This window comes from Aplidium turbinatum, chromosome 17 (assembly GCF_918807975.1).
Source record: "Aplidium turbinatum chromosome 17, kaAplTurb1.1, whole genome shotgun sequence".
NCBI classification, from domain to species: Eukaryota; Metazoa; Chordata; class Ascidiacea; order Aplousobranchia; family Polyclinidae; genus Aplidium; species Aplidium turbinatum.
The window spans coordinates 9,851,005-9,994,595 of record NC_137488.1 but is presented as its reverse complement, the minus strand read 5'-3'; the positions used below and the strand labels follow the sequence as shown (position 1 = coordinate 9,994,595).

At 36.9% G+C, this 143,591-nt stretch overlaps 8 protein-coding genes across 11 annotated transcripts in view; 3 read left to right on the top strand and 5 right to left on the bottom strand.

The window, feature by feature from the left end:
- The window catches only part of LOC145786456 (uncharacterized), a 16,851-nt gene extending 3,513 nt beyond the window's left edge, over window positions 1-13,338 (top strand). The window contains exons 4-26 of one of the 2 annotated variants that reach the window (XM_082598113.1): window positions 13-92; window positions 173-303; window positions 587-654; window positions 992-2,572; window positions 3,022-3,108; window positions 3,216-3,264; window positions 3,331-3,404; window positions 3,656-3,761; window positions 4,083-4,238; window positions 4,618-6,262; window positions 7,237-7,332; window positions 7,833-7,910; window positions 8,035-8,127; window positions 8,371-8,487; window positions 8,848-8,973; window positions 9,360-9,485; window positions 9,878-10,000; window positions 10,115-10,240; window positions 11,227-11,349; window positions 11,455-11,580; window positions 11,898-12,020; window positions 12,133-12,258; window positions 12,637-13,338. In XM_082598113.1, the coding sequence (XP_082454239.1) occupies window positions 13-92; window positions 173-303; window positions 587-654; window positions 992-2,572; window positions 3,022-3,108; window positions 3,216-3,264; window positions 3,331-3,404; window positions 3,656-3,761; window positions 4,083-4,238; window positions 4,618-6,262; window positions 7,237-7,332; window positions 7,833-7,910; window positions 8,035-8,127; window positions 8,371-8,487; window positions 8,848-8,973; window positions 9,360-9,485; window positions 9,878-10,000; window positions 10,115-10,240; window positions 11,227-11,349; window positions 11,455-11,580; window positions 11,898-12,020; window positions 12,133-12,258; window positions 12,637-12,668 (5,392 nt within the window). In that variant the 3' untranslated portion in view covers window positions 12,669-13,338. Of the gene's footprint in view, window positions 1-12; window positions 93-172; window positions 304-586; window positions 655-991; window positions 2,573-3,021; window positions 3,109-3,215; window positions 3,265-3,330; window positions 3,405-3,655; window positions 3,762-4,082; window positions 4,239-4,617; window positions 6,263-7,236; window positions 7,333-7,832; window positions 7,911-8,034; window positions 8,128-8,370; window positions 8,488-8,847; window positions 8,974-9,359; window positions 9,486-9,877; window positions 10,001-10,114; window positions 10,268-11,226; window positions 11,350-11,454; window positions 11,581-11,897; window positions 12,021-12,132; window positions 12,259-12,636 lie in introns of both variants that reach the window. The other variant, XM_082598112.1, reaches the window with a different exon arrangement.
- Window positions 13,339-14,881: 1,543 nt separating this feature from the next.
- On the bottom strand, window positions 14,882-18,326 carry LOC145786408 (putative protein BRICK1-B). The gene has a single exon (XM_082598056.1). It carries the CDS (start codon window positions 18,322-18,324, stop codon window positions 18,097-18,099), a length of 228 nt encoding a protein of 75 aa, XP_082454182.1. The 5' UTR covers window positions 18,325-18,326; the 3' UTR covers window positions 14,882-18,096.
- Window positions 18,327-35,469: 17,143 nt separating this feature from the next.
- Window positions 35,470-41,716, top strand: LOC145786718 (uncharacterized). Its single transcript, XM_082598441.1, has 9 exons — window positions 35,470-35,809; window positions 36,919-37,068; window positions 37,460-37,549; window positions 38,003-38,101; window positions 38,269-38,355; window positions 38,519-38,787; window positions 39,048-39,164; window positions 39,482-39,641; window positions 40,376-41,716. The coding sequence occupies exons 1-9, from the start codon at window positions 35,524-35,526 to the stop codon at window positions 40,555-40,557; spliced, it is 1,440 nt and encodes a 479-aa protein (XP_082454567.1). The 5' UTR covers window positions 35,470-35,523; the 3' UTR covers window positions 40,558-41,716.
- Window positions 41,717-59,096: 17,380 nt separating this feature from the next.
- Window positions 59,097-66,444, bottom strand: LOC145786709 (cGMP-dependent protein kinase, isozyme 1-like). Of its 2 annotated transcripts, none has more exons than XM_082598430.1 (7): window positions 66,096-66,444; window positions 64,617-64,733; window positions 63,724-63,956; window positions 62,955-63,039; window positions 61,457-61,614; window positions 60,331-60,422; window positions 59,097-59,870 (listed from the first exon to the last, which is right to left on the bottom strand). In XM_082598430.1, exons 1-7 carry the CDS (start codon window positions 66,431-66,433, stop codon window positions 59,754-59,756), a joined length of 1,140 nt encoding a protein of 379 aa, XP_082454556.1. In that variant the 5' UTR covers window positions 66,434-66,444; the 3' UTR covers window positions 59,097-59,753. The 2 variants fall into 2 exon arrangements, with proteins under 2 accessions (XP_082454556.1, XP_082454557.1); XM_082598431.1 differs by having other exon boundaries at window positions 61,457-61,584.
- Window positions 66,445-94,376: 27,932 nt separating this feature from the next.
- Window positions 94,377-105,518, top strand: LOC145786753 (WASH complex subunit 3-like). Its single transcript, XM_082598485.1, has 6 exons — window positions 94,377-94,395; window positions 97,146-97,258; window positions 103,106-103,270; window positions 103,968-104,161; window positions 104,246-104,341; window positions 105,197-105,518. The coding sequence occupies exons 2-6, from the start codon at window positions 97,202-97,204 to the stop codon at window positions 105,300-105,302; spliced, it is 618 nt and encodes a 205-aa protein (XP_082454611.1). The 5' UTR covers window positions 94,377-94,395; window positions 97,146-97,201; the 3' UTR covers window positions 105,303-105,518.
- Window positions 105,519-106,176: 658 nt separating this feature from the next.
- On the bottom strand, window positions 106,177-121,863 carry LOC145786728 (uncharacterized). Of its 2 annotated transcripts, none has more exons than XM_082598452.1 (23): window positions 121,744-121,863; window positions 121,336-121,443; window positions 120,131-120,214; window positions 119,632-119,719; window positions 115,602-118,030; window positions 115,281-115,404; window positions 114,974-115,008; window positions 114,537-114,598; window positions 114,276-114,343; window positions 113,886-113,966; window positions 113,465-113,557; window positions 113,128-113,262; window positions 111,799-112,942; window positions 111,547-111,694; window positions 111,083-111,192; window positions 110,770-110,909; window positions 110,547-110,621; window positions 109,794-109,886; window positions 109,611-109,697; window positions 109,379-109,506; window positions 107,271-107,337; window positions 106,757-106,917; window positions 106,177-106,344 (listed from the first exon to the last, which is right to left on the bottom strand). In XM_082598452.1, exons 2-23 carry the CDS (start codon window positions 121,423-121,425, stop codon window positions 106,303-106,305), a joined length of 5,484 nt encoding a protein of 1,827 aa, XP_082454578.1. In that variant the 5' UTR covers window positions 121,426-121,443; window positions 121,744-121,863; the 3' UTR covers window positions 106,177-106,302. The 2 variants fall into 2 exon arrangements, with proteins under 2 accessions (XP_082454578.1, XP_082454580.1); XM_082598454.1 differs by having other exon boundaries at window positions 109,611-109,694.
- Window positions 121,864-126,395: 4,532 nt separating this feature from the next.
- LOC145786537 (ralA-binding protein 1-like) lies at window positions 126,396-134,229 on the bottom strand. Its single transcript, XM_082598207.1, has 13 exons — window positions 133,971-134,229; window positions 133,318-133,471; window positions 132,746-132,837; window positions 132,218-132,410; window positions 131,453-131,609; window positions 130,168-130,355; window positions 129,668-129,827; window positions 129,208-129,282; window positions 128,913-129,014; window positions 128,604-128,753; window positions 128,298-128,395; window positions 127,520-127,623; window positions 126,396-127,295 (listed from the first exon to the last, which is right to left on the bottom strand). The coding sequence occupies exons 1-13, from the start codon at window positions 134,164-134,166 to the stop codon at window positions 127,060-127,062; spliced, it is 1,905 nt and encodes a 634-aa protein (XP_082454333.1). The 5' UTR covers window positions 134,167-134,229; the 3' UTR covers window positions 126,396-127,059.
- A 5-nt stretch (window positions 134,230-134,234) lies between these two features.
- LOC145786536 (syndetin-like) lies at window positions 134,235-139,018 on the bottom strand. Its single transcript, XM_082598206.1, has one exon. It carries the CDS (start codon window positions 139,016-139,018, stop codon window positions 136,175-136,177), a length of 2,844 nt encoding a protein of 947 aa, XP_082454332.1. The 3' UTR covers window positions 134,235-136,174.
- Window positions 139,019-143,591: the final 4,573 nt, after the last annotated feature.

The following is a 143,591-nucleotide window of genomic DNA, read 5'->3' as shown; positions in this document are numbered from 1 at the left end:
ATGTATTTCAAGGTTTGAGTATCCAGAAAATTCTCCTTTTTTGAAAAATACGAAGATTTCAGAAACAGGCAGTGCTCAAACCACACCATTTCGTAAGTAGGCTTGCATAAGCATCTGTCTTTGTTTGTATTTACTTGAGAATTTGATCTACATACTGCCAACTTTTTTTTAGGTGAGATTCAAGTGTCAAAAAGTAAAAGTGAGCAGAATTCTCCATTTGGAATGTTGGTTAAAGACATGAAGAAAATTCTAAAAAATACTCCGAAAAAAGGACAGAAGCTCATAGCTGTTGACAAAGCAGAGGTATATACATTTTTTTTCTTTACTTTTGGTTTAAATGTTGTTTTTATAACATGTTTGTATTGCATCAATAAAGATTTAGGATTTTTTTATCATCCAAGATCAACAGTACTACAGTAGAAAGTATTTTTTTGCAACATACTTTTGAAAAATACTTTGAATAAAGTTTAGAAAAGCTTTTTATTTCATATAACTATGACGAATGAGCACTACACAACACATACCTCACACAGTATGTGCAACAGCTGTTTTTCTGAACTGTTCACATGAAGTTTCTGGCTTACAGGGTAAAGCAGAAGAGAAAAGAACCCTGAAGACAATGCCATTGCCAAAAGCTACACCTAAGACGGGCAGGTAACATAAGTCATTTTCACTCCTGTGCTGTATTTCTCAAATAAGTGTTTGAGATTGTAGACCAGGAGCTTGGAAGTTAGTATTTAAAAGGGCCATTTCTGTGAAACTGTGGGAATAAGTATTTTTTGGAAGGATTTTAAAACAATTATGAAAGCACTGCCACTCTTTTAGAAACTTAAGAACCTCTTCTGTAACACTTGTATAAAATATCTTTCGGAACTCATACATTAATGATTTTCTTACCTCCTTTTTTTCACTTCAAATATGTGCTGTTAATGGTTTCAGTTTGTCAAGAGTGTGTTGATATTATTTTTAAATATAAGTTTTGTATTTCTAGACGCTCAAAAAGTGTAACTCCTAAAAGAACACCGAGAGGCAGGAAATCCGTATCATCAATTCCAACTATGAATGACAACAATGCTTCAACCCTGGAACCAGTGTCGGATGCTGATTATTCTGTTAATAATGCTTTTGCAACTGGAGCTGATAAAAGTGATTGCGCTCAGAAGACAGTTGCTACTCTTAGCCAGCCAAGTGTTAATGACACAATTCGTGAAATATCACCTGATGTCACTTTGACCGAAAATAAAAAACAAGATAATGAACCATGTGAAATTGCAGAAGCTGAAGCCGATGGAAAGGATTTGCACCAAACTAAAAACGTATCAGATACATCAAAACAATCTGATGAGAGTGAAAAAGATTTTACCACATCTGCTGATAATCAAGATTTAATCAGTACTTCTACTGTCAATGAATCTAGCAACTTTTGTGACAACGATGATGGCCAGGCAAAATCGAAAGCCCAGCAAAAAGACAGCACTGAACCAGTCAAACGACGAAGGTCTTCTCGTCGTTCAAGTTTACTTAAGGAGCTACGTGACTCTGTTGGGCAACCAAATGTTGAAGAAACCAAAGCAAGTGAGAATCAAGTTAATTCTGAAGTTGAAGATACTATAAATATTTCTTTGGTTCTTGAAGGTTGCAATGATGAGTCTTTGAATGCAGATTCTGCAGTGAAAGCAAAATCTCTTCGTCGACGTTCAAGTTTGTCAAGAAATCTGTCAAAGAAAGATGGACACAATGATGCAGCTGATGTTTCTATGAAGTCAATTACACCAGAAAAAAGCTCTTTTGATGCCGTGTTGACGGATGTTCCAAAGATTTCGTTGACTCCATCTAAGGAAGCTGACGAAACAGCTTCACCTTCAAATGAAGATCCATACAGTTTTCCAGATACCACCCCCAGCGACAATGCAAACACCAAAAAGTGGAGACGAAGGTCTTCGGGGCCAAGCAGCATGAGCAAAAGGAAAGCACTGATGCTTTTTGGAAGTCCCAGGGTACAGAATGTTACCCCACTACGTAAAAATATGAGTAAGCTGAAAAGAAAATCAGAGCCTCTTATGGAAGACGATGAAGTTGTTTCAGCTTCACCAATGTGTCACAAAGATCAAGAAAACACACCTACTCCTGGTTTGGAAGTGATGGAGGTTGAAAATAATTCATCTCCTATTAAAAAACCTCGCAGGTCTATCGTTACCTCTACCGTGCAAGGTCCTGCTATCAGTGAAACTTCTCCAGCAATTTCAAAAATTTCAAGACGAGTTTCTTTTGGACCCGAGCTCAGTCCTGAACAATTTTTGAAAATGCTTCCGCCGAATACACCAGTTCGAAAAGGTGCAGCTCCAGGAGTAAATACAAGAAGTCGGAAATCTCTTGCCGCAGCTGGAACGACTAATCTACCAACATTAGCAGAACAAGAGCAACAATCAAAGTCGTCACCTGTTCGCACACCAAATACAAAAGGATATCAGAAGGTTAATCGTACACCTACTCCTTTCAAGCCTGATCCCAATAAAGCAAAATCAACATCACTTCTCCAACAAGTCCTCAACATAACGATGCACAAAAAGAGGTTCGGATTTTATTTGACCTATTGTGGTCACATTTTGCACGCATTTGTGTCATTCCAATCTGTCGTCAACTGGTCATGAAATCTTGTAATTTTAGTGATTTTAACTGAGACATTGCCATACAAAAGTTTTTCGAATTTTGAGAGCTTTCGTTTGAATGCAAATTCCTTTGTTGCATTCTCTCTTGAGATAAATTTTTTAGTGTACATTTCGTTTACTGCATTTCAACAATTAAGGCAATTTTGTGTATAAAACAAAACTAAACCGTTGAAGACGACAGTTTTTTTTTTTTTTTCTTGGTAAATATTCTATGTCTTGATTTCATCTTAAATTATAGTTTTTGGTGAAAAAATTTGCTGTCGACAGCTTTTCATTGAATGAAATATTCACGTATGGTTTTGAACAGACCTGATTTGAACACAGCATTTACATGATTTCACTTCTATTTCAGCCAAATTGACAATGATGGTTCTCCAACATTGCCTTTGGGAAAAAGATCGAGCAGCAAAGTTGCTACAAAGGAAAAAAACCAGCAAAGGTATAGTTTTACATTTAGTTACGACGAATAGACGAATATGAGGCAACTTTATGTATGGTTATCTCAGTGGTTCGCGGTAATATTTTGACTCAATTTACAATATACAGTTGCAGTGACGAAACAGAGTTAAAAGAGGAATCTCCACAAAGCAAGGAGGTAAATATAGAAATTATTTGACATTGAAGGTGCTTACTATTTTCACTTATAAAAATATCTTTTCAGCTTGTTGCCCGAAAAAGAAGATCAAGTAGCAATAATGTTCAATTGGTCAATGTACACAAGACAGCAGTGAATATGTAAGTATGAAATCGTTTTAATTTACAGATTACAGCGTAATATATGGATGACAACACATGCAAGGTTAACCAACATGAAAAAAAAGAGATTTCTTTTAGCTTGTCAATCAAGTAGAATCTTACACCTATTTTTTGATAAATCACATATTTAAGTAAAATTTGAATTTTTTATGATTGTAGTGCAAAGTGTTGATAGTTGTTATGGTGTGGTAAAGCCTCATCTTGTTGTGATTCGCCACTACCATTCACAGGTACCGCCGCCGTAGTTCCAGATGCCTGTCAAAGCCCTTGTGGTCGGATATTGTGAAAAAGCCTGCAGCAGCTACCAACAAAGCCACCAAGAAGACTATCTCTAATGTGCGTCACAACTCCATAATGCTATATATCACCAGCAACAAGTTTAAATTTGTGTGTCGCTTACATTTGTTTCGTAAACACAAGTCTCATAGCACATGGAATTTTTTTCTAAAATTTAATTTCAATTTAAGTTTTTGTTATTTGCTGTGATAAAAATATGGAACACATTTGTACAAGCGATTGTGATTGGTAGCTCATTTGTTTGGATGTATTGTATACCGGTACTGCAAATCCAAACCAACTTGTCCGAATTTTATCAGTTATGGAAACCTTAAGAATTTCATTACAGCACCACGCTGACATGTTAACTATGTTGTATAGAATGAAAAGAAGAAAAAGATAGCCAAGAATCAAGCACCAGACTTGGATGCAAACAGCCGCCATGTTGATTCTCCGGACACTATTTACATTGGAAGAACTCGAAGACGAATTGCAAACACCAGGACTCCAAGACCATCGAAATCTGCTGCCCCTGTTGTAAGAGCATAGCGACTTAAACACGTTATCATGGGTACCATTGAAAGGCTATATGGGGCGTGGTGCAAATCAGAGTTGGATCAATTACATTGCAATTACACCATCAAAATTTTTAATTACCTTACAATTATATTGTTTTCGAAATTACATTTGCACAATAACAAAAAGTCTCAATTATAATTACATGAAAATGTGCGATTAATATGAGACTGACTGAATTCAACATAACACATTTTGAATAAAAAGAACAGTATTGTGATTATGGATGGTGAGCATATGTGATAATATTTTGCTTACGTCAGCACTTTTCTTCTGCTGTCAATATACTAACAAACTTTGTTGAATTCGTGTGCTGAGTACAAGTGTTGTTGTATTTCAGAAGCTGGATATCCCAATGAACGAAAATTATACTGGCCTCCCTGAAATGTTCTCTACTCCTGGGCCGTCTACACTCTTTCAAGATGAAGATGATCTTTACGATGAGATTAAGACTCCAAAATCAGCTGGCGAAATGTTGGTTTCTCCTTTGTTGAATCCTGACACAAGTGTTGATGAAAGCGACGTATCAATGACAACTCCTGTAAAAAGTATCAATTTTGGATCCGAAAATGGTGCATCACCAGATTTCTGTGAAAGCACTGCATCTTCAGCAAAGCACTTGGAAATGAGCAATGAAGATGCTGAATCCATGTTGGTCGAAGTGAATTTTGGAGTTAAAGGGACACCAAAGGATAATAAGATGACAGCTGTACAGAATAGATTTGGTACCAAAAGGCTGATGAGGACACCTAGAGATCAAACAAAGTCCAAGTCAGTTAAAGAGCATTTTGGAACAAAGAGGATAATGAAGACACCAAGGGATCTCCGAAAGGGTAAATCTGTTGAAGAGAACCTTGGAACAAAAAGGTTGTTGAGGACACCAAGAGATTGCAAAAAGTCTGAACCCGTTGAAGAGAATTTTGGAACAAAAAGAATGATGAAGACACCAAGGGCTCTCAAGAAGTCCGATGCAGTTCAAGAGCACTTTGGCACAAAGAGGTTAATGAAGACACCAAGGGTTTCTAGGAAGTCCGAATCAGTGGAAGAGCATTTTGGCACGAAGAGGTTAATGAGGACACCAAGGGATTCTAAGAAGTCTGAATCAGTGGAAGAGCATTTTGGCACGAAGAGGTTAATGAGAACACCAAGAGATGCAAAAACAGATCAGGTGAAAGAGCATTTTGGTACCAAAAGGCTTCTGCAAACCAGACGGAGTAAGAACAAAGCCGAACCTGTTAAAGAAAAGTTTGGGTTGAAGCGTGTGTTTCACATTCCTAAAGAAAAAGCTGCCATTGAAAACAGTGATGATGACCTTCACTTGAGTAACATAATGGCTTCCCCTGTATCAGCAACCGCTGAACCTCCAACGAAAAGGCAAAAGATAGATGAAGTTGTGGCAGCCATTACTCAACCATCAGCCAACCGAGAAATAGGCGATAGTGACAAGCAAGAACGTGGCAGTGCGCAAAAAGTTGGCAAAACTCGTAAAAGAAAAACGTCTTCTGGGTCGACCAAACCTCCATCAGTGAGTGTTAAAGCAATTGATGAAGATGAGACACACACAAGAACTAGCGGTGATCAGTTTTCCGATAAAGTTTTTTCAGTTTCTGAAGAAAATCAGAAGGCCGTTGTCTCTTTAGGGGATGCATCTGTAGCAAAAGCTGCTGATCCTGTTGAAATAGTTGAGACGAAAGATCAAACCACACCTGTCAAGTATAGTAAAGCTACACGACGTAACCAAAAGGTCACGGATGAATCAGTGGTTGTCTTGGGAACTGCTACATCAGTGAATGACTCAATGAAATCAAAGAGTCAAAAGGAAGACACGCCTTTGGTCGTTGGAAGATCAACACGAGCTAGAAAAAATGTGACTTTCCATCCATCGGTGAAGCCAGGTTTTGACCAAGTTCGAGAAGTTAAACCAGTTCCTACTAAGCCTCAACAAAAGAAAGGCCGAAAAGCCAAGAAAGTTGAAGTTTCTGCGGGTAAAAGCATATTCTAATCTTTCATTTTTTGCTCTAATTCAGTTTGGTGTTCTTCAGAAATATATTTTTTTCTATTCAACGTAATCGTTGTATTTACGTCTTGCCAACATTGTGATTGGCCTGCTTAATTTAAAGAAGCACGCGACGCTTCTGGCACTGCAAGCAACATTTCCCTTCAACAACGGATTTTGGGAATGTTTTCAACTTTTCATACTATGGTTAATGGGTACCCAATTATTCTGAAAAGGAAAAGTTCTACCCGAAATTAGACCTTTAGTGCAAGTCAATCTATCTTTTTTTCCTTAACCTTCTTCTGACACTGTTTGTACCGTTTCAAACTTCACTCACACAACAAAATCTTACATCAGAACCTTCATGTTCACAACAAAATCCTACACCAGGAACCGCAGGTGCAAAGCAAAATCTTACACCGGACATTGATGCAGATGCTTATACTTCGTCTGAAACAAATCACGAAATAGCTGAATCTATCGTTTCCACACACCTGAGACGTTCTTCTAGAGTAACTAGACCACCTGAAAGATATTTTCACAATATATACGACGTTTGAGGTATCTGTTGGTAATATGCGTTGTTTATCATGTGTGAAATGTTTCGTTTCTCATTTTTGCTTATTCCGAAGATGAAGGAGGAAAGAATGTTGTATGTACGTCTTGCCAACATTGTGAATGGCCTGCTTAATTTAAAGAAGCCCGCGACGCCTCTGACACTGCAAGTAACCTTTCCCTTCAACTGCTTTGCCAGAGCGTCGCAGTCTTATGTGTGGAATTGTGTTAGAATTTTGTGTTGTAGGCCTACTTCATGTTACCTATTGCCATTAGTTCATCGTTACTACTAATTGGTTTGTGTTTTTATATTTCAATGAATAAAATCCAATTAGGCGTTTCAACGTTTATCACAGTAATATCTGTTGTTCAATGCTGGAAGTTGGTGATGATCTTTTGTGTTTTTAGTCACAGAAAAAGATGCAGCAGAAGAGACTAAATCCCCAGGTTCAGTCCCTCCAGTAACAAAGAGGGGAAGAGCGAAGAATGCACAGAAGCAAGACGGTATTGTTCTTCCTTCTAATCTTGTTTTTTTTTATCTAAATCTTCTGGTATTAAGTGACAAGTGACTACAAGCCTGTTTCTACCCATTTGTTGTATTGGCTGGTTGCCAATGAAATGAGTGAAATGAAATCTACGACAATATTACATATTAATTATTGACATATTACGACAATTTGCTTGGGCCGCAAGATTTTACCAAACTGAATTTTTTTTTAAATGGGTCGCCTTAAAAACGTGTTGGGAACCACTGATATAGATGTCTTATAATAATCATGTGTTGTTAAATAATGAGGTTTCGCCTTGTAAACGTGCCGAAAGGGATTCAAGAATTATCTGCAAACATAATATTTATTTGTAACATTTTTCAACGCACTGATATCCCATCCGAGCTAAAAGACTGGAATCTGAAAATGGAAACTTTCGCTAGCTTAGACAACGGTTATTTTATGGCAATTCCAAAGAAACAAACTCTTTCTCACTTACCTTTCAAAATGTCGAAGGTGAACCTAAGGATGTGAAATCAAAGCCTGCAGCAAAAGCAAGATCGGGAGGAACAAAAGCCAGTCAGCGAAAGGACGGTAGCTCATTTCAAATTTGTATTAGTTTGTTGTGAAATGTAATCACATTTCTCCAAGTTGATTTTTCTCTTTTTCCTACGTCAAAAACAAATCCATCATCGAAGAACAATGCAATTTCTTGCAGATACGCCAACGGAAGATATCACGAGTTCTTCCGACGGGAAAGTTGAGCAAGTGTCATCAAATGCAGTGACTAGAAGAGGGAGGCCGAGAGCAGGTCAGCAAATTATGATCATAGTTTGGTTGGTTTTTATTTTCTCTGGTATGGTTGGTCTAACCCTACCTCTTTAGCAAGTAGCTATTTCAATATGTTGGTAGGCATTTTCGTCTGATATTTTCATAGATACTGTTCTTGCAAAAATGACAACGGCAATCGTTTTGACGGCTAAACTAAACGCCAATGCAAAAATTACAAATGGAAAGGACACAGCTTCTCCCAGTCACGTGTTTATTATTCCAGCAAAAGCTACAGAAGAGCCTGTCGTAGTTGCCCCCACAGTTGCATCGAGTGAAGGACCGGTTAGACAAGTTGGAGGGAGAAGGCAGACCAAATTGAAAACAACACAGAAAAAAGAAGGTAATGTCTTTCTGGGTTTCATCGCATCTTGTGGATCAAGAGTATGTTTGTCGCATTGCACTGACTTAGTATGCCTGTTATTCTAACTTTGTTTGTTTCGTCTTTTTTTGTTCTCTCGTTTTTAATGCCTTTTTTACCGTTTCTTTTTGTTATTCGCTTGAGGGTGTTAGCAGACTTCATTATCCCTGTGGTCTTTCGCTGCTATGCTAGTTCTAGCACCATATTCAAAGTATTTATTTGCATACAGTATATGTGTAGCTTAACGGATACATACGTCACGTGCTGTATTACAAAAACAAATAAAAAAGAATTTGAATCTGTATGAGATTTGATTTAACTTTGTTTCTATTTTTCTTTTAGTTGACACTGCCGAGAAAGAAGATTCTAATGAGCCAGAAAAGCAAGAAAAAGTTTCTCCAGTGAAAGCAGTCGCAAGAAAAGGGAGATCTAGAAAAGTTCTACAAGAAAATGATCGAACTCCAACAGGTTTTCACTTAGCTTACATTTGGTACGGTTACGAGAACTGAAATCAAAATGTAACATTGCTTTTCATGAACAAAAAACGCACAAAAGCATAGCATTAGTGACGCAGATATACATTTGCTGTACTAAACAGTAAATACTATTTTACTACAAAAAGTGCTCAATGCCAAGCAAAAAGCCAAGCAGAGTTAATTACATCAAATTTTGTTACTATTCATTAAAATCCTTTTTTACATTAAATTACATTAGGCTGTAAAGGTTTATATAGTGAATAGTAACTATATTTGATGTATGCTGTACTAATATGCTACCGTATTTTTAATTTATTGAAAGGTAGTTTGGTTGATTTATTATTGATTACAAATGCATGAAGTTTTTCTTTTTTTCAGTTGACACTGCAAAGACAGAAGATTCTAATGAGCCAAAGAAGCTAGAAAAAGTTGCTCCAGTAAAAACAGTGACAAAAAAAGGAAGATCTAGAAAAGTTCAACAAGAAACTGATCAAGCACCAACAGGTATTCCTTTACTTTACACTCACTCTGGTGTGTTTCTGCGAGGTGCGAATCTAGATTTCAGTTTGTTATGAATAGGGAAACACTTAGAAATTTTAAAGTAAACTTTAATGGAGCGTTCAGTAATTAGTAAAATTAACCATCACTGTTAAAGATTTCAAGCTTTCGCATTGAAGTTATATGAAGTCCATTTATTGCATACTAATAGTATTTTTATACCACTGTCAATCTGTTAATGAGTAGTTTCGTTGAAAAATGATGTCAAAGGCGTCAAGCGTTGTATACAAGAATCAGATTCTGTACGTGTGTTTATCGGTATCAGAATAAAATTAGCACTTTTGTGGTTGCTGTTTTAACTGCGAAGACACTATTTCACCCCGTCACGTATTTTTCAGCGACATTGAAATCTACAGAAGAGTCTGTCGTTGTTGCTCCTACAGTTGCATCGAGTGAAGGACCGGTTAGACAAGTGAGAGGGAGAAGGCAGACCAAATTGAAAACAACACAGAAAAAAGAAGGTAATGTCTTTCTGGGTTCCATCGCATCTTGTGAATCAAGAATATTATGTTTGTCGCATTTCACTGACTTTTGCATGAGATTTGATTTGACTTGTTGATGTTTTCTTTTTTCAGTTGACACTGCAAAGAAAGGAGATGCTAATGGGCCAGAAAAGCATGAAAAAGTTGCTCCAGTGAAAGCAGTGACAAGAAAAGGGAGGTCCAAAAAAGTTCAACAAGAAAATGATCAAACGCCAACAGGTTTTCTCTCAGTTCAAATTTTTTCTGGTATGTTTCTGCGAAGTTCGAATCACACTCAACATGTAACATTGCTTTTCATGAACAAAGAAACCCACATGCATAGAAATCTTTCAGTAAACTACAGCAAATTTTTCTTTATTTAGTAAAAATTTGTCCATTTCTACAGAAGTTTTCAGGCTTTAGTATTTAAAGGGATAGTAAAGGAAAAACCTGACTTGGCGATTTTCCACGTTCTTTGTGTTTAACATGCTACCATAAAACGATTTTCAATAAAATTTTGCCCCATTGCGGTCTGACCACCATTGTGCGCGTGGTTTTGTCAGAGCTTTCAAGGCGAGATTGGGCCTGAGCAACGAAGCGTGCGACTGTACAGTCTACGTAACAAAAGACTAGCAATCAACCGATCACGCAATAATTGTTGCTGCGGGCGGTTTGACTGTAGGCTATGTATGTACAGTATGTACATCAAAACAGCACATTTCAACATCAAAACAGCAGACAGTTTGCTCAAAACATCAGATGTGGTAACGTGGCTTTTGTTATTGCTGTCTTTTATTACGTATTCTCGAGCAGTGTTTGCACGTTTTGGTCATTTTGAAAAAAATAAAAATAAATGAAACACTGGACTTTGGGCCTTGCCAGCGCCATTGAAAACATTTTTTTTTCGGTAATTGTTTTTGAAATGTATTCTTGAATGTTCAGTTTATTCATTTTAATGCTTAATTCCGGTTTGAAATTTTCATTTAGTATGCCTTTAAGTTATACCAAGTAAACTTGTCAAATGCAAGTGCTACTGGTGTACCACTTTTGATTTGGTATTGTGTACTTTTGTTAGAAAATTATTTTATATTTGTTAAGTATTGTATACAAGAATCGGGTTCTTCGCGTGTATATCAGCATAAGTTACTACAAATAAATCATGAACATTTCTGTGGTAGTTGACTGCTTGGACACAACTTCACCCTGCCACGTGTTTATTATTTCAGAGCCAGTGAAAGCTACAGAAGAGGCTGTCGTTGTTTCCCCCACAGTTGTATCGAGTGAAGGACCGGTTAGACAAGTTGGAGGGAGAAGACAGACCAAATCGAAAACAACACAGAAAAAAGAAGGTAATGTCTTTCTGGGTTCATCGCTACTAATAGTTCCAAGAATTTGTTTTCACATTTTGTTAACTTTGAAACATAATTTTACTTGACTTGTGTTTTCTTTTTCAGTTGAAACTGCAGAGAAAGAAGATTCTAATGAGCCAGAAAAGCAAGAAAAAGTTTCTCCAGCGAAAGCAGTGACAAGAAAAGGGAAATCTAGAAAAGTTCAACAAGAAAATGATCAAACGCCAACAGGTTTACCTTCAGTTTACATGTGCTTTAGCATGGTTATTAGAATTGCAATTAAAGAATTGAAAGTAAATCAGATATCACTAATATGCTACTTTTAATCTGTTGGGGGTTGTTAATGTTTAGTTTAAAAATAATTCTAGCGCGTCAGTTATTAGCAATCACCCGTTCTGCCTATCGTTATTTACAAGAGTCGCATTATGAACGTGTATGTCGATAACGCTAATCTTAAACAATTGCCACCGTTCAAAAAGCAACCCAATCGTTGTAATGATTTTGGCATGTAAGACACAACTTCATCCGGCACGTGGTTGTTATTTCAGAGCCAGTGAAGGTCACAAAAGAGTCTGCCGTTGTATCCCTTGCAGTTGCATCGAGTGAAGGACCGGTTAGACAAGTGAGAGGGAGAAGGCAGACCAAATCGAAAACAACACAGAAAAAAGAAGGTACTGTCTGCAAGAAGATAATGATCTTATGGTTCAAGATTTTATTTATCGCATATCACTAACTTTGCATGAGATTGAAATTTGATTATATCTTATTTTTGTCTTTTTTCAGTTGACACTGCAGAGAAAAAAGATCCTATTGTGCCAGAAAAGCAAGAAAAAGTTGCTCCAGTGAAAGCAGTGACCAGAAAAGGGAGATCGAAAAAAGTTCAACAAGAAAATGATAAAACTCCAACAGGTATTCCTTCAGTTTTAATTTTCTCTGGTTTGATGATTTACGATGGTTTTTGATGAGCAGAGAAATATAAACGTATAGAAATTCTTGACTAAATCACAGCAAAGTGTTCATAAATTTGTAAAAAAAAAATATTTATTGCGACTGAAGTTTTCCCGTGTTGGTATTTAATTTATACCAGTTACATTTATCAGACACAGTTAATACACTGTACCACTTCTAACGTGTTAACAATTATTTCAAAGTCGTCAAGCATTGTTGCTGTACAAAAATCGTATTCTAAATTCGTAGCACTTACTGACAAGTTTCTCAGTAGAAAAATACACTTGTTTATTTTTAATTCAAAATGCAGTATTCACATTGAAACCATGTTGCTTGTAGTTGTACGGAGAAGCTCGAGGAAATGCAACTAATGAACCAACCAAGCGGAGTATGACGTAATGCTCTATGACGCCATGGAAATGAACATACAGTATAACGTCACAGATTTTGTGCGTCTGAAAAAATTGACAACTTTGGAGTACTCAGAAAGAGCATTCCTTATTTTGTTCTCTTGAAAATACGTTAGTTGTGCACTGTAGTGCATAGCCATTGATATACTGCCCTGCTGTGTTTCACATGTACAAAAGTTCTTGTGTGCTTAATTGCTGTTAGTACAAGACTGCCTTTAAGATTAGCTACTACACACAGCCAAGCTTTTATCTCAACGTTCATTTCTTTTTATTCTGCTTTTACTTTTTAACAATTTTCCAGTGATAATCGGTGGCCGTTAGATCAATGTGAAAAAGGACTGGTTGTAATGGAAGCGCCAGATATTTGTAAATATTACTTCAAGAGGTGTCTTTTTTTTAAATAATTGAGAAAATCCTGTTCTAGCTGGACGGAACGAACCTCAATCGGAGGAGGGATTGTTTTAATTCTTAGTAACTAGGTTTATATTGTTGTACATTTGATAAAAAGGTATTGTTTTGTAATCTACGCTTTTAGATTTGTAGTACAGTATCACTGATTCGGAAGTTTCACTGCTGAATAACACAAGCGTACGATGCTTTCAATCAAATGTAAATAAAGTATTTTGTGTGATATCTGTGTAACTGGTCTAGAAAGGTGCAACGTGTGTTAGTACCGGTAACAAAACTTTTAGCTTATTGAAATAGCCGAACTTTGAAGTGAAATATTTTTTTATTTTTTCATTCACGAAGCTACGCTCCTCATTACTGCTTCCTTATGCAGGTTGGTTTAGGTGTGGATTTAGCACAGTGGTTCTCGACTTAAGCCCTTTTTCGCTGAAGTCCAAAATTATCTTTCTGCTGAAACCGCTTGTAATCTCGCTTCGCTTTTCGTACAACACGGTCATATACTGCAATGCAATGCAGATTTACAACAAAACACTCTTCGCAGCAACAACTGGTTGAATACTAGGTTTGTCTGCACTAATTTAGTTAACTTCGAGGCCTGAGTGAGCTTCACAACGCGTGGGTCATCAGCTAAATCGAGTGGATGCTGAGCATAGGGGCGATTTCTCATGGACGTTAACAGTGAGATGATGGAAACCGGTTTCACACATATTTTAAAGGGCGGGGAAACCCAAATTAACTTTGCGAGTTTTTTTGTTTCAGCGTGATGTCATTGTGTACAACATGCGTTTTAGCAATAAAAAATCCAAATTTTGTTGCCCTCGTCTCGCTAAGGCCGCTTTTGTTTGATACCCGTTTGCGAGGTCTCGTTGCGCATCATGCTGTTCGCTGTGACGTCACAAGGTACATATAGTTGTGGCCAAAAGTTTAAGACCAGACTTGATTTATGACGATTTTTGCATTACTTCAAAATACTGCATCAGATATAAGATGATGCAACTGAAACAATATATGATGCAGTATTTTGAAGTAATGCAAAAATGGTCATAAATCAAGTCTGGTCTTAAACTTTTGGCCACAACTATATGTACCTTGTGACGTCACAGCTTGATGCGCGCGAGACCTCGCAAACGGGTATCAAACAAAAGCGGCCTTGGCGAGACGAGGGCAACAAAATTTGGATTTTTTTTTGCTAAAACGCATGTTGTACACAATGACATCACGCTGAAACAAAAAAAACTCGCAAAGTTAATTTGGGTTTCCCCGCCCTTTAAGTTTTTAACGGGAAAGTACGTAGCCTACCGGGTGACAAAGTTGAAGCCAATGCATTGGCAAAAAAAATTCCGGCTACTGCAATTCTAAAACGTAGCGCCACTACAATGAATTTCGGGCTCCTCCGCATGTGCACAACTTCAACGTAAAACTGTGATCTTGATCCAACGGCAATGGTTACTTCTTGCTTGGTGTAGCGGGCTGCGTCTGTTTTGTGAGCACAAGGACACTTAAGCTATAATAGTCGTGCGCCAGTCACAGATAGCCTTGAATTTTGAGTGTCCGACCAGTGAAAGCACGACATGAAAATGGCGAAGAGCGATAGAAAAATCAAAGTTTTAAACGTTTTTCTCCTGCAATCAAGGCTTCACTGCCCAATGCCCATGGTTTGAAATGGATCTCATTGTCAGAAACGCTATATTGGAGTAGTGAGGAAAAGCAAGCAAATAGGGTCATGTGATACTTAAACAACCGCTGAACAAAAATACAACGTAAGAAACTTTGATCTGTTTTTTTTGTCGTTGACAATTTCAGGCAAATATGTCGATTGGTTTCAATAAAACCACCATGTATAAAAATGAACATACATATCGTACGAAATAGTTTGTCTCTTATTAAACATAATTTATACTACTAAGCTATACCACTACTGATGGCCCAATGAGTATTCAAAATATGTCTTGTTATGCAAAACAGCATTTTTTGTGTGTTGAGCCGTTACACCACATAGTAATGAAGGATACGATCACAAAGTGAAGTGAGAGAGCATCCAAAACAACAGCCGTTTCAGGAAACTACATAATGTACGAGTAAATACAACACATAACGCAACGATTAAAATTTCAACATTTATATTAATTTGCAAAACCAACAAATCAGCTGCAACTTACTTGTGAGAAATGCTTTCAAAAAATGCGACGACGACAGTCCAGCGAAGGAAAGGTGGAAACTATTTTAGTATTAGCAGAAATTTTACGATTTTAAAGGTGGTTCGAAATGAAACAAAATTTTCAAAGAAAAACGCTAACTCGAAATGATACTAATGCGAACAATGTTGTGTCGAAACGAAGTAAAATGTAACTAATAAAAACATTAAAACGCCGTTAAACAAGAAAGGTTTTAGAATGATTGATGGAAACCTTCTACAATTTATCTGACTCGAGTGACTGTCCATTCAACGAGATTACGCAAAGCATATTACTAAATACTAAATAAAACAAATTTTATGAAGTTCACACATAAATAATGGAGTATGATATAAAACTTAGTCATGACAGCAAGTGTTTAAGGTGGGCTTAGTGGTACCATAACGAATAAGTTCGACTACTCTATTATTGAGACATACCGTAATAAAAAAAATAACAATTACAGCCATGATAATAATTCGATAAACTGTCGAGTAAAGAAAAGATAGCCAAAAATCAGTTTGCTATAATATTATACAAAAAGTAGTACCATATTCATGTATTTATGTACTATTTGTTTGAGTCTAGATTTGGCAGTTGATGTTACGCGCAGATGGTGATTATATGTAATAAATTCATTGATTTTGACATTTGCAATTTTAACCAATTAATTCAAACTGTTTGTAGAAACAGATTTAAACTGATTGGCCATCAATGTACATAAATATATCCCAGTATTAAATTATTAGATACCCAACAAAGTAATATACTGTAATAAAGAAACACCACTAAACATAATCTAGAAAGACTCTGTGTTTGTGAGACAAGTCGCACTAGTCTCCAGCAGGCTATCTATAAAACCGTTATTTTGAAATGATTCAACATCTGCAGCAGGGTTAAGAAAAACCCGGGTTTTTTTGGGTTTTATTTAAAAAAGATGCAAAAAAGGTAGATTCGTGCTTATTTCACCTCAAATACTACTTTCTACCAATGAAGTGCCTCTCACTCACAGTACATGCTGGTATAACTCAATCAAATAATGCACTAGGGCTGTTTAACTATGAGGCCTTCTTGCATAAATGAGTTTTAGTGTAGTACAAAGTGGCATTACTTGATTTTTGTGTACAGAAATATCCACTGTGTTTTCACTTTATCGTTGGAACTTTCCTTCACAATCACATCCTTAAGTCCTAATTTGAAGTTTGTTTTAAGTACTTTGGTTCATTTTTTCAATTTTCTGATAAAAATTAGACAAATATGATGCTTTGGGTTTTTTATGGGTTTTTTAAGTGGGTTTTTTAAAAAAAAAACACCCGGTTTTTTTTGGGTTGGGTAAAATATCAACAACCCTGGTCTGCAGGTGGAATCAATGTAAAAAAACGACTGATTTGCTGTTTGAGGACATGACCTTGTTGCGATATGTATAAAACACTATACAAAAATTCCTTTTAATAAAAGATTCAAACTATTTTTTTTCTTTGTTGATGACTTAAGTTATCTGTAAATCCACAAAACTTTATTTTTTGGGCCATTGATTTGAATTGGCTTATATTTGAATACAAATTGCTACAAAGCTTAAAATATTAAAAAAATCCTTTTGTGCTAAAGCAAAATATATACAAATTAAAAATTCATTTAAATATTAAATGTGCATTGGAAAGCGGTTCTCAAATTTCAAACTTTCTTGGTGTAAAAATTCTCTAAACTTGTAACACAGTAATAACAAATGTGCTAAGTTACATATTGACAAGATTTAACTTGTTTTTGTTAATTTTTTGAAAAATTAACATACATGGTGGATAGAAAATCAAAAATAGATTTATCAAGAAAGTAAATGAAGTACCTTCTGACAGGTGGCAAACCAATAACAATGTTTGGTATATATAAATGACTCAATCATATGTCAATTGTAAAACAAACAAATTTATATTTACACCAGTCAGTTCAATCATAAACAGCTGAAAATTGATTTTGATCTGCTAGAAGCTGGGTCATCTTCAGTTATGCTTATTCAAAAAAATCAGGAATTGGTTAATAAAGGTATAGTAGTAATAAAGGTATGTCATTGATAAGAATCGATGACAATAAGCCTAACTGAAACTGATCAGGCTGCTAGCAGATCAAAATCGATTTTTTAGCTGTTTATGATTGAACTGACTGATGCGAAGGTAAATTTGTAGTATTAAACATAGATATAAACCAAAAATAGAGTGTTGTGTCATCAAAAGCTTTATGAGACACATCAGGGTATCTGATTTGAGAACCACTGACCTAGGACAAAACTGAAAACATATTTTCATACAATAATATAACATCTTTCAATATATACCATACTACAAATGTCAGAATAAATCAAGCAAACATTACATAATGTCAAACAAATTGTATCATCAAAGTAAACACAAAGGAAGCGCCAATTTTACTTAGGCATTAAGCACCGCAGTTAAACTGAAATTTCCTATCAAGCACTACCTTTACCGCATAAAAGTTATTGAAGCTGAAAACTCAACCACGCTTTACTTGTGCTTCTGTTCACAAACTATTTGCAAATTTAGATTGGGTTTAAAGTTTCCAATAATTTAAACATTGTATTCAACACAACGTGACAGTTTTTTTAAATCTTCTTGGAATTTCATGGTTCCTTTCTTGACAGGAATTTCTGTCTATTTCTTACTTTCATAATTACTGGTCAATATATCTAAAAAAATATTTCAAAAAATAACTAAATTTGAACTCAATGGATGCTGTTCAAGTTCAAAAATTATTTCTGAGTTTGTAGCCCTTTGAGTTACCAGTGCAAAATATGTTTAGCTGAGTGTCTCTCCCATCGTCACTCGTGCCTCGATGTATTCAATTCTTCTTTCAAGATTAGTAAGTTTTTCATTTAGAGTGGCAAGTCTTGAACGGCAAGAGAGATCAAATCCATTTAAGAAATCTGTAATTTTCTTTATGCTGCTTGTGATAACTTCAATGTACTCTCTATTTGCCCAGTCCCTCTGAATTTGTTTTTGAATGTCATCACCACGAGATGCCATTGTTTTCAATTAAGTAAACAGAAAATTTTTATTCTGAACACTGTGTCTACTGTTAACGTGCTTGTTTACCAATTTAAAGTAAAGCACTGCAAATACATGTATATATTTACAAAAAATAGGTTGATAAATGGAACATAGCATCAATGCTGCAGAAATAATTATGTAGCCTACATTTAAAAGAATTTAACAATAGTGACATTGCGCATTAAGTCACACCTGTCGTGAAGTATGTTGATAAGTTATCAAGTTACCCTATGTTTTACTATGAAATAACTTTTTAATAGCAGTGCTACAATGGTTGACAAACTGACAAAATCATCACTTCTTCGATAGGCTAGCTATTCAAGGCTCAGTGCATCTTCAACTACTATCCACAACATTACTGTTTGTAACTAATGTCACATGTCTATAACACCATGAACCACTCGTATTTAAAACATAAAATCTTTGTACTATTATTTTGAAAAGAGGCTAAAGTGACCAAATGAGATACCAGTACCCATAACCATGAGGCTATGGTTCTCTGACATCACTAAAGCATGATGTCACCACTCAAGCACATATTTTTGCAAAATCCAAGTTTACACGATACAAGTCCTGATGTTATGATCCCTACACAGCAAAACTCAAATGACATGAGACCTGAATGGCACAAGAAACTTGCCACAGCATGCCAAGAGTCCAGATAAGCGACAATATTCTGAGTCCTGACACTGACTAGGGAAATACTTTGAGTCTTTAGAAATTTAATTTAGCTGAGAGAAAGAAATAACTTTATTTGCTAATCAGATTCTATAACAGTACATTCTATAATAAGCTTACATCACAATAATTCAATAACATTCAATTCACAGAGAAATGCACAAGGTACGGTACGATCAGTATTGAACAATTTAATTAGCCAAGAGCAGCAAAAGACCATTTGGTCATCTGGTCACTGTACTAGCACTGCAAGCGATACCTCTGACTAGCGTAGCCTCAGTAACCAAGTTTCACGTCATTCTTGTCTAACCATATTGCTGAAAGAAATTGCACGCGAACTTTGTCATTCATGCGACATTTCGTGTTATGGTCAAGTCATGGATTTTTCTCTAACTTGGGAGAACAAAGTACAGAACTCGAGAATATTGCCGACTGGAAAACTGGATTGGATTTTTAGCGGAATCGGAGCTAGATTTTCCGCAACCTTTCTTCATAATAATAATAATAATCATGCTTTTATTTGCGCCCATTGCGATAACATACAGTACACTGCGATCACCAGGGACGTGCAGTCAGTGGAGGCAGGTGAGGCAGTGCCTCACCTGCCAACATCTGGCAAAGCAAAAGTTATATCAAAGAAATGGTTATCACAGAATAAATATTTTTTGTTAAAAAGTAGTAAATATTGCACGTTTTTAGGTGCTTTAGTTTGTGTGAATTGCTGTAGTCTACACCCAAACTGTGCTTTAATTTGTTTCTGTTTCTGTGGCGATATTCCTATCGAGCGTTCATGTGGTCAAAATCGTTGAAATACGCAAGGAGAGGCAACGCCAGCTTTGCCTCACTTCAGATCAGAAAACTTCCATACACTGCACTACAGTGATGGGCATTATCGGCGATAATTATCGGCGATAAATTTTTATCGCTTATCGTTATCCCTTAATTATTTTTTCAGTTATCGTTTATCGTTATCGCCAAAGGCAATATTTGATTAGCGCCGATAATTAATCGCCGATAAATTTTATTTCGGATCAACACACAAGTGGAAAGAACATGAAAAGTAATATTTTTACTAGCCACCTAGTTCATGAAACTAAAATTATAACTAGTTCTTCTTCAGTGCCTGAAGTGTGTGTGCACAGGTCGTTGTTATGGGAGGGGCACGCCCTCTGCAGCGACGGCCCTGACAACACAGTAATTTTTAGAGTTGCAAATTGCAATGCAATGAAATGCATGCAACAAGTCTCTTGTTGTTTTGCTGCAATCGGCAATCGCGAGTGAATTTTACAATTAAAATGTAAGCGCACAGGCGGTACAGATTCCTTTGAAGCGAAGCAAAAGAAATTGGCAAGTGGTTTATGAAAGTGCCGCAATACGAGGCCGCTTTTACATCGGAAACATTGTCTTTCGCGCCACTATCACTGAAACAAGTCATTGCAGAATATGATATTGCTTAAAGCATTTGACATGCAGACCGACATCACACTTTTTGGATCTTGTAGTAGTTTTTGCATGACAATAGGCGCATCTAGTTGCGTGGTAAAATTATGCTAAATACAGTATTTTTTATCATTTATCTATGCTGCATAGCCGAGTGGTGAGAGCGCTGGAACGGCAATCGAAAGGGCGCCGGTTCGACACCGCTCATGAGCATACAGTTGCGTATCGAGTTGCGTGGTATAATTATGCTAAATACAGTATAACCTTTCTCATTTACCTATGCTGCATAGCCGAGTGGTGAGAGCGCTGGAACGGCAATCGAAAGGGCAGGACACTTATTACCACCGGGCGTAAGCCTGGATACGACGACGATTTACCTATGCGACATAGCCAACGCTCAATCAAATATTTTTGTTCCCACTAATACAGTGCCTTATATTGTAATTTTTATCTCAACAACTCAGCTTTCTGCCATTGCTTTAATGATGGTGTTCACAAAGAAAACAGAAAAAATTATCTGAAATTATCAGTAAATTACGATAATTATGTTATTGTTCTTGAACAAACACGACTAATTTGACAAGCTTGATGGATTTCACAGTATGCACATTTTTACTACCAATAACGCTTAAGATTACTGATAAATTTTCAAGCATTTTGCGTTTTTTGGAATTTTTTCAATTATTGCTGACTTTGCTGTAAACAGCCCGTAGAAAGCAAAATACAAAGTTTGGAATTTTTTATAGTAGGCTATTTTCATTTGATTCAATTATTTTGCCTACTGCACGTCAGCGGCAGTGTAACTCAATTGATAAAAGCATCCAACTGGTATCTGAAGGTATAATTATAAGCACGGCGGTTACCTCAGTGGTTTGATTCTGGATCAAGAGGTTGAAGATTCGATACCTACTGCCGCTGTTGCGATTCTATTCATGCATAACTTACAAAGAGTTTTGTCCCTTTACAGTACATTATGTTCGATTTTTCGTCATGTTGATGAAAACAGTTCGTGCTGCATGGGATGGGGCAGCGCTAATCAAGAAAATTTTTTTTATCGTTATCGGACATTATCGGCGATAATTTATCGTTCCTCGTTATCGCTTAACTTTTTTTTGATTTATCGTTTATTGTTATCGCTTTAGGCATTTTTCGTTTATCGATTATCGTTATCGCTTAACTGAAAAATGAGTTATCGCGCCCAACACTATGCGTGCCTTTTTCTTTCGCAAAGTCGCCAGAAATCATCATGAACGATTTAGCTACGATTTGAGGCACGCCTCAAATGTGACGTCACAGCTATGAAACCTTTTTCGTCAAGCTGGAGTGCCCGCGAGCCTACGTGGTATGTGACTTCTTGCAGCGTAAAGGATTGTTTCTTATAAAATGTAAATAAAATGGAGGAAGATTTTAGTATCAAATCTGAGAGATTTTTAAAAACTAAACTTTCAATCCAAAGTTGAAATCATAAATAAAGGAAGACCTGTTCCAAATTTATAAGGTTTGCATCAGACGACTGAACAAAAAAAAAATAACTTGCAACTTTCAAAGAGATTGGTAGGCCTACTCAAAAAAGAAGTGGCTGTGTGGCTATGCTTTAAAAATTGCCTTTTCTGCTTTCCCATCTCTTATTTTCAATATCTAGTGATAATGTTTGGAGTAAAGAAGGGTCTCTACAACAAAGTCACAGATGTTTTAGTCCAAAAGGATAGGCGCATGGATTTTATTTTTAATAAATGTGAAAGCATGCTGCTAATTTTTTTGATTAGTAAGTTATGACACCGTTTTTGTTGTTAAAAAATTTTATTGTAAAAGTGACTTGAAAAAAGTAGTGCCTCACCATCTAGGAACCTCACCGCACGTCACTGGCGATCACAGATGCGATACAATAGACGACAGTAAGCAGCGAAGTGACATATAGTCTTCGAGTCAGCTGCTCCCCTTATTCAACAATGTTCTCCTGAGTTTTGTTTTCATGCAGGGATCCATGGCCAAGGCCAACGCCAACGGTAATTATCGATTCCTTATGCTGGTTGTTTTTGTTTGTGTTTTGGTGCTGGAAAACCCCGAGTTTTGCTTGACAAATGTAGCCTACCTTTTTTGGTGCGAATATTTCAGTCGGTGTAAGATTGAAATGAGGGACAATTGGCAAAGTTGCCGTTGTGGGAAGTGAAAACAATCTCGAGTTTCCCGTTTTTGACCTGAAAGCAGTTTTATTTTACGATGTTCAGTTGGCTCTTTTTGATAATTTAAAGTTTAGTCTTCGCAACTTTTTTATACTGTGCAACTTTTTTTAATAACAGCTACTGTAGGCCTACTTGTAAATATTTTCTTGAGAGAAAATTAGCAGTCGGCTAGCCTACTACTACTCTGAATTAACGTAGCCTTCCGTAGTGTAGCATACAAATTGCTAGGGAACAAATTGCGTAGCCTTCCTGCTTTAAATTGACATTGTATTAGTAGGAAAAATGCTGGCTATGCTTGTTTATCACAAATTACGTTTAAAAATGTATGTAGGCTATTTGTTTGTTGCAAAATAGCGGACACTATAGGTCTGGAAGTCTTGGATGATCAAACCAACGACTGGCTGCTCTCTAGCAACCTTCCAGTGTAGTTTGGCAACATCGTGAATCTTGGTTAGTAAAAGGATAGACACTCAGCCCCAGATGCTAATACGACGACGGAGAGCGGACGCTGGAAAGAGTAGCCTAGAAGGTCTACGTGTCTTGGATGATGAAACCAAAGACTGGCTGCTCCCCAGCAGCCTTCCAGTGTAGTCCAACAACATCGTGAATCTAGGGTGGTAAAAATAGACCCTTGGCCCCAGATGCTCATACGACGACGAGCGGACACTGAAAAAAAAACATTTTAAACCCCTTGTTGTCAAATAATAGGCTACACCAACTTTTTTGAATTTTATTTTTAAACAAATTGAAACCAAACCCACTCTCCCCAGTCCCTATACAAAGCATTGTCTGATTTTGCAGCAATTTTGTGATGGATTGTAGGCTAGTGTGTTTTTCCTGGAATTGCTTTCCATCAAGGATGTAGGCTAACACAACTGAATGAGAATTCCTATCTAAAACTGTTTTAAACAGACAGAACTGTCAGGCATCTTTTAAATTTTTTACTTTTAATTTCAAAACGAGAAACCTTGTTTGGTGAATCCTTTTCAATTTAATGTTTTATTTTCGGCTATCAAAGAGGAAAATAACGTCTCATTAACATGGGTCAGGAAAAAGATAAAGGTTACAGAATAAAAACGTTCCTGAACCTAAAGTGTGCTCGAGACTGAAAAAAATGTATAAACACTGTAAAAACAGAGTGAAACTGTTCACCAGGCATTTGATAATTAAAGTAACTTGCGTTCTTCTGGTGACTATAGGCTAGGTCTACTAGGTGTGCAATGTTAAAGATGATAAAGATGATAGGCCTACCTAGCTTTTATTTCCGACGTTTCGTCAGTCAGCACGACTGACTTTATCAAGTATTCCGCTGTTCTCAGGGTCAACTTTTTACACCCTGCCAGGCCCGTAGCCAGACCACAAAGCAAGGGGGGGGCCAACTTTTTTTAGGGGGGGCCGAAAAAATTGAAATGATTTTGGCATTTTAACCTCTCAAATATCGATATCCACAAAAATTGCAATATATCAGATTAGTGTTAAGGCCAACACTGGTCTCTTATTTTATTTGGTAGTTAAATCACGGCAACCATATTACAATGACCAACATAACACAGCAACCCAGCGGCGGGGGGTCTGGGGGGCCTCCCCCAGAAAATGTTGAAAAATTACTTTGAATTTGGTGCATTCTGAGAGCATTTTCAACAAAAAATTTGGGTATGAATATTCCTGTAAAATGGTGCTGTCCGGTAGCATAGCAAAAGGATAAGATCGTGTTTTCTTCGACATTTTTCGGAAATAAAGCTAAGTCTCTATGTTTTCTTGTTAACCCCCCCTTGGCTACGCCACTGCATGAGCTAATCTATTGCAATTGCAGTCGCGGATGTTTGGATGCAAACCGTCTCACAAACAAGTCTAAATCGATAGATTTCGATACAGAATGTTCAACGGCCATAAGCACCAAGTTTTCCTGTCTTGGTTGTAACATGCTCCGTCTAGTGCAGCGGTTCTCAACCAGTGGGCCATGGCTCACTGGTGGGCCATAGAAGCATTTTGATGTGGGCCACAGACATATTTTAAAAATTGAAAGATTTATTAAAACATTTTGTTTCATTTTGTCATTATAGTCAATTTTACACTTGTGTGTTTGTTTAGTTACAATGAATGATGCTGCTGTTTTTAGCTACAAAGTGGCAATCATCATTCTATCTAATTATTGCAACATACAGTACAGTTTTACATCAACTCAGTTTTTACAACATTTTATGATGTAATAGACTACTACTTTGTGGTTACAATTAAGCCATCTTTATAAGCGGTAGCCTTGTTGAACTTCTGCAGATCCGCGTTTTTAGTACGTGCAGCATTTTGTTTTGTGGATTATTTTGGGGAGAAATTGACAATACAGTATTTGAAGCTTTAAGTTTGATAAAAATTACATTCAGTATGCAGCCTACATCAATTTTTGATAACAGAGAAGAAAAAGGACAATGCGTATTATGTTGTAAGGTTCTTAGTCATCCAAATTACAAGGAGAAGGATGAAGATGTGAATTTTTTTTAATGAAAAGAAGATACTGTGAAGCGTCAGCGCCTGGATTCAACAAGGGGATTCCAGCAACATTCTAAAGGCAATGTTCTGCTGCTTTTGTTTATAAACCTGTTTTGTAATTTTTTTCTTACATAAAAACTGAATAGGCCACAGAACTTTTATGCAAACAAAAATGGGCCACGAAAGAAAAAAGGTTGAGAACCACTGGTCTAGTGGGAGCGTCAACCCTTGTTAACACTGAGAATCCACACTCACAAACGGCAGTGCTAGATCCAAATGTAGCAATATCTGCTAATCATTTTAATTTATAATAATCATTATAATGGTAGCTGTTGCTCGAGAATGTTGGGATTTTGCCAGGGGGGGGCGAAATTTTTTTCAGGGGGGGGCGAGGCCCCCCCTGGCCCCCGGCTGGCTACGGGCCTGCACCCTGCACAGGGATCCCGATCCTACCTCACGTCTCAAAGATGTTGAAGGTGGTAAACTTCATGAGCATTCTCTGGCTACACTGCTGTTAGGCCAAAAGTAACCGAATGTTGCATTCTCTGTCTATTGTGTTATATTTTGTAAAAGCCTTTATTATTGCTGTTTCAGTACCGGTATAAAATAATTATGCTTAGAATAATGTGCTACATGGACTATATTAGAGACATATATCTATAAAGCAGTGGTGTCGCTAATTACCCATTGGATGCTATAGACATATCCAATGGTACGTTTGTTATGACGAAAATTGAGGTTCATCATTTTTTTTGTTGTAGAAGTTCAAAAAATTAAAGCAGAAACCCGGGTGGTTTAACATTATCATATCGCCATATCGATAAATATTTTAGGTTTGACAATTTAGAAAGTATTTTTCTTTTCTTCTCAGTTTAGTTGAACGTCTGCTTTACTCTGTGACGTAACGTGACTTCAGCCAAGCCTGGTTGTGAGGTCCTCGCATGAAGTTATGAGCATGTAGATTCAGGCGTCTCTGAGTAGTTGGAAATGCAGATAAACTATTCTCCTTTCCATTGAACGCCATCGACTAAAGTTAACAACAACTTTGTTGTCTTGAGATGTGGTCGAGCAGTTAAATACGACCTACTGGACACCGTATAGTGCAATCTCGACGAAGGTTCAATTCCCAGTCAAGTCAAGGATTTCCACATTTTTGAAATCGGAAACGCAATTTTTGGATAAGACAACTTGATGATCCACTAATGACCCTTAACAAGGGTGAAATGACATATCCACCAATATCAGTGGCTTAGCCAAGGGGGGAGAGGGGTGGTTGGGGGTTTCAACCCCCCTTTGGCAGCGTGTGACGTCACGATATTGAGAATGATGCTTTCAGTCTCTTTCTGTTTCTAAAACAAAGTTTGCCTAATTTTAAACGAAACTGCATTAAAAGAGGGAGTTTTGCCAATACCAAACATTCAAATATCTCCATAGGAATTCAAATAGCCAGGAATTAGCAACAAGAAAACATAGAGACTTAGCTTTACTTCCGAAAAATTTCCGAAGAAAACAGGATTTTATACTTTTGCTATGCCACCGGACAGCACCTTTTTGCAGGAATATTCATACCCACTGTTCACGAAATTATGGCCAAGTTATCTGTCTCCGTATTGTGACATAGATTGTCGCGCAATCGTGACGTCATCATTGCGATGCACTGTCACGCTTGAGCGACAATCTCTCGTCATTCTTTCTCTATTTTTCTAACTTGTGTTTTCCAAACGTGCTTCGTCTTCCTTTTACGATGTGTGAATCTAACGGACGGACGTAATTAAGAGTGTGAAGTGACTATTCCACATCACAATCGAACCCGTCTCTTGTTAACAATATACCATCAACCTTCACTCAACACATGTGGAACTTGAGTCGAAAGTTAGGAAGAAGACAGGTTGGATAGCAGCTCATACATAGCGGCTATCAAAAAGAAAGAACACCCACATTTTTGTTGAAAATGCTCTCAGAATGCACCAAATTCAAAGTAATTTTTCAACATTTTCTGAGGGAGGCCCCAAGATCCTCCGCCGCTGGGTGTCGTCTAAGGTAAACACTCCCGCGGGTAGTCAAACCCCCCCCCCCCTTTCAAAATTTCTGGTTACGCCACTGACCAATATCAAAGGACGGCAGATGGCGCTGCTACGCCACTCCGTAACTTTCAGTAAGGTTAAGCTGCATGAACCATTTTAGCTGAAAAACAATGCATGAAAATATGGTAGAGTAAACTTCACTCACATTATGTTCTTTCGTTAAAAATTTGTAGGGTTAAATTTCTTTGTTAAGTGGGCAATGCAAAAAAAATTATAAATGCAATCTATTGTCTATTCTTATTGTAGGCTTGTCAGTATTCGGGCGGTCTTACCTGCACAGCATGAAAACGTTTATGACGTAAGTTACGTTAAGATTTCATCTCGTAGCGAAAGGGTGTCATTTCTTTATCTAACTACTGAGCGTGGTAGGGAAGAAATAAGATTTCTATGTGAGGTTGAAAAAGGGCAGTTTATTGGACCTAAAGAGAACTTACTCAAAAAACTCAAGCAAAGAAAGTGTAGCCTACTTAGCCAACTCTTTTAAATCTAGTTCCGTGTCTTGAATGGAAAGATACTATAGGCCTACTGCTGCTACTAGACGGAGAAAGCAATTAAACATCATGTCATAAAAATCAAAAAACAAACAAGCTCTTATGTAATCAATTTCTACATGCCAGAACACAAGGTAATATATTAGGCTAACAAGGTCAACAACCATAACACAAAAACCAAACAATTCTGCAGTGCGGTATTATAGAAAGCGTGGTAACTAGTCAATTAGTAGGCTACGGTAGGCTAGTCGTTGCGTTTCTTTTCTATACTAAATGTTGGCAAATTCAATAATAGGTTAAAATTGCAAATTGCTGCAAAAAGGATAATGATAAAAACATACAATAGTCTAGTAACTAGTTCCTTGAAATGTCATGATGTAACCCTTAAGCAAATTGTATTTCAATGATACGATTCACACATTTAATCTTATCAATACACTATATCAAAGAAAAGAGTTTGGCAGCTTTGGACTGAGTGGTTGTTGAAATCAGCTTCCTTCTTTCCCCTACTTCGTTCATCCAACATCCACGTATAGGATATGGGACCTCCTCGCACGGAAGTCGGACTTTTCAATCAACCACGCATGAGAATAGAAGTGGTAACTCTTTCTGCGAATCTCACGTCAGAAAACATATCGCAGACTAGTTGCGTGGAATACGGTACCGTACTTTAAAAAATTTTATGAGAAAAAAGTTTAAAAAAATTGCATGAAACTATGTTACACTTTGGCAACCTAGCCTACATTTACTTCACGGCAGAAACAAAAGTATACTTATGGTTATGGAAGGTCACAAAACGTATACCTGTAATTGTACTATTGAAGAGTATTAAGAGATGTTTGAGTAAACTTCACAACATCACGTTTCTTCGTTAAAAATTTGTAAGTTTGTTGATTGAGTGGCCAATGCAGTGAAAAGTATAGATGCAATTTATCTGTCCATAAATGTTGCACGCGATGTTTGTCCGGTTTCTCCTATGGAGCACGAAGGTGTTTTCCATGTAAGTTACGTTATGATTGCATGTAGCGACTAGCGAAGGATACTACTTCTTTATCTAACTGGCCCTGGGACTGAAAATGGTAGGATATGGCGTGGTAATGTGAGGTTGCAAAAGAGCAGTTCATTGGACCTAAAGTAGACTTGTACAAAAAACTCAGGCAAGAAAGCGTAATTATTAGTTTTAACCCTTTTGAATCTAGTTCTGTGCCTTGAGTGGAAAGATACAATTGCTGCTACTAAACGACAAAAGCAATTAAATATCATGTCATAAAAATCAAAAAACAAACATTCTTTTGTCATGTAATCAATATCTACATGCCAGAACACAAGGTAATATATTAGGCTAACAAGGTCAACAACCATAACACAAAATCCAAACAGTTTTGCAGTGCGGTATTATGGAAAGAATGGTGATTAGTACCGGTAGTGGTTGCGTTTCTTTTTTATACAAATGTTGACAGATTCAATAAATGTTTAAAATTACAAATACTAAACCTTTATCTGAAGCAAAAACGTTAGAATAAACATGAGCCTATAACGTTTTATCACCGATACCGTTCCAATCGCTTCTTTTATATGAGATCTTGTAATCGACCACGTTTTTATCAAATTAATAAATTGCTCCACTTGAACATTATTCGCTGTTAGCTAAATGAATAAATTTGTATCTTGCAAATGAAACTCTAAATTGTTCATTATTGTACTTAAAATTTTGTGTGCACAGTAGACTATCAATGAATAATCATCCTTCAAATAGAAAGTAATAAACTGACACATCTGTGAAATTCCGATAGCTCAGTGGAAGGAATCGGAACAAGGCAATTTGCAATAGCAAAACATGTTTATAAAAATCTACATTGATATGTAAACGTTTTCTCACAAATTTTAAGCTTATTGTTGTGAGTCGTAATACATCTAAACCTAAAGGCAACATATGGTGAATTTTCTTTTTTTTTTTCATCATTTTGTTTTATTGTTTTTACTGTATGATTGTGCAGTCATACCGGTATTGAATTTGGGTATGGGAATACTGTTGTCGCACGTTCACTAAATTTTTAGCACGTGATCATTTGCGTTATTTCCTAACTGATTATTATTTATCAAGGTTTTTAGGCTATGTGACAATATATATTGTAAAGTAAAAACTATCTGAAGTCAAAACAGTTTACAGTAGGCCTACTGGTATTCTGCCAGTCCGTAGCATGTACACTGTACCATACACTGTACAGTGTAGGCTACAGCAGTAGGCTACCGACACTTGTAGGCTATTCAAAAAGATTTTTCTGTAAGTTTCGTTTTAATATTTGTTTCTATAATAACTAAATGACTTCTTAAACGAAGACTCTAAGTCGCAATTATTTAATTGCCTAGGCCTGTAAACAAGGGTCATTGAGAGGATAATTTGGGACGGTACCAGTGAGACTTTGGGTCCTCAAATTCAGACTCTTCTAAGAACAACGTACCGCATCTAACGAATACTAGGTGGTTTCTTCAAGTTTCGAGCCCCTTGGAATTGTTACGGGCCAGTGAAATCATCTCGGGTCCGGTCTAAAAGTACTCTCTGGACCCCTCTGTCAGCGCTACTGCCTGTAAATGATCAGAGTGCTTTAACCATAATTTTGGCGAAACTCGAATAAAAAATACTAGAATAAAGTTGAAAGCCAACAACAAAATACAGACGACAATGAAGTCCCGAGCCACAAAATTAAGACACTTCTAAAAAACAAGACCTCTTTCAACGATAAATTTAAGGGGGAAGAAAATGCTTGTAAAGTTATAGTAACAAGAGGTGCCTACCACAAAAAAAGAGTTGTTTCCAAAATTGCATGCAAACACATTGTTTCCAAAAAAACTTTGAAGAAGTTTCAAGCTTTTAGACTTCAAATCCATTTCCGGCCGCTTTCAAAGCTAAACCTACCTCTTAGATTAGCTTGTGATACCGGTACCATGAGTGCAGGAAGAAATTAATAAGCACGGCTACAGGTCCTCAATCAGCAATTCTAATGCTTACAATAAAAATATGTAAAACCACCGGAATAAAGCTTAGAAAGTGTTTCCTCAGCTCATGTTCATATATTGATTGATTGAATCTTTATTTTCAGACTGGGAAAGCTTCTTGCAGAGCTTAATCCTGGCAGTTTTGCATACTTGTTGTAGAGGTTTTAAATCACTAACGCAGGCCCGATCACCGAGATTAACAGAGTGGCCGGGGAATTATTCCATTCATTAGATGCCGCTAAATGGAGAGCAGTCCGTGGTTTGCTCAAGTGCACACCCGAGAGTCGAAAGAGTGCCGCTTGATATTGAAGTTTCTTTGTTCCAGAAGTTACTCGCAAACCACTGAGCTATCGGGGCGAACAACGTTCAATATCATTCCGATGATTCAACTTTTTTAAGTTTAACAGAAGTGTTTAATACATTATCCATCTTGCAATGCAACCACATATTTTCATTTTGAATTAAAAAATCTCTTAAATGCTGGAGATATTATGATAGAACTCCAATAACAGTTATGCCACTTTACTAAACTGAAACCTAGAACTTTAACTCCGGATACTCAATCGGCTCTTCACTCTAACTCAAAAAATACAAATCGCAAAAAATAAATTTAAGTTTTAAAAATGGAGTTCTTATTGAATATCGCCTTTCAATATCTTTATAATTTTGGAACAGAAATAAAGATATTTTGAATCTACTGGCACAGAAATAACAGGTAGAGTCTAGCAATAATGATGAATGTCAGAGTTCAGGCGAAGATTTAGTTAAACATTGTTTGTGTTTTGAATAATCTAGTATGTAAAATTTATAAAAAATTAAAAATATATAACTCGAGCTTCATTGCAATCCGATCAAATTTGCATTCTTCATGCTTATCATGCTTAAGTTCGACTTTACACAATAAAATAAAGTCCAATTAAGGGGTCATTAGATTCTATCAATTATTCAATTGAAGCAGCAATTGCTTTCTACTTTACAATTAATGATTGGCACACCTGGCATTGATACGTCAAGATTGTGTCTCAAACTTACGCAACTTGGATTTTTATTATATGGAATTGAATTATCACAAAAGAAATGAAGGTATTTTCATTGAATGTCCTCCCTGATAGTTTGTTGGTTGCTGACTTTACAGACAACGAAACTGCAAAATCAAGCGGCGCTGGTTCGATTCTCGGGGTGTGTACTTAAGTATGCATTTCATGGACGCCTTTCCATTTAGAAACTACTAGTAGATGGAATAATTTACAAGCAACAGCCAGAATGTAGCTCTCGAAGAAGGTTTCTGTCCAAGGCTAAAGATTCAATCAATCACTCTTCACAAAGGATAGGGAAACCGTTGTTTTTAAAACACAGCAGCTCCACAGCCGGAAGGTACCTTAATTCGACCCACCATCAGCGGGTAAGACAGTGTCGGACTCAAGATCACGCGGCGCTGGTTCGGCTCTTGGGATGTGTGCTTGAGCAACGCATTTCAAGACTGCTCTCCATTCAGCAGCATCTAGTGGATGGAATAAATACCCGGCAACAACATTTCAACAATCGGAAACTTCACTCTGCCAAACTTCGTAACCATTAACCAGCTCTGCGTTAAAAGCCTCTACAAGTACGCAAAACTACCAGGAATAACCTATCAAGGCTTTGTCAGTCCTAGGATAAAGATTCAAAACTAAACCATCCTCCAGCAAAATGATTATTCAGTAAAATCAATGAAATTTTAAATTACGTGGACGAAAAGGAAATCTTGTGTCAACATTCAATCATGCCGATAAGTGTACTAATTAATACAAATAATATAATACAATAATACACAATAAAAACAACACAATAAATATAATAATAACAATAAAAAATATTAACAATATACAATGAATATAATATATTTTTTTGCATTTTCATCGCTTTGACAACCTTTTTGGTGAAATAATTATTGCATTTGAATTGCCAGAAATTTATTTCACTCAAATATATTCAACTTTTGTAAAACCTTTGTAAATTAAATCTGGAGACGATTGATCAAAGTTTATTTAAACAGAAGTAGTATGTCGATATTTTATCATATTTAATGATATCTCTATTTTTATTTACTTTTTTTTTCTGAATCGGCACGATCACACTGAGCAGAGGTGTATAGAAATCGGATGCGGACCGGATTCGGACCCGGATTTTACTGTTTTTCATCGGATCCGGATCGGATTTAAATCTTGCTTTTTTTAAAAGAAACAAGGTCGGGATCGGATCGGGATCCTAAATTTTCATAATTTTTTTCTTAAATTTTCTATCCAAAGATACAAAATCTTAATGAGCAACATTTCCAAACCCATAGAACGTTTTGAACCATTGCGTTTGTGGCAACACTAAAATTTTGTTCGTCAAAATAGATGTAAGCTAAGCTTACATTAATTATGCTTATGGTTATTTCAGTAACCATAGTGATTGTGCCATGTAACATCAGAATGAAATTGTGCATTTGAATGAAGTAGCAATACATGAAACTTACAGTTAGCTCAGTGGTTACGCGCTCGGGTCAAGGTCACGCGGCGCTGGTTCGACTCTCGGGGTGTGCGCTTGAGCAACGCATTTCAGGACTGCTCTCTATTCAGCGGCACCTCATCATCACCATCATCATCGGCCATGCCTGAATAAGGCGTCGGCTACCGTGAGTCTCCACAACGATAGTTCTAATTAGGTTTTTAAAATTTTGGTTTGTCCATGTTGAAAGATTTTTAAAGATTTCCAAACGTGGACGCCCCCGGTGCCTCTGACCAGGATATCGCCCCATCATTGCCGAGTGTTCAATTTCGCGTTTGCGGTAGACATGCCCGATAAATGTCATTTGCCTTTTTTTGATAGTTGTGATGAGGACGTCAGGGGTGCACTAGCGGCACCTAGTGAATGGAATAATTCGCCGGCAGCAACACTTAAACAATCGGAAAACTTCACTCTGCCAATCTCGGTAACCGGCCCTGAATCAAGAGTCTCTACAAGTATGCGAAACTACCAGGAATAACCTATCCAGGCTTTGTCAGTCCGAGAATAAAGATTCAAAAACCAAACCAACCAACCAAGTCAGGATGCTTGTTATGTAGGGACCAAATGTGCTATAAAAAGTAATCAGCTAATAATCCATTATGTCCGGTTGTAGGCTAAGCACCATACACCTACTAAATAGTAAGCTACTGAATTCATGAATCCATTTTGTGAACTACTTTTACAAATAGTGTGAATCTGTCGTGCGGTGAAATACTTTTATAATAATATTTTAAACATAAAATTACTTCGGATCTGTTTCGGATTCGGATCTGAGATATCTAGAAATTACCGGATCCGGATCTCAAAAAGCGAAAACAGGATCGGATCAGGATACCAAAAGTCTTGGATCCGTACACCACTGACACTGAGCTGGTTTCCTGCAATTTTTACCTTTCTGGGTCTTTTATGACATCACAATTAAGTTTGTGAATCCGAGACTCTCAAAGTAAAATCTTCGTGAAATTTGTCACTTTTTGATTTTTTTTTTGTGTTAAATCGCCCTTGTTGCACTTGCAAGTGTTGATTGTAGGCTTATTTTACAGCCGACGAAATAGCCTAAAAGTTTTTTTTCTCTTTTATTTTTTAGGTTTGGTTGCTGTGCATTTTTAAGGTAGTGTTTTCCAAACAATGTTTTACTGATGCATCTTTTTAACTTTTTGGTTTGGTCATCTTTCCCGTTTGTTGGTGTCAAATTCGCGTGTTTAGGCTACTTTATCGTTCTTTACATGTTTGCCCCAGCAATGAAAAATAAAATTGAATTGAAGCGTCATGCAAAAACATAACCACAAGGTCTTGAGCAGAGGTGGGCGGTAGCGCGCTAATGTTGTAGCTTTTTTGGTAGCAATAGCGGTGCCACATTTTTGTTAGAGTAGGGCTGCTGTAGCAATGCTACTTTTCTCCTAAGGTAGCAGAGAGGCTCTGCTCTTGAGCGGTGTCAAACCAGCAACCTTTCGGTGACCGTACCAAGGGTCGTACCTTTTGGCTATACAAACGACGGAAAAAGTTGTTGCAAATGACGACGGCAATATGTGTTTTTCGTCCCGGACTGGTTAATGTCAACAAATAAAATGAATGAAAGATCGGAGATAAAGCATTCTGCATGCATACGACCACTCAAATACAAAAATTAAAAAAACATAAACAAAGCCATTTTTGTATTAGTATGTTTTTTTTTCTCATTTTATAGCTAAAAAGCAGCACCTGTTCTATACAGATTGTGTGTTGTCATTGGCGTAATTGCTCAACAACAGTTTTTGTGTTCCACGATTTTCATGAACTACTCCTAGCCAGGTGAACGGCATTTCAAATGTTATTGAATTAATAATTGAATGGGGTCTGCACTAAGGATGTTCAAAACATTTTTTCTTTTTCTCTCTTTTGTCAGCGATGGTATTAGTTAAATCTTCTTGTAGAGTTTTATCCCACATCACTGGCTTACAGCTTTGGTCAGGTGTGAAACAAAAATAGCTAACGGTTTTTAAATGCAGGTAACTTACGAGTTTGAGTCCCTTCACAAAAGTTAATATTTTACGTTTTGTCTTCAACATTTTTAGAAAATAAGATTTTACATTTACAAAGAGTAAAATAATCTTAGTAGGCTACCGTAACTTAGTATACTTAAGACACGTGTGCAAAATGTTAAAAAGTAACATTTCTCAGGTAATTCAACCAGACGGACAAACCCAGCCATTGTGTCTGTCGACAAAATCAAGAAGTACAACAACTCAATCTCTGGAAGTGTGTTTGCAAAATGAGAAAAAAGATGATCGTTGTTCTCCTTTTATGAATCATTTAAAAGACAAATCACTTCAGAAGTCGCGCAATAATTCTGGGCAAGATTACCTTCACAGTAAACAGTTGGAATGCGAAGGTGAGTTTGTACGCAGAAAGCAAGAAAATAGATTGGATAGAAAATTTTCTAAAAAAGAACAAATGACATCTATCTTGGAGACCGGAAGTATGTTTACAGCATTGGCCGATGTGCAGCAAATCAACTCCCGCAGAAACTTTTCCCCGACCTCGATATCTTCTCATGGGCAAACCATATCAGACGAAGATAGTGGCACAGGTAGGCTACATTGGATGTTGTACAATATTTAAATTAAAAGTTGTTGTGGACTGCAACTTCGAGAGCAGAAATTTTACCATGTGTGAATATTTTTTAGGAGCATATAAAACAAAGAGAGTTTTAAACTTTAGTTGAAAACTTATATCATCGAAGCCGTATACGTGACCTTGTGTGATTCTAGAGTGCAAAAAAAATTATCATTTTCAATGTCACATTTTACATTGTTTCTTGCTTGTTAGCTGGTTGCCGAAATTGATGTGAAAGTTAAAATATATGTGAGTTTTTTCTGTACAGAAACTTTATACCAATATCAAACCTGAAGCATTTAACTCTAGAACGATTTGAACAAATTAGATTTCGAAAAAGGTGTAGCAAAAACATTATCGCCTATTAATTTCAGGCCTTAAACGCTTTAGTAGCGTATGGAACAATTTAAAATTCATCTCTAAAAAGTGCTGCCAATGATTAGGGTGCAATTGCCACGGAGTGAAGTTTATGCGATCGAATTACATTTGAAATGCATTAAAAATCACGACCAACAAAAATTCATTTGATTCATGTTGGTAACTATACGAACGTCGAAGAGAAAAATTTTGACATTAAACTTTTGAGTTATTGATAAATCAGGGAAAGTCAAAGTTACACTGCCCATGTAATCGATGTGGCTTCGTTTTAAGGTATTTAAGAGCAAATAGCCTTCAAAATATTTTAGATTGACAGAGTACAATTCGAAAGCGCTTCGTTCAATTTCTATTCATGGCACAAAATCATATTTTATCCGTCCCTTTCTCTTTAGTCTGGCACAAAATATCAGGACTATTATCAAACACAAATATTAATTTTTCTAAGGTTTTTTTGTATGCGTTGTCAAGTTGATGTGCTCTAATGACTGCTTTTTAAAAATTTTATTGTGAAAAACAAAAGGGCCTTTTGAAATAAATAGGCCTAAATGACGTATGAAAAATTACAAGAAAAAAGTAACTTGTGTTATTGCCTGTGTATCTGGTGGAGTGTCCGACAAATTAACCAGCTCGGTAGTAGGCCAATGTGTTCGCCATTTTGTAATTGTTGTGCATGTGTTTGATGTGTTATGACATTAACTCCATTAGAAAACGTGGAGGAGCCGATGAAGCTGACTAATGAAGAAAGCTTCAATTCCTTCGGCACATCTAGCGCTTCCACAAGTTCTTCAGAAGGGTACTCTTCCCCAAAAGCGCTATGGCGACCACCAGTGGATGCACTAAATTCGACTTGTGAAAGTAATAAAACTGTTCAATATTAGATTTTCATAGTAACGGTGCGCATTTGTAATAATTGCAATAATGTATGTAGGCTAATAGAAAACAGTGATTATCGCAGATAGGTCTTGCCTTAAAACCATTTTAAAGACGGACAGTTTATGCATTGCAGTTTTAAAGCACGCCAAGATGAAATCTAAGATGTTCTAAGAACAATATATTAGAGGGACTGTTGATAAAACTTTCTCAATGCAAACTGAGAAGTAAAGTTAATTTCAATTTTTTGGTATTGAACGCAACAAACATTTTTAGCCGTTATTACGCCAGTTTGTTTTTACCATCAATTAAAACTTTAGAAGTTAATCTTTTTCAACGCTCATTAGACATTGTATTAACCATTGAAATAAAACAGGCCCCGCATCTTCAACACACAAACAGCCAGATGGGCTGAAGCAACAAGCAACGTCGGAATGGAGTAATATTGCTTTTCAACATTTTCTAGGTAAGTTTAACGCCGTGTTATGCATGAATTTTATAGTTACCCCGCAATGTGTTTTTTTCCTTTTGTTTATTGCGTTTTTTTTTCAAACACATATTTTGAAATCTATCTTATCTTTTTTCATTTTTAAATTTGTTAAGGTGTTGCAACCGTACCAAATCTTTATATTTAGTAAAAGTGTATGAACCAATTCGGTCTCTACGACGCTTTAACGTTAACGTGTTGCGCCTTTTTTAGGCCCTTTGTACGTTATGGCAAGTGTTATTTTCAACTTTGATGAGCGGAAACAAAAAAAATGCAACTGCTACTATTTATTGTGGTAGTGTCAGTAAAATATCATTAGTGATTGTTCATTGTAAACTAGTGACTGTTAGGACAATTAAGCTTTTATGCAACAATTGATTATATTGAAATAAATCATGCTAAACTTTATCCATAAAATCTCTTCGATTTCAGCTAAATCCCAACTGCTTCGATTTCCTGCATTAGTCCAGGCTCGCCATCAAATGCAACAACGAATCATGATGCAAAGTGAAGAAAAACATTTGCAAAAAGGTTAGATTTGTTTAGGTTTTTTCATTTATCTGTTTGCAACAAGATAACTTTCCCTCTGCAAACTATAAGCCTACATGTTTAAACACTCTACTATTATTTCCTTTTGGTTTGAAAACACCCCTTGTCGGCGGCTTTGCATGTTTTGTGAACCAATTTTTTTTTTGCAGAAAACTTCAACAACCTTGCAACATTTCAATTGTTGAACCAAATGCAAAACATGTCTTCGTTCCTGCGATCTATGCCGCTTTATTCCAGTAAGTAATTTTATATGAATTCCACAGTTGCTTAATTCCTTTTATGTACAATTAGCCTAAGTAGCGTAATCCCAATTTTGCTAAAACCTTTATGTATTTAGTTTAGTTTGAAAAATAAGGTTTTAAAGTAATATTTAATATGAGCTGCAAAGTTTTTTCACAGATATGTTCTCTTTTCCAAAACAAAGTCAAGTTTTCTCGTTTCCAAACATGGGGTTTTCAGGACCAAAATATCCAGATAACAAAACAAAGGAATTCGACGCTTCACAGAGCAAACCGTCAATGAATAACCCTTGTCTTGCAAGTCCAAGATTAAACTTCAACTGTGGGATACCGTCCTATGCATCACTTTCTGGAGGTTGTGCTCCAACTGGTATCTCTTTTCCTTGCCTGCAATGCAAGAAAGAATTTAAGAACTTACAAGGCTTAATGGTAAGAAACGATCTACCGAAGTTACACTTAAATGAATTGCATACTTTAAAAAAAGTTGTTGTTGCTGACCGCTGCAAAAACTTGCGGCATTAGGTCTATCTACAAAATACTTTTCTAAAATGATAATGATATAATAATATTAATAATAATTAGTTATTCATCTAATAGCCTATCACTTATACAAATCTTGAAAATATTATTCTATTAATCTTGACTGTTGGGTGAATTGTTTTGATCTTCTAAATACATTTTCTTGCCAGGTTCACGGTCGGCGGGCACATTCGGATGAGCAAAACCATAGTTGCAACGTTTGCAGCAAAACCCTGAATCATCCGATGTCACTCGTGCATCACAAAGCAATGAGCGGAAAAGAAAAGGTAGATTAACACGGAAATCACTTTTTAATTGCAGCTTTAGCATCTCGTCATTTTCGGTCAGTCTTGTGTGATTTGATAAAATTATTTGGTCAAAACCAAACGATTTTTTAAATTTACTATTCATTTTAGAGTTAAATAACTTTTTGGCCAAGATCTAAGGTTTAATTTAACTATTTTTTTACTTGGTCGGAAAAACTTCTTGTTTCCCGCTCGTGGAGTTTTATTTTCTAACAACGGAAACTCAATGTGCATTGTAAAAAAAACGTCTCAATGTCTTATGTCCTTTTAAAGGGTTTCAAATCATGACTTTACTTCAGATTTTCGAATGTCACATTTGTCATAAGAGTTTCAAAAGATCCTCTACACTCTCAACTCACTTGCTGATACACAGTGATACTCGACCCTTTCCTTGTCCTTACTGCGGCAAAAGATTTCATCAAAAATCCGACATGAAAAAACACACGTTCATTCATACAGGTTTGTACAGCAGGCCTACATCAATGCGTAGGAACAGAGTTCAAGCAAAATAACAATTGTTAACGTAATGCAGTTGAAACTTACTTCACTGAAAGCTAGAAACAGGTAGTTTTTGATAAATCGAAACAAATATTTGGGAACCTAATAGTACAACGCCTTTTTTTCACTTTGTGGTGCCAGACCCAGCCTTTCATGCGCAGTTGTTTCGATTAATTGTTTCGAAAGTTTCTTTCGCTGTGAAGGTAGGTTTATAATTTTATAATGTTTTCCAAAGATTTCAATTATTGCCTTCTAAATGTTTTTTTTTTTTTTTTACTGTGGTGTAGAGTTTGTTCATATTTTTCTATTCTCAACATTCCAAAAAGCAGACAAAAAATTCGCTTAATTTTCATGATGTTTTTTAAACGATGTCTATTGTAATATAACTGTTTTTCTCTCAAAATTTTTTCATTGTTTTTTTTTCTGCTGGTAAGAGATCTCTAGCCTTCTATTGGACAAATCTTCTCTAAACTATTAAAAATACAAAAATTTGAATAGAAAAAAATGTATCGGCAATTAATGGCAAAACTCTTGGAAAAGCATTGCAGCAAATGAAGAAAAGGGATATGAGTGTTTTTTCTGGCTCTAAGTGTATTTTACACTTTTGCGTTTTCAATGGAAAATATACTCAGATGTTTTCTATGGCACCTGAAATCCTTAAATAAAAGTGATAGTATACCTTAACCTCTTTGCAGGAGAAAAGCCACACAAATGCCGGATCTGCGGGAAGGCCTTCAGTCAGAGTTCTAATCTCATAACCCATATGAGAAAACACACTGGTTACAAGCCATTTGCTTGTGACTGCTGCGACCGAGCATTTCAGCGAAAAGTAGATTTGAGACGCCACAAAGAATCACAGCACAACATCAAGCAATAAAATTTGTCTTTAGCTATTTTTGAAAGAAGTTCAAAACTTGTTATTGTTGCAGCCTATTTAGTTTGTTGGTCAACTAGCAGAAATCAACAAATAAAAATAGACAAAAAAACTAAAGAATTAGATAATATACTGTAGCCTATAGTTTTTTTCAATGTAGTCTACTCTTGTCAGCAAGTGAAGTTTTGTGCTGAAAATATTGCACTTGGCATACTTGCATTGCTCATTGTTATCTGATGTCATTTTTTGCTCACATTTCTTAGAAACTTTAGCCTATTTGTGTGATGGGCTTCATAAAAATGCTACAACGAAATGGTCATTACAAATTATATTGTTGAAATTTTTTTTTCTCCGCAATAACTGTCTTTGTGTTTTAGCTGAACGCACTTGTGCTGGAAAAAGTCAAGAAAATGGTCTTCATTCAGGCCTGTGACGACAAAATGCAATTGTACAGCAGATCACTGCTCTGTATAGCAAAGTAGAGCAATTTGGCCTGGTATTGTCGCTTACTCCTGCAAAAATACGAAAAAGGACCATGGCTAAGTGTTTGTACCTTAGTATTGCTTTGTTCATCACAAAACTCAATGCGTTTGCAGGAGCACTGTGATCTAGCTTACTTACTTGTTCTGCCTCAAAATGTTTGTTCGGAAAGATGTCTGACGAAATAAAATTCTATTTGCTTGTTATGAATTTGTTTGTAAATATTGTGCCAATATTTATTCCTGCGTATTGTGCATTTCTGTCTGGAAACGTTGCCGTTTACAATCGGTTGAACTTGCGCTAATTCCAGCAGTCAGCATGCGATCTTTATCAGAAGCCATGTATTCTTGAGCTGATTTATATGGTTGAAGTGGAGGTTATCTTTATTAAAAGTTCATTGCTGCATTTTGAAGATTTTTAAATAGAATATGTTGTGCTGTTATTTCCACAAAACTTTATGTACAGTAAAGATGTTGATGTGTGGTATATGGATGAAATAAAGAAGCTGTTCGACAGATTTTGCGTTTTGAAAGTGGATCCGATAAAGAAGAAATATAAAATTTGTATACCTTATGGTTTCAGCTTTTATTTTATTATTGAGCATTAGTTTTAGCTAATATTTTAAGTTCACTCTTTAAACTAAAGAGAATGTAAATTTCAAGGGTTGTTGGCTCTTTGCAGTAAGCTACAGTACATGATATTTACACAAAATTGAAACAAGAATGTTATTAGCCTAATAAAATGCTTGTTGCTGATTTGCATACTTTATTGTGTGTGCCTTACAGCCTGTTGAACAAGCCTGTTGTTGAGAATTTTCCATGAGGCAGAATGCAGACAACTTTAACTGAAATAAAAACAAGCAAGGTCAAACATCTCCGACGGCACGAAATCGGCCTAAAATGTCTCAAAAAGCAATCCAATAAAATTATTAAACAATAAGTACTATCAATTCTACAAAAAGTACTCAATGCTAAGTACGCAAAAGTACTCTTAACTAAAGAAAACAATAAAAATCTAAGCCGCTGTATAGGCTACGTAGAATACAATTTAAACCTTGCAACGTATTGACACTTTTTCATGTATGTTTTGGTAGGCCCAACGAGTACTGCAGCTGGCATGATAGCGTAGGCTATTTATTTTGTCCAGGACAATTAAATGAAGACTGATAAAATTGACTGAAATGGAAGTAAAAAGGTGAAGGAGTGAAAGGCTGCAGCTTTGTTAAACTCGAAATTAAACATTTTCATTAGTCTCCTTTGAAAACAAATTTATTTAAGTTATTGTTGAAGTGGCACGCTTTGTGTATTTGGCCTCGCTTGAGCTGTCGATAGGCTTTCTAGACAAAAACTAAGAGTCTTTAAATAACGCTGAACCAGCGTATACCATTTGCAATTGATCTGATAAAATTTCAATTCGAAGTAAATTTATTCTGTCAACTTATTAGTTTTACATTCATCCCATAAGGCACCGTCGTGTAATAATGCGTTTTCTATAACTATATATTACTTCGTTTGTCTTGGTGTGTTTTTATTAAAGCGAAAGTGCCTCTATACGATAAGGATTTAAATTAAAAAAAGTATAAAGCTGGTCCTTCTTAAAATTCATTAATGATTTAGGTGTTAAATTACATCTGATCTAAAAGCCTACGATTCGGAGACGAAACTTATAACTATAAATATTGCACTTGGCTTTCTTCTAGTATACATCCATTATTTAATTCTCTATTGGGTTCAGTCTTAGTGGTTCAAACTGAATCGAACAAAATTTTGCAAAAAAAAGTTTGATTAATTTTTTTCACCGTTCTATTGAGCAAAAAAGATTAAAGTAATTGCAATGTATCAACAGAATTACGATTTTCATCAAAAATTGATGAATAAATTATTTGTTGGCGCTCAACAGGTTTAAATATATATCGTCTATCTACTGCATATCAACTTTTTAATATCAACACCAAAATATTTTAGGTGCTGCCATATGTCCATTGCTGTTGTGACACAAACAATCTGTAATAAAGACAAAAGAACATGGTTATCTGTAATAGCGGCAAAACAGAAACGTTTATATCTAGATAAAAATGCATATATTTTTCAGTTTATTCAGAGGCTAGGCTGTACGAATAGCACAATGAATCCTTTTTTAAACAAAATATTTACAGAAAGGTCCATTCAAAAGTACCTTAAATCGAACTGGTTTTTGTTTTTATTAAAACCAAATCATTTTTAAAATGCTTCTTAAAAACTCATATTGCTGCCTTGACACGGGTATTATTTTAAAATTACAGGCTCTGAACTCTTAAAACCTTTGCTGTTGTAGAACAGTGATTTTACAAAAGATGAAATGTGTAATTCGATATTTTTGAATGCAGGTGTGCCCACATGTAAGTGCTTTTTATTACATGGGAAGTCAAATTAAAAAAATGTACAAATCCATGATAATTCAATAGACACAAGGTGTAAACAGTTTAATTCATAATTTAATGTTTGGGCACCGACACGTTTTACTGCATCAGAATTTTTATTAAGAAAAGTGTTATCCATATTTCCTCTGCTTTTATGCAAATGAGAATCTCTTTTCAAAATGTTATATAAAACAAATAGCCTACTAAATCAAATATTAAGCCAATAAAGGGAATACAACTTTTGTTGAGGTAAATTTAGTACTACTGACTTGACGTAGAGGACTGTTGTATCAAAGAAATAGCAAAGCATACTTTACAAAGGCTTTTCCGTAAACTCTTAACTTAGCCACAATCTGTTGTGAACTTATCAGCTTAAATATTCAGTTTTGAACTTTGTTCTAAATTCATGTAAACCAAATATATCTTACGCATTGCTATGACGTTACAATAAATAAATTTAACATCCATCCTAAAAGCGGAAATATTACCTTTAACAGTCATGATTTTAATAAATCTTACCCAATTTGATAATTGAATGTACAGAAAGGGTCTTTGCCAATCTGAGTGTTTTGATTAATGGCACAATAAGAACAAGCATTTTTTGAAACTCCGTAACTAAATGTTTAAATCACAATCTTTTCTGATAAACTTTGCACAAATTAAGCGTAGATAATGTAAAGACAAGCTTCAAGAGTTTTGATTTTAAAATATTCAAAATCGCGGCAGACCTTTGCTATCAACAACATCTATAGAAAACTTAGATGTCGTTAAATATATCAAGTTGCACACAATTTGTCCTCTTGAAAAGCTGTTTATAAGTGACATTTTTTTGAATCTTATGACAATTTAAAGATTTGAAAGGTTAAATCTATTCTCTCTGTCAGGTGTAAAAGATTACTTCACTTCGGAATGTAAAATTTGTAAATTATGCCTTTAAATGCACTGCAACGTAGCATTTCTGCAAAAAAATGTATAAGTTTGCAGATTTCCATCAGTGATATTTTAAAATTTGTCTGAAAATTGAATATCTGTGCGATTTGTTGCTAACACCCTGAAAACATGTCAATTTGTGTTTGAGGTTTGGTGATACTTTGGTATGATTACATTCTAAAGCTGCTCGTAATCATAACGACTGAGGGCTGCTTCACCTGCTTTTTAAATTTTGTTTTTCTGGACGATTCCATAAGTGAATGCGCGTTGCTTTTTGTACCGTCAAAATCTTTTAAAAATGTTTTACCCATTTGGCTAAACGATCGTGCGTCGTTATTGTAATCCTTTTGTGCCAAAAAGCCCAAGTTTGGCCTAAATGGAAGCCTATATGTTTTATTTTTACGCCAATTTTTTCTAAAACCACACAATAGAAAACATTTTTCTTTTCCATTTTTAAAAGTGATATCTTTGGCAAAATACTTTAATTTAACTTCGTTTCAGACACTTAAATAGTAAGTTATGCATTACACGATAATGCAACTTACGAGTATCGGACACAGAAAATACATTGAAAATAAGTATATTCCAAGCCATTTTCAAAATTAACCAGTTAAGATCAGATTGAACTACAAAATGGCCGTCAAGTGACCATTCCCAAACGTCTCCTGCAATTCATTCAATTCACTTTACCCTATTGCGACAAGCGAAATGTATTTGTCAAGCGTCTTATACATAGTCAACTGTGAATTCCATTGTTTGAGCAAAGAACACACGTAAGTCAAATGATGTTGACTATCAAACACCACTGAATCTGATGATTTGCTTACATGCGCAGTGATAAACTGCGCACAGGAGTTTTGAAATACTAAACAAGCAGTTTTGTGGCAAAAACTTTATCAATAAATTACACAAGCTACCGAATCAGGCTAGTTTTATTTTCTTTATACTGCACGTTCAATTGCTTATTTGCATTGCAGTTGATGAATTTATGTACAACTTTTGATTTTTTGTAGAAGAAGTAACCGGAACAGAAGTAGAGAAACATCAGTGTGTACTTAAATATTTATACTATGATTGTTGGTTGGTCTGTGAGACAGAATATGGAACAGCTTTGTTCTGGCACAGCGTCTCATTTTGTGAAATAGCGAAGTAGCTTCGACATTCTCCTGTACGATTTAAAAGCTGCTTGACAGTTCCTCTGTTGCGTGTGAGCCTAAATTGATCGCATTTTGTAGTTATCCGTAACTGCAAGGACCAGTTTTATTTTGAGAGTTACAAGCAGAGCAAAAAGCTTATAAATAATTCTTTTGAAACCAGTTGAAAAGTAAGTGGTTTTAAAATCTCTTCACAAATCAGAGATTCTCCACTCTCAACAAAAAGACCCGACGTAATTTCCACAAACACATAAATATTTCAAATCCCAACTGAAAACAAATTGTAAGGCTAAACTTGAAGAATCTAAACGACTGAAAAGAAAATGCAAAATTAATGAGACGCATGTTAATTTGTAATGGCAAGGTAGATTAAATTTCAATCCAAGCGTATTTTGAGCGCTTTTACACCAGCATTTATTACTTTTCTTTACCGTGCTTTTTGCACAAAAGTTGGAAAAATGTTGTTACCCTGGCGTTGATCTAACGTTAAGTGTTTCGGTAGAAAGAACGGAAAAGAATCTTACTACGATAGAGCGCTCATATAAATCATTTGTCAAGCTATCCATATCATATAAAAATATATAAAAGGTAATCAAGCGCAGAGACAGAGCAACGAAATTGTGATTTTGCGTTCATCAGATGAACGCAACGCAAAAAATCGATCGTGCCAAAACCACCCAAAAACAACACAATCCAAAAAAACATAAAACACTTCGCTATTTTTTTATTATCTCACCGCAAGCAGAAACAATCGTTTGGTCTTTCCAAATTCTCAAAAAGAAACTCGAAGAGGGGTTTTAGTAGTTCTACAATTTACAAATTTAATTTACGTTTTGTTGAGTTTGAAGAAATGCCATTCCACAGCAACCGAAAGAAGACAGTAAGATACAGGAGTCCACTCCCTCTAAATCTAAATTATGGTCAAACAAGAGCCACATTGAGTAAGAATTTTAAATCGCCGAGTTCCAGATGACTTTATAATCAACCAAATCCTTGTGCACTAATCACCCTCGAACAAGCACGGAGACGGCTTTAATTATTGATGATCTCAATTGTTGTATAGACCTTGGGGTAGTCATTCATAATCACTAAAAATCCAAGCTTTGTATGATAGCAATAGTGAAACTGGTGTTTTGAGAATCGAGACCCACATTCATCCATAACTTAATTCTGTGATAAACAATTCATGAGCGCTTCTTTTATTCGAGGGTTCACTTAATTTTGATGTCAGAATAGAATCGCTTTTTGGCAATGATCGAAAATAAAATTTATAGCCTAGAACTGATAATGAAATAGCGCACGCGTATGATTCCAATCATTGAAATTACATGGCAATTCCAAATAATAATCGCACTCTCATAACAACGAATGGATTTGAAGCTTTAAATAATTCATAGCGATTCAACAAAAAATTAAAACTATTACTCCCTTCAAAGAGTTTGATGAAAAAATTATAATAAACCTTTTAAATAAAACGAATATTTCATAAAAGTAAGCTAAAAGTGAATTTAAGCTTTGAAATGTTAACAAAATAACATTTTCAGAACATTGCTTATTAGCTATAAAATTCCCATCAATACCAGGTGTAAAAAAGACAAAGCTTTCCAGGAGGCGAATAGGTAAAACTGTTATTCAGAGAATAACAATGAAACGAAACTAATGATCTCATATTGTTACAACCCGCAATTGCTTATTGAAAGCTTGTTTCTTTTTTACACTAAGCAGAAAACAAAATCGGAATTGTATTTATCGGAATTGCGTCTCTGTCTACTGTTCCTGGTTGGCATCCTTGTTGAGTCAATATATTGTAGGTCACGTGATGTGATATAATTTATAAAAAACAAGGGGACACACTGCAATTAAATTTCTACATGGGCCAGACGGTCTTTATGACTGTACAATACACAGAAGAGAGTCGTGTTGTTTAACAGGCCGATCGTTAATTACACTGGTCTACACAAAATTTCAGGTTTGGGTTTTGACAACTGATTTTAGCTAATTTTGGGGCGCTGAATTCGAAAATGAACTCAGATTTTCTCTATCACATCACGTTTTTGAGATATGAAATATCCCTAATTTTTGAAAAAAATCAATTTTTGCCCCCCCTCTGTTGTCAAAACAAGGAATTCTGATGCAATAAACACTGTATTACCTGCAACAATCTAGCTTTGATTAACAAACAAGCATTCTATATTATATTCACACAAATTTGCGTTGTCTTTATTAAAATTTCATGCCTTGGAATAAAAAATAGGCATGCAAAAGAGCAACCATAATAACATCAAGCGCTACATTATGCTGACGAACATGTCGATAGGACAGTGACAAGGTATTTTCTGAATTATAGCCTACAGTTCACACAATATGCACATAGACATTCCAATGGAGTGCAGAAATTCTGAAGACACACACAGAAATAGCAAAGTGCCAAAATAAAGATTGACTCAAAGGGACTTGGGCAGGGCGAGTTCAGAAACAGTCAAAAAAAGAGCTTTCATAAATATGAACTCTTCACTTATAAGCTTAAAAAGGCTCTTTTGAGGGACTTTCTTTTATGAGCAGCATCTGGAATTTCTCTTTTAAAACTACAACAATAGTCGGCCATCATGACAATCCCACCGACCTTGATAACGTTCCTGCATAATTTTAATATCCTGGTGGAAACGTTCACCCTGTTCTTCACTAACTTTCTCAAGGTTTTCTGGAAACTCATCTGCATGGCTTTTCAAATAGTGAACTTTGATGCTCATCCTGCATCCCAAATCTTCAAAACTAAGCAGTAGCTCCCTTAAAAGATCTTTATAATTTTCTGCTTTTCTGTTTCCCAAAAAATTTCTCACAACAGCACCGAAAGCATTCCAAGCTCTAGCCTCGAATGGCAACATTGATTTTACAAAATTTTCATCCTTTAACAATTGCCTGATTTGTGGTCCATTGAAAATCCCAGCTCTTTTTTTCTCTTCACTGAGACCAGGAAAAGCATAACATATATACTTAAAACACTCTCCTTCATGATCCAAAGCTTTTACATATTGTTTCATGAGACCAAATTTGATGTGAAGAGGAGGCAAGAGGATCTTTTTGATATCAACTAACTGATCGCGTATGATATTTTTGTCTCCAGGTGTCAAGGTGAGCCTTGGAGGCCACTCTTCTTTGTTCCAGTGCTGATCCTTGGCCCTGCTGTCCCAGTAGCATAGGAAACATGGGTATTTGGTGTAGCCACTTTGTTGCCCCAGCAAAAAGTTCACCATTTTTAAATCTACACAGATGAGCCAACCATGCTCATGGTACTTTAACTTTTCAAGAACGGTTTTGATGTTCTGATACTCTTCTTTCATTGTCACCGAATGTCCTATCGGAATAGAACCGTACACGTTACCATTGTGAAGTAAAACACACTTTAAACTTCGTTTGGAGCTATCAATGAAAAGTCTCCATTCGTCTGCATCATACTGTGGTAATCCCATTTCTAGAAGAAGCCCTTCTATATTGTTGCAATAAACGAAATTGGCCCCTTGTTTAAAAAGTTGGCTCTTTTTTGGCCCTTTTTGAACGTGCAGTTGGCTCCTTGCCAAATTTACATCTAGTAACCCTGCTGCACAGAGATAGCAGCTGACCCACAGATAACGCCTGAGAAGCCAAGACAGGGAGTTCAAGCCAGCATGGAAAAACTCAACGCTACCAATCTCCACTATGTCCTATTACGATTATTATCATAACAGGAATTTTTTTTATTTTAAAGGAAATCTGAACCAATTTATGAGTTTAGTGTAAAAATATCTCTATGTTTGAAAGTTTATAGCTGTCAGAAAATAATTATATTTGACATTTTACTGCACTAAAAAGGGTTAAAATTGGTCAATTTCATTAATAATGGCAACGATAGAAAGAAAACTTGATGTGATAGAGAAAATCTGAGTTCATTTTCGAATTCAGCGCCCCAAAGTTAGCCAAAATCAGTTGTCAAAACCCAAACCTGAAAAAAAAAGTTGAAATTTGTAGACCAGTGTTATCATTTATTCCAAATCATCGTATTCAATAAAGATTTTAAATCTTCAAACACGTCAAAGCCGTTCAGATAGAATCAATTGCATTCCACGACATGATGATATATGACTCTCCAAAAGGACATATGTGAAGCGGAAGTACAACTAGATTTCATCAAGTTTGATTTAGCCAATTTTGTCCAGATTCCTGTGTAAATTTTTGCAACAATGACAAGTGTTGCCAAGGTAATTTATTTGTGAAAATACGGATTCATATTTTAACTCTTTCAACGACATCAGACGTAAAAATAAGACTCTTAAAGCTGTTTTTGCTTCGTTAAACCGTTTGTTTGTTTTAATCTACTGGAGCGCGACGAAGCAGCGATTAATATTCACATGTGCGTTGCTTCACATCAACCCTTAAACAAGCACAGCAAACACAAAGCTAAAACCTTAGCAGCAAATAGTCGAGGAAATCTATAATTACACTGATAATTTCCTCAGTGAAAATACGCAGTTGCTCTTGTGCACACATTGGCTGAGATAACCAGAAAATACATTTGGCGCTGCTTGATTAAACTAGTTCATCTATTAATTATTACATAAAGGTATTACAAAAGGATTGATAAACACCTGCAGTCATTTTGTCCCGACTATTACAATACGACGTTTAAATAGAAGTTTTTTCTTTAGAAGACAAGCCTGACGTGACGCTACTGTCTTGTTAATATCCAGAGAGGAAAGAGCAATTCCCATTCCCCTTGATTACGATTGGACGACGCAAACTTGCAAAAGACAGCAAATGTCTTTTCTCAAGCAGTTTTGTTTGTTGTTTAGGATGAAGATGATGTGTATTACTAGTCTATCAACAACACAGGTGGCGTCAAATCATTTTTTTTATTTTTTTTTTATCTGGCAACAACTTTGAAATTACACTCTATGTGTTAGCCACATCACGAAAGAGTTATTAGGACTCCTTTCCTGCCAGGGCGTTTGATTTGAACTTGCATACTTGGGTACTGGATTTTCGTAGAACTAATCAAGTCCAACCTATAAACACGTGCCTGAAAGTGGATAGGAAGACAGGCGACCTTGTCTTCTCGTCCCCATCATCAAAATCTTCAAACACCGGACATAAGCCTGGATACGAAAAAAAACATCCCGTATTATATCTTTATTTGCTATGCTACGTAATCCATTCTCCAGCATTTCTTATTTCAGTGCAATCCAAATCACTCATTCCATGGCCACCTGATATCTTTAGGCAGTCATGCTCATTCAAATGCCTGAAGATGTATATATGTGCTGTAAGGCGGGAATTATTAACATTTTTTACATCATAAATGCCGCTTGGTTTCATCTGCTCTCAACAGAATTGTACGATTCATTGGCGCAAAGTTGGTCTGGTAAATATTTTTGAAATCACTTTGAGTTGATGTGTGATTGAAATTTATAGAAAAATGTAATTTCAAATGTTTTAGGCTACGTTTGTAACTTGTTGACTTTTTTTAATCTGAACATTCCCAATTCCCATATTGTATGAAATGAGTTGATTGGAGTCAATTCCTTGGATTTAGTCATGCTTCAAACTCTGACAAATTAGAGCATCTGGTTACAACAATTTAGTCATTAATGCCATCAATTAAATAATTACGTAGCCGGCTGTTTGCTAATGATAATTGCTACCTTATTACAGATGTTAATTTGTTAATCCAAGTTTAAAGGCGTTAAATCGTGGTCTAATACGGGTATTTGTTTGTTTATCCTGAATGAAGTAATCAATTCCCAATTGAGGCAAATATAGCCTATAGAGCATTTTTGCAATTTTGAAGCTCTACCTAATTGTTAAAGAGTAAATTTTGCAACAATATTTTCTCATACGGTATTTCCCAGCAATAGCCCATTCATGTGAAATGTGAATATGTGTTGATATATTGTGAGCGTAAATTAGTTTCTGGTATTCTTCTGGTAATCGCAAGAAATTATGTTATAGCTAAATGCCTGGTGAACAGTTTATTCCCGCGTTTAATTTTAAAAACCAGTAAACAAAAAATGCGCAAAACAATCGTTTGAAATGTTTTCGGCTGAATGTATTTTTTTGACCATTAACTTTCCTTCTTAACCATTACTGTAGCTTCAACTACGATTTCTTCGCAGTCTGAAGCAACCAACAAAATATGTATTGTTTGATCATTTTGTTTTCAATCCCACCCAAATTGCACTGACTTTGGTTTCACTGCCACCCACCAAGGCCACGCAAAGGTCGGCTGGGATCAATAACGTTATGAAAGTTAAGCATTTCTCTGCGTGATTTTGACGCCAACAGTTTTTCTACAACAGACAGAAACCTTTGTTAGTTAAAAACAGAAAATATGTAAAACTTTTGATGTCATTCTGACGTATTTGGAAGTTTCGTTGACATCTAGATTGTGATCTGAAATGAACCACAGTATTAGCTTTGCACAAACTAAACAGTCAATATCAAAACAAAAAGGTTTAAAACTTGTATTTTATTAAAGGAATAAACTGATATATGTGAGTGCATCATTAAACTCAGTATCAATACAGCTTATGGTGCTTGCTCATAGCTTCATAGTTCATTGTCACACGTCCATGGCAACACTGGTCCAATCTGTGCACTTTCTGATACGGTCTATCGCACCATTAGAAAAGATACAAAAACAGTGTCGTTACGTGCTAAAAAACGTACGAACAAGGTTTTCTTCACCAAAATCCTTTTGAAAATTGATACTGTCAAGTATTTTCGGTATTTGAAAGAGTTATCTTTTGAAATTTCTTTCCTGACATCTCAACCAAAGTGTCGCCATTGTACGTTCAGTTTACGTCACAATTTCCAAAGTATCTGACTTGTACGCTCACACGACGCGTGATCGTGTTCTGTAGAAAAGAACTCACAATAATCTTAGTTTATATTGATTGAAATTTGTCTACAGCAGAGCTACTTGTACGTATTCAATGACTCATCAGTAGGGCAACCAAAAGTCAATAAAGTCAAAAATTTTCTGCCTTGTTCAAAGTTTATAAAACGTCCATAAACTAAATTTCAGGCTGACACGAAGAGAGGCTTCAAAGTTATTAAGTAAAAAAAAAGTCAAATTTTATGGTTAGGTCAAAATTTTCTTTTAACGTAGTTTTTCTTCTCTCTATTGATATTTTTATTAAAACTACACAGATTTTGATTTTTTGTTGCAATTTCTGTTGCTAATCTGACGTAATAATCCATTTGTTGCAATTTCTGAGGTAATAATCTTGTTTCGCCCACTACTGATGATTGAATATTAAGTAGGCTAGGCGTGGAAGGCAGGTAACGTGGTCTTTGTTCTTGGTTAGGTGAATGCTCAAACCATTATACACATAGTATTGAGTTTTAGCTTCTTGATGTTCTCAAATTTGTCTTTAGCTAGCCTATAATTATGCCTAAGGTTAAACAATCAAATTATTCTAAAGTTCGTAGTACACTGCTTGATTACGCTTCCGAGTATACCTCCAACACCTAAAGGTGAATGACAGAAGACAGGAACTTCAAAGGCGATAATGTGAAACATTACTTGATGTTGAAGTATAATACTGCAGAACCCTCTCAGTAATTTTGGGATATTTAAAGACACTCCATATTTATCTTTTGCAGTTTTTCGAGTTACTTTCATTACCTGTTCGTTAGCTGTGGTTTCGTTGAGTCTTCCACATTTTTCTCTTATCTCCATAGAAAAAGAAGATACGGTATAACGGTTTGACTTCTAATATGCTTTGTATATCGCATTTGGGTTGCAAACGCAGAAAGTTATTGGTCAAAATTAGGTCAAAATTTGTAAATTATGAAGTCAAAATTTCAAGTTTTTAGGTCAAAAAATTGGTTGCCCTACTCATCAGCATTGTGTGTAGTCTATTGTTTTCAAAAAGTGCGTTTTTCAAACACTATAATGTTATTGTTAAGCATTTTTTATTAGAAATTGTCAACAAATTGCGTAGAAAAACAACGATTTTTCACCCTTTCCTTGAAAAGCAGAGGGAGCATCTAATAATTTTCAGATGACTATTATATTGTAAAGACAACGCGGTTAAGTTTTAGCCTTAGCTTGTTAAAACAACTTTATTTTTTTTGCCAAGTTAAACTCAAGTAAATATCCGACAAATCATTCTCTGATCTCAAATTTTGTTCCTCAGATTAGATGTTAATCCAACTACCGATCCCATTACAAAGGTAAAGTGCATTTACAAGCCAAAAGTTGTTTTCAGCATGACTATACGCCCCCAACTAATTATATGAGGATTACCACCTTGTCAGACATGCTCTAATGTGGGATACATCGTGTTGTATTTCGATTATGCAAATTAAATATTCATTATTTAATGCATCACAGATATAAGTGAACTTTTGCTTTTAAATTAATCTAGTACAGCGATTAAAGATACAAATTGGTGGTGGTTATTTCCGCTTGTAGACAGATGTTGACAAAAATGGGTCTTCATTGTATGCCAGCTTTAATTAATCTGCTGATGTGGTTTGTTTGGCAGCAGAGGAATGGAAGAAAACTTAAACCAACAAACGCGATATTCCGAAAACAATTTTCCGTCATATAGTTGTTGATGTGTTGAAATTTAATCGATTTTTAAGAAAATAAGAGTGTCTTATGTGTACACTCCAGGAAAGGAGAACGCAGCCATTTTACAACATTGTCTCAACAGCCACAAAGATGCAATATAAAAATCACACATTTATTTAAAAGAAAGGAAAATTCCACTTGATAAATTTTCCTGTATATACTGTAATAGGCATCTTGGAAGCCCTACATGCATTTCTATCAAAAGTCTGTTTTCTATTGTTGGGAAAATGTAGGATAGGAAACTTATAGGAAAGAACTACTTTTAGGTTTTGTTATTAAACCCCTTTAAAGTAAATGCTTTCCGATAAATAAATAAAAATTCTTTAGCTTAATGAAAAGACGTTAGATTGCTTTTAGTTTCACGCCTACAACATGAACATCAGACTGCTGTTGGTCCCTATATTTTATTTATCCATTGATGATTGGATTTGCCCTATCTTTGCACTCTAAAAATTTAATAATTTTTTACTAGGTTTTAAAACCTTGCTTGGGTTACCAATGGTTTATTTTTAACTAGGCTATTAATATTAGTTCCAAGCCGTAAAATAGGCTACTCTTTTATTGAGCTAACAATGTGTTCCATTCTCACATTTAAGCTATGATTACCTCTTTTAGCACAAATCTTAAGTCAGGTCGCGCGTCACTCAGATGGCTCGAAGCGGCTTGTCTTCTAGCCCGCAAAGAAAGCTGGTAATATGATGTTGCAATGTTTTGGTACAGCGTAATGCTAAAGTGTATCTCTGCAATATTTCGCCAGTTGTTCTGTTACTTTAATTTAAACGAGTTTTTTTGGCACTTCGCCAATAAAAGTATAAAAGGTTTTGTCGACTTGCATTCACTTGAAGGTTCATTGATATTTATGTACTGCTACTACCGGAAGACAAAACAAAAAATTTCAATCGCTTGGTGATGCTGTTTGTCTAATGAAAATAAAGTAGAGCTGCAGAGTCAAATCGAAAACGAAAGATTTTTGACATTTCTGGCGTCAGAGTCAGGGTATTTTTGATTCAACGCCACAAATCTGAAATAAAGTTTATAGGTTAAAACAATATGTTCGTGAAAGAAAGAAAATACCTGCATCATAGTAGCTTATTACCTCAACAAAATCCTCTTCGACTTCCTCTGGCATCCTTCGCCATTTGAACAACTCCAGAGAAGCAAGACATTTCCTCCTGTCAAAAATGGAGGCATCAACATGGTGGACATCCAATCTAAATTCCAAACTAGTCGCATAGACAGAATTCGGCACCTTTTCCCACTAGAAGACGCCACCGAAATCTGGCACGAATGGGCCATGTTCAATTTGAGTTACAGAATGAGACACATCAATCCTCATCTGTTCTCCAACAGCATTCCGCATGCCCCGATTCCAAACGAAATGTATGCGGACATCTTCAAGTCCTTTTGCAAACTCAAAGGCTTGAAACACGACTGGGAAAATACTTCCTACAAAAATATCTACATCAATCTGAAAACACAAAATGAAAAGAAAATTGACAAGATTGATCAAAACGGAAAGAAGATTCCTTGGAACGAAATTCTTCTAAGAAATAAAGAAATCAAATTTCTCCTTCCACCTCACCTATCCTCCATGTCCTTTCGGATTGCACATGGAGGATACAAATGGGGAGATTTTAATAGATCAATACATTCTGACAGAATAACAAATTGCAAATTCTGCAGAAAACAAGAAGATAATGTGGCCCACGTCCTCACCAAGTGCTCCTTTGCACAAGGAATATGGGAGCGCCTGAAACAACAATATCTTGACCTAACCAAGGAAGATATGGAAATAACAAAGGACATGATCCTTTACAACCAACTCCCTGGAGGACAAAAGAACAACCTGATCCTTCTGACCATGATGAATGTCGCCAAGCACACCATCATCCAAAAGAAGAAATCTCTGGACATAGGCGACACATATATACAGGACACAAAACGGTCCACCATTCAAGCCCTGTGGGTCATCATGACAAAAACGAAAGACATAACACAAAAGCATAACATTCCTTTGTCATCTGACATTTCTACTCCTTCCAAACCTCCTCCTACGGTCAGAAGAAAGAAGAACCAGTCGAGATCCACTCTTCAACCGCCCTCTCAGTCGTCCTCGGTGGTAGGGATGACTGATTGCAGCGGTGGGTCTCACTAGCACAGTACGGTCGTAGATCATCTTTGAAGAAGTTTTAGACAGCCAAGGGCGTAACAACCCACCTTTAACCCGTCCCTCTCACTCATCTGCAACGGCCTGATGCCGGAAGAGTGATTGCAGCGGGAGATCTTTAACCGTCCCTCTCCGTTGTCCCACTCGCTCTGGGATGACAGGATTGCAGCGGCCCATTCCAAGACGACTCTGGGGTCAGCGAAAGCTACCCTCTCTCTGGCCGCTCCTCTCTGGCATCTCCGCCAAATGAGGTGTCAGACTGCAGTGGCCCGTCTCCCACAAGCAGGTGCCCTTCTTCAAGCGGGCAACAAGAAGATACACACACATAAACAATTACAAATAAAATTAAAATTAACTCTCTACCAAAACGCGCTAGTTCTTGAGCTTGACCCGCCATCTCCTAGACTGCTCCAAGATCAGCAAGAGGAAAGTTGAGACAGGCAGATCAGCTTGAGGCAGCCACTAACCAAACATTTACATCCACAGATTACCATCTACCGCGGTGGGTCCCTTCGGTCGTAGTGAGTCCCTCGCCTCCCTGGTAGGTATCTTCCATGTAAGTATGGTGTGCCTGCTGAGTGTTTGGGTGTGTGGACGGCTCCCGGAGCGGACGCATTAATGATGAGACAGGAAACAAATCCATTCCATATGGACAATTTGTAAACCTGCAAGATGTAGTGGTATCCATCTTGAACTCTGAGCGTTGCGCGAAAAAAGAAAAAAAAAAAAATACCTTATTCGACTTTAATTACATATTGCAAAACTTTCGTAGACATTTAGTGTTTTTTCCCCCTGCTAACCTAAAACTGTTTTCAGTACCGGTACGCCGAATCTTATACCTGTCTTACAATTTAGAAAAGTATTTATAATAGACTTGTTGTAAAACTTACAAATATCAAAGTGACGACTTTCGTAATAGTCCTTAAGCTATTATGTGCCTTAGCTGTGATTGTTCAACCAAGACCGTCAAAATCTCAACTAAGCAACCCTTTAGCCAACACCAAATGTTAGATAATTCTCACCTATTAATAGTTTACTGACAAACAGTTTTTTTGTTTTTGTTTTCATAAAATTAAAGCCTTTCCTTTCATGTTGAAGGACACTTACAACATGACTGCAAATAATCACGAGGCTGATCTGTTTGTACTCCATCATGTTAAAAAAGGCCTGAATTAACGCTTAATCGAATTCAAATCTTAAAAAAAGGTCTAAATTGGTGTTTTATCCAAATTTTTAACTTAGGTTAGTGATGCTGATTGTGGCGTTTTTGAATATTACGCTACTAGCTGTTTACTCCAGAGTTTTTATAATTGAGATAAATCATGTTGAATGAGCGATGTTTCTTACTGAGTGGGTTTCCAAGTTTCCTCATAGAGAATTTGTTGGCTCACAGTCCACGCTTGTTTGCATTTGGCACTTGTTGGATACGCCACCATGCTGTCGTTTAATTCCCCGCCAGCTACCACTTGCGTCGCCGATATCCAATTCAACCACGAACCAATCAGATGTTACGTAATTGTTCGTGATGTCATTGCAAAGCTGCGTTTTCCGTGACGTGAAAAAGGGCGAAAAGAAGATGATACAAAGCAAATTAGGTGATGGATTCTCTGTCAGCTGCTTGGCTTAAGGTTAGGGCTACAAAGTAGTCATTTCCATGACATGGATTCGATTACCACCCCTACCATTAAGCTACTCTGTTTTCTTCTGTAACTACCAAATGAAGCTCAAAACAAGGAATAACTCTCTGACTGAGAGCTAAAAGGGTCACAATTGGACGGCAGCCTCTTATAACATGTTCTGATTGGTTGAACGTAGCTTCTGATTGGTTGAACGTAGCTTCTGATTGGTTCGTGGTTGAATTAAATATCTCCATGTTAAAGTGCTTACAGCGTACTTCAGCTCTTAAACAGTCATTGAATGAAAAATTTAACAAAAGACGTATGAGCAAATGGATAATTCATTTTCTACATCAGTTTAACCGATTTCCAGGTGCTAATGCAAGAAACGCAGAATAAGGTGTTTGAACAAGGTCAAGCTGCGCTGGTTGATCAACTCTCGGGGTGTGCGCTTGAGCAACGCACGTTAAAAGGACTGCTCTCTGTTCAGTGGCATCTAATGGATGGAATAGTTCCCCGGCAACAAGACTTCAACAATCGGAAACTTCACTCTGTCAATCTGGGTGACCGGGCCTGAGTCAGTGATTCAAAGCCTCTACAAGTACTGTATGCGAAACTTTCAGGATTAAGCTCTGCAAGAAGCTTTCCCAGTCCGAGGATAAAGATTCAATCAATCAAGGTAAAGTCTGAAAGTAAATGATCATGTGGCTAGATTGTTTGAGCGCTCGTGTTTATGAGAGAAGAAACCCGTGAGTAACGCTTGCTTAAATCTAGGGGTGTGAGCTTGAGCAACACATTTTAACGATAACTTTCAAGGACATTTCAAAAACAGGGCAGCTTTATTCAGTGGCATCAAGGGGACGGAATAATCTACATACAACAAGTGGAAAATTTTACCCTAACAATCTCGATGATCAGCCTTGGTCACTGGTTCAAAGCCTTTAGGCTACAGGCGTGCAATAGCTTTCAAGTTTCACTTTGCCTGTTTTTAAAAAAAAATAACTACAATCCATGATGCCAAAGGACTGGTATTAACACAGAATCATGAAAGCGCTATAGGCGTTGGTGGATTTTGAGTTCGACATGTTCACTAAAAAACATCGACCAAACGACAAACGAGAGGTAGAACAAATCATTTTACAAATCTCTTAGTTGGTTTTTTAATCTCAATTCTAAACGAACAATTGCGTCATGCTCTTCTACATGTTTTTTTTTTTTTTACATAGGAATTTTTAATTTTACATTTTAAACTGATGAGCCTCAGTTCATACATTTATAACATTGTCATAATATTTGACGTTTACAACAAAAAGTTGACCAGTGATCCATATAGCTGTGCTTTTTCGGACAGTCACATAATCCAATCAGCAGTCTACACATTTTTTTCCTCCTGGACTTTTGTAAAGGCAGAAAGTCGAATAAAGTGGAAGAATGAAATCAAAGTTTTTTGAACAAACGTCTTGTTCAACTAAACTAAAGTTGAACCTGAAATGCGCACAACACAGCAAATATATAAGAACAAAACGCAAAATACGAACGCAAAAACAGTTGATTGTGCAAATCACTGACGCTACGGTGTCATCTTGACAGAAACTCATGGCAAGGATTAACTTTAAGACAGTTCGTCTACAGTTCTGAAGAATGCAGCAATAGAGGTTTGATCACGCCAATAACAATATACATTTGCAAACACGAAAACTTTCAATTACACAATGCTACATTTTTTGAGAGGAGCAGGTTACGACAGGTTAGTGTGTGGACGATTAAACTTCTAGTATGTTGAAAAAATTAAAGCAAATAGATAAAGCTTCATTTAAAAGAAATAGAGTCCTTGTATGGCTCACGTCTGAGCTTCCTCATTCTTCCAAGTGTCGCTAAGTATGTTTAAAGGCGACAGCATTTCCCCTGATCGTAAAAGATTCCAGTCAAATTCATAAAACCAATCGTGGGAAGAAGCCTGGAGAGAAAGGCGCATTTTTGAACCGCACAAGTGACACAAATAATAACAAAATCATATAATCGCAGTTGAAAATGAACGTTCAATAGCGGTAGAAATAGCCGTCATCAACGAGTCACCAGCTATTAAAAATGGACTCTTTGTATTAATTTTAACGTCTGCAGATGTTGATTTAATGCAAATAAGACTAACTTTGCTAACTGGAATCGGCCTTAGCCTTGGCGACATTTTCAGATGTTTAAAAAGATGCATTAAAAATGTCGCTATTGCTGGCGCAGAAAAGCTGCAAAAACATTCTTCAAAAGCTAACTGCAAACTCTGAGCTAACTACACGTGACGTACTTACCAACCTACGTCACTGTGAAAGCTTCAAACCGCAGTATAATTAACTTTGAGACTGCAGGTTATAAAAATACAAGATTTATAAAGGATTTTGCTGCAAGTCTATAACCACACTCACCTCTGAACCAAGTCTTCGAACGGGCTCGCGGTAACAAAGGGCTCGGACGAAGGAACACGTGGAGTGATCAAGATGATTTGGGAACACAACCTCTGTTGAATGACGATATTTTTGAGATAGAAAGTTAAGAATCAAAATTTATTTATTTGTTTTTTTTCTTCAAAGTGTCTGTTTGGAAAGACAGAATTTAAAGGCATAGTAAATGAAATTTTCAAACTGGAATTAAGCATTAAAATGCGTAAACTGAACACTCAAGAGAACATTTCATAAAAAAATTAATGAAAAAAAATTGTTTTCAATGGCGCTGGCAAGGCGCAAAGTCCAGTGTTACATTTATTTTTTATTTTTTGCAAAATGACCAAGAAGTGGAAAAACTGCTCGAGAATACGTCACCAGCGACTAGCAGTAGGCCAGTAGCTGTAGCGATATCAAAAGTCTTTTCGAGCGTTGGTTGGAAAGTTCAAACGTGTTGCGTTCCAAAAATTTTCACATTGATTCAAGGCCTGGACACGTTGAATCCATGTAAAAAATGCTGATTACTCCACGCCTTCTGAATTGCCTAGCTGAAATCGTTTCACATGCCTTTGTGGAATTTGCCTTCAAAAACTTGTTTTTTTACATTGATTAAAGGCCTGAATACGTTAAATCTATGTAAAAGAGGCTGATTTACTGTTTGAAGAACAAGAGCTGCCATTTGAAACTCACGCAGTAAAAACTCTTGCCCGATCAGCTGATGGCTAGTCGCCCGTGACGTAGACTGTATAATCGCACACTTCGCTGCTCAAGCCCATTCCCGTTTTGAAAGCTCAGACAAAAGCACGCGCGAAATGGTGATCAGACCGCAATGGGGCCAAATTTTTTTCAAAATTGTTTTATGGTAGCATGTTAAACACAAAGAACGTGGAAAATTGCCAAGTCAGGTTTTTCCTTTAGTATGACTTTAAAGCACAAACATTAAAAATTCTTTGCTTTGCATTTTTGCTAAATCAGTTCTGGCAGAAAAGTTTTGTACAACAAAAATCTTTCCAAATCATTTATGTTGTGTTGGTTGAAAGTTACAATTTGAGGAACTGAAACAATTGAAACATAACTTAACCTTAGGCGTTTGGAAATTTTTTCGGATTACCTGTAATTCCTCGTAACGTCGCTTTATAAGTATCCAAAACCGCATGACGACGAAACGGTGATCGACAAGTCAAAATTTCGTAGGTGACAACACCCAGAGAGAAGTAATCAGCACTATACGAGTGACCACTGTGTAAGATTATCTCTGGAGCAATATACCTTGAATAAAAATGACAAACTAAGATTTTAGGTGCATCACTAAAACTTGGGCTACTTTATACTGTATGATAAAGCTTTGGTAGAGAGTTTGCATTTTTGAACCATAGACAAGCAAAACAAAGTAACCTTAGCGAGTTTAACTTATAGCGGTTAGATATTTTGTTTTGTATGTAATACATTATGTTAAACCGCTAAGGTTACTCTGTTTTGCTTGTTTATACTGTATGTTATGTCTTTGGCACGTAGTTTTTCTCTCGGAGTAAAACAACAATACGTGCAAAATCCTGGAAAGTTGGGAGAAAGGAGTTATGATTTTTCAAATGAATGCTTTATAAAATATTAGTTTTTGTTTTTGAATATAGATGAAAACAAAAATGTTTAAAAACATCATCTAATGTTTGTAAAAACTTGTTATTTAACGACCAATATTAGGTCATAGGAGTGAATTGTATTTGTAGTTAACTACAAGCGCGCAAAGAATAGGCTACTTTGCTTGCGGCAAATTTTTCAAATTTAAAACTTTACCAAGTTTTTGAAATTATTTAATGTATTAGGGCGTAGTTCTATTGAAAATCAACTAACCAGTAGCCATGTTTTTGATGCCATCCTTGATATTAACGCAATTGTTTTCTATGAATTAATACAATTCGCAATTAAATTTGAATAATTTTGAGAATTAGAAACAACACGCTTTAAGTTTTATTTCCACCATTTTTAATATCAAGGGAGTCTGAAACTTTACGATAAAATAGTCAAGTGGCTTACATATTATTTTGTAGGAAACAACAACAACTCGAATTGCTAATTGCTAATACTTGTTATCCAAAGTGACCTTGTTACGTTTAGGACTGGGGGTTCCGAGAACAATGATTTGTTTCAATGCTACTTGGATTTGTTTAACAAATTAACTGGAATTTCATCTTTTGCTCAGACTGTTGAGTTATTCTATAATTGGGCTGGATTTAATTGGAGATCTTTTGGTGACTTTGCGTCTATCGAAGTATTGGCATCAATTACTGTGCGCTCTGGTACAAGCTCGGTATTGTATGAAAACTGAAAATTACTAAACAACTCATTCAATTAGATACGATAACAAAAGAACAAGATTGGTCACCCTATGCAATTACACAGATGAACTGAGAGATGGCAAAAGCACGTTTTCCATTACAGGCTAGAGAGAAAGCTGAAAAATGTAAATTTTTAGATTGGCGCTTTGTGGTTTTACATACTTTCGTTTAAATACATGTTGTAGCCTACCAATGTTTTAATTTTTGTTCTCAAACATGTCTTTTTATTTGTTATTATTAAGTTAAGAAATGAATTAATGATTATAATCTTACCCAGGTGTTCCGCAGAATGTATGGGTTTGTGAAATACCCGTTTCCAATGTCTTACAAAATCCGAAATCACCAAGTTTTAAAATTCCTAGAAAGAAAATTGGTGAATTAATTTGATTTTAGATGCACTCACTGAAATTAAACTATGTGATCATTTATGGATGCTGATTACTTATAAAATTATTTACTTATATAGGTTGAATAAAGTTCATACAGGTATAAAAACAACGTGCACGGACATTTTGCCGAAAGGACATTTTGCCGAAAGGACATTTTGCCGAAAGACATTTTGCCGAAAGGACATTTTCCCGAAAGACATTTTACCGATGGATAAATTGCCGAAAGGACTAAGGTTGTGAACGATAGACTAAAACACACTGTGGAGAATATCGATACATATAACACAAAAAGCAGTTTCGGCAAAATGTCCATTCAGCAAAATGTCTTTCGGCAAAATGTCCTTTCGGCAAAATGTCCTTTCGGCAAAATGTCCGGGTACCTAAAAACAATGCCAGATGGACACAAAATGCACTTACAAACATAATTCCCTCACATTCTTATGGAGGAAGTTTGAAAATGAACATAGAACAATGCTGGTAGTGTTTGTTATCAACTAGCTATAATCAATGAAACAACAAGAGTTCAAAGTCAGTTTCATGATCAACTTAAGTTGATCACTGTTCATTGCTTGGGGCTATGTCCGTCCAAAACTTGGTCACTCATCAATTGTTGTAAAAGTAAAATGTTTATCGATTGTAATCCAATTACATACCTCGATCTCCTATAAAAAGATTTTCCGTTTTTACATCTCGATGGATGACTCTTAGTACTCGGTGAAGATATTCCAAAGCCTCTATTACACAAGCAACAATGAAACGAGCAACATTGACTTGCACTGGACCAGAACGCTCCAAATAGGAGAAAAGGTCTCCTCCAAGGCACGCTTCCGTCAGCAGAAAAACGTGATTAGAGGAACAGAAAGTCTTAAATAATCTTGGGATAAATCTGCAACAAATCTCATTTTAGGCAAGAAATTCTGCAACGTTTTGATGTCTGCTGTGTGTGAGCCAAAATTAACTAATGCGGTAGCCTAAGCTACGTTCACAACAATTACACTTTAACTCTAAAATACTTCATTAAACCATGACCTTTTTTGTCCTTTTCAAACAAATGATAAATCAGAAAAATAAGTCATGTGGTGTTTAATTTTGAAAATAGGCTTTACATTGGTCGAAAATATGTTAAAAATTGCTCAAGCAAATGGAAACTGATAAGTTATAACTGTTGTGTATTGCAGTAGTTCGTAGCCTTCCAAGTTATATTTGTTGTGTATTATAGTAGCCTAGTTCGTGACCTTCTTTAAATTTCTGAAGAGTGTTTGGAGAAAGAAAATGTCAACTCCAGTTTCACAAAGGTAGGCTACTATATATGGTAAGCTCTGTCACTGAGTTGGAATTTAAAATAGCGGTTTAACAAAATAATATCATCTTTAAAATAATGTTGTTTTACGTTTTGCGGCAGTCATCCTTATAAACTGTTGATGGCTATAACTTGGTCTATAGGCCTACAGCTATAGACTGGCAGTAATTACTCTACTGTAGGTTCCAATGTAATAATTAAATTGATTATATTACACAGTATCTTTCAACAACAATTAGTGATTACCTGGAACGTGCCAATTCCAAAACTTCTTTTTCGGCTTCGAACTGTCGGACTTGTTTTGGTTCAACAAAGTGTCGTTTGTTGATTTTTTTCATGGCAAAGAAATCTTGCCTTCCTTTTCTGCAAGTAAATAATCAAGCTGCTGAAATATGCGTATTTAGGCCTAAATTTTCTGCATTAGTTTCGTTTATTTAGAAAAGTGTTGAGAGTATTCGGTGCCTAGACAACATAGCCTATCACTGCACTGATGAGCTCCATGAGGTGAAGCTCATCAGTTTATCTGTTTAATCCATGGGTTTGTCAGTAGTTTTTGTTCTTGGTGGTTGTTGTTGTTGGTGATGAGCAATTTCCAGTCGCTTTATTTAGGACTATTGATTGTTGTTCGATTGTCGTCGCGATCACCTCCGCCACCTGCTTCCATTTCTCCCAGACTTTAGGCACCAATCATGGTTCATTGCAATCGTCTTCGGGACAGTGACCTGGTCGCGTGTCGACGGATGGACAACTGGGCACTCCAGCAGGACATGCTCGACAGTCTCTTCTCCATTCTTGAAGCTGCAACATACGATGTCTTCTGATCTTCGAGTCTTGTGCTGCCAGTAGGCTATCAGGAGATCCGGATGATAAACGCTGCGAAGTCTGCCTGTCGTGACTTGTTTCTTATGAGTCAGTTGTAGTTCTTCAATGCGATAGATTTTTTCTTCTCTTTCGTCACCGGTATAGATGTCTCGCAAACGTTTGTGCTGTTTTGGAGGACCTTTTATTGTTATGGCTGCGTTTGCAGCTGTGTGGTGCCAGTTTCCTTTCTCAAGTTCTTTTTCTGTTTTTTCTTTCTTGTCTACCATCTTATTTCCTAATGTCCCACGATGGTTGGGGTAGACTGTACCATGTAAATGTTAGAACGCATTTTTGTTGATAGAGACTGTGTAGTAGTTCTACAATTTCACGTCTGTCTCCATCTTGTTCTTGATGATTCTCTCCACTTGTTAAAAAAGTGGTTGGCAGAAACGGCACAAAGCAATAAGAATCCTTTCAAATTTCTGTATTAACTTTTACAGACGCTTGTAATTAAAAATGTTTTGGGCTCGCTAATTTACTCGGGTTCAGCTTATTTTAATAAAGCTAATAAGCTTGTTTTCATTTGTAGACTACTCACAATTCTTTTTTCTTATTGCCTACTATCTAAAGTTGATAGGCCATGATACGATTCTTTATCGCTTGTTTGGAAATGCTACAGTGTGCTGTCGTGGCCTACAAACTGTTTTAAGCATTGCATGTAAAAACTGCCAAAAAAGAAGGATAGCCTTTGAATCGATGCGACCATGCTTGGTCATGTAAAGATGTTGCTATCGACCATAACGTACGTTACAAGGCCTACAATAAACAATTAAACATATGTCAACTAGTGTAAATTAAAATACACATTTTACAACGACTATTTAATCTAATATGACATTCTTTTATTCTTCTGAATAGTCATACCTTGTCAATTTAATTAAATCCACCCTTGCATATCCACCTCCTCCCAAGTATCGGACGTGATCGAAATCTTTTAGAGTGACGTCATTCCACTCCACAGAATCACTGGTTTTGATGACTCGAAAAAGTAAAGGAAGTGATCTTGAACTGTTCGCTTCAGTCTTCATTTCTTTAGAAAGGAGCTCTTTTGTTTCAGCTACTGTGACAGCATTGTTGTGTAATGATTTTGTTTTGCGATGTTGGTGTTTCAAATGATTTTGTCTCTCCGCATCAGAACTAAATCCACTATCAACAGAAGCTTTGTCCCATTGAGAACATTTTCTCGCAACTATTTCACTCATGATCTTTTCAAATGAACTGAATAACACTGACTAAGTAGGTAGCCTAGATGATGAATCTTTTTATTGCTGTTCTCGGATAGCTATTGCCCGGGGCAAATTGAATTTGACAGTAGCCTACGTCACCAGAAAGGTTTCCGTTTACTATCTCTATAAAGCTGCATTCAGTAATTTTCTTCAGTTTTAACAGTTTTAAATCTTAGGCTATCACAATATTTTACAAAAGTTTCTTTTGAAAGCAGACCACAGTAAATCAAACCTTTTCGATGCTTGCATGTTTTTCAAAAAGACGTAAGCAAAACTGTGATTCAATTGAATGTAGGAATCTTTAACCTCGGACTGGGAAGTTTTTGTGGAACGTCTAATGCTGGCAGTTTTGCATAGACTACTTAGGGCAGCTTTCAACTCCTGGCACTGGTCCTATCACTTGGATTGACAGAGTGAAGTTTCTGCTTGTTAAAGTGTTGTTACCGGTATCTGCAAATTATTTCATTCACTATAGGCCAAGGCCAGGGGCGCCGAAAGGGTTTTTGACTGGGGGGGGGGTGGCAGGATTATGAAAAAAGGGCACTTTTGTTGCTGAAAGGCCTTTTTTTTAAGTTTTAAGATAAAATATAGCGATAATGCTCATCCATCAGCTCATCATCGAGTAATAATACAAGTGTCCGAAATACAAAGAACAATGGCAAAAAAGAGCATCATGCTATGCTATGATGATGTAGGTTAACCCAGTTTAATACAGAATTTTGTGTCGTGAATATTATTTTGAGGCAGAAATGAAAGATTATAATTAGGCAAAAGCGAATAGCTGAAATTGTTATATCGTATTTCAAAATGTGCAGTAGCTTACATGACCTTAAAAGGGCACCATTGCCCCCCCGCTCCTCATCCACAAAAAAATTTGGGGGGAGGGGGACATCCGCCCCCACCTGCCCTCCGCTTCCGGCGCCCCTGGCCTAGACGCTTCTGAATGGAAAGCTGTAGCCTTGATCAGTTGTGGATCAAAAAAAGTTTGAGAGGATCATGAGGCACGTAGCTATCTGAGTTTTAACAAACCGAAAAACTGTAAGAAACGATAAACAATAAAAGTTGAGGTCTGAAAGTGTCAATAGTGAGATAAGGAATCTGAGGGGATCGCTCGTCTCTTAAAAAATGTTGACAAAGTTTGTCTTGATTTAGAAGCTCTTTTGCATATTTTTTTCTCAATGAAATTACTGATATTTTATTTAAAGGGATATTAATGGAAAAACTTGACTTGGCGATTGTACACGTTCTTTGTGTTTAACATGCTACCATAAAACGATTTTCAAAAAAATTTTGCCCGATTGCGGTCTGATCAGCATTCCGCGCCCGCTTTTGTCAGAGCTTTCAGAATGAGAATGGGCGTGTGCAGCGAAGCGTGCGACTGTACAGTCTGCGTCACTATAGGCGAGCAATCAGTTGATCGCGCAATAGTTGTGACTGCGGCGATTTAACTGTAGGCTATGTAGCCTATGTATGTACATCAGTGGCGGCTCGTGGTCTCAAAACATGGGGGGGCTGCATCAACCAGTAGGCTAACCTAGTATAAATAATTATAAACCTGTACCGGACTGAGTTATAAATGCACTGAGTTAGGGTCAGTAGCGTAGCCAGGAATTTTGAAAGGGAGGGTTTTGACGACCCAGCGGCGGAGGGTCTGGGGGGCCTTTTCCAGAAAATTTTGAAAAATTACTTTGAATTTGGTGCATTCTGAGAGCATTTTCAACAAGAATGTGGTTACCAATATTCCTGTAAAATGGTGGTGTCTGGTGGCATAGCAAAAGAATAAGATTATGTTTTCTCCGGCATTTTTCGGAAATTAGCTAAGTCTTTATGTTTTCTTATTGCTAATTCCTGGCTGAGATGTTTGGTATTGGCAAAACTTGCTCTTTTAATGCAATTTTGTTTAAAATTAGGCAATTTTTTTGTACACTGAAAGCGTCATTCTCAATATCGTTACGTCACACGCATGCCAAAGTTGTAACACAGGTTGTAACCCCCAAACCCCCCCTCCCCCTTGGCTACGCCACTGGTTAGGGTTAGTAACACAGTAACATGTTCTTTTAATTGGCTGTCGTTTAATGTTTTATCATAAAGTAAACTTTTGATAATGGCTTGAATTTAGTCAAGTTTAGGTGGTCACCAGATGGAGCTAGTACTATTTTGGGACTTGGTATTAACTTAGTTGGTTAGATCTATGCTTGTGATTTCCAACGATAGCAAATTTGTTGAAATTGAACAACAAATGAATAAATAGGAGACAATTTCCTTCAGGTGTTTTTCAGTGCATTTCCACCCCGTACTTCCTTGTTTATAATAGTCCATTCCAACCTGTGTGACGTTTCATGACGTCATCATCCCAAAAGGACGAATTGTGAATGAGCAGTGGTGGGCACTAGTTACTTTCAAAGTAACTGAGTTACAGTTACAGTTACTTCGCTCAAAAAGTAACTAGTTTCAGTTACAGTTACCGTTTTTTAAAAAGTAACTAGTTACAGTTACAGTTACTAGTTACAGTTACTTTTCAAAGAAAATGGTTGCATATGAGTACTGATCTACAACTACTCTTCTTTGCATGAAGTATAATACAAGTTGAAAAATACATGATAAAGGGCAAAATGATACTTTGTTCGTAGCTGTTGCCTAACTACAAAACAGCGACCACTCTTCTAGCTGTCCACATAGGCTACTATACGGTAATGCTTCTAAGATTCCATAATCTAACTCCAAAACGCCGCCTACCAAATTTGAAACAATAAATAATTGAAAAAATAACATGCACAGGACCAGTGCCGGTCTTAGGGTATTTCGAGCCCTGTGCGGAATATGCTTTGCGGGCCCCAATGACACTTATCCAAATCATCCAATTCTGTAGCGTAGCTAGGTATTTTGAAAGGAGAGAGGGGGTTGACGGCCGGCGTGCGAAGGCTGACGGCGTGTTTGCCGAAGGTGACCCCCAGCGGCAGAGGGTCTGGGGGGTCTCCCGCAGAAAATTTTGAAAAGTTACTTTGAATTTGGTGCAATTGGAGAGCATGTTCAACAAAAATTTGGGTATGAATATTACTGTAAAATGATGCTGTCCGGTGGCATAGCAAAAGGATAAGATCATGTTTTCTTTGGCATTTTTCGGAAATAAAGCTGAGTCTCTATGTTTTCTGCATTTTCTAAATTGCGGGCCACCTAATTTGCTGGCTATCCACCTAAATTGGGCCGGGCCACCTAAATTGCGGGCCACCCTGTGCTATCGCACAGTTTGCACACTCCAAAGACCGGCACTGCACTGGACATTCCGTGATAAGCAGTAGGGGGTGTCAATATTTTTATACGGGTACGTATAACGTATCTAAAATGAACGAAGAGGCACAACATCAATTTCTTTTTACAAACATCAGTATTTCAAAATGTTGATTGCTAAGTCCAGCTTGCTTTGGCTTTAAAATGTCCTTTCCAAGGGAGAGCAGTCTTTCAACAGCAGCACTGGAGGGGATAGGGGTATTGTATCGCAATAACAAACGCCTCATGGCGTCATTGGGAAATGCATCAGACGTAACCGCCTTTGTTGGGTTACGTTCGAGAAATTCATTTAAAATTTTTGCCGCACTCGCTTTCTTTTTTGTGTTTTCAAATAACGAAGCAAAAAAGTCATCTGCTTCATTCCTGTCAACATCAGTGTCACGGTTACTTGTTGCATCGTCGATGTTGAAATTGCTATGGTTCTGTAATAAGTTAACAATTTTGAGATGTAGAGCCGTCTTAATTTCTTCACCCTTGTAAAGCCAAGACAGTCGGAATTGTGGGTGAAACGCAGCAGCTAACTGGCAGTCGCTATCATCAAAGACATGGCCAAATCTGTTTTGCAAAGATTCCAACAATCGGGTAAGTAATGGCAGCCAAACAGCCACCTTGTTGCAGTTTCGAATTTCTTGTAGTCTTTTCCGCGTCATGCCCAAGGTTGGTAGCAGTATACCCATATATGCCTTCTCTTCTGATTGCAGAATATCCAGAGATTGGCATATTAGTCGCATAACCAGTGGGGTTTGTTTCAGTCTCGCATACTTTAGACAGAAACTTATCCATTTCGACTTTCGTCTACTGAGTACTGACTATTTCGTCTACCTGTGCTCAAAGCTATATAACCACAATCTACAAAAAAAGAATCGCTTTACAAAAAAGGAGAACCTGAAATTTCTAAAAACAGACAGCTTAGTGGGGGAACAAACAAAGGATTGTGGCGTCACAGACATCAATCCTTATAGAACACTGCGAAATCTTATCTCGCAGTTTACGCGACCTTCTTTTTGTCGATCGTACACCGCAAAATTCTATGTTGCAGTTTACACAGCTCCTTTCTGTACACAACCTCGCTGCTTGTCTCGAATGCCTATAATCTCTTCCAAACAAATAATTTGACCACTACAAAAAAACTGCCATAAACTGAAAAACAAACGACCAATTTTTGTTTGGGAAATCAAGTAACTGTAACTAGTAACTGTTGAAAAACGCTAAAATAGTAGCTAGTTACTGCTTATCGTTACTTTTTCAAAAAAGTAACGAAGTTACAGTTACAGTTACTCAAAAAGTAACTAGTAATGTAACTAGTTACTTTTTTAACTAGTTACTGCCCACCTTTGTGAATGAGCACCAATAATAATTACAGTAATTGGCTTTACTTCACATCAAAACTAGTCTGTCTCAGTGACTTCTCAAAACACAGACCAAGTAAAGTAACCGGTGCTCTTGCACAAGACGCCCTGTTGGTCAACCGGAAAAAATGATGACGTCACACATATTGGAATAGACTATTATGAAAGAGGAAGAGCGGGGTGGAAATGCACTGAAACACACCGGAAAGAAATTGTCTCCCATTTATTGATTTGTTGTTCAATTTCAACAAATTTGCTATCGTAGGAAAGCACAAGCATAGATCTAACCAACTAAGTTAATACCAAGTCCCAAAATACTACTAGCTCCATCTAGTGGTCACCTAAACTTGACCATCAAAACTTCAACCAAAACTTCACCAAAACTTCATTTTAAATCATAAACAATCTAAATCAAATCCAATTAAAAGAACATGTTACTGTGTATTGAAGTACTAACTTTCATTTTTATATCTTATTTAATATGCGAGCAATCGTTGTTCGAAGACAGCCCCCCAACGAAGCTTTTGCCCAATGCATTTCAATGACGAATCGATCGTCTTTCAGTTCACGCCCTATGTGATCACGATAATTAATTGTCTCCCATTTATTCATTTCTTGCTCAATTTTAACAGATTTGCTATCGTTGAAAAGCAGAAGCATAGATCTAACCAACTAAGTTAATACCAAGTCCCAAAATACTTCTAGCTTCATCTAGTGGCCACCTAAACTTGACCAAATTCAAACCATTATCAAAAGTTTATTTGCAATGATAAAAACATTTTAACGACAACCAATTAAAAGAACATATTACTGTTTATTGAAGGGCTAACCTTCATTTTTATATCTTATTCAATATGCGAGCAATCGTTGTTCGAAGACAGCCCCCCAACGAAGCTTTTGCCCAATGCATTTCAATGGCGAATCGATCGTCTTTCAGTTCACGCCCTGCGTGTTCACGATAATTAATTGTCTCCCATTTATTCATTTCTTGCTCAATTTCAACAGATTTGCTATCGTTGAAAAGCACAAGCATAGATCTAACCAACTAAGTTAATATCAAGTCCCAAAATACTACTAGCTCCATCTAGTGGCCACCTAAACTTGACCAAATGCAAACCATCACCAAAACTTCATTTTAAATGATAAACAATCTAAATCAAATCCAATTGAAAGAACATGTCACTGTTTATTGAAGGGCTAACCTTCATTTTTATATCTTATTTATTATATGAGCAATCGTTGTTCGAAGACAGCCCCCCAACGAAGCTTTTGCCCAATGCATTTCAATGGCGAATCGATCGTCTTTCAGTTCACGCCCTGCTTGTTCACGATAATTAATTGTCTCCCATTTATTCATTTCTTGCTCAATTTCAACAGATTTGCTATCGTTGAAAAGCACAAGTATAGATCTAACCAACTAAGTTAATATCAAATCCCAAAATATTACTAGCTCCATCTAGTGGCCACCTAAACTTGACCAAATTCAAACCATTATCAAAAGTTTATTTGCAATGATAAAAACATTTAACGACAACCAATTAAAAGAACATATTACTGTTTATTGAAGTGTTAACTTTCATTTTTATATCTTATTTAATATGCGAGCAATCGTTGTTCGAAGACAGCCCCCCAACGAAGCTTTTGCCCAATGCATTTCAATGGCGAATCGATCGTCTTTCAGTTCACGCCCTGCGTGATCACGATTTTTTTAAAGCAAATCATGAACTAAAGCAATTTTATTGCAAAGTTTAGTCATTGTTTCATAACATGAAATCAAAACAGTGATGACTGTAGGCTAATATTCTTTATCGTTTTTTTTCATCATTAAAAAGTGTCAGACAACTGTCCCATAGGTTGCTTACATACATGATCAATGGGACAAGGGTCTATGTGCCAGGGGACACTTTGCTAAATACATCAATTGATTGTCAAGGGTATGATGGAATGAAAGAGACTCAAGAGAAGAAGCAGAACTTGTTTTCTTGGTTTTCATCAATAAATAAACCCGCTTTTCTTTTCAGACATGATAAAATAAGACACTTTAAAGGTTCAATGAATTGAAATCTAAAAAGGTATATACTTTTGCCATGATCTATAGCAAAGTGTAGTGTAATAAGGCTTTTCAAGATTGTACAAAAATAAAGCAGTAGCTCTTATCTACATCCCTAGCGAAAAATACTTTTTAAGTGAAAAAAATTCCTTTCAGCCTTAAAATAACCTAAGAATATGTCCCAAAATTGATTGCTTGCACAGTCCCATTGGTCATTCAACCACCAGTTTGTGTTTAGCTTGTCTGAAGACATATCACAGTACAATGTGTACTTTTCTGTTGTGATAGCATCAGACCCAACCATTTGGCTTAAACTGTCATGCCAAGTCCCACTTGATACAACTTATTCATAGTGTAGAAACTGTTAACAACAGTTAACCATTTAAAGCAGTGGTTCTCAACGTGGGCGGTACCGCCCCCCAGGGGGCGTTTTTGATTTTGCAGGGCGGCGGTATGATCACTTCGGATTAAGGGGGCGTTTTGATTACTAGGGTGCATTTTGGTTTAACCCATCTACCGCCCAGCGTAACGATTTTGTCAAAGAGCACGTATCTACGTGGTAGCATTTCCTACCTCATACCTGGTGGAAAAGGGATTCATGTTGTTCTGCTACATACCAAACAGCGAATCCCACTTGACATATCCATAAGAGGTGATCTTCGAATGTTTCTCACTGGCTTTACACCGGATGTAAAGAAACTGACACTTTCTCACCAAGCCCAAGGTTCACACTGACTACCAGTAGGCCTATACTATTTTCATGCTCGCAAACATATATTGCTTTTCATCAAATATAGTTACTAGTCTCTAAAACCCTTACAGCCTGTTTCACCCTAAAAGGGGATCATCAAAAGGTCCTTATTCTAATAGAAATATAATTCTATTTGAATAAGGACCTTCTGATGATCCCCTTTTTAGGGTAAAACAGGCTGTAAGGGTTTTAGAGACTGGTAACTATATTTGAGATAATTATATCGCTCTGCTTGTCTTTTTGCTTGGCATTGAGCACTTTTTGTAGAATAAATAATATTTATTGTTTTATATTCGCTTTTCATAATTAATCGTTTTTGTTGGGAGGCGGTAAAATTTTGCCAGTTCATAAAGGGGGCTTTGGGCCAAAAAAGGTTGAGAAACACTGATTTAAAGTTACTTTGGGAGCAGAAAAAACAATCAACTGACCTCGCCACTTAATTGCACAGCTCCTTTTCAAAAAGCACGATGGCTCATGTCAAAAGAATTAGCCTATGCATCCATTAAAAATAAATTTACCAATTTAACATGTTTTTGTTATTTCTATTTGGAAACCATTGCAGCAAGCATTTTACGCTGAAATTTATTTAAAGTTGCTTTCGTATGTTTTTAGATCTTGGATATCGCCACCAAACGGTCAACCATCACCATCATTATGTTTCGGCCACAGGGGTTCATACGAACCACATTGAAAACCTGTGGTTGAATTGTAAACGGAAATTTAAAAGAATGGGTGGCACCACAAGACACATGATACCTGGGTATCTTGATGAATTTATGTGGCGACATCAGTTTTCACGGGGACGACATTTTCCGGAAGTTCTCCGCGCCATAAGGGAGTCCTACCCATTACTGTAGCCGCCACATCGTCCATTTGCCAAAAAACAGCCCTTTTCAGGGCTACCTAATGATAAAAAAGAGTTGCTGCCCACATACTTTGTGATGTTTATTCTATTACAAACAAACTAGGCTAACAAAAGTGCAATGTCGCATGAAACAAAATTATTTTTTTAACTTAATAAAAGTTACGTTTGTAACATGATTTTTGTGTGTCAACGTTTAAGGTTTGGACCTATGAATCATTTTGTTTACACACACGGATGCCTTTGGGAAAATGACTTCATGTGGTTATGAAAGAACACGAGAATGCAAGCCCAAGTCATTTCATTACGGTTTCGTTACTTACCTTTGATCCATATTTAAGCCTAGGTTTATTCGGCTTAGCCTATGTGTTGTGAAAAAATTATTTGGCTAAGCATTGAACAAAACATAAGTATCCGCACCCACTGTATCGCTGGTTGTTGTTTCTTTTTAATATTTGCAGAAGTTTCTCCATCCAAATAGGAACAATTTTCTGGTTCCTGCACTTGGAGCTGACATCACTTGCTTCCTCAACCGAACTTTTCCAGTTGATGTCGACTGCGGGCCGAGTGACAAGAATTCTTCCACGACCTCACAAAAGATCAAAGTTCTACACAGCTCTAGAGCACACATCGCTTTCCTATTTATCAGTGTTTGTTACATTACTTGATTCGGACAAGCCATTACACCACCAATTAGGCTATTTGTGTGCCTGATCCTAATCCTTTCTATGACTTTAGCATTTTTTCAATATAAATGGGAGACAATTAATTATCGTGAACACGCAATGCGAATCCAAAAAGACGATCGATTCGTCATTGAAATGCATTGTGCAAAAGCTTCGTTGGGAGGCTGTCTTCGAACAACGATTGCTCATATATTCAATGAGGTATAAAAATAAAATTTAGCGCTTCAATAAACAGTAACATATTCTTTTAAATGGTTGTCGTTTAATGTTTTTATCATTGCAAATAAATTTCTGATAATGGTTTGAATTTGGTCAAGTTTAGGTGGCCACCAGATAGAGTTAGTAGTATTTTGGGACTTGGTATTAACTTAGTTGGTTAGATCTATACTTGTGCTTTTCAACGGTAGCAAATCTGTTGAAATTGAGCAAGAAATGAATAAATGGGAGACAATTAATTATCGTGATCACGCAGGGCGTGAACTGAAAGACGATCGATTCGCCATTGAAATGCATTGGGCAAAAGCTTCGTTGGGGGGCTGTCTTCGAACAACGTTTGCTCATATATTAAATAAGATATAAAAATGAAATTTAACCCTGCAATAAACAGTAACATGTTCTTCTAATTGGTTGTCGTTTAATGTTTTTATCATTGCAAATAAACTTTTGATAATGGTTTGAATTTGGTCAAGTTTAGTTGACCACTAGATGGAGCTAGTAGTTTTTTGGGACTTGATATTAACTTAGTTGGTTAGATCTATGCTTGTGCTTTTCAACGATAGCAAATCTGTTGAAATTGAGCAAGAAATGAATAAATGGGAGACAATTAATTATCGTGAACAAGCAGGGCGTGAACTGAAAGACGATCGATTCGCCATTGAAATGCATTGGGAAAAAGCTTCGTTGGGGGGCTGTCTTCGAACAACGATTGCTCATATATTAAATAAGATATAAAAATGAAGGTTAGCCCTTCAATAAACAGTGACATGTTCTTTTAATTGGATTTGATTTAGATTGTTTATCATTTAAAATGAAGTTTTGGTGATGGTTTGAATTTGATCAAGTTTAGGTGGCCACTAGATGGAGCTAGTAGTTTTTCGGGACTTGATATTAACTTAGTTTGTTAGATATATGCTTGTGCTTTTCAACGATAGCAAATCTGTTGAAATTGAGCAAGAAATGAATAAATGGGATACAATTAATTATCGTGAACAAGCAGGGCGTGAACTGAAAGACGATCGATTCGCCATTGAAATGCATTGGGCAAAAGCTTCGTTGGGGGGCTGTCTTCGAACAACGATTGCTCATATAATAAATAAGATATAAAAATGAAGGTTAGCCCTTCAATAAACAGTGACATGTTCTTTCAATTGGATTGGATTTAGATTGTTTATCATTTAAAATGAAGTTTTGGTGATGGTTTGCATTTGGTCAAGTTTAGGTGGCCACTAGATGGAGCTAGTAGTATTTTGGGACTTGATATTAACTTAGTTGGTTAGATCTATGCTTGTGCTTTTCAACGATAGCAAATCTGTTGAAATTGAGCAAGAAATGAATAAATGGGAGACAATTAATTATCGTGAACAAGCAGGGCGTGAACTGAAAGACGATCGATTCGCCATTGAAATGCATTGGGCAAAAGCTTCGTTGGGGGGCTGTCTTCGAACAACGATTGCTCGCATATTAAATAAGATATAAAAATGAAAGTTAACACTTCAATAAACAGTAATATGTTCTTTTAATTGGTTGTCGTTAAATGTTTTTATCATTGCAAATAAACTTTTGATAATGGTTTGCATTTGGTCAAGTTTAGGTAGCCACTAGATAGAGCTAGTAGTATTTTGGGACTTGATATTAACTTAGTTAGTTAGATATATGCTTGTGCTTTTCAACGATAGCAAATCTGTTGAAATTGAGCAAGAAATGAACAAATGGGAGACAATTAATTATCGTGAACACGCAGGGCGTGAACTGAAACACGATCGATTCGCCATTGAAATGCATTGGGAAAAAGCTTCGTTGGGGGGCTGTCTTCGAACAACGATTGCTCCTATATTACATAAGATATAAAAATGAAGGTTAGCCCTTCAATAAACAGTGACATGTTCTTTTAATTGGATTTGATTTAGATTGTTTATCATTTAAAATGAAGTTTTGGTGATGGTTTGCATTTGGTCAAGTTTAGGTGGCCACTAGATGGAGCTAGTAGTATTTTGAGACTTGATATTAACTTAGTTGGTTAGATCTATGCTTGTGCTTTTCAACGATAGAAAATCTGTTGCAATTGAGCAAGAAATGAATAAATGGGAGACAATTAATTATCGTGAACTGAAAGACGATCGATTCGCCATTGAAATGCATTGGGCAAAAGCTTCGTTGGGGGGCTGTCTTCGAACAACGTTTGCTCATATATTAAATAAGATATAAAAATGAAATTTAACCCTGCAATAAACAGTAACATGTTCTTCTAATTGGTTGTCGTTTAATGTTTTTATCATTGCAAATAAACTTTTGATAATGGTTTGAATTTGGTCAAGTTTAGTTGACCACTAGATGGAGCTAGTAGTATTTTGGGACTTGATATTAACTTAGTTGGTTAGATCTATGCTTGTGCTTTGCAACGATAGCAAATCTGTTGAAATTGAGCAAGAAATGAATAAATGGGAGACAATTAATTATCGTGAACAAGCAGGGCGTGAACTGAAAGACGATCGATTCGCCATTGAAATGCATTGGGAAAAAGCTTCGTTGGGGGGCTGTCTTCAAACAACGATTGCTCGCATATTAAATAAGATATAAAAATGAAAGTTAACACTTCCATAAACAGTAATATGTTCTTTTAATTGGTTGTCGTTAAATGTTTTTATCATTGCAAATAAACTTTTGATAATGGTTTGAATTTGGTCAAGTTTAGGTGGCCACTAGATGGAGCTAGTAGTATTTTGGGACTTGATATTAACTTAGTTAGTTAGATATATGCTTGTGCTTTTCAACGATAGCAAATTTGTTAAAATTGAGCAAGAAATGAATAAATGGGAGACAATTAATTATCGTGAACACGCAGGGCGTGAACTGAAAGACGATCGATTCGCCATTGAAATGCATTGGGCAAAAGCTTCGTTGGGGGGCTGTCTTCGAACAACGATTGCTCGCATATTAAATAAGATATAAAAATGAAAGTTAACACTTCACTAAACAGTGACATGTTCTTTTAATTGGATTTAATTTAGATTGTTTATCATTTAAAATAAAGTTTTGGTGATGGTTTGCATTTGGTCAAGTTTAGGTAGCCACTAGATGGAGCTAGTAGTATTTTGGGACTTGATATTAACTTAGTTGGTTAGATCTATGCTTGTGCTTTTCAACGATAGCAAATCTGTTGAAATTGAGCAAGAAATGAATAAATGGGAGACAATTAATTATCGTGAACAAGCAGGGCGTGAACTGAAAGACGATCGATTCGCCATTGAAATGCATTGGGAAAAAGCTTCGTTGGGGGGCTGTCTTCGAACAACGATTGCTCGCATATTAAATAAGATATAAAAATGAAAGTTAACACTTCAATAAACAGTAATATGTTCTTTTAATTGGTTGTCGTTAAATGTTTTTATCATTGCAAATAAACTTTTGATAATGGTTTGAATTTGGTCAAGTTTAGGTGGCCACTAGATGGAGCTAGTAGTATTTTGGGACTTGATATTAACTTAGTTAGTTAGATATATGCTTGTGCTTTTCAACGATAGCAAATCTGTTGAAATTGAGCAAGAAATGAATAAATGGGAGACAATTAATTATCGTGAACACGCAGGGCGTGAACTGAAAGACGATCGATTCGCCATTGAAATGCATTGGGAAAAAGCTTCGTTGGGGGGCTGTCTTCGAACAACGATTGCTCCTATATTAAATAAGATATAAAAATGATGGTTAGCTTTTCAATAAACAGTGACATGTTCTTTTAATTGGATTTGATTTAGATTGTTTATCATTTAAAATGAAGTTTTGGTGATGGTTTGCATTTGGTCAAGTTTAGGTGGCCACTAGATGGAGCTAGTAGTATTTTGGGACTTGATATTAACTTAGTTGGTTAGATCTATGCTTGTGCTTTTCAACGATAGCAAATCTGTTGAAATTGAGCAAGAAATGAATAAATGGGAGACAATTAATTATCGTGAACACGCAGGGCGTGAACTGAAAGACGATCGATTCGCCATTGAAATGCATTGGGAAAAAGCTTCGTTGGGGGGCTGTCTTCGAACAACGATTGCTCGCATATTGAATAAGATATAAAAATGAAAGTTAGCACTTCAATAAACAGTAATATGTTCTTTTAATTGGTTGTCGTTAAAATGTTTTTATCATTGCAAATAAACTTTTGATAATGGTTTGAATTTGGTCAAGTTTAGGTGGCCACTAGATGAAGCAAGAAGTATTTTGGGACTTGATATTAACTTAGTTGGTTAGATCTATGCTTGTGCTTTTTAACGATAGCAAATCTGTTGAAATTGAGCAAGAAATGAATAAATGGGAGACAATTAATTATCGTGATCACGCAGGGCGTGAACTGAAAGACGATCGATTCGCCATTGAAATGCATTGGGCAAAAGCTTCGTTGGGGGGCTGTCTTCGAACAACGTTTGCTCATATATTAAATAAGATATAAAAATGAAATTTAACCCTGCAATAAACAGTAACATGTTCTTCTAATTGGTTGTCGTTTAATGTTTTTATCATTGCAAATAAACTTTTGATAATGGTTTGAATTTGGTCAAGTTTAGTTGACCACTAGATGGAGCTAGTAGTTTTTCGGGACTTGATATTAACTTAGTTGGTTAGATCTATGCTTGTGCTTTTCAACGATAGCAAATCTGTTGAAATTGAGCAAGAAATGAATAAATGGGAGACAATTAATTATCGTGAACACGCAGGGCGTGAACTGAAAGACGATCGATTCGCCATTGAAATGCATTGGGCAAAAGCTTCGTTGGGGGGCTGTCTTCGAACAACGATTGCTCATATAATAAATAAGATATAAAAATGAAGGTTAGCCCTTCAATAAACAGTGACATGTTCTTTCAATTGGATTTGATTTAGATTGTTTATCATTTAAAATGAAGTTTTGGTGATGGTTTGCATTTGGTCAAGTTTAGGTGGCCACTAGATGGAGCTAGTAGTATTTTGGGACTTGATATTAACTTAGTTGGTTAGATCTATGCCTGTGCTTTTCAACGATAGAAAATCTGTTGCAATTGAGCAAGAAATGAATAAATGGGAGACAATTAATTATCGTGAACACGCAGGGCGTGAACTGAAAGACGATCGATTCGCCATTGAAATGCATTGGGCAAAAGCTTCGTTGGGGGGCTGTCTTCGAACAACGTTTGCTCATATATTAAATAAGATATAAAAATGAAATTTAACCCTGCAATAAACAGTAACATGTTCTTCTAATTGGTTGTCGTTTAATGTTTTTATCATTGCAAATAAACTTTTGATAATGGTTTGAATTTGGTCAAGTTTAGTTGACCACTAGATGGAGCTAGTAGTTTTTTGGGACTTGATATTAACTTAGTTGGTTAGATCTATGCTTGTGCTTTTCAACGATAGCAAATCTGTTGAAATTGAGCAAGAAATGAATAAATGGGAGACAATTAATTATCGTGAACAAGCAGGGCGTGAACTGAAAGACGATCGATTCGCCATTGAAATGCATTGGGAAAAAGCTTCGTTGGGGGGCTGTCTTCGAACAACGATTGCTCGCATATTAAATAAGATATAAAAATGAAAGTTAACACTTCAATAAACAGTAATATGTTCTTTTAGTTGGTTGTCGTTAAATGTTTTTATCATTGCAAATAAACTTTTGATAATGGTTTGAATTTGGTCAAGTTTAGGTGGCCACTAGATGGAGCTAGTAGTATTTTGGGACTTGATATTAACTTAGTTAGTTAGATATATGCTTGTGCTTTTCAACGATAGCAAATCTGTTGAAATTGAGCAAGAAATGAATAAATGGGAGACAATTAATTATCGTGAACACGCAGGGCGTGAACTGAAAGACGATCGATTCGCCATTGAAATGCATTGGGCAAAAGCTTCGTTGGGGGGCTGTCTTCGAACAACGATTGCTCGCATATTAAATAAGATATAAAAATGAAAGTTAACACTTCACTAAACAGTGACATGTTCTTTTAATTGGATTTGATTTAGATTGTTTATCATTTAAAATAAAGTTTTGGTGATGGTTTGCATTTGGTCAAGTTTAGGTGGCCACTAGATGGAGATAGTAGTATTTTGGGACTTGATATTAACTTAGTTGGTTAGATCTATGCTTGTGCTTTTCAACGATAGCAAATCTGTTGAAATTGAGCAAGAAATGAATAAATGGGAGACAATTAATTATCGTGAACAAGCAGGGCGTGAACTGAAAGACGATCGATTCGCCATTGAAATGCATTGGGAAAAAGCTTCGTTGGGGGGCTGTCTTCGAACAACGATTGCTCGCATATTAAATAAGATATAAAAATGAAAGTTAACACTTCAATAAACAGTAATATGTTCTTTTAATTGGTTGTCGTTAAATGTTTTTATCATTGCAAATAAACTTTTGATAATGGTTTGAATTTGGTCAAGTTTAGGTGGCCACTAGATGGAGCTAGTAGTATTTTGGGACTTGATATTAACTTAGTTAGTTAGATCTATGCTTGTGCTTTTCAACGATAGCAAATCTGTTGAAATTGAGCAAGAAATGAATAAATGGGAGACAATTAATTATCGTGAACACGCAGGGCGTGAACTGAAAGACGATCGATTCGCCATTGAAATGCATTGGGAAAAAGCTTCGTTGGGGGGCTGTCTTCGAACAACGATTGCTCCTATATTAAATAAGATATAAAAATGAAGGTTAGCTTTTCAATAAACAGTGACATGTTCTTTTAATTGGATTTGATTTAGATTGTTTATCATTTAAAATGAAGTTTTGGTGATGGTTTGCATTTGGTCAAGTTTAGGTGGCCACTAGATGGAGCTAGTAGTATTTTGGGACTTGATATTAACTTAGTTGGTTAGATCTATGCTTGTGCTTTTCAACGATAGCAAATCTGTTGCAATTGAGCAAGAAATGAATAAATGGGAGACAATTAATTATCGTGAACACGCAGGGCGTGAACTGAAAGACGATCGATTCGCCATTGAAATGCATTGGGAAAAAGCTTCGTTGGGGGGCTGTCTTCGAACAACGATTGCTCGCATATTGAATAAGATATAAAAATGAAAGTTAGCCCTTCAATAAACAGTAATATGTTCTTTTAATTGGTTGTCGTTAAAATGTTTTTATCATTGCAAATAAACTTTTGATAATGGTTTGAATTTGGTCAAGTTTAGGTGGCCACTAGATGAAGCTAGAAGTATTTTGGGACTTGGTATTAACTTAGTTGGTTAGATCTATGCTTGTGCTTTTTAACGATAGCAAATCTGTTGAAATTGAGCAAGAAATGAATAAATGGGAGACAATTAATTATCGTGATCACGCAGGGCGTGAACTGAAAGACGATCGATTCGCCATTGAAATGCATTGGGCAAAAGCTTCGTTGGGGGGCTGTCTTCGAACAACGTTTGCTCATATATTAAATAAGATATAAAAATGAAATTTAACCCTGCAATAAACAGTAACATGTTCTTCTAATTGGTTGTCGTTTAATGTTTTTATCATTGCAAATAAACTTTTGATAATGGTTTGAATTTGGTCAAGTTTAGTTGACCACTAGATGGAGCTAGTAGTTTTTTGGGACTTGATATTAACTTAGTTGGTTAGATCTATGCTTGTGCTTTTCAACGATAGCAAATCTGTTGAAATTGAGCAAGAAATGAATAAATGGGAGACAATTAATTATCGTGAACAAGCAGGGCGTGAACTGAAAGACGATCGATTCGCCATTGAAATGCATTGGGCAAAAGCTTCGTTGGGGGGCTGTCTTCGAACAACGATTGCTCATATAATAAATAAGATATAAAAATGAAGGTTAGCCCTTCAATAAACAGTGACATGTTCTTTCAATTGGATTTGATTTAGATTGTTTATCATTTAAAATGAAGTTTTGGTGATGGTTTGCATTTGGTCAAGTTTAGGTGGCCACTAGATGGAGCTAGTAGTATTTTGGGACTTGATATTAACTTAGTTAGTTAGATATATGCTTGTGCTTTTCAACGATAGCAAATCTGTTGAAATTGAGCAAGAAATGAATAAATGGGAGACAATTAATTATCGTGAACACGCAGGGCGTGAACTGAAAGACGATCGATTCGCCATTGAAATGCATTGGGAAAAAGCTTCGTTGGGGGGCTGTCTTCGAACAACGATTGCTCGCATATTAAATAAGAATTAAATAAGATATAAAAATGAAAGTTAGCCCTTCAATAAACAGTGACATGTTCTTTTAATTGGATTTGATTTAGATTGTTTATCATTTAAAATGAAGTTTTGGTGATGGTTTGCATTTGGTCAAGTTTAGGTGGCCACTAGATGGAGCTAGTAGTATTTTGGGACTTGATATTAACTTAGTTGATTAGATCTATGCCTGTGCTTTTCAACGATAGCAAATCTGTTGCAATTGAGCAAGAAATGAATAAATGGGAGACAATTAATTATCGTGAACACGCAGGGCGTGAACTGAAAGACGATCGATTCGCCATTGAAATGCATTGGGCAAAAGCTTCGTTGGGGGGCTGTCTTCGAACAACGATTGCTCGCATATTAAATAAGATATAAAAATGAAAGTTAGCCCTTCAATAAACAGTAATATGTTCTTTTAATTGGTTGTCGTTAAAATGTTTTTATCATTGCAAATAAACTTTTGATAATGGTTTGAATTTGGTCAAGTTTAGGTGGCCACTAGATGAAGCTAGAAGTATTTTGGGACTTGGTATTAACTTAGTTGGTTAGATCTATGCTTCTGCTTTTCAACGATAGCAAATCTGTTGAAATTGAGCAAGAAATGAATAAATGGGAGACAATTAATTATCGTGATCACGCAGGGCGTGAACTGAAAGACGATCGATTCGCCATTGAAATGCATTGGGAAAAAGCTTCGTTGGGGGGCTGTCTTCGAACAACGATTGCTTGCATATTAAATAAGATATAAAAATGAAAGTTAACACTTCAATAAACAGTAATATGTTCTTTTAATTGGTTGTCGTTAAATGTTTTTATCATTGCAAATAAACTTTTGATAATGGTTTGAATTTGGTCAAGTTTAGGTGGCCACTAGATGGAGCTAGTAGTATTTTGGGACTTGATATTAACTTAGTTAGTTAGATATATGCTTGTGCTTTTCAACGATAGCAAATCTGTTGAAATTGAGCAAGAAATGAATAAATGGGAGACAATTAATTATCGTGAACACGCAGGGCGTGAACTGAAAGACGATCGATTCGCCATTGAAATGCATTGGGAAAAAGCTTCGTTGGGGGGCTGTCTTCGAACAACGATTGCTCGCATATTAAATAAGATATAAAAATGAAAGTTAACACTTCAATAAACAGTAATATGTTCTTTTAATTGGTTGTCGTTAAATGTTTTTATCATTGCAAATAAACTTTTGATAATGGTTTGAATTTGGTCAAGTTTAGGTGGCCACTAGATGGAGCTAGTAGTATTTTGGGACTTGATATTAACTTAGTTAGTTAGATATATGCTTGTGCTTTTCAACGATAGCAAATCTGTTGAAATTGAGCAAGAAATGAACAAATGGGAGACAATTAATTATCGTGAACACGCAGGGCGTGAACTGAAAGACGATCGATTCGCCATTGAAATGCATTGGGAAAAAGCTTCGTTGGGGGGCTGTCTTCGAACAACGATTGCTCCTATATTAAATAAGATATAAAAATGAAGGTTAGCCCTTCAATAAACAGTGACATGTTCTTTTAATTGGATTTGATTTAGATTGTTTATCATTTAAAATGAAGTTTTGGTGATGGTTTGAATTTGGTCAAGTTTAGGTGGCCACTAGATGGAGCTAGTAGTATTTTGGGACTTGATATTAACTTAGTTGGTTAGATCTATGCCTGTGCTTTTCAACGATAGCAAATCTGTTGCAATTGAGCAAGAAATGAATAAATGGGAGACAATTAATTATCGTGAACACGCAGGGCGTGAACTGAAAGACGATCGATTCGCCATTGAAATGCATTGGGCAAATGCTTCGTTGGGGGGCTGTCTTCGAACAACGATTGCTCGCATATTGAATAAGATATAAAAATGAAAGTTAGCCCTTCAATAAACAGTAATATGTTCTTTTAATTGGTTGTCGTTAAAATGTTTTTATCATTGCAAATAAACTTTTGATAATGGTTTGAATTTGGTCAAGTTTAGGTGGCCACTAGATGAAGCTAGAAGTATTTTGGGACTTGGTATTAACTTAGTTGGTTAGATCTATGCTTCTGCTTTTCAACGATAGCAAATCTGTTGAAATTGAGCAAGAAATGAATAAATGGGAGACAATTAATTATCGTGATCACATAGAGCGTGAACTGAAAGACGATCGATTCGTCATTGAAATGCATTGGGCAAAAGCTTCGTTGGGGGGCTGTCTTCGAACAACGATTGCTCGCATATTAAATGAGATATAAAAATGAAAGTTAGTACTTCAATACACAGTAACATGTTCTTTTAATTGGATTTGATTTAGATTGTTTATGATTTAAAATGAAGTTTTGGTTGAAGTTTTGATGGTCAAGTTTAGGTGACCACTAGATGGAGCTAGTAGTATTTTGGGACTTGGTATTAACTTAGTTGGTTAGATCTATGCTTGTGCTTTCCTACGATAGCAAATTTGTTGAAATTGAACAACAAATCAATAAATGGGAGACAATTTCTTTCCGGTGTGTTTCAGTGCATTTCCACCCCGCTCTTCCTCTTTCATAATAGTCTATTCCAATATGTGTGACGTCATCATTTTTTCCGGTTGACCAACAGGGCGTCTTGTGCAAGAGCACCAAGTAACCTACCAATAGAAAGGCTTCTTGTGAAGATTTTAGTAGAAATCCGAAATTATTTACAAAAGACTAGGCTCACCTAACAATACCGGTAATATCGATTGCTTGTGCTGTACTTTTTTGTTTGTAGATATTAACAGCAAACGCAATATTCCATAATCAACACGACACGTTGCAAAAGGGGATGAGAGCTTCATCAACACCATCAGGACATCATCATCCACATCATCATCTACCAGCTCATCCATTTCATCACCCACCAGGACAAGAAACAATAACTTAAACTGGATATCAAACCTCAATCGTCTTAGGCTACTGTGCAGTGGCGGCTGGTGGCCTCCTGAATTGGGGGGGCTGCAAGGCAGCATATCCAAGAATTGTTGGAGGGCGATATCAGGCGAACCTTGCGGGCGTGTCGCCGAAGGCGACACCCACGGCGGGGGGTCTGGGGGGGCTCCCCCAGAAAATTTTTTACAATTACATTTAATTTGGTGCATTTTCAAAAGAAATTTGGGAGTGGAATAACAGTCAAAAATGCTGCTGTAGAGCTTGAAAAATACTAATATTTCAAATTTTTATATTCAAAATCAGTGCTAAATACAAATCAAACTATGTTCTATGCACTTCGTCGTTTTCTCAATAGTTCGCTCAGTTTGTTGTCTGCAAATATTTATTGTCGATCGCCGGCATCGGACACGATTGTCCACATACGATCCACACAAAAAAAATACACAGAAACAAAAGACAAACAGAAGTACATTCACAGGAATGACGCTGAAGTAAGCAATAAATTTATTAATCAATCGTCCATTTCAGATCATGCGATCCATATCACACAAATTAAACATGCGAAACAAAAATCAATATTCAAAATGAAATATCATACTTAATCTGTTCAAACACCCAACTATAAAAAGAAATTTAAACTTTAGAATGTTGATATCACTGCTGTGCCATAGCAGCCATCAAGGCTAGGTAACGGCATAGCCTACATAGTGGTATTATAATGAAGGAGGTAGTTTGAGTTACGATAGCAGTCATACCTTATCAGGGAATCAACAATAGAGTTTGACGATGATTCACATTACCCAACAAAAAAAAGGCCCTTTTCCGTTGTAATGCATCAAATGTTATATGACATACAATGTTACACAAGACTTGATGTTCACGTAGCCTACGCTATAATGTTTGGGCAAATGGTGAATAATTCTAAATGCATTATTGAATGCAACACGCAAGCGATTAATTCACGTTGGTGATAATTTTCCCATGGTGACATGCATACATTGGGGTACAATATGAACGGAAGAGAACATTTTTAACTTCACTGGAGCTCTTGTAAAATTTTAATTTATTGGTAAAACAGTATAATGATCGTACTTGTCGGTTTATATCCTTGTCATCACACATTGCCGTGTCAAGAAATACACCCAAGTATCTGACGCTATCTACAAATTGGATTTGACTTCCGTTGAGCCGTGAAATTGGATTTAAATTTAACTTTAAGTGATTAGTTAGAAAATACATAGCAAACGACTTTTTGCAGTTAAAAACGATCTCATTACAAAGTACATAATCTTCGCACACACACAGTATATTGCAGTATACATGTAGTATAACCGTAGCTACATCTTTTTTGGAGCACCCTGCATGTATGCACCCACTGCTCCAGAACTAAAAATGCTTGGAAGTTAACATTTTTTATTCTTTCCTACAAAAATTATCTTTTGCCAGCTGAAGCCAGCTAGCAACCCTGCATGTATCACAATACAGAAGGACAAAGACAAAATCTCAATTCTATCACAAGTATAAATGCCCACTGGATGGCAAGTATAATTCAGTTCAATTCAAATTATTTTTCTTTGACAGAATGCAAAAGAAATGATATTGTAAAAAAGAAATACAGTAACAAAACCAACAAAAGGAAAAGGTGGCAAAACCTTAATGGTTTAAGACGTGCATGAAAGGATCTAATATTGCGGTATATGCATCGATAAATATAGTTAAGCACGGCCACCAAACCTGACACTTTAAAACAAGTACTAGATGAATTAGTTAAGAATCAGTCGCCTCCTCATTCCAGAAACAATTGGAGCGCCAATTCTTAAAGCAATGAGAACACGACTGAACCTAACATTACAAAAACAAACAAATACACACACACATATTGTAATTATAACCATTGATCTCGCTCAAGCCATAGGTGCCACATTTACTCTTTGCTACACATTACTGAGCATCACATATAAAGGACAGCGGACCTTTATTTATAGATGAATTCCATTCGGCGACTTTTTGCCATGGCAAAATGGTCAATTACCCTCTCGTTGAAATCTTTGGTTTCAGTTATTAAGCGATTTTCTATTGACACCATGGCTAATGCAGAAAGTCTTTCAGTACACATGGTGCTGCGGGAAAAGGTTTTAATCCTTTTCAGTGATGAAAAGCAACGTTCTGGTTCTGCTGTTGACATTGGAGTGGTAAGTAGAATTTTAGCTAGCTTTATTACTTCAGAAAAAGTTGATTGCATTCCTTCCAGGTTTAGCAACGAAAGCAGCTGCACAAGTCCACTCACTGAATGCATGTCATTTCTAGAATAGAGAACAGACAGCTCCGGTTTGAGCTTGTCTTTGATTAACATAGGGTATGCTTCACAACATTTTTCTAAAGCTTTTTCTGGAAACTGTCTTGCATATTGTGAAGCATTTTTCAAATTAAATAAAGTGCTTGCTTCAAGATGATTGGTGAACTTGAACCTTTCTTGACACTGCATTAAGACAACATCACATACTTCTTTAGCATCAATGATTTGGGATTCAGGCATTCTCCGTGTGGGTGAAGGTGACTCATTGTCTGCAGCAATGCCTTCCCTTATTCTTTGTATTGCTGACAGAAAATTATCCAGAGAGCACTGCACTTTGAATGACTCAAGCTCCACAGACTGCAGCTGAGCAAACAGTATGTCAACATGAGGCATGATTTTCGAAAAGAAATCTAACCAAAACACAAATTTTGGATCTATGAGCATTCGTTTTATACCAGCAGCAGCAAAGCCAGTCACCGAAGAGTTGCTTTGTTCCAAAGTTGAGCAGCATTCTATAAGTGCGTCTTTTACCTCCGATACAGCATTCACCGTCCTGCTTTTAAAATTCCATCGTGTTGCTGATGGGCGAGGAATACGCCTTTGAGCAACTTGGTCCAAAGCAGCCATTCTTTGAGGAGATTTGGAGAAAAAACTTGGGATTCCCGAAAGACTGTTAAAAAAGACTCTGACACTGGTATTCTGCGAAGTGGCTTTTTGTATAACCAAGTTTAGCTGGTGTGCATAACAATGGACAAAGTGTGCATTGCTATATACTTGCTTGATTCTTGATTGCACACCATTTCTTGCACCACTCATAGCAGCAGCACCATCATAAGTTTGTGCTACAAGTTTGGATGTATTGCTCCCAAGCAAAACTTTAAGTTCCTGAAATAGGATTGAAGACAGAGCTTCTGCTGTCTGGTTAGCAGGATTAAAAAAACCCCAAAATCTTTCAACAGGCTTCCCATGACTTTCATACCGTAGTACAATCACCATCTGTGTCTTCTCTGAGACGTCAGTAGTTTCATCACACATGATTGCTACAAATTCAGACTGTGATATTTCTTCTTTAATTTTGCTTTTGCAAAGCTCAAGAATCGTTTCCAAAAGCTCATTTTGAATAGTTTTGGATGTACCTTTGAATACCTTTGCAGAATTAAAATGATTTTGGAAGCGTGAGTCAAGATTGGAAGCAAAATCAATTAACCCCATGAACACACCAGGATTTTTTGAGCCTTGACTTTCATCATGTCCCCTTAATGGCAATTCAAATCTGCCACAAAATTTTATACAATCTATAATCTTTGACAATACTGTTCTGTTCTTCGTTACTTCTTCATTATGTTTAGTAATGGAGAGTTGATATCCAGAATCTATAAGTGTAGCAATATTAACTCTGCCAAGCACTGAAAGACTCAAAGTATTGTTCATGTGGAAAGTTGATCTACTATGCTTCTCTGTCTTTCTACTGAGATGTTTCAGGTCTTTCACACCTACTTTGGTCCAGGAATGTTCTTGATCTCCACCAAACAGTAAACAGGGAAAGCAAAAGAAAGCATTTTCACTGTTGCAGCCACACAGCCAGTCATGATCATCATACACATTTCTGTTAAACTTCCTTGCATAAGGGTTACCTCTACTGGTGGATGATTGGGAAATGTCAAGGTTTGGAGTGGGTCTTCCTTGTGCTTTGATGCTAAGTTTTTCTTGCAGAGACAACTGGGAAAACCTAATTTTTTTCAATGACATTACAGAATTATCCATTGTATATAAATTGCAAAATGTTCCAATTAAAGTGTAAATTATTATAGCATAAACCTGTTAAGACAAATGAAATCATTGTCATTTTTTTTAAATGAAGGTAGATTCAGAGTCAAAATAAGAGTATCCATATATATATGACATTTTTTTTTTATTTATTTGCATCAGACTCAAGATGAAAGTAGAAACAAAGCAGATACTCAACTCCGAAGAGCTGAGTCGTAATGTACCAAATACAAAGATTGAGAGTAACAGTCTGTTCGCATTAGTTCATATATCCATTGGTTGGAAGACAAGTTACAGCGGGTTACAAACTGATATAATTTTTTACAAATGAAAGCTTGAAAAATGGTGATATTGTTATCAACGAATGCAGAGGTGATGCTGCATCGTCTCTGCAGATTAAACAACATTCTGTAACAATTATTGTATCCAACACGTAAGGATAGAAGATAGTTACACCATAGTTGACAGGCATACAATAGGAACGAAACAACACATTTTTAACAGCAATCAAACGTTTGGAAAACCTTGCTTTTAACATGTTTTCAGAACAATACAATGACCGTAATTGTCGTTTCATGTCTTTATCATCAGGTAGAAGCGTTAATTATTACTCCAATATATTTCAAGGGTCTCAAAGCAGATACGATTTTTATTTAAATACCGTATTATATATGGTCGGATTATAGCCAAATTTCAACATCTAGGCTTTATATAAAACACCAACAGTTTTGTTGCAATTAAATATAATGTCATGAGAAACTACATACATTTGACAAACATTGATGAGTTTCTGGAGTCCCTTGACACTTGATGCAAAACAACACAAGCCTTCAGCATACATTAAATGATTGAAGACAGGAGTTGCCAATGCAGCAGCCAACAGAAAGACCGTTTAATTCAGAAGATAAATCATTCATGTAGATGCACTTCTGCAGCATACCGGTACTAGACCTAGAGGGCAGACACTAGTGAAGCACCTAACTTAACTATCTATCACTCCTGACGGATCACTGAGTGGAAACAATTATCGTTCCTTGCCCTAGAAAATACTATACCAACCCTCAGCAGCATGGAGTCACATGCAAAGATCAAAACTGGGCAAAGATCAAAACCCTAACCTTATTCCTAACTCTAACCCTTACCTTAATTAACCCTACCTAACTTTAATCCTAACTCTGGCAACACCTGATTGTAACTATGGCAACAAGTGTGTAAAAATAGCCACTTTGTAATAACAATAATAGGATGGATAAAGAAAACCGGACATAAAAGAAACCCATCCTCAGGCAAAAGCAGGTTTCGATGTGGCCCAGGAGAGCAGGTGTTGAGCTCTTTTTATGGTCAGACTGCACATCACAGTCACACAGTAGCCTAAGACGATTGAGGTTCGAGATCCAGTGTAAGTTATTGTTTCTTGTCCTAGCACTATTGTTTCTTGTCCTAGCACTGTTGTTTTCTTGCCCTAGTACCGGTACATCCTATAACCTGTTGAATACCCTAATCCTACAGCTATCACATTTACAGTCATGTCTCATCGCTACTCTGCGAAACAAAACTTAACTTTAAAAAGTCTGTAGAATTATTCGGTTAGGGGGGGGGGGCTGTTTTCCATGCAGCCCCAACAGATTCAAAAATTGCTGTTATGTATTCTGTAAAATACCAAAAGAGGTGGAGCTTCAAGGATATTTTTTAGCCAATCAGAGCACTTGAAATCCAAAATCTGGGGCTGCAAAGAATGTTGTCCCAAAGCCATGTTTCCAAACAAATTTTTAAATATTTTAATTTTCAATCCGCAATCCATAAGTGAAAAAAGTAATCGGGTCGGACAAACACAGAGGAAAACATATCTTCCCTTTTTTCTCTTTCTTTCAGGGGGGGCTGCAGCCCTGCAGCCCCATGGCACGAGCCGCCACTGCTACTGTGTGATGTGCAGTCTAACCGTAGAAAGAGCTCAACACCTGCTCTCCTGGGCCACATTGAAACGGGCTTTTGCCTGAGGATGGGTTTCTTTTATGTCTGGTTTTCTTTCTCCATCCTATTATTATGACTGCTCATCCACATCAATATTGGAACTGGCAAATTCAATCCACAACACTTTTCATTAGGCTGTCATTCATTACTACATGTGTGCTTCTCTGTTTTTGTTTTATTTTTTTGCTATTTGTTTTTTTGGGTTTTGTGGCCGTGCTAACTACTGATATATAGCCTACTACATAATTTTTCATTCAGGCACGTTTTAAACCTTTCAAGGTTTTGCCACCTTTTCCCGTTCGTTAACGTGCTGGTAGGTTTATATCGATTTTTGTAGTTAGTATCTTTTTCGTCCCGGATGCGTTAATGACGAAAAATAAAATGATTGATTGATTGAACCAAAGTTGGAATCCCTGACCAGGGTCTGTTCTATTTGCAGTCCCTACAGCGCTTGTTCAGTGACGCTAGAAAACTTTTTTCTGAAAAACTACGTCATAAAAAAAAGAACAAGCAACACCGGACCTGTAGAATTTGCAGACCCAGAGTTGCCAATTAATTTTTGTAACACAAATTTTTTTTTTATTACAAAAAAAATTAATATTAAGAGTTTTTTTAATTCTTCAAGCGAAATAAATTAAAAAAACATGGCAAAACTATCTATATGTAATATAATTCACAAATGCAAAAAAATGTTGGGGGGGCTGCAGTCCCGCATTCCCTCTGACGAGCCGCCACTGATGTACATCAAAACAGCAGATTTCAACATCAAAACATCAGACAGTTTGCTTAAAACATTAGATCTGATGTTGAAACATCAGAAGTGGTAACGTGGCTTTTGTTATTGCTGTCGATAGTGACGTATTCTTGAGCAGTGTTTGCACTTTTTGTTCATTTTGAAAAAAATAAATGAAACATTGGACTTTGGGCCTTGCCAGCGGCATTGAAAACAAATTTTTTTCGGTAGCCTAATTCTTTTTGAAATGTATGCATTTTAATGCTTAATTCCCGTTTGAAAATTTCATTTATAGTATCATTAGTATGCCTTTGAGAAGCACAATTTTTATTTGACCAAATCTATCTACTTAAAAACTAAACAATAAATAGCCTACGGTACTATTAATATTACAAAAAGTACTCAATGCCAAGCAAAAAGTCAAGTGGAGCCAAACTACATCATTTAGAAGATTTATTCCATGCATGATTCCGTGAAAGTAAAAAGTGTCAATATAATTCCTTTAGTTGTTTTCAATTTAGCTTCTACTAATTATTATCAACCTGTTCGAAAAAACTCCCAATCCGGCTACTGTTTTTACAAAATTGCGGTCCTCATCCGGATCCTCTTTTTCTGCAATCTTCGAAAATCCGTTTTCTATTCGTATCCGCTCTGGTTTGTGCTGATTTGTCTTGAGTTAACAAAAGAAGACAGATACAAATATACGAATTTATTTTCACGGGAGTCAAGTTCAATTACAAACAGTTAAAAGTCACTTTTGAATACCAGTGGCCTGTTAGACTGTTCTAAAGATTATTAAGACTTTTATTTCAAACATATGTCCATAGCTGTAAGAAGTAAAAAATGATTCTTGGCACCTGTTTCGCCTCTGTGTTTTTATTTTTTTGTTGCATGGCTAGAGACATATGGTATGTTCCATGATGTATGAGTTATTGACAGATCAGTCATATCCTTAAACTAAATTATAAGCTAAATACTACACTAAAATAAGACTTGACTGAGTGAACTTGAGCAAACGGTTGTGCAGCGAAGATTACATGTAATTTTGTTAGGCAAATGTGGTGTCACATCCCTGCATTCCCTGGCAAACGAAAAAATTCACCTACAGAAATTTTCAAGATATGAAACTATTGAAAAATGTAAACAATTGAACTTAATTACTCACAATTACAAAAGCATTAAAAAATAAATTTTAATTCAGAAAACATAAATACAAAATAATAATCTCGTACACAGACATTGCAATGCGCTGCACAAAATGTTGCAAAAAGCAAGATGAGTTTCAAAGCTATTAAACCAAGCTTTAGTTTGTTTTTAAAGAGCCAGCAAAGGAAAGATGCTGCTCTACATGCTCAAGTAACCAGGTTATCACAACCCCAGAGGTTATGGCTGCAGTATATCACCACTCACCAGTGCTGCAAATACAAAAAACTTTTTCAAATTGACTGTACAGTGTACAGTACTAATAAACTTTTCAGTACCATACATTATATGTTTGTGAACTAATTTGAATGGAGTATGTGCACTTTTTCTACTGTACCGGTATATATAAAAAAAAGTAGGCCTACACATCTCTTTTGCAGCTGAAATAATTTCAAGACATTTCATTTAGGCAGTCGCTATTTGACCGGCGCCGGTCTTTGAATCTGAAACTCTATTTAACCGGTCATGATGTCACTATATAGGCACTTTTTTTCTTTTTCTCTTTCAAAGCAAAAGACGAGAAGCGCCTATATAAGTTCTAAATTCGACAACTTTATTCAACTCGGTTCGTGGCGCGTATGATATTTCTCTGGTTGCTATTCCAGAAGGAACGAGTTCGATACTACCCGGAAGCGTTCCTTTTTTTATTTTTATAACTAAATTTTGACCCGAAGTGCACGTTTTTAGTCAATTTTTAATTTGAGTTGCCTACAGACCTATTTTTGACCGTGACCGTGTTTGCCGAGCGACGCTTTACATACCATCACCATTTTTTAAAAAGAAGCATTATAACTAACTTGTTGAGAGCAAAAATGCTCAATTGGTTAGCGCGTCACTTCTGGAACGAAGAAGCTTCAAGATCAAGCGGTGCTGGTTCGACTCTCGGGGTGTGCGCTTGAGCAACGCATTTCAGGACTGCTCTCCATTCAGCGGCATCTAATGGATGGAATAGTTCCCCGGCAACAAGACTTCAACAATCGGAAACTTCACTCTGTCAATCTCGATGACCGGGTCTGCGTCAGTGATTCAAAGCCTCTACAAGTATGCGAAACTGCCAGGATTAAGCTCTGCAAGAAGCTTTCCCAGTCCGAGGATAAAAATTCAATCAATCAATGCATCGTTCGGCAAACAGGGTCACATCCTCTTAAGACAAACGGAAAATTACCGCACCCAGAGAAAATCTCAAATTCCAGCAAATTAAAAAAACTCTAACTTTATTACTCACATTTGAAAAGACATAAAAAAATAGGGCTGTAGGCAACTCAAATTAAAAATTGACTAAAAAAATGCACTTCGGGTCGAAATTTAGTTTAAAAAAAAAAATAGAAAAAAAGGAACGCTTTCGGGTAGTATCGAACTCATTCCTTCTGGAATAGCAACCGGAGAAATATCATACGCGCCACAGACCGAGTTGAATAAAGTTGTCGAATTTAGAACTTATATAGGCGCTTCTCGTCTTTTGCTTTGAAAGAGAAAAAGAAAAAAAGTGCCTATATAATGACGTCATGACCGGTTAAATAGTGTTTCAGATTCAAAGACCGGCGCCGATCAAATAGCCACTGCCTTTCATTTATTTACATTATATATCATAACTTCAGCGATGTAATTGTAAATCTCTTCTAGAAAAGGTTGTGATTGCATGCCGCTGTAACTGTGTTTTTGGCTATTCATGCCATGTTTTATTGCGGGTGCAACCTAGTTCGTACCTTGAACCATTCGTACAGTCAGTTCGTACCCTGAAAAGATCGAGAGAAAAAATTAAAAAAAGCCGAAGTCGCTGATCGCAGTTTTAGCACAAAGCCGAAGTTGCTGATCGGAGTTTCCCCAAACAATTTGAAACAAACTTGAGGGTTAGAGTTAGCAAAAACTGCGGAAAAATGTTTGAGAAAACTGTGATCAGTTAGGGTTAGAGCACAGTCTACTGTGGTTAGAGCATATATTGCTCTATGGTTAGAGTTAGGGTAAGCGGAAACTGCGGTTAGCGGAAACTGCAATCAGCGAGGGTTAGAGCATAGATTACTCTATAGTTAGGGTAAATGTTAGCGGAAACTGCGGAAAAATGTTTGTGGAAACTGCGATCAGCGAGGGTTAGGGTTAGAGCATAGATTAGTCTATGGTTAGAATTAGGGTTAGCGGAAACTGCGGAAAAATGTTTGCGGAAACTGCAGAAAAATGTTTGCGGAAACTGCGGAAAAATGTTTGCGGAAACTGCGATCAGCGGACTTCGGTTTTGAGCTATTTTTTCTCACGATCTTTTTAGGGGGAAAATTTTACAATGATTGCGGAAACTGCGATCAGCAACTTCGGCTTTTTTAAATTTTTTCTCTCGCTCTTTTCAAGGTACGAACTGACGGTCCGAACTGTTCATAGTACGAACTAGGTTGCATCCTTTTATTGCAGTACCTATTTGCCTGAAAAAGTGTCATTATATTAACTATTGAATTCTTATTGGCAGTAGCTTCAAAACTCCCCTGTCTTACACTATTATATTTCAAGTCCTTGGGACATAAAATGGGGGATGCTAATGAAGGACTACCATTAGGAGGTCCCTCTGTAGATTTAAACAAGGTGAGTAAAATGTTTCGATTTTTTCTCAAGTTGAAGATAAAGATGTTTTTTGTTACAATTTATTCCAAAATTTATAACAGTTAAACAAAAAGAAAACATTTAACAGTATAACACTTATTTTATTTCAGCACAAAAACAATCAATTTGAAGGCGTAACTTAAATATTTTCAGCTTTGGTAGAACCTTTATCACACCGGCGCCGAGTCCCGGGCGGACCGCGCCCGCCGGACATTTCAGGAATTAAAAAAAAAAATTTAATGCAATCTTTAGTCCCAAAATTTCTGTTCTGTAACCATCTGCCACCTTCTGATACTAGCCTACTTACCTTATTCGCAGGGTTTTGTTGCCATATGATAGGCCCTACTAATTAAGCGATTAGTTTTCGTCAATTATTGCCATTGTTACATTCATGCAACGTTAAACAACGTTGATTCGCCGTTAAGCGAGCAAAAGTGTCCAGTCGCGCCGTTTGTCTCCACTCTGCCACTCGTAGCCCAGTGCTATAAATCAAGTAAATTGCGCAAACCTGCGAGGAACTTATTGGTGGCAAAAGTCTGACCGCAATTTCCACTGCTTTTACATCGTTTTAACATCGCCAGATGTTAAATCGGTGTAAAAACCGTAGCATTGTTCTTTTAAGGAGTAATTTTCTCAAACGATGTTATCAATTAACTCTGCTGCCAAAATGCTCTATTTTGTCGTCTCAATCATCACAGTTTCGTCTGTTACGTCACTGATATTAAACTGTGCACACCTGTTGGTTTGGCCGGATGAAACCTTTGGTTGTCATTAGTTGCAATTCAGCTCTTTCGTTCTATTACTGTTCTAATTGTAGATTCAATGTAAGCTCGGTTCAATAGCGCAGTTTATCGCTAGATGGCTTCTCGAGAGCTGAATTGCACTAAAATCGCTTCTGCGTTGCATTACTGCATCTTGTATCTTATCTGTGCGCCCGCTAGGAGCGACTTATCGAATGAACTCACCGATGTATTGTGTGTGTGTTATCGTGTTGTGTCAACAATAGTAATGTAATTATAGAACTAATACGGTATTGCAGTTTTCCTCCCGCAACCTGCACATACCAATCACAAAAAATATGCGGAACTAAATTACCAGGACCAGACGTTGTTGCGTACCAATTATATTTATTACTTGTTTCCCAATCGTGTTAGAGGAGACATAAACTTAAATGTAAAACTAGGCTAGCCCAACACGGAATGGCCCGTTTCGGCGAGTCCGATTCGACGAGTCCGATTCGACTAGTCCGATTCGGCGAGTTCCCTATTCGGCGAGAGCCTTTTTCGGCGAGTGCCCTATTCGGCGAGTTTTTGAAATTTTTAAAAGGAAATTATCGGGTACCCTAGCCTCATAGGCGCCGACTTTTCATAAAACCTTAGGGCGAGAAAGGTGATGACGTCATAACCGTAACGCTATTTTACTCAATTAAAATAGTCTTTGATTAAGCTTAGTGTCTTGTTTATATTGACAAATAGGTCGCAAACCGAGTTTATTAGAACCGCTGCTTGAAAGGATTAGTTTTACGTATAGTCGTAAAAATGTTGATATTGTTAGCTCATAATTGGAACTGTTGGAAAACAAGCCGATTCATTTCCTTTTCGTGCGAGTGAACAACAACGATCAAGACAGTGAAGTTATCGAAATAAAACGCAAAAAATCATGATCTCAAGCAGAGTGGAAACCCGCTATCAGTTTTATTAACTTCGTTTCGCTAATTACTTACTTTCAAAGTGTTAACAACGGCGAAGTGTTTTCTCTTCTGTTTTTTATCAAAAGTCTTTGTAGTCTTTTATTGAATACAGTAGGGCAGTAGGATATATATTCGAGTAAAGGTCTAGATGTTCGCAAGTGATTTTCACCTCAAAAAGGCAAGTTCAACTAACACAGGACATGCTGTTGTCTCCAGCTCGGCAGTTTTCAAAATGAACGCACTAAAAATCATTGTCGACGTAGATTACGGATTGTGAAATCGCGTTGGCCTAAGTAAAAGTTTTGAATACGTTTATTTGCAGTGATTCAAACTTAATTTTCAAATTCAATGATTTTTTGTCAATTCTAAACTTTATGCACTTGTTGAGCTATATGCAAAGCTCACGAAACAAAACAGAAAGAGCTGTTTTAAGAAATCATTTTTTTATTTTTGCGTGTAGGATATAATCGTTCTTATTATTACGTAACATTCCATGATCGTTAAAGTCGATGTCAAACCTTAGCGGCCGCATAAAACAATGTCAGGTTGGCTAGGTGATAATAGCGGTAAGAGACGTCGTTAATGCAGGCAATATCTGCGACCAAGACCATTAAACACCTTTTCTTTTTATCGGTTTTCGATTTAATTCTCACACATTGCGAAGAAAACAATGCGTTCTGTTGAATCATAATTGTCTCACAGCGGAAAGACCTCGTTGAAAATAGCGCGTCTAATTTAGCTGGTTTACTGAATATTGCCGTGAATAGTTACGTGACTATTCCAGCAGCGTAAGTTACTCTACCATCTGCTTTTAATTTCCATACCGTGTGAGAAAGCCATGCGATCAGCTGCTGTTTTGCGGGCAAGAGCAACGCAGGCTTTTCTTGCTTTCGGCATTCTTTAAGTCCGTTTAAATTATCTAAATCTCTTTCGCGAAGTGTTTTAACTTTAAAACACCACTTGTAATCACCATTTTTGTTGCCCCTCAACCATAAATTTACGGGGGGCGCCGGCCCCCCGGCCCCCCCGGAAGTCGGCGCGTATGCCTAGCCTAATTACAACTGCCGTTTTTACATAGTTTTAACGTCGCTAAACGTTGAAATCGTGCAGAAAGGAATAAAAATAAAATGTTTGAACTATTAAATTAAAATTCGTCATGTCAGTTCAGTTGTTTTTATTTTTGACCATCATATCAAAAACAATACACGTCGACATAGCAAAGGTGTAGAAAAAGGTAGAAGCGACAAAACGCGAACGTTAAAACGTGCTTGTGACCGAAGTATCATAATTATTGAGTTGAAAGAAATTTGGCACGGTCGCAACACCTTCAGAAAAATTTAAGATATGAAGGGAAAATAAAACAAAGAAAATGTTACAAAAAAAATCATGCTTATGTGTATAAGTTAGTACTTTTGAATAGTTAAAATGATTAGTTTGGATCAACAAATGAGAACCCATTGTAGTAACAGAATGAAAAGGCTAACCAAATGTGTGGCCTATCGTTTTAACGTCGCTAAACGTTGAAATCCTGTAGAAAAGAGAACTTTGCTGACTAGGATACGTTGAAACTGAAAAACATTCACAGAAGCCCTACGATACGTTGCATTTTTAAGATAATGTATTCAGACGTTGAATCAATGTACAAATAAAATGTTATGCTAAATGGGTTCTTGGAACAATTCGAAGGGCTTCTGTGAATGTTTCTCAGCTTCAACGTATCCTAGTCAGCAAAGTTCTCTTTTCTACACGATTTCAACAGTTAGCGACGTTAAAACGATGTAAAAACGGAAATTTTTGCTGGTTGGGATAACTGGGCTACGGTACCCGATAATTTCTTTTAAATCCAAGCTGTAGGCCACACATTTGTTGATCCAAACTAATCATTTTAACTATTCAAAAGTGCTAACTTACAGACATAAACATGATTTATTTATTTATTTTTTTGTAACATTTTCTTTGTTTTATTTTCCCTTCATATCTTAAATTTTTCTGAAGGTGTTGCGACCGTGCCAAATTTCTTTCCATAGGCGCCGACTTTTCAAAAAACCTTGGGGGGCGAGAAAGGTGATAACGTCATAACCATAGCGCTATTTACTCGGTTAAAATAGTCTTTGATTAAGCTTAGTGTCGTGTTTATATTAACAAATAGGTCGCAAACCGAATTTATTAGAACCGCTGCTTGAAAGGATTAGTTTTACGCACGCAGTACGCCTAGTCATAAAAATTTTGATATTGTTAGCTCATAATTGGAACTGTTGGAAAACAAGCCGATTCATGTCCTTTTCGTGCGAGTGAACAACAACGATCAAGACAGTGAAGTTATCGAAATAAAACGCAAAAAATCATGATCTCAAGCAGAGTGAAAACCCGGTATCAGTTTTATTAACCTCGTTTCGCTAATTACTTACTTTCAAAGCGTTGACAACGGCGAAGTGTTTTCTCTTCTGTTTTTTATCGAAAGTCTTTATAGTCTTTTATTGAATACAGTAGGCTATACTCGAGTAAAGATCGAGATGTTCGCAAGTGATTTTCACCTCAAAAAGACAAGTTCAACTAACACGGGACAAGCTGTTGTCTCCAGCTCAGCAATTTTCAAAATGAACGCACTAAAAATCATTGTCGACGTAGATTACGGATTGTGAAATCGCGTCGGCTTAAGTGAAAGTTTTGAATACGTTTATTTGCAGTGATTCAAACTTAATTTTCAAATTCAATGATTTCTTGTCAATTCTAAACTTTGTGCACTTGTTGAGCAATATGCAAAGCTCACGAGACAAAACAGAAAGAGATCATTTTTTTATTTTTGCGTGTAGGATATAATCGTTCTTATTATTACGTAACATTCCATGATCGTTAAAGTCGATGTCAAACCTTAGCGGCCGCATAAAACAATGATGTCAGGTTAGCTAGGTGATAATAGCGGTAAGAGACGTCGTTAATGCAGGCAATATCTGCGACCAAGACCATTAAACACCTTTTCTTTTATCGGTTTTCGATTTAATTCTCACACATTGCAAAAACAATGCGTTCTGTTGAATCATAATTGATCTCACAGAGGGAAGATCTCGTTGAAAATAGCGCGTCAAGCCGTCTAATTTAGCTGGTTTACTTAATATTGCAGTGAATAGTTACGTGACTATTCCAGCAGTACTCTACCATCTACTTTGAAATTTCCATACCGTATGAGATAGCCATGCGAGCTGCTGTTTTGCGGGCAAGAGCAACGTAGGCTTTTCTTGCTTTCCGCATTTTTTAAGTCCGTTTAAATTATCTAAATCTCCTTCGCGAAGTGTTTTATCTTTGAAACACCACTTGTCATCACCATTTTTGTTGCCCCTCAACCATAAATTTACGGGGGGCGCCGGCCCCCCCTGAAGTCGGCGCGTATGTTTCTTTCAACTCAATAACTTACTCCGGTCACAAGCACGTTTTAACGTTCGCGTTTTGTCGCTTCTACCTTTTTTACACCTTTGCTATGTTGACGTGTATTGTTTTTCATATGATGGTCAGAAATAAAAACAACTGAACTGACATGACGAATTTTAATTTAATAGTTCAAACATTTTATTTTTATTCCTTTCTGCACAATTTCAACGTTTAGCGACGTTAAAACTATGTAAAAACGGCAATTATAATTAGGCTACGGTACCCGATAATTTCCTTTCAAAAATTTCAAAAACTCGCCGAATAGGGCACTCGCCGAAAAAGGCTCTCGCCGAATAGGGAACTCGCCGAATCGGACTAGTCGAATCGGACTCGCCGAATCGGACTCGCCGAATAGTAGCAGACCCAGCCCAACAACCTAGCAAAATCGCCCTTTTGAAAAACGCACAAAATAACCTTTATGACGTGACAGTATGTGTTCGCCCGCCCAGCTATTTTGAAAACTCGGCGCCTATGCTTTATCAGGAGGGTCTGCTACTATTCGGTGAGTTCCTAACCCCTAACCCTAAAACGGCAATGATAATTAGGCTACGGTACCCGATCATTTAAAAAAAAAAATTGAAAAAATCACTGAATATGGATCGGACTCACCGAAATGGGCCATTCCGTATCAGGAAAAGCAAATGTATCATAAAGGCCATAGTTAAAGGTTAATGAATGTGAATTTTATTTGCATATCATCTTATTGTTTCAAGGTTGTTGCTCTAAACCACCGAAGATCTGTTACTTTCATGAATAACTTTTTAATCAATACTTCAAATTTTCTCAACAACTTTTCTGCCGTAAGTGAAGAACATCTTGCCAAGCAATTGGTGGAAACACAGAAACTGGAAATAGCCCTCAATATTTTAGAAGCCAAAGTAAGATATTCAAACTCCTCATGTGTGCTCTGTCTGTAATGACATTTAACTGTAGCCTACCTTTGTATTTGCATGGTACAAAAGTTTTGTAATTATCTGAATAGGCCTACCGTACATTTTTTTTCTCACAATTTTCTTGTGCTGCGGCTCTGAGTATGGATGTTTGCTAATTTTTTTAACTTTTATGTTGTATGCATAAAAATTTTGGCTTTATTGATATTACGTAAGCTGTGGCTATATTTACACTATATAGTGTAAATTTAGCCTCAATAGTGTTGCCAGATAAGGAATTCTTCCCTAATTCGAGAAAAGTTTAAAGCTGTTGAAAACAGAAACTTGTATGTTGGAATTTTTTTTAGTCCTGGGCAAAGATCAAAACCCTAACTCTTACCCTTAGCTAAACCCTTCCTAACTTTAATCCTAACTCTGGCAACACCTGATTATAACCATGGCAACAAGTGTGTAAAAATGGCCACTTTGTATTACATCTAATAATGTGTTATGCACAATGTGCAGGAATAAATTACACAACCGTCTTAATATTCTCATTGCTATATTTTGTGACATGACGAATTTAGCTCTCTGGTAAACATTTCAAAGTCAGCATCTACACTTCAGTATGCTTGTGGGGGAGTTTTCTAATACTGGTATGAACATGTTTCACTACAATATATCAATATTTTTATTTTTTACATAGCTTGCTTCAATTCCTGGCCTTGAAGATGTGGCAGCAGTACAGAAGGAAACTCCAGAAACTGCAAAACCTTCCTCAGATGATCCTCCTGCTGATGACGAGCAGCAACACGAGGAAGTCTCTGCTCCTCAGGCCAGTGAAGATCCCACTCCTGCTGAACCAGTTGAAAACTTTGTCACAGTCAAAGATGACCCAAGGTTTGGGCTGCATTGAATTCTACAGTTCGCACAAAACTAAAATGTCACCGATTTGGAGCTACTTCTAACTATCATTTTGCTTAGGTATGCAAAGTATCTAAAGATGCTCAATGTTGGAGTTCCGAAAGTAGCGTTCGAAGCAAAGATGAAAATGGAAAATTTAGACCCGGCACTGCTTGAGTAAGCAAATTCTCGTCTTTAGATTTTTCGAAACATTTAAAGTATATTCAAGTACATGTAAACATTTCCATCTTGTTAACACTTTTTACTATTCAATTTTATTCTTTTAAGAAAAAAGAAATACACAGTAAAAAATAATCATTACGATATTTTTACCGGTACGCGATGTATTGAATTCCACACAGGATTTATTGCAATATTGTACGGCAGCGAAACATGGATATTAAGAGAGAGTGAACTGGATATTCTGAGAAGAACGAAAAGAGCAATGTGTGGAGTAAAAACCAGAAGGGAGAAAAAGACTGAAAAGCTGATAGATATGCTTGAGATGGAGGAGACCATTAAACAACTTGCCAGGGCAAACAGAGTAAGATGGTATGGACATGTACTGAGGAGGGAGGAAAAAAGTTTTCTTCCAAAGGCATTCATTGACTTTGAAGGTAGATGAGAAGAGGAAACGGGGACGTCCAAAAAGAACTTGTAAGGAACAGGTGAAGAATGAGGCAGACAAAGACGGGCTAAAGAAAGAAGATGCGATGGACAGAACGAGATGGAAGAGTGAAGGCAATCGCTGCTAGGGAAGAAGTGGCCAATTGGTTTTGCCCAAAACCGAATTTGGATGATGATTTACATGGCAAAAAAATGAAGATTATTGAATTTTTTTTTGTATTGATTTTGGACAGAGGTACCGTAGGCCAAAGTTGTTTGGCGACATCGAAAAAGTGATGTACTTCCATACATTTCTGGCATGTAACAGCTGCATTAGTACGTTGCACGCTATTATTCAAATAGCACCTGCATTTATCTAAGCTTCATTCTTCAATTTAAATGTTATCACTCGTTCTTTCTTTCCAGCAATCCAAATGCTCCAGTGCCGGATGCGGTGGCACCAACGAACGAAAGTGACGAATCGGACAATGAGAGTCAAAGCTTGTCCTCAGGAGATGATTTCAGTGACTGAACGTCTTTCCGCTCATTTTCACGATTCATTTTGTGCAATAGATTATTTTATTAGTGCTATCTTCATATTGGGTTTTGACATTGTGTGCAAGGCCTATTAATTTTATGATTTGTTGTGTGCGCTTGAATTCAAAAGCTAGTGTCATGTGAACTTTGTTGAACTCCATAGGTATTTATCATAAAAATCGAATAAAACCAGTCTTTTGTCGGCACTGAATATTGTCTCAATGTACGGCGTTGTGAGGTTTGGTTGTAATCGATAAAATAGGCCATGTCAAACCAGTGTTTTTCTCAGTCATGGCCATGGCTCCCTGTGGAGACTGAAGTTTAACATCTTCGGTTTTTATCAGTTGATTGAATCTTTATCCTCGGACTGGGAAAGCTTCCTGCAGAGCTTAATCCTGGGCCCTGGCATACTTGCAGAAACTTTGAATCACTGACGCGGCCCGGTCGCCGAGATTGACTGAGTGAAGTTTTCAATTGTTGAAGTCTTGTTGCGGGGAGTTATTTGGACATCCATTAGCTGCCGCTGAATGGAGAGCAGGCGCGTTGCTCAAGTGCACACCCCGAGAATCGAACCAGCTTCTTAGTTCCAGAAGTCACGCGCTAACCAACTGAGCTATAGGGGCAGTTAGCATCAATGCTTGCGTAATAGAATAACTTGAAGTCCGCTCTGCCGAGTTCCGATATTATTTCAACAATACTCTATTGATGTAGGCTATGCATTGACACAGCCGAGCTATATACAGGACTCAAAAGAATTCAAGAACAAGTTTCGCAGTGGTGCTGTTGATAAAAACTGTGACTGCAACTTAGGTTTTGCAAGTTTGTCATCCACATTTTATTGTGCTAAGTTTTTAAAGCAACTCACCACGCAACTTGAAACTAAATATATTTTACGTAAATTTGTCAACATTAGAAGATACGACACATTTTGTATATAGGTAAGGCCTACAGACTACATCAGACATGCATTGCTACATAAAATAAAATTGAAACTTTCAGTTGATGAACAATCTTCCCAAGACTTTGTTTTGAACTCTCTGCAAAGAAAACAAACAATTGAAGCAAACGTGTGTCACTGATGGAGTAGCTAAACTAGCTATTATCTTGCTCTAGAAACGAAAATTAAACATTGAAAAACTACGTAACGCAGGATGGTAGCCTAATACTTTTCATTGCACAACAACACTAAAAATCCTGTATGATTGTTTATTTTGTCGCACTATCCAGTGAAAATATGGTACAATACTTAAGCCAATCACTTTAGGTCCCAGGGTCGTTGAGAGGATAATTTGGGCCGGTACCAATGAGATCTTCAGGCCCTAAATCAAAGCATTTCTAAGAAAAACGCACTATATCTGAATACGCAGTGATTTCTTCAAGTTTCAAGATACCTTGGAAATGTTAGAAGCCCTTAAACCCAAAAGTACCCCTTGGACCCCCTGTCCATACCTTTTTATATAGTTGAGCCTTCAGCCTATTCGAGGCATACTCTTTCTTCTTTTCCTCATCTTTCTTCCTCTGCACAACTTCCGGAAGATGCTGGTACTTCTGTTTGGTTTCAGCCACGATCTGTTTCCGAGTCATGGTCAAGCTTCTTCGCACCGGTGGACCTAAAGGCAAGATCTTTTAATAGAATTAGAACACAATGAGAGATATCTTGACATTCATATTAAACTTAACTGTCACTGGGTTGGAGCGTGGCGTGGTGAAATGTGATCAAATTTGTTCAAACGAAAATTGACTCGCAATGTTTCAAACACATTGCAGTCAACCAATAACATCTGTCGGTGCTTCAAATAACTATTGCAGAAAAACTAGAAATGGCCCGTTATCGGGTAAGCTTTTACAAGCTTTATGACGAAGATGACGTGGAAATAAAGGGCTAAGCCCTGTGCGGTTTCTCCGAGCATATGAAATGAAATACGAAGACTTAGGCTTATCAAGCATATGTTCTATCACTCACCGTTGATCCTCCTTCGTCTGTTGTCTTGTGCACCTCCGAACACGCGTTCACGTTCTTCAGCCCATATCTGCACACGAATAAAAGCGGTTTGAGGATGATGGCGACCCAATGAGAGGCTATGTGCAAGGTTTAAAACAGCAAATCTCTACTTTAAACACGATAAGTCAGTCACCAATTAGTATCAGTTTGAAAAGCTGCGTTGTCACTGTCGACGATGCTTAAAGTGCCTCTGACAGGAAAATAAATTCGCTAAATTTACCAAAGATACCAAAGAGATGACACTAACAAATTTCCCTGACCAGCAATCGTAAAAAAATATCAACAGGCTACTAAGTTACACGCTTGTAAACTTTCGTTTACTTTCGTCAAATCTGGCACTCATTCAATTGCGAAAATAAAAACGGCAACACCACTGTGACGTCACCATGGGTGGGAAGGATACTTTCTTTCTCTGTAATGACATGGTAAAGTATGGTACGACTACTGCAAAATGTGAATGTGTGAGGCTCTGTTGGTTTAAAGCATGTGCAAAATGAGAATTACCGAAATGAAAAAAGTCAACTTATTATTACTATCAGGTTTAGATCAAATAGGTTGAGTTTGAGTTTATTTTTATCAAAAAACATCTCAATTCAATTGAAATTGCAGTTTTTCTAAACTCTTGTAGGGCTACAATTTTGATAATTTTTTATTTATCCTAATCTGGCTATAGCCATTTGCAGTGTAACAGCAGTATCTCACAAACAGTACCATTAATTTATGGTTGGGGTAATACCTGCAAATTGCTGTTTATGTGACAGTATCGTGACAAAGACGTGTGCTATCTTTTCACGCTTTCAAACAAAACAAGGTGCTGAGAAGAAAATACGGTAGTCAAAGTTTTCTTCAAGTGTTCGAAAGTGGGATGGGCCATACAAAACTAGTCGTATATGTTCTCTTCACTTCACTGGAGATGATTTTGTTAACACCACCAACCCGATTTGGATCTTCCCAGCAATGAGTGGCGTGTTGGGAACTCTAGGTGGTGCGTTTGCCACAAGTGCGAGTCTATGCCCCAGCCCAATGAATGTGTATGTTGCCATGAAGTGCCACAGACGAAAGAACTTTTGAAGAAAGACAAGAAAGACGCATCTAGCTGTGTTACCAATTTGACCGATTTTGAGGCGCACTTACATCGTGCAGTTCTGGGGACTTTTTTTTATGAGGAGCAGGGAAGAACTGGAGAAAAAGCAATAAACCGAAAGGAGAAAACGGAGACCTATCAAAAGAGTAAGGATGTTACATTAGGCTAAAAATACCCTAAACGCTAAAGAATGCACACTAAAAGAAGTGATTTTGTTTCCTTGCAGACAGTATCAGTAATTAGTTGCTTACAGGCATGTATTGGAGTGGATACCACAAGGTGATGCTCTCGGAAGCAACAATCGGATTGTGCTGCCGTCATGCATTGTTTGGCGAATCCGAAACAATTTTCCAAGTCCAGATGGCTGTTACACCGGATTTCAATGGCCAACTGAAGGCACATTATGAGAGAGAGAACTTTTATCTATTTATGAGTAGTTATGAATGATGATGAATTAAATATGAATGATGATTCGGACGATTTCTTCATTTTTCACTTCAAGTATATTTTAGGTTTTGTAGGAACGTATCCAGTACAGTTTTATTAAACTACAAAAAATATAAATCTTTGAAAAAAGCAACCGCTTGTACCAACTCCGACCAAACTGTGATCCACCAATTACATCTAGAAAGCATTTGTTTTATCCGTCGCTAACGAAGCCCACCCAGGATGACGTAAAACCACCAAAGTCGTCCCAGAGCAGTGAAATATGGAGTTTCGCCAGTGGTGGCGCTGCGAAGCAGTCGTTTTGTATAAATTTCGCCCTAACCAGTCGAGCTTCGAGGTTAAGATTAAAAAGTTCGCTAAGTATAATTCTGCGCTAGGAAATGCATAGAAAAGTTACTATACTTGGGTCCAACCTGTCAGGGGCACTTTAACTCAAGTTTTTTTCTGCCCTGCAAATTAGTGTATTGATTTCTCCATGTGCAACCGCACGAAGCATTCGCTCATTAAAACAAACTTAAAAAAGAAATGGCTTCCTCACTTCTTGCATGCGTCGTTCTTCCGTATTAATGATAATGCGCTTCTGTCGTTCTCGCACGTTCGATATAAATTTTGGATTTTGGGTCACCAAAGCCTCCTGGAGGGAGAGACGCACTAAGCCGGTTGTACCTGCAGATGAAAATAAACAAACTTGTTAAACAGTCGCTCAGTATATCGCAATTTCTTGAAAAAATCACAGCTGGTAGAATGTAGATACATGATTTTGAAATTACTTTGCTTCTGGTTTGATGGCATCCATGCTGGCTCGAATTGAAAGGGCTCGTACCAGGCCACGCTTCGGTGAACAGGAACCTTCGCTGCTAACAAAACAAAAACAACATAACAGAATATTAGAAGCAAAAGCACATGAAGCAGAGATGATTTAAACTAGACTAGAGAAATAGAAACATGAGCACCTGATTGTGTATGTGGCTTGTCGTTCTTTCGTTTGTGAAAGTTAGCATAAAAGCTTGAGATGCGGTGACTCTTCGTCTTCACGTTATTCACATCTGCAACGACAAAGCCTGTAAACTTCCCGCCACGTGATTCTATCCCAGTTCGTAAAAATTTTCTTACTTATGATGTTTGAATGTCAGGTGGGAAGTTGAAACGATGTAACAATCCTACTCTGCCACAGTGACGTAGCAAGAAAGAACATTTTCGAGAGGCAAAAGCAACTGTTGGGGAGGGGGGCAAATATTGCAAGGCTTAACCTTAAAATAAAGATGTTTCTCGACAGTCGATTGTAGCAAGAATTGACACCGATAGACACCGTGTTTCGCCCATGAGGCTGGGCTCGTCAGTATCGCAACACTAATTCATGCCAGAAGGGTATTCTACTAGTGAGTGCTCACTGCTCAGCCTTGTGCTGATAGCCAGGAAGAACGCTCCCTTCTTCACTTTAAATAAAGAGTTTATATAAAAATACAGCTACTGAATGCAGCCAAACCATACGTCATTCAACATGTGATACAAAGTCATTAAAACGTTGTAATAGTATTAAAACACACACTTTTTTGGGGAGGAGATTGCTCTCCCAGAACCCCCGTGGCTACGTTCCTGCTTTGCCAGCTGAGATCAATTAAAGACACAATGGTCAGGTGCCACTATTTATAGAAAAACTAACTTCATGAACTCAGATGTAAAAAATCAAGAGACTTAGAACAAACCTATGTTTTCCTTGTCCTCTGTGGAGTGAGATTCGATTACGATTGTGTCATCTAAGTTTTCCTCATCTTGTTGATCTAACGTTCAAAGAAAAGTAGCTGTTATCTTCGATGTAAAACTAAGCATCCCAGACGGTAAAATCCGTCATTTTTACATTAATTCAACGTCTGCATAGCACTTGTTAAAACTTGTGTAGCGCAAATCAGTAAATAATTAAACGTCTACCTGATGGTGAAGATTGGGTTGAAGCTGTCTGGACAGCTTTCGACACTTTCTTTCGGCTTTCCCGCTTAACAGGCGATGGGAAGTTGGTTGATGCGTCAGGACCTTGTATGGCGTCAGCAGAAGACGCGGTCTGGACCGATCTGGAAGATTTAAAGCCAACGATTTTTAATTCACCTTTTTCCGTTTTCTTTTTACAAACCGTTTTACAGAGGTTTATACGTTTATACATAAGACTGCTATACACCAAAAGCTACAAAGCTGAACAAAATTGATGTTATCATGAAGCAGCCACTATTACTTTCTGTAGGCTTACCTGTCGTAGAATATAATCCTTTCTGTAGGGCCACCATCCGGTTTTCTATGGCGACGTTTCACTTTTACCACCGTTGGTTCACTTTCTGATATTTCCTCAATATAAGCAACCTGACAAGGCAAAAACTTGGAAATAAAATGTAACAAAAATTTTCTTCGCAACGAACTATTGTCAACATAGTTGCCACAACTTCTTGATGCATTTATAGGACTTTATAAGCTGGTAAACACATTTTATGAGTCTTTTAGCTATCAGAGTGACGAGAGAAAATAGTAAACGTTGCAACACGTGGCATACCAATGTCTGAAGGAAAACGCGGGAACTACTTTGAGTTGGGAGCAAAAAAAACTGACAAATAAGTACTCTGACAACAAAGCAACAAACGTTCGAAAAAATCGTGTGGCAGTCTGAAATCTAAAATGGTTTGAAAAGAGCAAAATATTTGGTTATTAGTCGGCTCGCACCTTTCTCTGGCCTTGATGCCTTCTTTCACGAAACTTGACGTAGTACTTTCCACCAACGTCAGTGTCAGTTGTGGATGCGATGGAACTTGCCTCGGGAGCGACCAGAGGAGGACGGGACCTTTGTGGAGTGCTGGATGTGGCGGCATTCCTGAAAAAAAAGGAGATGGCATTAACATAGAAAGTAGACTGATGGAAGACGAAAATTTGACTTGAAATGTTACTAATAATTTCAGAACATCGTAAAGTGCAAACCTTTTGTGCGCAGGCTTCTTTCTTTCCATATTTTTCTGCTGTTGTATTTTCTTAAGAAGCCTTTTCATGACTTCCTCCGCTTTTGTCTCATCCATGCCAAGAAGGTGTTGAGAAGTCGTGGTATTGGTCTGAGCAGTTGGTGGACGAGTGGAAGGTAAATCACAATACTCGGTGCTATCGCTGTCGCAAACTGCCTGAGTAGATCCAAGAGAAGTTTCGTGAACAGGAGTTTTGCTCCTTTGCTGTTTTTTCTTTTCAGGAGCATGATCAGTTTTGGAGATTGATGTTGAAGAACTTCTCTTCTTGTTCGCCCATTCTAGGATCTTTTTCAACACTTCATGCTGAACCTTTTCATCCAGGGACTTGAATTCGCTGAGGGAGCGAGGGATTTTGCTCCGAGATTGGTTTTGGACATCTGAAGCTGTATCGGATGACGATGTAAGATTTATGGTCCTTCTTTGCACATCTTGATCGCTATTGTCCTCTGATCGCATGGAAGATCCCATCATCGTCGATCGTAATCCGGCTGTATGAAGAGATGCACGCTGGTAGGAGTCATCGGCATCAATTTGAGAACACGTTGAAGAACTTCGGATTTCAACAAAACTTCTCGCTTTTCTCTCGTCTAATTTTTCAGGAGATTTTGAATTAGTCATGTCGGTGAATTGCTGAAAGGTTTCGGATTTAGTGTACCGGGACGAATCGTCTTTCCTACGGGCTTTTTGGCTTTCAGACCCACTCGTGTCACTCAGTAGAAAAGACGTCGTTTTCGTTGTACTTTTCACGTATTTCTCTGTCAGAGGCTTTATTTTCTCAGGAATGTCTGAGCGCTTTGAAGATTTAGATTTCTTTAAGACAGGTGATATTTTTATAGGATGTTCACTGATCTCTAGGTGCGTTACATCTATGTCATCTTTTCTCCTTTCCTCTTCCATCAGCTCGTCAAAAGTGGGAAGATTTTTTGACCTCTCCAACGCCGCTTTATGCTCTGGTGATTTCAACCACTCGTAAACCGTGATCCGGTCACGCAGCGGTGATTTGCTTCGTGATCTTCTCACTGTGATATCTTTACTTCGAGAAATGGGTACTTCATCGCTATATCGTACTCTCTTTCCTGGTAAGTCCGGCTTACGAGAGAATTCACCTGCGAACACGAATAAACGAAGTATACGATTTGTTTTCTGTAGAGAGTTGTTGTTAAAACCCTAAAAACACATACTCGTATTTAGTCGCTCAAGGCCGTAGTAGAGAGTCTTGAAAGACAACAAAGAATTTAGAAACAAATGTCACTCAACCGTAACAGCTGTTAGGATCGTTAATCGTAGATACCTGAGCTGACAGTTTTCACCCGAGGTGATATGACACCAGACATCAACGGGAAAGAAGCGGCGGCCCCCTGCGCTGGGTAAGGAACATTTCTGTATCGGTGCCTTCTGCTAGATCCATCAGATTTAACAGGACTCCCTGAAAATATAACACATGTTGTTTTTCATGTACATACTTACAGTATTGTTGTGTAACAGCCGACTATTTGGCTGTCCACGTTGTTTTATGAACAATTCAACGGATTATTGCGCGAGGCAATGTTGGAACATTTGTTATTTATATCAAGGTGAATTCATTTGTGAAACATTAATCTGACTTGTTAAGAATAAACACGGTGTACCCGACATGGTAGAACGATAACTTTGACGCGGTGATGCGCTTCCTATGGTAGGGATAGGAATTCCGCTTGATAATGGCGGAGTGAATCGTTCATCTGTGAATGCACGTTGACAATTTAGTAAGTAAACTTTAGAGAATTCAAATGGTCACAGAAGACGTTTGTCAGCCACTTATCAGAGGTGCGTTATGACAATACAATGTGATCTTTGTCTGAGCCTCTAGAACCGAGTTTCTATCCTTTCACTTCACCAGACTGTTGATGTTTGCTTTGACTACACTTAGACTTCTTAGAGGTTACCGCACAGCAGTCAACAGATCTTCTGCTTCATTTTGAAGACAAAGTAAATACGATGTAGTCATCAGTAAAGCCAATACATTTGCTTATAGCCCAAATGAGCCACATTATTATTCTGTATATTTACATGAGTCGTTTCTTTTGGTAGGTTGAACAGACTGAGAATGACTGCGGCCATCAGGTCTCTGCGTGCTGTGTGAGGGTGGTTCTGATAAAAAATGTATTTAATTTTTAGTGTCTAACAAGACAACGTTAAAATATGGATCCAAATTGGGAAAATGCATAAGCACATCACTGTGTTGCATCGGCAGTCGATTCTAGGCCTCATAAACAAGACACTGCGCACATGATGTTAATCGGAACTATGACCAGCTGATCGTTGCGTTTTTGTTTTGTAAAAACTGTGTACACTGCAATCACTACTGCCAAATATCCGATTTCCCATCAGTCACCGTACGTAAATGTAGATATTCGATACAAAAATATTAAGTTATGGGTAAAATGTGTCTCTAGTAACCTTCAGCAGGGTCTCGTAAGTCAAAGCTACCCATGAAATAATTGGACCTGGGCGGTGAAGATCTCGATCTAAAAAATATGGAATTATCAAGTGAATTCAGGTGAAGATAATCAGTTTGCAAAATGCTTGCACTGAATATGTAAACACATTTGAAAAATGTAAACCGCGAGTAAAATTTCAACAACAAACCAGAGTGCATTATGCATAACGTACAATTTGAATATAGCTGTAAAAAAGCGTGAAAGTATTTATTGTTCAAACTTTTTTCTTAAGTTGTCTTCAGATGGTTCGTCGCACACGGACAAGGTATTTGGGTCGTTGGTCTAAAAACAAAAAAAAATTGTCAATTTTTTTTCTCATAAAATTCCTGTTTGTCTAGCTAGGAGGACTTAAATCCCAATTTGAAATTCACTCAACTCATATGACACATGCAATGAGTAGCCTACAACTTGGCAAAATCGCAGGACTTTGCGAAACCGTTACGATCATGTGTCACAGAGTGTCGGATTATTTTAAAAATGTGAGTTGTTTCAACAAAAAGTCGGGCTGTGGCGCAGAGAACAGCCGGGACATACAAACGATAGAAATATGCGCACTGCGCACCCTCAGTCCTCACACATCAACAATCAAGTACTGCAAAGCAGCAATTAGCACAAAACCTGTATTCGTAACAAATTCGATAACAAACTAGGATTAACCTTTTTGTCTGAAGTCATTTCCTCCACTTGCAATGCTGAAACAAAATTTAAGCAAAATATAATGAATCTCTTCGTTTTAATACAAGAAATGATATAAATTCTAAACACATCCAAAGATGTCAAGTATAGAACCATATTCACAATAAGGACAGAGCTTTTTACAAATCATAGTAGCCTATTAAAGCCTAAAGGCAAAAAACAACGGTACCCTTGCAAAACATTTTGCAATGCAGCGATGACGTCATTAACTAGAATAGATAACGCGAATTATTAGCATGAATATTTTGTTCGAGCAGGCTTCACTCACGTGCGTGCCGAGCGGGCGTGAGGCTAACGTCGAAATTACGTTGCGCGGCGCGGTTTAGCTGTGAAGCGATGACTGTTTTTGCATTTTTCCTGCAGTGAGAAAAACTTTTTTGAGGGGAAAATGTCTGAAAAAAATAATTGCGATTAAGCAGATTGTGTGGTCAAAGGCAATTGCATACTAAAAACACTTTAACTTTAGTAATAACAGAAAATAACGCCATGTTAGACACACACATGCTTGCAAGTTTATTGTACATATTCTTCCACTTCTCCTCCATAAAATGCCATAGCAAATCACTTTTGATCAAACGCGAATACAGACCTGTTGATGATGAGATGGTAGTGATTTCACTTCGTAATTGGAATCTCCGCTTTGACTTGATTCGTACATCACGCTGGGGGTGAAGGTCGGTATGCCAGGCACTGCGTCAAGATTTGACATTTCGCTGTATTTCGGTTTTTCTGTACTTTCATCGTTTAAACCACTTGTTTGACTTCTGTGACTGGAGGTTTTAGAACTGGGATGACGATTCTCTGGGTAGTTAGTGATGTCACCATGTGACGAATCTTGAAAACTTTGTTTAGATAAAGATCGTGCAACAGTGGGAGGTGGGAGTTGTCTTCTTCCATTTCCAGATGGTTGTCGTTCAAATGATGTTGACTTTCGTATCTCTGTCCGAATTCTCTCAAGAATAGAGTTTTCTAGTGTTAGCTCTGTCATGCTTTCATTCGGCTTGAGAGAAGAGTCATCTTGCTGCAAAGAAACAAAACTAGCATCGGTACTTGCTGGAGGCATATGCATACTGTCATTGCTAGCTCCAGGCAGAAATTGAGCAACAAACTTCCAAAGATCGGTTTGCTCAAAATTCTGGATGACCTGACTTAAGTTGGGACCATCTTCAGGGTTTTCATCTGTGTTAATGAGCTGGGGGACTTCTTCTTCTAGCAACGCTTTCACTTGGACCGCAAGAGAGTCGATAGAACTGGCAAAACTCAAATCTGATTTTGCTTCACTTGTTGCAGTTTGTCGAAAAGAACTTCCCGGAACTGGTCGCTGTGAAAACGAATCAGTGAGAGCAGATTTGATGCGAGTAAGTAGGGATTCGTCAGCTATGCTTTCATCGAGATAACTTTTTTCTTTACTGATGACTACATCCGCTGGAGCAGGAGTTGGTTGGGTGGTATGGGATAAAACTTTGGATGTTGTACTTGTATTATTGTCAGAAGAGGAAGCAGAAACCGGGTTTGTAATGGGGTGACTCATACCTTCAGGTTCACTTCTTCCAAAGTCACCATGATGAAGAGGAGTGATTGGTTTTTGTTTAGCCTCCTGGCTGCTTGGATGTGGCGTGGGATTCCACGAAAAAATTGTGGTTGGTTTATCTTCATCAACAGGTTTACTTTGCAAATGATCTCGATCAGTTTTCTTTTGATCTTCTTGGACTGGATTTTGTAGATTGTGATCTCTAGACTGCAAGCTTTGTTGGCTATTGTCAGCCTGAGCTAAGTGAGAACTCTTTGACGATGAAGATTGAGTGTTGACCGCTTGCAAAGCGTTTTCAGAGGCTACAAGAGGTGATATTGTTGGAACACCAGTCTTTTTCTCAATGTAAGTTTGAAGTTGCTGCAACTTTTCCTCTTCAAAAGGATACTGCGGAGTAGTGGGATTGGATCCAGTGTAGAATTGGACATCTCCTGATATTGGAACTGCATTCAGACTTTGACGATTTCCTTGCACCTTAGCTTGTGTATCAAAGACTTTGTGATTCTCAACTTCCGTGATTGGCCCACTAGTACATGGGTCAGTATTTGAAAAGGCTTTTGAAGGCAAAGATTTGCCACCTTGACTAATAACATGTCTTGGAGGGGCATTTGTACTTGGAGGATCATTTTGTGTTTCACTTTTTTCAGACTTCTGGCCAATCAATCTCATGTTATTCAAGCGAGACATAATATCATGAGGAATATCAACATTGTCTGGCAAGTCTCCATACTCAGTACCTTTAGATGAGTTTAAACTCACCAAAGTGTCACCGGTAAATGATGATTGGTCATTAAATGCCTCTACGGCTTCTGTGCTATCACTAAACAAACTTAATGTCGTTGCAGGATGAGTAACTTTTGCCTCAACAGTTTTGTCACTGACTGAGCACAGACTAGCATCAGATAAAACAATTCTCTCCCCTTGCCAGATTTCACTTTGGGGATTTGACGTTGGGGCATTGCTGCCTTTAGAGTTAACAGAAAGTCCAGTTTTGTGTTTATGAACAGGTTGTAACAAAGCAGGTACATTACTTTTCGAGTCAGTATTTGGACGTTGATCGCTGCTTTCTGATCGACTCGTTTCTTCTTCTAATAAATCTTTTACTCTTTGCGCTAAAGAATCATCTTTTTCAAGTAAATCTGAAATATTTTGAGCTGACAAAACATTTTCATTGGATATGTTTCTTGGATCGTAAACTGTTTTCGGAAGAGTCGATGTTGAAACTGGTAAAGGCGTGAATGATAGATTGTGAGGTTCCATCCTGTTTCCAGTAGAAGACTTTTTGCTAATTGCAGGAGTTGCAAATTTGTCATTTAATCGGCTGTCTCTAGCTTCAGAACGTGTTGGTTTATTGTGAGTAGTGATTAACGGCGTACACAATCCTGAACTGGGACCAGCTTGTTCAGACAATGCAGAACGTTCTGTCATTTGGAGGGGGTTACTAAGCTTCACATGGTCAAATAATCGAAGGATTGGGTTTGTGGATTCTACAAAAACAAATAATAGCTTAGATTCAACACAGGGAAAAGTCTACAGGCGTGCAGTGCAGATGCAGTAAAAGTGCAAGCTGTTTTGCAGAAAACGTAACTAATGTAAAAACATCTGTTAGGTGAGAAATTCCATGCTACATATCGCATAGTTTGAAACTTATAACCTGCTATTCTACTTTTAGTGGATTTAATTTTTTTTTTTAACAAATTGGCAATTTGTCATGAATCTTCTGTTTCACCTTTATTTAAAAAGTTTTATTCCCATTGCAATATTATACATTGCAATATTATACAGTTTGAAACACGAACTTAAAGTAAAACAGGAGTGTAGCAGACTTTGGAGTGCCCCGAGTGTTGATGGCGTTTTGTCAGCTCCTTTTTCTACCCAAGAACTGCAAACGGCGATTATACAGTTTTAGGAAAATACTATGAACTTGCATGAAAATGGAGAAAATATGAGGAGTCAGTTTTACATTGACTTAAAAATTATATTTGACTTTTATTTTAAATCAATTTGAGTTATTTTCCCATATAATTTTTCCATGAGCTTTAAAATTTTAATAAATAGAGTATGTAATTGGTTAAAACCTTGCAGAAAAGGCAGTTTACTCATGCTTACAAAAGCTATTACTCGCCTAGCTATTCATTTGTAGTTAAATCAGCAGGCTATCAGGATTTAATTGTGTCACAACTCACAGCATATTCATGCATCACAATAAAGATTTTGAAGCCACGTTTGCAGCAAAACATGCACAAAGTGAAACATTCTCACATTTCAGAGTATCATGCATTTATTATATATACAGATAATAAATGCCTTAAACAATTCATAAAATTGAAAGACTACCCTAAAAATGAAATCAAACAGAATATTTATAAAAACTGCATAGATATATATAATACATACAAGGTTTTCACTTTCACAAGTAAAATTGACATAAAGTAAAATTTTGACCTCGAGGCAATTTTTCAAACGGGCCCAGAGACTCCATAGCAACCAAAATATACAGTACCGGTATGTTTGATGACAAAACAAATTTAAAAAAAATTGGACTCTAGTGAACAAAAAGTCAGTAAGTTTGTTTGTTTGTGCCATGATTTTCGTGCTGTAACGGTACCTTTTTATATATAAGCAATATGTTCTTTTCTATTTATTTTGATATATGAAATTTAGTTATAAAATAAAACAAACACTTTTTATCACATGCAGTAGCTGTTTTTTTTTTGGTCATTTATCGGTCAGTGACCGATTTTTTAGCAAAATGTCCGAAAAAAATATAGTCAATCCGGCCAAAATGTCCCTTTTGAGATAAAACACGACACTGTTTCTCAGTGAAAGGTAATGTTGTAGCTAGCAGGAAGTGCAAATTTTGGTTTGTATCAGCTACTTGAAAGGAAATATTTTCATCAGAAAAAATAACCGAATTAAATAAAAAATGACTGAATTTTTTCAAGTCAGTTCGGACAAATGACCGAAAAGTCTCAGCGAAAAAAACCCAGTGCAGTAGACAAATTGAAGCAAACAAGCAATGTGAAATATGTATATTGTAACTTAATTATTTGTTCAAATTACACAAAAGTAGAATAGTTCTGTTTACCTTTATCTGCAGCACTTTCCTTTGGTATGCTGCCAGACGAAATATTACAAATCGGCAATTCACTCATTTCCTCTGGAAGCATAGTCACCTGTAAAATAGCATCAACAAATGCAACTTCACATCTGACTTGTCAGCAATATCTCATTTTAAAATTCTATTTATTCCATGTTCTTTTCTTTAGCTATTGTCACAGGCATGTAGATTCAGAAGATCTCTCAGATTAATTATTCAGCATCTCTTCCACAGCTCTTTTATGCTCTGTTGATAAATATGAATTCATACACAATTAATAAGTAAAGTAATTACTATGTTAAATTAGTAAGTAGTTCCCATTAAAAAGTGTAATAATTTTTATTGCAATCATCTTTTAAAGCATAAAAAGATGCGTTTAATTGTAATCAGTAAAGGCACATTTATTTGACTCTAAAACAATTAAAATTGTAATTGTGTATATATAATATGTAATACATATTACATATATATATTATGTATATGGTACCCGTGACGATGGCTCTCCTTGTAGAGTGTGCCATTCTTTTTCTATTGTGGGTTGCAACTCAAACCAGTGCTCTGACGGCTGAAACTGATGCATGAAAATATTTTTATTACGGTATCATATTTTACATGTTACAAACTTACATTCATTTTATTGTATTTCAAAATGTTGTAAAAAAAACTATCCACAGCTTGCAGCTCATTCATTCATTTTAGTGTTCGTCACTAATCTGTCCATGACGAATAAGATACTACTAGTACTAACTACAAGAGTCGATATAGGCCTTTCAGCACGTCAATGAACGGAAAAAGGTGGCAAAACCTGTAAAGGTTTAAACGGAAACATGCCTGAATAGCAGATATTATATGAAGTAGGCTAAATGTCTGTACTTAGCGCGGCTACAAAACCCAAGTTGCAAATAAATTTACATCATATTCAGGGTTCGATCTTAGCACTGGTCCTCTGGCCAATGTCTAGTGCAAGTTCCTCGCGGACCAGTACGAATCGTTTCGCACTGGTCCGACTGTCCAGTGCGAAAATATCATCGTATTATGTCGTTTGATCGTTGAGTGCATGGTTCTCGTTTGCGCTTCTCTTCAAACAACAAAACACGTGTTCCGTGTGTGTTAAACCGTAAGAAAAAGGCAATCGCAACATCACATGTTAAATCGTAAGAAAAAAGCAATCGCTACATCACGTGACGGTGTTAAATCGTAAGAAAAAGGGTAATCGCAACAACACGTGAGCAATGGTTGCCTAGTACAGTACTCTCAAGAGATTTGATGCATAAATATGTTAAGATTGTGCTAGAGAGCATGTGAGTGATGAGGCATCAAATTAACTTAATACAAGGCCAGACAAACACACATCGGATTCCGATTATGACCCCGTGATCGTCTCGTCATCAGATTCCGATTATGACCTATCAACGGTTTCAGAAATTGAAGAAGAGCCCCAAGTAGATTGAAGACTCAACGTAGATTGAATGTTTTGCCTAGATAAACTGTTATTGCCACCATTCATTATTGTCGTTTTAAGGTGGTTTTCCCTGGGTTGGCCTCGTGCTTCCCACGACAATCTTGTTTTTATCAGTAAACGGGACGGACCAGTGCGATCTCGTGCGGACTAGTGTAAATGGTTAGCCACTAGTCCGGTTGGCCAGTGCGAAAAAAAGTTAAGGTCGAACCCTGATATTACAGAATACTCACTTCTTCAGCAGCATTCTTGATGCATTGGCCAAGGGACAAACCACTGGTCAAAGTATCTGCAGCACTTGTATCAAAGGAAGTTTCCGACATCTGATTGAAGTTCAAACTCTAAACAAAAGCATTAGATAACTGCATGCAATTGTACTGCATACTTTTACCACAATTAATAAATATTCTCAAACCAGTAAAAAGTGTAAAAATTTTGATATACACAAAATAGGAATTCTTATATTAAGATACCACATGTAATCTTTGAAAGCTAATATAAAATATGTATATATATATATCACCTTTGATTAAAAAAGGTTTTATAGCAAATAATATAATACAATGCCCCTGATAAGAAACATAAATATAAAATAGACTACAAAATACTGATAAGATCAGAAGAAAAAAAAACACACTAACCTCTTAGATAATTTTTAAAGTATTTTGCACAAAAGTTAATAGGCCTAAACAAAAGGAACCACAACAAGCGATTATAGATTCAAAAACTCAACATATAAAACTACATCGTCTATGTAATCTTGCTTCTAAATGATTTTAACAAAACATTACAAATGCAGTAATTATTTATAATGAAACACTGTTTCAATTTAACTGTAACAATACAGTACTTAAAAAAATTAAAAACTAATATAGAGAGAGAGAGAAACCTTTTATTTTGTCTGCTGCGAAAAATAGTATACGGTACAAATATATTCAACAACAGACAGGAAGCAGCGTATAGTTCACTTTCTCAGCCAATAAAGGCCATTAAGCTACAGACAACTCTAGACTTGCATTCAAAAAGATACTGTTTCATACTAGTTAACTGCATCACTTTAAATTTTTAGAAGCAGATTCTTTTTATTTTTTCAGGAAAACAGACAAAGTTAGTGTGTTAACAGAGCAGCTTATCAAAACAGTTATATATAACATCTAATGATAAGTGTGGCGCTGGCAAAAGGATAGAGCTAAAGGAATAAGGTAAACTAACGTCATTTTTACACACCACTAACTGGGCTAATAAAAATAATTTGAACTGTTCCTAAGCCTTGCAACTTGCAATACTACTGGTAACGTCCACTGGTAAAATGCAATAGAGCTCTTCTTTAGGCAATAAATACTTGTGGTATAAAATAAGACAAAAAAATTAGGTATATTTTATCTCACAATAAATGATTACAAACTGTTTTCAATAGTTTTTGCATTGAAGAGTGGACCTAACACAAAAACCAAACACAACGCAAACAAATCTCTTTTCCCTTTTCTAACGTCTTTTGGTTTAATTTTCAAACAATCATTCATGCGTGACAGTAAAGTTATTCAAGTGAAACACTGTATCTGTATCAATGAAAAATTTATAAATAAAACTTCGTCACCAAACGTTTTAAAAAAATTTCTCTTTATATTTGCCAATCATCTAAATTTTCTAAAAGGAAGCGCAGTGCAATAAAAAATAAAAATCAAAGAAAAAGAGAATCGGCCTGCTGTACTAAATTTATAAATTCAAAAGTATTGTAGAGTCTTTGCCCCACAAGTGTAGGCTATTGCATATCATTTATAAAATGATCTTTTGAGATTAGACTTAAAATTAAAAAAAATTTCATGAATAACTTAGTTTAAATCAGTGGCGTAGCTAGGGGGGGCGGGGGGGGGGGGCGGACCGCCCCGGGCGGCACGTCTGGGGGGCGGCACTTTCAGACAGGACGTTTTTTTTTTTATAATGCAAAAGTACACAAAAAATAAAAGCAAACAGAATGGCAACGTTCAAAACACAGGGCCGGATTTAGCCTAAGCGCTGCCCTAGGCAGATACGAAAAGTGCCGCCCCCTAAAAAAAATTTTCGATGGTGCGCTACGATTTATATTTTCAATTCCTTACAAAAAAGTTATTTGCACAGTTTATTTGAATACATCAATGAATGTCATTGCATAATGAACTAATTGTTCAAAATCGCTTGCGACGGGCTTTCTCTCTTGCAAACAAATCACTAATTTCTTCAAAGTCTGTAGAAACAAGTAAAGATGAGTTAATCCTCAAAAATGTGAGATCATTCAAGCGATCATTCATGGTTTACATACTTTAAGCATCAAGGTAAGTACACAAAATAGCCTGCAACTTTTCCATCAACCTAACATTGACTAAAAACATTTTTTCTAGGCTCCTTTAAATTTACTAACAGTGAAACAAACCGAACAAAGATTAATAAAAATTGCACAGACAAACCCTAGTCCTCCATACTAAGCGAGACAGAAAAATAAAACAAGCGCTAAGCAGCACATAGGCTATTGTTGAAAACCAATCAATCGTGAAGTAGCCTACTCTAGGTGCGATAACTTGTCATAGCCTACATGACTTGCCGCACTGTTTATGAATGTGTGTGATGTGATAAAATATTTATTAATCCCTATATATCTGTTGTTAATTATTATATTCACGTACAGTATTATCATTTATCAATGTAATATATTCGTATATTTTGCCGCCCCCAATAGTTTGCCGCCCTAAGCAACTGCCTACTCTGCCTACTGCTAAATCCGGCTCTGTCAAAACATCTTAAATATCTAAAAACGTTTCAAATTTTCATGAATTTTTCTGCCGTTATGTTTTTAATACGTTACAAAATTCCTATACTAGCCTTTATTAAGCAGAGGCGGAAACATGCTCATCAAATTTGGGTAGCCTTGTAAAAGGTTACAAATTGATTATTTTAATTCTGCAGCAGTTTTTGTGCTTTTGCATTCAGTATATTACTAATTTATAGCGGTCAGTGGCGTAGCCAAAGGGGGGGAGGGTTGGGGGTTTCAACCCCCCTTTTGAGAAAAACTAAATGGAGAAAACTGAATCACTTTTTGAATTTTACGAAGCAGATCTGCCGTGTATAAACGCCCTTGCTATTATATCTGAACTGCGTATATGTGGTATCGATGTCTTTTCAATTCTTCCCAAACCAGTTTGCCAAAAAGTGCTGTAAGTGCATTGCCATTTTGCCCGCAGTCAACGTTTCCAAACATTAATATTTTACTCCGCATTCTGGCTACTCTTCCAGTTAGCCTACCACTTGCACCAATGAAAGATCTTTTTCTGCTCTTCGAAGACTTAAACTTATTTAAGAAATTCAACCTCTGAAAACCGATTAAACGGTTTGGCTTTGGTTAATCTGTATAGAAAATTGGTCCCAACTGTTGAGGATGTCATTAACAAGATGTGTGAAAAGGTTCGTCGACTTCCTTTTTCCCTTTAGTTTCATCAGTATCAATGATTTTTTGCATTCTTATTGCTTGTGTTGATGATTTTTCATAGCTGTTAGCTGTAAGCATGATTCTACTAATTCGACATGTTAAAGCAATTCTGGTGCTTTATCTTTTAAAATGAGTAAGAACTTGTGTGTCATATTATGCTTTATAATTCGAATGACCTTTCATAATTCATATAGCAGGGTGTGACCGCTCTACAACGGTTCAGTATCCATGGTATCCAGCTAACTCGTGCAGTCGATGGAAACAACGCAATATCTACAGCTGTGAAAAATTGCACTAACCTTTTATAGCCTATACCCGATTCCAGTGAATCGTTATACAAAACTTGAATATATCAGAAATAAAGTAACTTCTTTGTCTCAAAGCTTTTTGTCTGACACTCATTAAGATGTATGACGTCTATGACGTTACATTTTTTAAACTTCGGGTCAACTTTAAAACATAAAAGTTAGTGACTTACCGGAATAAGATCGTTTTTTGGATCAACTAAGGAGAAAATTGATAAATAATAAAACTGTAATAATCTCGCAAAAAAAAGCAATCAACCTATGTCTCTAAAAAAAGGTTTGCCTAATTTTAAACGAAACTGCATTAAAAGAGCTAGTTTTGCCAATACCAAACATTCAAATATCTCAGTCAGGAATTAGCAACAAGAAAACATAAAGACTTCAGCTTTATTTTCGAAAAATGCCGAAGAAAACATGACCATTTTACAGGAATATTCATACCCACATTTTTGTTGAAAATGCTCTCAGAATGCACCAAATTCAAAGTAGTTTTTCAAAATTTTCTGGGGGAGGCCCCCCAGACCCCCCGCCGATAAGTGTCGTCTTCGGCCGTCAAAACCCCTCCCTTTCACAATTCCTGGCTACGCTACTGATAATGGTACGTTTGTCTGACTGTACACCGCAAATTGAAAATAGCACGTTGCGTATTGCAGTGCTGATAAAAAAACGCATTTCATTTTCACATGCTTTTTCTTGAAGGGGCGGCAAAATATGAATCCGCCCCGGGCGGCACATTCCCTAGCTACGCCACTGGTTTAAATTATGTTTTTAATCTCAAAATAAGAATTTTTTGTTGTTTAATTCATTTTTCGCAGAATAATATGCGACATAACGTTCGCGTTTTGTCGCTTCTACCTTTTTCTCGACCTTTGCTATGTTGACGTGTATTGTTTTTGATATGATGGTCAGAAATACAAAACAACTGAACTGACGGTCACACTTATGTGGCGAAAGCTCTGCAATAGCCTACTCTTGCATTTATCAATTTAGTGTGACGCTCTCTAGGCCTATATCTTTGAAATATTTTTGGTTCACTTGAAATAAATCTCCATTCAGGAAAGTAAATTTAATTTCTGTCAACCACCCACAAAACGTGCCACATGACATTTTAACGGGCGTCCTCTGCAATGAGCGACACGTTTCTCCACTGACGCAGCCTGTTTCCAATCTAATCCAGACAGAAAAAAATTGCTAGCTTTTGACTGCCAAAGCAATCTTTACACTCTTGATAAGCCTTCTGTTTCTGTGACACATATTTACGTTTTTGTCGCTTTAACCTCTTTGCTGTGATAGTCAGAAATAACCGAAGATGCAAATTGATTTAGCCTGCAGCCTTACACGATGAACGCAAAATCTACTATTGAGTGTAAATACGCTACTAACGATCATCTGACAGCGTTCCGTTGACGGTCGAGATATATTGGGGTTCTGCCATTGTTGCCTGATGAAGCATAAATTTTATCAGCCGTCGTCCTCAGATGAGCGACGCCAGGTCTCGTTCGCAAAACATAGCCTATCATTCTTTAAAATTCTGGTATATTTAAACACATTTCATAAACACATATGAAACATCAAATGATATTTCAAAAATAAACGTGAAATAAAATATCATTGCAAACTTTGATGGGTAAGTAACCCACACGGGTCACCCGACAGAACGTTAATGATTTATTTTAGTGAATGCACATTTCAGGCCGGCTGGCAACGGTAGCTGAATATAAAAAAGCAAGATGTAAAATGAAATACAACTTGGTAAAATTTGCAATTGAATGACTAACATTCTAAAAGTTATTATATATATGAAGCTTGATGTATCTCTGCTGTATGCACCATAACTTCACAGATATTTAAAATAAACTGAAAAAATAGTTTAGGTACAACATACTTTTTTCTTAATCATTGAAGCCCACTTTGCTTTAAACCAAATTCAACATATTTTAGGCAAACTGTTGACATACAGTAAATGCACTATGAAGGAGAATGAAAAGAAGCAGAGTATGCAAAACAAAGGCGGAGACACCTTGCAAAAATATCACAAGGCTGGGATTTTGCATAAAAGCTAGTCCAATCGTCACCGCTAACACTGTAGACCTCCGCTTGGCTAAAAATCTATCGTGTTTCAACCGAAAAGGCCTTTTGTGTGTGGATCAAGCGACCAAGAATACACCCAAATCGTACCACCTACAGATAAGTCATTCCTCTTCGCCGTTTTGCTGGTGTTTATACAACATGCATCTTAACCGCACCCTCGCTTCAGTCACAGCCTCGCGTTCATCGTGGATGGATAGGTTGAGTGCGGCATTCTTGCGATCGATGTCGCGGTTCGCTTTTATCAGCTCGTCTCGGATCCGACAAAGTTCTTCGATCTCTGATTCGTCTTCGGAGCAATCAGAGGAGCTGTCGTTGTTCTCCACGACTGGGTAGAGTCCTGAAATAAATAAAAAAAATTATGAGGGTATTGACAAAACCGTACGGCAGTGCATCAATCCGTAAAAAAGGAACGAGTAGTTATCTTTTTTAAATTCACATTTTAGTCGTACAGTCGAGTCACACAATCAAGATAACGAAGTTGTTTTTTCAAGTTTTATTCAACCACCACCCTTTTAGCCACTCTTTAAAACTGCATGAAAAAAGGTGGAAAATCTGACTTACCGCTGTTCCCTGTGTCGTTCAAATCGTCAAAGGCTTCTCCACCGCTTAATATGTCATCAGATGATTCCGTGGCGATGGAAGTCGACTCTTGTTGATGGTGCTGGCTGTAAACAAGAAAGACGACTACTGTTATTGACATTTTTGCATCCTTTTAACGTCTGGAGACAGTTAAAAGGTAAAGGTGGTCCCATACTTGTTTCAAGTGTCGGGAATGAGAAGATAAGGGTGCTAAGCTTTCGGCACTAAGGAGAGTAGGGTGGCCAGTTCTTTTCTCCTCGGCCGCCTTTCCTGCAGCAATTATGCCCACCCAATTTATTACACCCTAGGAACAGGTGAGCGGTGTTTTCAACAACCAGCTGAAGCCAGGAGTCGAGTCAGGTTTGCATACAGTATTTGCATACGCCTTATCCGTTGCGCCATCTCACCGCCACGAGGAGACAGTTACGTGATGTAAAAAGAGCAAGTTTGCTTAGTTGAGAAACGTTGATGATATAACGGTAAAGTTTTGTAAAGTACATGACAACTTCAAAGATGATCAGAGATGTATGTCAGTGATGAATGAATTTGATAGAATACAACCACACAAACCTAGGCCATACAATCATGCTTGATATCAAACCAACAAAGAAATCAGATGGGACTACACCGTGAGGACAACACACATTAAAACTTAGCATTTCATGATTTGCCTGCTTAAAGTTCAAACTGTCTTACACTTTTAACAAAACTAAACGAATGCGAACAACAATTAACTTCCATAAAATGAAACTTCCTTCACCTTTCCAGGTCGGCAAGGACTCCTTTCAGCCTTTCCACTTCTTCCTTTTCAAGCTCTATACGATTTGTTAGCTCTTGTTGCATCACCATTAGCTCTTCCTAAGAAACAAAGGGGTTGACGCATGATAAAGTCTCTTAAACGGTCATTGAATTCTCACCGTTACTAAGGTGACGTCACATTTACAAAGAGTGTTTAATATTATTGACAAATTGGGAAAAAAGTTCATCTAGGGAACTGATGGACATAAATTGGGAATCAATGGTGCGCTTCAATCCACCAACAAGATTGAAATATAATAGACGTCACCTGCTCCACAAGCACTTCTCTCTCTTGTTCCAGAAGAAGTTGCATCACTTCGGGGTCGTCCTCCTCATCAACATCAAGATCAGGAGGAAGTTTATCATCTTCTTTATTTGCTACCGGCTCCTTTTTAGACGTTGGAGAACCTTTTTCTTCCTGATAAACGATGCATTTAAATTGTAGACATTTCAGCCGTATTGCTGCAATATAAACGGAAATTTCTGAAACGCTCCAAACAGCAACTTAACCACAAGGAACTGCCTTTCGCCTCTCGCTTTGCAAGATACAACTTTCAACCGTGATAACGTACAGTACCTTTGCTTGCTTGCTGCTCGGACTTGACCCTTGATGCTTTCTCTTCTCCAGCGTTAAGTTGTTGATTTTGGTCTGATTCTTCTGCCTTTCAAAGTTACGATTCTGAGACAATACGCACCATTACCATTGTGTTGATCATTACAGCACATTTTGAATGCAAAATAACTAGAGTATTCTGTAAAGTCATTAAAAGACGGATAAATTGTTTTTAAGGTTGATTGATTGAAGTTATATTGTTATGTTAAATGCATAATTGAATGTAAAAGGCATGATTGAAGTTATATTTGATCTCTACCTGTCGTTTCAACTGAGTTAAGATCCTCTGAACTTCCCACAAACGTTCGTCCTTTCCTCTCTCGTTGCAACCGCTCTGATGAATTGATTAGAACATGAAATGGGCGCAACTCATTTGCGATTTAACGAATACAACAAAACGTGAGAGAATAACACCACAGCACAAAGCAAGCTGGGATTATGCTTAAAGTTTTTTTTTGTTTTTAATGTGACGTTTTGTCTTAGAATTGATAATATTCAAAACAATCAATGTACTGTAATATCAAGCAGTAATAAAATCGCCATTTTGGGTGGGCCAACACCATTTTACGTCATCGGTTTTTCCAGTGATCCAAATTTCGATAAAGTCTCATGGTTAACTGTTCAAAAAATGCATAATGCACAGTTTGCATTAATAAAAATAAAATGAGTTTGTCCGCACAGGAACTTGCGACGGCTGCCATGCATTCCAACATGTTCACCTGCAGTTGGTTATGAAGCCGGTTCAAGAGAAACTCTTGACGTTTGATTTCCGTGATGACGTCATCCGGATCGGTGGGGAAGTCCGGTGTGGTGGCCCAGTCCTGCCATCTCATTGGCTTCACCAACTTTTTGATTTCAACTTTTCCAAAGATCTCTTTGCTGAAGTGAAAAAAATAAGAGTGAGCACTGAGCACAATAGAATTTGGCGTCATGTCTTGTGAGGAAAAATGTTTATAGCAAGTAACATAAATCAATATTTCATGAAGCGGTTGCAGTAAAAAGGGAGATATTGGGAAAACATACTTCCTTTAATTTCAGTAAATTACACTTAATAAAACTGAACTACAGCACAAGCGCCAAAAATTGCCACATTAACATGTGAGTCGCTGTAAAGTTACACGGCAAAGTATGATCCTCTTTTATGACATATATATATACAGGTGAAAAATACTAAAAAAAACTGTTTAAATCTTCCACAAAGTCGTTGTTTGATACTCACTGGTTCAAAAACAAGACATTGAGCACACGGTGACTAATGTGTAGGGTGGGGCTAAGAACGATAGATATGTTCTGGACGGTCATTTTGCTTTGCTGCTCAACTTGTATTATGTTGTCAAAGTGAGTGATGAGCCACGAAATAAGAACTTTGTTGCATTCTGGCAGCTTCTTCAACAGCTCCTGAAATCCCTAGAAAGGGAATGCCGCAAGATGTGAAAATGATACAAGAAGTTATTTTACAATCGTGAAATTGAACTCGCCCCTTCAGTGCTTTGCACAGTGTAAATGCAGTAACAAAACAATCCTAATTTTGCATAATTAAAAACTAAGTTTTCTGCAGAACTACCATCTTGAACTTCTCAGACTTTAGTTCAGTGGTTCTTAACCTTTTTCCCCTTATTACCCATTTCTGTCCAGATCAAAGTCTCATTACCAAAATCTAATTTTATCTATCTTGCTATTTTGCCATGTTAAAAATATAGAAGAGCGTTATTCAACAAAAATAACATTTAACGCAAAGAATGACATCAATAGTGTCAGTGAGACATTTGCTCTTGTTTTTGTGTACAATCGATGCAATATTGGATGCGATTTTGGATACTGCACAACGCAAATCTGACTCCAGATCTAACAGCTTGTTTCCGGATTTTTATTTCAAAGCAACACTTCAAAATGCTGATTCACAGAGATAAGTAGAAGGGAACATAGTCACCAATGTTAGTGGTTTTTGCGCAACTTTTAGATATAGCCTACTTTCCCTATCATTCCCCAAGATTTTCCCAAGCTTTTATCTTCAGAAGAAGCCTTGAAAGATGACTCATGAATCATGTCTAAAAACCTTTCTTGGATATCTTCATCTTCTTCACTGGGAAAATTTTCTTAATAAAATAAAATATCACTGGTTGTTTTGAACGGACTCAAAACATCAAAAAAGGTGTAGGCTAAGTAATAAAGCAACTTACAGCTGTGACATTGTTTGTTACATCTATAATTCTAAATATTCTGGTTCAGCTGATTACCCACCTGCTATCCTGAAATTACCCACATGTGGGTAATTACCCATAGGTTAAGAACCACTGCTTTAGTTGGATGAGTTTAAATTTTGATTCAAAACAAGTAGTCTAGAAAGCGACGATATTGACACGGACGCTTACAACCAGAAATAAAACAACAATCGGTTTTCATATACAGCAGTGCAGCACTTCACAAGACAACCGTATCTTAATTTAAAAGACACGATTCACAAGACAAACGCTCGCAATTAAATCAAGTTATCTGCAACATACATGAATCCTCTCGACTTTCGTGTGCTTTGCCGCGGCTTCCTCGAACTCTCCAGCATATTCTTTTGTTAAGATATGCTCAGGAAGGTCTCGAAGATACGACTTCAACACGCCAGCAATCGTGTAGACATCGAAATCCGACCAGTTTGGTTCTTCTTCACTGCATAAAGACATTAACGATCGCGCATGTGAGTTAACAAGTTAAAAAATGAACTATGGAAAAGTTTTTTTTTTAATGAATGAGAACGTGCTACCTAGCAAACCGTGTTTTGATTTCATATATGTGACTTAACTGTTTACATAAAACAGTTACAGTACATAAAACAGTACAGTACATACATAAAACAGTACATAAAACAGTTACTGTTTACATCAAACAGTTACAGCATGCTCATCGAGCTGATGGAGAATATTGTAAGCTTAGTTAGCATTATTATAAAAAGTGAGACTGGGTAATGGGTACGGTATGTGATAATTATTTTAAGAACATAAGGCGGAATGTGGGCTCAAAACAGAACAAGCTGCAAGAAGTGTTTGAAAGCTTGAACTTGAACCAACCTTGCTTGAAAGCGAATTTATTTGCAAGAATGAAAACAATTAAACAAAAGATAAAAACACCTTTTCCTTAGAAAAATATACAGCGATTACAATTAGGAGTTCTTTTAATGGACACTTGGAGATGCATAAAAAAATCAATAGGACAAGAGAGAAAGCTACAAAACCTTCAATCTTCATACAAAGCAAATACAGGTCTTTTATCTTATTTACCAGTTGAATGTTTTTATGAGCTTATCCATTTTGGTTTTGACACCAGAAATACGATAAATTCCTTCTGAGTTCAGTCCGTTCTCTTCGATGTAATCAATGCAGTCTCTGATCACGGCGGGCAGAGGGATACCATCGTGGTAACAAGTACGCTCTACTGCTTCTATCAACGGCTTTCCGAATATGTTATTCACATCTGCACGACATGTAACAATTATGATTTTCACGTATCATGAAAGAAATATAGAATCCCGATTCCTGATAAGTTTTCAAAGAGGGACAACAGCCGCTTTTCCATACGTTAGGATCGGAGATGAACAGGGGGTGTTCGGAGGTCATAGCGGATCAACAAGTTAAAAAGTCCTTCTTTTTACAATATGCTGTAATATTTTAGTTTTACAGTACTTGAAACCACGCCTTGATGAACTGTACACAGAAACCACATTTTACAAGAAAGTGCAAGCAAAAAAAGTTACAAGTATCTCAGCATGATTCATAAAAAATATTTGAATACAAACAACGATGAATCACTTTGACTCTCAACGTTCTCCTGCAGTGTTTCCTCGACAGGGGCAGCTGCAGCAGCGCTTTTCTTTTTTCCTTTCCCCTTTTCTCTTTTATCTCTGCAAGAAAATATTTGATTTGACTGCACTATGCAAACACCTCAAACCATCTCTGCTAAAACTTAAAACAAAGTAACTGGTTGTGCACAGCTACATATTTCAACAAAGTATTGAACTCTCAATCTATCCCCATGATTTAACGACTCCAGTTCCCTATATTGCGAGGGTTCATTGATCAATTAATTCTGCAAGTGCTGCTGTGCCTGTAGTTTGCATCACATCATTTGATAACTGTTTCCTTTTAAAATGTGCTAAGGTGAGAGATATATACTAAAATATATCGCCTTTCCGCCATATTTGGTAAAATAAAAAGACATATTTCATCACTCTGTCTACCAAGGCAGTGACGTGCTCTATGAGGGCACTTGGCATCGTAATGAGAATATCTTAAGAATTTCAGTTAGTTTTACATTTTATGCTGCAACAAGAAATAAATAACCAAGTACATAATCAAAACCAAATAAACTTAGATTGATTTACTTGAAAGAGACTTTCAAATCTCTCGGAAGACTTGCAGATTTTTTCTTCATTTCCTTAGCATCTCTCTCCTTTGATCTTGCAATTGGGTTGTTTTCATCTGTTGGTGAAGCCACAGCATCAGAAGAAGACAACTTTCCTCTTTTGCCATGTTTTCCTAAAAATCAAAAAACCTATTTTTGTCGTACCAAGTTTTATCGTTCATGCAATGAGTTCAGTTAAAGAATTAGATTAAGTGGATGGGAAGGCAAGGAAGCCAATCCGTGTCCAACTTTAAGCATGTCTTTCAATATTTCATTAAGACCCTGATTTTGACAGGCGTCGAACAGGCATGCTTCCGTGCATTGTGTAAGCGCTCTCATCCATGGGGCTAAACAACCAAATGTATTCAACAAACAAAGTTAAAACACCAAGATGATGCTTTCAGATAAATTTTGGTTTGCGAAAGTTTTACACAATTATTAAATTTACAATTAAATGAAATTTTTTGCATGTTGAATTGGTTATGATAACTTTTCCTCTTGACTTTAGGAATATGAAATACTGATGCAGTATAATTGCAAAACACCCAGATCCTGACAATGGAATGCATAGTGTATACCTGACTCTACGTTTAACTTTCCAAACCGAAAGCGTGTAAATAAACTTGTGCTGACCTTTGGTAAAAGAGGGCTTTTTAAAAAGCTTTGAAGGTTTTGATTTCTTTGTTTGGGAAGAGGTTTTTGGAGGTAATTCATATTTTTCCGGCCCGCTTTCCTCATCTCCACTGTCATTATCTGGCATAAACTGGAGATACTTGCGTTCACGCTTCTTTTTCTTTGAATCATCGCAAGACTCCCCTGATTCTGTCATCACATCAGCTAGCAGCAACAAAAATTAAATATTGCACTAAAACTTTTTCCCAATCTGCAAACTGTAAATACACTTAATGAAGGGTTACAACGGAACAGTTATATATAATGTATATATATATTTGTATACCCTGATGACAGTGTACAAACTGCACTACAAACAACAACTGATTCCATAAAAGCATTGTGCTAATCTGTGGCCTGGTACGAGACCAAGACACCGTACTATAATGTCACTGATCTAAATGTAAAAAGAACAAACAAATTGCACCTAAGATCAGTTTCCAAGCGACAAACGTAGTTCAAAAAGCTCGGACGTTTTACACTGACAATAACAATTATACAAAGTCAGTAGAAATTTTTTTTGAAGGTTGAATGCAACTGAGCCAACAAAGAGCAAACGATAAGCTAAGAATAACAATACGATCTGCAAACCTCTTAATCTTAATGGTTGGAAGAGTCCTTTTACAAACTCATCAGAATTGACTGTTATCTCTCAAAAACAAAGTATGTCAATTGATGCAGTCAAGTTTTTTTTTTATAAAATCTTAGACTTGCATTGGATAGATAGAGCTTTGCAAATCTATGTTGATGACAACAAAATGATAGAGTACCGTACTAGAGTAGGCTAGGTGATAAAAATGAGGAAGACAACATATCGATCTAATGATCCATTGTGAAACATGACGCAAACGTATTAATATCATTATGCTCTAAAATTTATCACAAACTTTTGTGACACATTCACAGCAATGGTCATTCGGTATTGATCCCTTCAAGCAGGAATGCATCAATAGGTTTGTCGGCAAACCAAAATGAAACCAAGTAAAATGCTCTTGAAATCCATCACAGAAATTCAACGAAACATATTTAAAAACAAATCTAAATTCAGATGTCGGACAGTAACTAGTGAAATAAAAATAATGCATGTGGTGACAATAGAAAATAGGCAATAGCAAACTCAAATTTTTTCTACATCACTTTTTGTAAAATGTTTGCTTTTACGTTATTGCCTTTTGTGAAATGTGATGCTAGTAACTACACATACTAGTTACAGAAAGTTTGGGTGAGTGGAACAGTACACAACAAGGCTATACTCAAAAAATATTTACAGTATATAATACCATGCCAAAAGATTACAATTTTGCATAAACACATTGCCATTTCTATTACATTAGTAAGTTATGGATAAAATCAGATGCACAACCTTTAGGAATCACTTCATCATAATGCAGTTGATACTCGATAGCTGCAGAAAAAATCAAAACCATTGCCAATTTGTGTGCGAATTCTTCACAAAAACACATTTGATTTTGCAAAATATTCATTGCTGACTTATGTACTGTACACAATACACATTTTATTCAAAGTATTATTATTCATTTAATTTGTAAGCATGATGACTGTAAGGTAACGAAGCAGTGTCATGGTATTGTGAAAACATATGTTTTCTTTTTTGTTGGTATCCATTTCAAAACAGTTTGTGTGTGCAAAGTGCAGCTAATTACATACATGCAGTACAATGTGAAATTAGCTTGGCCGTAGGGAACTGTTATTACTGAATACATATATATATTTTATTGTGAAACACGTAATGCTGTACCATAGCTTCCAAGAAATCATGTTACATTTTTAGTAAGCAAGAAGTTCATCGAACTTCAGTTTGCTTAAACATGAGATTCATCTGCGTCAGTCAGATTACTTTCAAATTATATTACTTTATGAGATGTTAATTCGTGTCACAGTTTCAGTATACTGAATTATGAATTATTTGGGTTGATAAAGTTCCATTAAAATTCACAGATCTGAACTTTTTACACAGTCAGTTTGTCAGTAAGAGTATTGAACAGCAGAATATTTTGGAATCTTAAACTGAGAAGCTGTGTACACCATAATAAATACATATACTTACACTGAATAAAAATGTTAAATTGAATACGTTCATAACATTTTATCACAATTAGTTAAAATTTGACTGTTTATTGCTTCTTGCCGATGAATTCAAAAACTCATTTTCGAATTTTGAGATCTTCTATAAGTGACATCATGCGTTGTTTTGCTTTGCGATTACCAGAAACAGCAGAACTGTTAGCATACGTAGCCGCTGAACAAGTTACCAAAGCTGATAGCTGCTTTTCAGAATATTCACTGTGTGATTGTATCCATATTTCCAGATCAGACTCAGTCAAATAGTAGGCTTTGATATAGGTTTCAACATATTCTCGATTAGGGATTGGTCGAATATTCGTTAATTTTTCTAGTTTCATCAAAAAGTGTTGATAGTCAAGCTGCATGAGAGCTCGGCCTTCATTGCTGCATTTTTTAACATTCGAAAATCCTTCCACAAAAACTTGATTTGAAATTGTGATGCAATGTTCCCATATAACTCTGCTAACTGCATCAGGCATCACAACCGTTTTGACAGATTTAGTAAGGTTTGTTTTAAACGTGGTCAAATCAGCCAGTAATCGATCTACATATGGATTATGCTGTGACATAATATCATGTATGTCCCAATTTACGCTCGACATCTGATCAACAACACTTGCAAAGTTGATTGAGTGCATAGCCACACTTAAATAGACAGGCAACCTGACATCAGGGGAAGAAGAAACTGTTTGAGAATAAAACTGACGTAAAAAAGCTTTTTTAGCCTGAGGAATCATCTGCTCAAGATATTTGTGGAGAGCTTTAAATTGCTCTGACAAACACACCAGTGATTCAGTAGCAACAATTCGTTCAGTTATGCCAAAATTAGTATCACTTCGATCTAGCTGGACCATGGGCGATAAAGATGGTCTTGGTATTCGAATTCCATCTTCCGTAGATACCACAGATTCATTCTCACTAAAAGCATCAGAATGGATGGGTTGAAAAAGCGATTCTATGATATGTTGTATAGTTGGTGACAGCCTTTCGTACTTGTATTGAAGTCTTTCCTCTTTCGAAGAAAAAAATTGATATACAGCATAAAAATACAAATCGAACAGCTGAGACATGCACATCACAACATCCATAGCAATTGGTTTCAGAACATCACACATTTTCATGTAGCTGCCACATAAACGCAAAACATGTAGTGCTGTGTTGGTCAAAATAGGACCTTCATGTGGTAACAACAATGAGTATGCAGAGCTTGGCCTGGACATTGGAGAATCTCCAGTTTTTTCATCCACAAAATCTTGGAGTAGTTCATCATTGACATCATCATCATCACTTGTCTCATACGAATCATATCGAATTTTGCGCTTTTCAACATTTTGATCTTCGGAAGTTGGCTTTTCAAGATCAGAAAATGGATGATCATCGCCAGTAAAGGGATCAAAATATTTGCTTCCACATAAATGCAACACACTTTCTTTTTGATCTGCCCTATCAAAATAAGTAGAATCAGCTTCAGCAATTTTCAAAAATTTAAATTCTTGCATTCCTAAGACGTTGAAAGACGTTTTCACAGGACAGGGTTCCCACGCTTCGTTGTTGAGAAACATGAGCATCTCTTCCAGTCTACTGGAATGATGAGCATAAAAATAGGATAAAGTTTGCTTTCGCAAAGGCTCATTGAGATTGTCCGATGCCTGCTGCTGCATTTTGTATTGGTCCTGCTCATCATGACAGAAATCTTCACCAACCAAAATAAATCTTTTCACAATATCAAGTATAATGATAAAATCATCATATTTGAAACTGCTTAGATCCGATGATAGTATGTATGTTCGAATTCTTGATTGCACATCAGCCCATACTCGTTGTCTGCCATGGGCTAACTTACGATTTACATAATCTACCATTTCATCATCATCTTCATAATTCTTGTGAAATTCTTTTGCATGCCATTTGGATGTTTGATGATAACAGTACATGATTACCCACAATGCTTTGCACAAATCGATCAAGCAAGGAATGTACATATCATGGGCAATATGAGTACAAAGATCTTTGTACTGCTTTTTTTGTAAGTTATTGCTTGAAGCACTCAGTTCAGCATAGCCCAGAATTACTTGAAACGCCGTGTTGTGTACAGCTGTGGTATAATGCATGAGCAACTGATCAATGGCAGATTGCATTTTACCAAGAAGTTGATAAGCTATTTGTAACTTTGCATACAGACGTTCATCAAAACATTTGCAGGTTTTAGAAAGAGCAACGTCGACTTGCTCTTCAATTATATCAAGAGTGTCTTGCAACTTAGAACTAAGGTCTTTAATGCAATGATACTGTTTGTATGTTGCTGCTGCTTGCTGACATTCAAGACAAAGTTGTATGGCTCCGTCATAATCTTCTTCATCTAACATTTCCCGCAATCTCACATCAGTACGTTGTAAGGTTTTGATTGTTTGTAAAGCTTCACAAAGTGAAAGGAGCTTTTGCTTCTTTTGCTGATGAGACAGCAAACCAAGCCCAACACTAGTAGATCTGACACTGACTGACATTAAAAACCTTCTTCCATTGCTACATATAACAAAAGCATTATGCAGACTTTTCTGCAGTTCTTGTACATCTTTCAGTTCCTTTGTGTATGATGGCTGATTTTCCAGAATTACATCAGATAATTTTTTTGAAACAGCATTCAGTTGCGACCGCAATTTTCTTTGTCTATTTTCTACATCTCTTATTGTTAAGTTTTCTGGCAATTTTTCCAACTCATGACGGTTGACATTAGCATTTACATCAAAAAATTCCAAATCTATGCATTCAATAGTTTCACGGTCGGCTTGTGGATTTCTTAAATATTCTCTTGTGTCTTCTTTATAAGAATAGTTTGGTACATTAATAGTGACATCATCTTCAGAATTTCTTTTCAGCTGTGATGGTTTTCCAACTTGATCAATTAAGTTTCTGATTTTTTTCATATCAACATACAAAACAATGTACGGTACCAAATTTCAATCAATCTGAAAACATGTTGTATATATATAATTAGCAAAAAGCAAAAACAGAAAAATACACAAGAAAAACTCAAGATTTGGACGACTGTAAATTAGGATATTACTTTGATGGTTTCGTAAAAACAAACAAAAATTACTTTTTCTTTATTTTGTGTTATTAAACTCGTTGTCTCAAAACCTCTCAACTATCATTTGAGTTGAATATCGTAAATTGGCAAAAGCAAATGGACGTGGTATGGGCACATTCAAGACCCAAGAAAATGTGGAAAAGGCAAGTTGAGGGAGTGTGGGAGAGGGTCGCTACGTAGTCCTCCGCCGGTTGGTCAATATTGCCTCACATGCAAACGTGGGAGCTTCTGATGTTGGTTGCTCAGCAAAGGCAAGCCAACCCTTGTGTTCTATCACTAAGCCAACTGACCCTTCTGTTCTATCTATCAGAGTGAGTTCTTTTGAATGTCGGGGGAGGGTCGCTAGTCCTCCGCTGTTGGTCGACTTTGCCTTACATGCGAGCTCCTGATGTTGGGATGCTCAGCGAAGGCAAATCGACCCTTGTGTTCTATCAAAAACAACTTAGGCTTGTGATACATACCAAAGTAAAGAAAAACCCCAAAAATGGATTTAGCGCTTCGTGCCACAGAGAAAAGCAGCAAGGTTGAGTTGATAACTGGGTTTTTTTTTCGCTGAGTAATTTCGGTCATTCGACCGAAATGACTTGAAAAAATCCAGTCATTTTTTATTTATTTCGGTCATTTTTTCTGATGAAAATATTTCCTTTCAAATAGCTGATACAAACCAAAATTTGCACTTTCTGACTAGCTACAACATTAAGTTTCTCTGAGAAATAATGTTTTTTTCGGACACTTTGACCGAATTGACTATATTTTTTTCGGACATTTTGCTAAAAAATTGGTCAATGACCGATCAATGACCGAAAAAAAACCAGGTTGATAAGAAAACATGTTTTGGACAGATTGATGTATAGGCAGTGTGTGAAGGTGATTGCGACACATGAAGGTGGATCCGGCTACCCTTGGTAACAAGGAGATTACCGGATTAAAACTGGACTACTACTACATAACAATCCGTTGACTTTGGATAATAATTACGGTACGGTACTAATTGCCATTTGCACTTGCTTGAATACAGAAGTTTGTTTCTTTCCAGATTATATTACATGCTTTGTTTAAATTTAATGCTTTGTTTTGTTTAAATTAAATTGTTTAAAATAGCAGTACCACTAGATTGTTTTTCATGAACTTTTATCTAAGTGTATAAGTTTCTTACTTGCACTGTAACATTAGTTTATTGTCGGATTTCACAATTCTAAAAGTCTGTATTTGGACTTGAAATCTAGAAGTGGACTTAAAGTTCAAATTTTAAAACCTTCAAAAAAACTTTCTTGATTCAAGGATAAAGATTCCCACAATCATAGCAGAGTTCACAAAACAAAGCGGCTATTTTTACACACTTGTTTCCAGAGTTAGGATTAAAGTTAGGAAGAGTTAGGAATAACGTTAGGATTTTGATCTTTGCCCAGAATTAAAAATAAATTCCAAACTTACAAGTTTTTGTTTTCAACAGCATTAAACTTGTCTCAAATTAGGGCAGAACTCCTTATCTGGCAACGCTATTGAAGCTATTATTACACTATATAGTGTAAATATAGCCACATCCTTCACAAAAAGCCTCCCTGGTCTGACTGACTCAGTCTGATCCAATGCTGCCACAGCAAAATCGGTAAAAGCACAAGATTTAAGAAAAAAAAGCACAAGATTTGGATACAAAAGCACAAGATTGCAAAATTGAACCTTTGCGACCCATTTTGTGCCAATTTGGAGATTAACATTACTCTGAAATCAACAGTTTAGAGAAGATACATGCTTACTATTCACTGTTCTCTTTCAGTTCGTGGTTTTTAATTTAATATCACAAATCTCACAAAAGGCTAGCCTACATATCGATCAGTTTTGTCTTCTTGTATCAAACTTTTAAAATCAGGATCATTCAACCATTGACGATTAAAAGGCTATTTATACCACTTTTTCGTTTTGGGACTTGGTGAATGACTGTCATTATTTGATGCTGATGCACCGGTACTCTTTTCTCTGCTCTTGTTATCTAGCATCGAGCAACACAACCTCTGACTCTGAGGACAAGCACATACCGTACTCTCTTCAAATCAAGTTTTTAGCTAATCTTGTCAGGCTTGATATGATAACTCAAAGAGGAAAATTGGTCAATATGCCTAAGTAGTAAGTATCATACGGTACCAGAAACCTAGTTACCAAAAGCTTTTAGTTCCGGTCCTTAATTCTCCACTAAACTCAAACCATGGTATAGCAACGATTAATTTCAATTTAATAAAAAAACACAAGATTTAGCCAAAAATCGATCGGAAAGCACAAGAACACAAGCCGTGGCACCACTGGTCTGATCAACATCGCTGACGGCTGACCTGATCACAGATTCACAGTGGTCAGTGTTCACTTTGCTACAGCGTTGCCAGGTCATTTTGTAAAAACAAGTAAATCTAAAAAAACCAGCCTAAAATATGCAAGTCAACAGAAAGTGGTGTTTTTAGCAAAGTCACGAGTGAAAACAGTTACCATCACTCACCAACGTAATCTTTGCGTATATTAACTGCTGCAACTTAATCTATACAAATAAAAAAAACTTCAGGTCTACACCATCAGGGGTACGTTTTCATTCCGCCTTACCTTGTTGTTACAATTTTTGTTACCAAAAAGGTGCGAAAAACTATCCCAAAGTCAAAAAATCCACAAATTTAAAGGATACCTAAATTCAAAAAAATACAAGCCCAAGTCTGCGAGAACACTGTAAGCTTGGCAACACTACCACTCAACGTGACGACGTCATCGATTGTGCTCCACTATTGTTGGGATTGGGAAGAAAGTGGATGGTGGAAACCGGGGTGAATGTCAATAGTTTTTTTTTTCGTTTTTTTTAAATCTTTATCCTCAGACTAACAAAGCCTTGATAGGTTATCCTCGTAATACTTGTAAAGGCTTTTCACGCAGGGCCAGGTACAGATAATGGCGAGTGGTTAGCGCGTTGGGCTCACAGTCGAAAGCCTGCATGTTCGACTCCAGCCATCCGCACTTGCTGTTGTTTCTCTGGGCAAGAAACTTTACGATAATTGCCTCTACCCAGTGATCGATTTCGAGTAATGGGTAGTACCAAATTTAAGTCATAAGTAAAGTAGACAACCGGAAACAGACATTGCCGTCGGCTGCAGCGTGGGTCAGGTGTACGTCGGAAGGCGTACACCGATGCATAGCGCTCAAGTCCGCTTTCCCGCAATGCAGGATAAAGATAAACAAACAAACAAACAAATCGACAGAATGAAGTTTCCGACTTCCAATTGTTGAAGTGCCCGGGAATTATTCCATCCATTACTTGCTGCTGAATGGAGAGCAGTCACTCCAATCTGTCACCGAGATTGACAGATTGGAGTTTACGATAGTTGTTAAAGTTAAGTTTTTGGGCAGCCGATTTGTAGCAAGAATTGACAGCGATAGACACGTGTTTCGCCCATGAGGCTGGGTATCCCTGGGCTGCTGGGCTCATCAGTATCGCACTGTATTCTTGCTACTTGATTGATTGATTGATTGATTGAATTTTTATCCTCGGACTGGGAAAGCTTCTTGCAGAGCTTAATCCTGGCAGTTTCGCATACTTGTAGAGGCTTTGAATCACTGACGCAGGCCCGGTCACCGAGATTGACAGAGTGAAGTTTCCGATTGTTGAAGTTTTGTTGCCGGGGAACTATTCCATCCATTAGATGCCGCTGTATGGAGAGCAGTCCTTAACGTGCGTTGCTCAAGCGCACACCCCGAGAGTCGAACCAGCGCCGCTTGATCTTGAAGCTTCTTCGTTCCAGAAGTGACGCGCTAACCAATTGAGCTATCGGGGCGGTATTGAGCTATATGGGTAATCGACCGTCGCTTCACAAGTTGTTAAAGTGTTGAAAAGATTCAATCCATCAAAAAACTTTTCAACACTTTAGGCTAACAACTAACTTATCGTAAACTTCAATCTGTCACTCTCGGTGACTGGCCCTGCGTCTGTGGTTCAATTAATCCACTACAAGTTTGCAAAACTGCTAAGATTACATAAGTAGAATTATCTGCAGCTGGTGTGGAGGTGACAATTTTCGCTGGCTGGGATCTTATAATTATCGCGTTGTCGACGTAACTTTATATCAAAGCACGCTTGACAGTATAGCGCACCCAGAAAAAAAATTGAAGGGGGGGGGCGAATTCAGAAATGTCCGCCGAGTGATTTGCGACAATAGTGACAGTGACAATAGGTCAATGCCCATCCCTTTGATTAATATTAAAAGGCACTCACGGCCCATAGCCCCACAACCCACCGGTTGCCAATACATCAAGATTCGTTCTCTCAATCAGATTAGAAGTTGGCCTAGTGAACCCCATGCTACTAGCAGCATCCTCATCCCAACGTCCACTCTCGCAATTTTCCATAGATCTCGACATTTTTGTCATGTATGACAAAA

What these genes read in the sequence shown, in the direction of transcription:
- LOC145786408 (XM_082598056.1), bottom strand. Translation starts at nt 18,324, where the DNA reads ATGGCATCTCGTGGTGATGACATTCAAAAACAAATTCAGAGGGACTGG.
- LOC145786718 (XM_082598441.1), top strand. Translation starts at nt 35,524, where the DNA reads ATGAATCATTTAAAAGACAAATCACTTCAGAAGTCGCGCAATAATTCT. An exon ending in AGAAAAACATTTGCAAAAAG is followed by an intron (nt 38,102 to 38,268) that starts GTTAGATTTGTT and finishes TTTTTTTTGCAG; the next exon opens with AAAACTTCAACAACCTTGCA. An exon ending in ACACACGTTCATTCATACAG is followed by an intron (nt 39,642 to 40,375) that starts GTTTGTACAGCA and finishes ACCTCTTTGCAG; the next exon opens with GAGAAAAGCCACACAAATGC.
- LOC145786709 (XM_082598430.1), bottom strand. Translation starts at nt 66,433, where the DNA reads ATGAGTGAAATAGTTGCGAGAAAATGTTCTCAATGGGACAAAGCTTCT. An exon ending in GATTTAATTAAATTGACAAG is followed by an intron (nt 64,734 to 66,095) that starts GTATGACTATTC and finishes ATTTACTTGCAG; the next exon opens with AAAAGGAAGGCAAGATTTCT. An exon ending in GACGTTACGAGGAATTACAG is followed by an intron (nt 60,423 to 61,456) that starts GTAATCCGAAAA and finishes GTCATTCAACAG; the next exon opens with AGGTTGTGTTCCCAAATCAT.
- LOC145786753 (XM_082598485.1), top strand. Translation starts at nt 97,202, where the DNA reads ATGGGGGATGCTAATGAAGGACTACCATTAGGAGGTCCCTCTGTAGAT. An exon ending in TCAATATTTTAGAAGCCAAA is followed by an intron (nt 103,271 to 103,967) that starts GTAAGATATTCA and finishes TTTTTTACATAG; the next exon opens with CTTGCTTCAATTCCTGGCCT. An exon ending in ACAGTCAAAGATGACCCAAG is followed by an intron (nt 104,162 to 104,245) that starts GTTTGGGCTGCA and finishes CATTTTGCTTAG; the next exon opens with GTATGCAAAGTATCTAAAGA.
- LOC145786728 (XM_082598452.1), bottom strand. Translation starts at nt 121,425, where the DNA reads ATGTCGGAAACTTCCTTTGATACAAGTGCTGCAGATACTTTGACCAGT. An exon ending in TACCATCTCATCATCAACAG is followed by an intron (nt 115,405 to 115,601) that starts GTCTGTATTCGC and finishes TATTTTTTTCAG; the next exon opens with ACATTTTCCCCTCAAAAAAG. An exon ending in CAAGCCACATACACAATCAG is followed by an intron (nt 109,698 to 109,793) that starts GTGCTCATGTTT and finishes TTGTTTTGTTAG; the next exon opens with CAGCGAAGGTTCCTGTTCAC.
- LOC145786537 (XM_082598207.1), bottom strand. Translation starts at nt 134,166, where the DNA reads ATGACAGAATCAGGGGAGTCTTGCGATGATTCAAAGAAAAAGAAGCGT. An exon ending in GGAGAACGTTGAGAGTCAAA is followed by an intron (nt 132,411 to 132,745) that starts GTGATTCATCGT and finishes CATGTCGTGCAG; the next exon opens with ATGTGAATAACATATTCGGA. An exon ending in GAGAAGTGCTTGTGGAGCAG is followed by an intron (nt 128,396 to 128,603) that starts GTGACGTCTATT and finishes TTTGTTTCTTAG; the next exon opens with GAAGAGCTAATGGTGATGCA.
- LOC145786536 (XM_082598206.1), bottom strand. Translation starts at nt 139,018, where the DNA reads ATGAAAAAAATCAGAAACTTAATTGATCAAGTTGGAAAACCATCACAG.